Source organism: Populus alba, chromosome 1, assembly GCF_005239225.2.
Source record: "Populus alba chromosome 1, ASM523922v2, whole genome shotgun sequence".
Taxonomy (NCBI): domain Eukaryota; kingdom Viridiplantae; phylum Streptophyta; class Magnoliopsida; order Malpighiales; family Salicaceae; genus Populus; species Populus alba.
In genome coordinates, this window is record NC_133284.1 from 29590898 (window position 1) to 29704803 (window position 113906).

At 31.7% G+C, this 113906-nt stretch overlaps 7 protein-coding genes across 24 annotated transcripts; 4 read left to right on the plus strand and 3 right to left on the minus strand.

Annotated features, from left to right (window-relative positions):
* The first annotated feature begins 27403 nt into the window (after positions 1 to 27403).
* On the plus strand, positions 27404 to 32653 carry LOC118032990 (protein DAMAGED DNA-BINDING 2). Its single transcript, XM_035037812.2, has 11 exons — positions 27404 to 27868; positions 27943 to 28033; positions 28409 to 28536; positions 28970 to 29092; positions 29231 to 29319; positions 29409 to 29529; positions 29894 to 29985; positions 30759 to 30888; positions 31155 to 31403; positions 31485 to 31681; positions 32177 to 32653. The coding sequence occupies exons 1-11, from the start codon at positions 27614 to 27616 to the stop codon at positions 32400 to 32402; spliced, it is 1701 nt and encodes a 566-aa protein (XP_034893703.1). The 5' UTR covers positions 27404 to 27613; the 3' UTR covers positions 32403 to 32653.
* A 9020-nt stretch (positions 32654 to 41673) lies between these two features.
* LOC118032989 (ABC transporter G family member 31) lies at positions 41674 to 53068 on the plus strand. Its single transcript, XM_035037811.2, has 24 exons — positions 41674 to 42087; positions 42349 to 42469; positions 42564 to 42652; positions 43239 to 43323; positions 44377 to 44539; positions 45631 to 45707; positions 45793 to 45937; positions 46319 to 46620; positions 46690 to 46971; positions 47361 to 47677; positions 47767 to 47927; positions 48012 to 48115; positions 48198 to 48354; positions 48465 to 48530; positions 48606 to 48736; positions 48826 to 49158; positions 49254 to 49544; positions 49648 to 49731; positions 50057 to 50190; positions 50305 to 50532; positions 51093 to 51264; positions 51350 to 51437; positions 51683 to 51849; positions 52571 to 53068. The coding sequence occupies exons 1-24, from the start codon at positions 41744 to 41746 to the stop codon at positions 52835 to 52837; spliced, it is 4308 nt and encodes a 1435-aa protein (XP_034893702.1). The 5' UTR covers positions 41674 to 41743; the 3' UTR covers positions 52838 to 53068.
* A 4779-nt stretch (positions 53069 to 57847) lies between these two features.
* Positions 57848 to 61262, minus strand: LOC118032988 (vacuolar cation/proton exchanger 3). Of its 2 annotated transcripts, XM_035037810.2 has the most exons (12): positions 60874 to 61262; positions 60609 to 60676; positions 60447 to 60475; positions 60163 to 60359; positions 59825 to 60037; positions 59225 to 59344; positions 59012 to 59128; positions 58860 to 58913; positions 58645 to 58761; positions 58442 to 58532; positions 58285 to 58343; positions 57848 to 58250 (listed from the first exon to the last, which is right to left on the minus strand). In XM_035037810.2, the coding sequence occupies exons 1-11, from the start codon at positions 61177 to 61179 to the stop codon at positions 58297 to 58299; spliced, it is 1359 nt and encodes a 452-aa protein (XP_034893701.1). In that variant the 5' UTR covers positions 61180 to 61262; the 3' UTR covers positions 57848 to 58250; positions 58285 to 58296. The 2 variants fall into 2 exon arrangements, with proteins under 2 accessions (XP_034893701.1, XP_034893699.1); XM_035037808.2 differs by having other exon boundaries at positions 57848 to 58343.
* A 6790-nt stretch (positions 61263 to 68052) lies between these two features.
* LOC118032987 (uncharacterized) lies at positions 68053 to 70363 on the plus strand. 2 transcript variants are annotated; one of them, XM_035037807.2, is made up of 6 exons: positions 68053 to 68198; positions 68298 to 68406; positions 68490 to 68638; positions 68737 to 68785; positions 68940 to 69082; positions 70055 to 70363. In XM_035037807.2, the coding sequence occupies exons 2-6, from the start codon at positions 68358 to 68360 to the stop codon at positions 70139 to 70141; spliced, it is 477 nt and encodes a 158-aa protein (XP_034893698.1). In that variant the 5' UTR covers positions 68053 to 68198; positions 68298 to 68357; the 3' UTR covers positions 70142 to 70363. The 2 variants fall into 2 exon arrangements, with proteins under 2 accessions (XP_034893698.1, XP_073266415.1); XM_073410314.1 differs by having other exon boundaries at positions 68077 to 68198; positions 68269 to 68406.
* A 12490-nt stretch (positions 70364 to 82853) lies between these two features.
* LOC118032938 (agamous-like MADS-box protein AGL29) lies at positions 82854 to 83462 on the minus strand. The gene has a single exon (XM_035037748.1). The coding sequence runs from the start codon at positions 83460 to 83462 to the stop codon at positions 82854 to 82856; it is 609 nt and encodes a 202-aa protein (XP_034893639.1).
* Positions 83463 to 97230: 13768 nt separating this feature from the next.
* LOC118032986 (protein EARLY FLOWERING 4) lies at positions 97231 to 104909 on the plus strand. 16 transcript variants are annotated; one of them, XR_012167866.1, is made up of 4 exons: positions 97231 to 97672; positions 98024 to 98084; positions 99504 to 99550; positions 99655 to 102976. XR_012167866.1 is itself a non-coding variant. In XM_035037806.2 (3 exons), exons 1-2 carry the CDS (start codon positions 97346 to 97348, stop codon positions 98078 to 98080), a joined length of 384 nt encoding a protein of 127 aa, XP_034893697.1. In that variant the 5' UTR covers positions 97231 to 97345; the 3' UTR covers positions 98081 to 98084; positions 104731 to 104906. The 16 variants fall into 16 exon arrangements, 6 of the variants coding, with proteins under 6 accessions (XP_034893697.1, XP_073260461.1, XP_073260463.1 ...); XR_012167854.1 differs by having other exon boundaries at positions 97231 to 98084; XR_004684751.2 differs by having other exon boundaries at positions 97231 to 97801; positions 98546 to 102976.
* Positions 101787 to 104276, minus strand: LOC118032985 (peptidyl-prolyl cis-trans isomerase CYP20-1). Its single transcript, XM_035037803.2, has 7 exons — positions 104117 to 104276; positions 103813 to 103891; positions 103112 to 103159; positions 102996 to 103019; positions 102432 to 102614; positions 102280 to 102355; positions 101787 to 102175 (listed from the first exon to the last, which is right to left on the minus strand). The coding sequence occupies exons 1-7, from the start codon at positions 104189 to 104191 to the stop codon at positions 102037 to 102039; spliced, it is 624 nt and encodes a 207-aa protein (XP_034893694.1). The 5' UTR covers positions 104192 to 104276; the 3' UTR covers positions 101787 to 102036.
* Positions 104910 to 113906: the final 8997 nt, after the last annotated feature.

Sequence of the window (113906 nt, forward strand, 5' to 3'; positions counted from 1 at the left end):
ATCCACTCATATAAAGAAATGAAGGGGAAAATAGGTGATAATAAAACTCAATGGTGGCTAGACCTCATATAGGCTACATTATTATATAGGGTTGCTCCCACTTTTGAAGAGTGCCCCTAGTGGTGTGACCAATAAGCCTCTCCTCAATGAGGAAGAGGAAAGGCTATGCAGTAGGCTATGTTAGCTTTAGACAAAGTACAAAATCAACTTCATGACTCAAAGACTTTATTAGCCTTCTGATAACAGTATGCCATTTTCTCATTTGTTTATTTTAGCCTAGCATTTTATTCATCATCCAACTTTTTCCTTGTGTTGGATTCTCACCAAGAGTAGCTAAATCAAATTTTATTGAGTCTACATCATTTACGCCTAGCCACGTGACCACCTTAACACCTAGTTGTGCCTCCTTGTTTGAAGACCTTTCAGTCTTCCTCTTAGAGGAATCCATGGTATCTAGGAGGATAGGTATATAAGAAGCTCTCATAGATGTTGAGGGTCCCCTAACAACTGCTCATTCAAATGAGGTCAGACATTAAGATATTACAAAGGGGAGTTAAACTATAGAGGGGAGTTGATCTCCAATATTAGAGGGTTTCAAGGTGCTTACTCCCACATCGGTCATCCTTAATGTTGCCTCTTGCTGGAAAAGATGAAGGGTTTGTGTTGCTTCTGACTTTGATGTGGAAGTAATAACTTCTTTAACCAGCACTCCAGCTTCACTCAACCCAATTCCTATGTTTGCTAGGTCTTCATGCCAGGTGCTTTATACTATAAAGGTGTAGGGATTTTTCTCTAGACTAAACATGAATCATGCTCCCTTCTGCTTTCCCAATATCAACGAGAAGGAGAGAAGAATTATGAAGTCTATCCTACAAGGGAGGTCCACCATAGGGCCTAGGGGATTGGAGGCAATAGATGTCTTGGACAGGCTGCTCACCTTTCCCTTTAATGTTAGCACACTAACAAACCCTAACTATTAGTGCCACTTGGTTATAATTGGATAGATGGCCTTTTAGGTATGCATATTTTTTTTATATAATTTTTATTTTCTAGTGAACTAGTCTTTGAGAGTAATAATTTAACTTATTTTTATCACTTGTTATTTGCATATACCTTCATGATGAGCGCTCATTCGAGAAGTTGATGAAACGATGAGAGAAGGGTCATGGAAAAAGGTCATTGAGTGGTATCATGCTGATAGGGTAAAAGTGCGTAGAATGGGGGAGGAGAAGAGTGCTCAAGATGCTGAGTTAATGGCTATTAATGTTTCCCATGCTCAATTGCAAGGGAAACTAAAGGAACAGACCTACATCTTGAGCTCTACTAAAAAGAAGTTTGGGGAGATGTACAACCGAATAAACTATTTGGAGAAAAAAGTAGTCGAGCTTAAAAAATCCAAAAAAAACCTTGAGGGAGGAGCTAAAGGCAGTAAAAAGGGAGGCACAGAACTCTTGTATGAGGATAGAGACATTGAATAATTCTTCTTAAGAGATCTATGTTGAATATGAGGAGTCTGTCTTTTTAGTAGAGACCATCGGGGATAGGCTCTTTTTATCCAAGACCAACTTGTATTTCTTTAACCGCTCTATAAAAAAGCATGTGGGCTTCAGTGAGTCCTTTTCTAATGGTCAGGTTCCAAACTTCAAGGATATCTTCCCTGCAAGAGATGTTATGGCTTACGATGGTGTTTACCTTGCCTAAAAGCCAGGATTGGACAAGAATAAATCCTTTTTTTAGTAGAAATAATTTGTATTGTTTATTTGCCTTGGTCTTGTAGAGTTTTTTTATTTTATTTTTTTTTATTTTTATCATGTAATGAATATTATAGCTTTAAGCCTTGGATTTGGCTCTAAGGCCTTGAAGATATATATATATATATATATATATATATATATATATATATATATATATATATATATATATATATATATATTGAGTTACATTGTGTTTTATCTTATTATTTTTTATAAGTGTGGATGGAAGGCCTTTTGATAAAGTGATGACCTTTAGGTGGTTTGTGTGGGTCCAACGCCTATACTTACAAGATTTTTAGGTTGGCATGCTCGGTGGGACATTTTTAGGCATTGTGTATGGGTCCAACACCCATACTTATAAAATTTAGGAAGACAATTTTAGGCCTCCTATATAGGTCCAGTGCCCATACTTAGAAATTTATTTAAGAAATTTTCTTGGTGAGTTAGGTTATTGCCTCCCTGCCTGGAATGAAGAGGAACTCTCAATTGCAAGTATACCCATAATTTGTTTAGTTTGGCTATCCTTAAGAGGATTGGAGATGTCTTTAGGCATTACTAAGAGGGTATGCCAAGTTAGGACTGCATTAGAGAATGGTGTTATCACACTAGAAAGGTTTCATACTCGTCCCTTGGAGAGTGTGAGGTTCTTGCCCTAGAAAGATCTTATACTCATCCCTTGAAGATTACGAGGTTGTTGCTCTAGGGAGGTCACATACCCATCCCTTGGAGATTGTGGGGTTGTTGCTCTAGGGAGGTCCCATACCCATCCCTTGGAGATTATGAGGTTGTTGCCCTAGGAAATTACATACCCATCCATTGGAGATTGTGGGGTTGTTGCCCTAAGGAGATCAAATACTTACCCCTTTGAGACTATTTTTCCTTAGGTATTATCTAAAGAATATTGAAACATAATTATTTCAAATAAAATATTCATAGATTAAAAATTTATTAAGACTTTGGGAAGTCCAAACTGACATATGATATTTTTCTAGAAGAATAAAAGTACTTTGTTAGTGGTAATCTCTGTTAAGGCTTCAACTTCAACTTATTTGGTGAAATAATCGACAATTACTAAGACGAACTGTCTTTTATTGTGACTTTAAGGAATGGACGTAGGATGTTCGTCCCATATTGAGCAAAAAGCTAAGGGAGGTCATGTGGTGATCATTTCTACAAATGGATGATGGGAGATTGAGGAAAACTTTTTTCATTAGACACATTTCTTCATCAAGTATGTGGCATCATAAGTTATGGTTGGCCAGTAGAAACCTACTTTTATAGTCTGAGCAGCAAGAGCTCTAAAGCCTACATGTAGACTACATATACCCTCATGTATCTTTTTGATATAGAATGTCATCAATGATGCAATACCCTGCTACTCACCCGGTTAGACGAATGACTTTATTTCTATTTAAATTTAATCCCCTATTAAGTAGATAATGAATGTTATGACATGTATGATGTCGAATGGCAGATCTGCCTTCTAGATTGACAAAGGTTTCAAATATGCTGGGATTAATCATAAAATTATGATTTGAAAGGTTTAGGAGTCGCCACATAGTAATATGGTAACTAAGAAACCTCCTGGTCCGCAAGAGTCTAGATAAGGAGACTAGTTGTGCATGAGAAATGCGCATCACCCCTAGTACACCCTATCTATGGTAAGCTGCATTATTGATTGATTATTTTTTTTCTTCTAAAGTCATGTTTCTATTCGTTGGTCTATCTATTATTTAAGAAAAGGTCCTCCTCAGTAATGAAATCTCTATCTTATTAGGCTAAAACCTAATCGTTCTATAGCCCAAAAATTAATGATGTATTTATTTTTATTTTTATCGTTAATACCTGGGGATATAATTTACGATGTAATTTTATATCTCTAAATATTAAAGTCTACAATTAATTCCTAACATTTTTTTTTATTTTTTTATGTCCATTCATTTAATCTAATACCAAGAATATCCCTAACAATTAATTCTTGGCATGATAAAAATACAATTTATATTTCTTTATATGTGTGTGTGTGTGTGTGTGTGTAATAGCCATTTCATTCACCATTTTGTATTTTTAAAACATGATAAGAATGCAATTTTTTTGTTTTTTTAGAAAATATGTTGAAAACCTTTAGAATTTATCTGTATACACGAAAACAAAACATTTTTTTTTAATTGGGAATTTTTTGATTTTTTTTTGATATTTTTGAAATTTTAAAGAAAACCAAGTTTTTTAATACCTGGTCTATATCTTATAGTGTAAGTCTATAAACCAATATTAAGTGAAATTATTGAAGAAAAAAAAACTACTTTTTAATTTTTTGAAATATTGGATTTTTTTTATTCTTGATTTTTTTTGAGAATCTTGAAAAAAAACTAGATATTTTTAATATTGGGTTGGTATTTTATAGTGTAAGTCTATAACTTGATATTTGAAAAAATTACTAGAAAACACTTGAAGGACCCATAAACTATTTAAAAATGATCCCTGAATTTTTTTAGAATTTTTTGAACATGTTTAGGGTATGTTTGGTTAGGCACTAAAATTTGAACAACTTAAAGCTAGAAGGGAAGTTAATAAGGCATTTGTTTTTTTATGTTTTTTGTGGAGGAAGATGAATAGTAGTCAAACTACAAGTCATTTGATCTCTTATTATTATTTTGCTCAAGAATAACACAAACAACATCGTTTTGAACCAAAACAAACCATTTTGGTTAAAACACTCCATTTCCTTTAAATGGAATGATGTCGTTTTAGGAAACTCTAAATTAATTTAGGTTTTAACTTTCCTTTTTTGATTTAAGACCTCATTCTTTTAAATTTATGCAATCAAACCCTCAATTGAAATTGATTTTAGGAATCAACTCAATTTCACCCATGCAATGTTTCAAAAGGACCCTTTAATTTTAGTGTTTTTTTCAACATGTTCCCTGGTCTTAGATATTTTCAATTTCATCCTTAATTGGCCCTTCAAACTTCTAATTCTTTCAATTTGACCCTGTTTTATTTAATTTTAGTCCCTGGATTTTCGTGTCTTTTGCATCTTGATCCTCGGTCCTTAATTTCTTCGATTTGAGCCTTAATTGACCCCTAAACTTTTATTTTCTTGCAATTTCACCCCTATTTCATCTGGTTAAGCTTGTAAAGATTAAATTTGATCCTCCAAAATTCCAATCCTTTTATTTAAGTCTAGATTAAGCTTTTAAATTTAATTTTTCACCAATTAAGTCCTTAATAAAATTAATTTGACTTATTAAAAGTCTAATTAAGTCCTCGCACTTAATTAATTCTTTTAATTTTGGTCCAAATTAATTTTTAAATTTAATTAAATCTTTAATTAGGCCTATGATTACATAAAATTAGCCTATTAAAAGTTTAAATAAGTTCTTAGACTTAATTCTTATGCAAATTTATCTAATATTCAATTAAGTTAACCTTTAATCTGTATTGTCCTTCATATTTAGGTCCTTTCAAGGGTGTAATTAAGTTTTTAATTTTATCAAAGATCCAATTTAGTTCCTTTATCTCTCATTTATGTATTTAAATCCTTCTTCAACCTGTATTTGCCAACCAAGTCATTTGTCTTCCTCTTTTATATATATAAAAGAAAAGGACAATTGTTTGGGGAACCTAAAATTGGGTTTTGAAAATGCATGATTGGGGTTCTCCATTCTTTCTCAATGTTGATGGGAATAGACACAAACTCTTCTTTGCCTGCACTCGGTTTTTCTAAAACTTCAACCTAGACGTCTATATAGAGATTTACAGGATTGAAGCTTGCTAACTTAGACAAAAGATTTGCCCAATGATTGTCTTCTTATGGAATATGAGTGATTGAAATACTTTTGCCTCCAACTTGCTTAAAGAAATAAGATTGGAACTTCTAAAGATATTGTTGCATAGTTGTTTATCTAGCATCAGATATTTCTTGGAATTGAACAACCACCAACTAAAAGTCATTATGAACCAGAAGTGGGTATACATCAAAGGCCTTTACAAGTCATAATCCTGATAGAAAAGCTTCATACTTTGATGCATTATAATTGGGATTTACAAGGCACTCTTCACCTGTACACTCGATCCTTCTATCCTAATAAGACAAGTCTTCACTAGGGTCAGTCTTAAAAGGGATATTCCCATCTATTCCATCACTTTATAGGAAATGATGTTGATTGTACTGTCATCATCCTCCAACACATGATTTACTTGATTAGTACTTAAAGAAAATATTTTTATCAAGGTTTTATATCATCATTTTGCACTTGAAGTATCAATAACTCCTTAACTAAAGCATGTTTTATAATAACATACCTAATAATATAAGATACCTTTAATTTATGGTAAATGTTGATCTTCAATACAGGCCTATCACATAAATGAAAGAATTGATTGATTGATGAGTTTAAGCACTGAAATTGAAAGGACAAAGAGAGGGCCAAACTTAGAAAAGAGATGTTGGTGCAGTCCAAACTGAAACACTGTTTGGTAATTGGATCATATCTGAAGCTGTAGATCTTGAATTTAGGTCTGCTTTATATGGATGGAAAGGTAAGACATAGGCCTACAACTTTAATGGAAGTCCAAGATTTAAAAAGGCTGTTTTTAAGTCCAAATTATAGCAACAATGGAAAAGTCCGAATATGTCCTGCAGCCTAGACACTGTTCAGTGTTCAACCCATATCTTGAGTTCTACAAGTTCAAATGACCTTAATTTTTTTTTCTTGGAAAAATAAGATAATTTCCTAGAATGAGTATAGATGGTTCCAATTCTGATGTTAGCAATGATGTTTTATTCAGACAAGAAGATAAGGATTTTCACCAAGTCAAGAGTTGGCCACCCACTCAACAATTAATTATCAAATCAATAGTTTCAAATTTTGGCCTATAAAAGGAGGCATTTGTCATGCATTTAGGCATTTTGGTTGTTCAAATTAAGATCATGCTCTTTATTTCTTTCTTTATATTTTTGTAATGTTTAAGTTTTATTTCATGTTATATTTTCCTTAATCTCTTGTTTATACTTTTCATTTCCTTTACTATACTTATGTTCATATGTTGTTTATTTATGTTTATCTTCTTCATTATGTTTAGCTAAGTTTATTATGGCAAGATGAAAAGGTTTCACCAATAGTATTAGAATAATTATAATATAAACTCAACATGGACTTCAATGTTTATATCCAAGAAAGTTTGTCATTAACATGTCCTATCTTTTTATCTTACTAATTCTTGATACCTTGCTTGTTAAATGGTTAATCTAGATTTGTATTGTACAACACTTGGTACAACAAATGCTTGGCATTTTCATAGCCAACCATATGGTATAACCTAAACCTGTGCTATGAAAGGAACTTGATTTGTTGTTAACATAAGTTAGCATCATGAATTCCTGACAATATTTAAAAGTATGGTGTTACTTAAATAAGATAATTAATATGATCATGTTAAAAATTTATAATGAACTATTAAGGATAAATCATCCGATTGGAACCTCATTTGTGTGTGGTTTCTAGTTGATTAATAAAAAGAGTTTATACTATAATTATTTCTAATACTATTAGGGGATCCTCTAACCTTGACAATTGTTTTTATCATTGTTGAATCCTCACATTAATCTTACATCTCAAAGTCCTCTTTAACTTATTATTATTATTATTATTTATAATTTATATAGTTAACCTCCTTGTGGTTTCACCCCGGTCTTGCCAGGTTATTTATTATTTCAACACTCCTACACTTAAGATAAGACATCAATCTTTTGGTCATGTTAACAAGCACAAGTACAAGCACTTAAATTTATTCTTTATACATTCATAAACGAGGCCATTCATACTCTACACCTCAATTACATCATATCCATATAATTTCTCAAATTCCCTAAAACTAATTTATGAATCATAGCTGAAATTCTAAGAATTTCACCACAATTTCATATATCATCACTTCTACTTGAATAAAGGAGGTTGAAACCACTTATACAATGATTTTGTAAGTTCTAAATAGCTCACAGTCGAAATTGTTTTCCCATTGTTCCTCTTTTTCTGTCAAACCTGCCACCTTTCACTCTATTTCCAGTCATCACTCTTTCTATCCCTTCCTCCCAAACAAGTTTCTTAACCTCTATATGTAAGTTTTACCCTTTTTAATACCTCACTTCAATCTTTCCTAACCCCTTTCTCCATGAAGTTTAAGAATAAAAGAAAAATAAGAAGAGAGAATGGTAATATTCGGTTGGTGTCCCTCCCTCTTTCTTTCAGTTGGATGTCAGTTTAAATGGGAGGAAGAAGAAATGTTTTGGTTATTCCTGATTTTACCCCTATTTATTATCCATATGTTATTTTACTCGAACTCCATCACTATCACAAGGTCTTATAGACTCCAATCAACCTGAAATTTTAACCCAAAGTAAAACAACATGTTAGTAGACTACCCATAAAAGTTTAGCTCGATCCAACAGTCAATTAAGAGTTATAAATGATAGCGTAAAGCTAGCCAACATGTAATTTTACGCCAAAAGTCCAAATTTTTATACTAATTTATCTATTTAAATCATCCAGATCTTTAACTAATTCATTGGGAGATTTCATCCTTATTTATAATACAATTGTTTTCTCAAATTCCATTCCCTTTCGGTTTAAAAACTATGCAATTATATGCAAGCGTCCACCGACAATCAAAGTCATTCATGTGTGGAACCATACATTAATTCATTTAAAAATTATAAAATATTTTTCTAAGTATTTTCACCCTAATTTTATAAAAATCTCCCATATTTATCATTAATTTATCAATTTTCAGGCTATGGATCTATATTGTACCTTTTATGTTCATTTGATCAAATTTCTTAGATTGAGATGTATTTGTAATACCGAGCTTAAATAGACTACATTTCTCATTATTAGTTTTGTGAATTTTATCTAGAGGCTTACATCAAGAATCCAGGTTCATTATACATCCCAGAAATACCAAGATGTACAAGGACTTAAAGGAATTTTATTAGTGGCCGAACATGGAGAAAGAAAAGTTAAGTATGAAAGGAAATGTTGAACCCTAGTTTCTTGGGAGGAAGTTGGTGATAGGAAGTTAATTGGGTTAGAGTTGGTTCAGATTACCTAAAAAAAAGTGATAACTATGAAAGATAAAATTAAAATGGCTCGGGGAAAACAAAAGAGTTAGGTAGATAATAGAAGAAGCCTTTGAGTTTATGGTAGGCAACCAAATGTTTATAAAGATCAGACCTTGGAAAAACATCATGCGTTTTGGAATGAAGGGCAAGTTAGCCCCAAGGTATATTGGTCCTCATAAAATCATTAAAATAATTGGTCTCATTGCCTTTTGATTGCCATTGCCTCCCTATTTGGCCAAAATACATAATGTGTTTCATGTGTCGTTGTTAAGAAAAGTAGAACTACGTCCTTCCAAAATCTTTCCACATGTTCTTGTATAAATTTATGAGGATTTAACTATAAACATGAAGCTAGTAAAGATCCTCGATCACATCGTAAAAGAACTAAGGAACTAAAAGATTATATTAGTGAGAGTGTTATGGAAGAACTCTCAAATAAAAAAAGAGACTTAGGAAAGAGAGTTAGAGATAATAAGAAGTACCCAAGCTTGTTTTCCAATACAAGTATGAATTTAAATTTTAGAAATGAAATTTATTTAGAAGGGCAGAATATAAACCCCAAGAAGTTGAAAATTTATAACAAATGGAAAATAAAAGATAAAATATTAATGAGATTAAATTTATAAAAAAAGAAAGAAAGACATGAAAACGTTTTAGTGTAAACCCCGTATGAAACTAATAACGTTACTATGAGACGATAATAAACTCGTAAATGACTTGAAGGATGAAAATGAAAAATGGATATATATGGAATGATAAAATGGTTCCTAGGACTTAGTTGAGAAATTTATATAGTCCATGCAAGGATAACACGTGAAATTTGAATCTTTGGTGTAAAATTACCTACCAATTAGTTTCACGCTAACAAACATAAGTTTTAATCAAACAATTGGATGAGACTGAGAATTTATGATTAGTCTCCTAACATATTTTTCTATCTCCGGGTAAAATTTCAAGGTGATTGGAGTCCAAAAAAGCAGTAAGAAATTGTCAATAGTTAGGCAGAGAAGTTAGATAAGAACTTATTAATGACATTTTCATAAATAAAGAAAAAGGCTACAATTTTCAATTCTTCTTCCTTTATATACAACCAACTAGAGTTGTAAAGAGAGAGGAGAATAAAAGAAAATTTAGGAGAGTTCCACATAAAAAAACTTTCAGAGAAATGAAAGAATTAGGCAAGATAGTGAGGGGATAAGAATCTAAACACAATTCAAACAAGAATTAAAAGAGAAATATAGTGAGGGAAAGGATAGGAAGAGAAGAAACCCATGGAAAAAAAAGGAAGAAAAAGGGAATTTTGGAAACGAATCTTGACTAGCCAGTGCTTAAAATTCATTTTATTTCGAGGTAAGGGGTTTTAAACCAAAGTCTATAAGCTCAATTGAAAGGGAGAAAGATTCACGCTAAATTTGTGAATTTTAGCCAAGGCTCATGATAGGTGTTATAACCCAATTTCTAGGCCCCCCCCAAAAAAAAAATCATTTTCTTTTAAAATTAAAAAGAAGAAGAAGAAGAAGAAGAAGAAGAAAAGCAATGAAAAATGAAAAAAAAAATACTGGCATCTTGACAAGAGCAGGCTGGGAAGGGTTTCAAATCCATGGGGAAACCAAGCTGGAGTTTTGGACAAAAATGAAAGCCCAATTATACCTCGGTGTACCCAAGACTAAAAGACAATGTAGATTCAAAGTTAAACTAAATGATTATTGGATGAATTTTGTATAAAAAATTAAGTTTAAGGACTTAATTAGACTTTTAATAGGGTAATTTGATTTAATCATGGATCCAATTAAAGGATTAATTAAGTTCAAGAATTAGTTTGTGTCAAATTAAAAGATTTAATTAAGTACAAAGACTTAATTTGACTTTTAATGAGTTAAATTAATTTTTATTAGGGACTTAATTGGTAAAAAAAAATAAGTTTGGAAGCTTAACTTAGGTTTAATTGAGAAGATTGAAATTTTAGATGATCAAATTTAATTTTTACAAAACCAATTGGTTGAGAATAAGGACAAAACTGCAAGAAAAATGAAGTTCTAAGATCAATTAAGGGCCAAATCGAAGAAGTTCAAAACCAAGAATCAGTGTGGAAGAGGCATGCATATTCACATATTGAAATTGATTAAAATCAAAGGTAAATTTGAAGAAATTGAAAGTTTGATAATTAATTGAGGATGAAATTAAAGACATACAAGACCAAGGACTATATTAAAAAGACGCTGGAAATTAAGGGTCCAAATTGACATGACTAGGGACTTAATCAAAAGAAACTTGGAGAAATCAGCCTAAATTGGCAAAATTCGATGCAATTGGAAGTTTAGAGACCCCTTTGTAAAATTAACAAAACAAATAGTGTGTTCATTTTCTTCTTCCACGGGGAACTGGCTGGGGGTCCTTTCTTGTAGAGCATTTAATGCTATTTCATGTCTCAGTTGAGACAAAAAGAGATGCCCCTCTAGCATACCTGACTTTGTACTATGTCCCTAGCATGATTCATGTCCGAGTGTCGCTTGAGAGGCATTGAAATGAGCATCCAAAACCCCTGACTCGGTCAGCCTTTAACAGTCTGGTGAGAGGGTAAAAAACCTGTTGGCTTGCAAAGCTTGTTGAGAGAAGGGGCAAAAGGGTGAACGCTGAAAATTAAGGGTCCAAATTGACATGACTAGGGACTTAATCAAAAGAAACTTGGAGAAATCAGCCTAAATTGGCAAAATTCGATGCAATTTGAAGTTTAGAGACCCCTTTGTAAAATTAACAAAACAAATAGTGTGTTCATTTTCTTCTTCCACGGGGAACTGGCTGGGGGTCCTTTCTTGTAGAGCATTTAATGCTCTTTCATGTCTCAGTTGAGACAAAAAGAGATGCCCCTCTAGCATACCTGACTTTGTACTATGTCCCTAGCATGATTCCTGTCCGAGTGTCGCTTGAGAGGCATTGAAATGAGCATCCAAAACCCCTGACTCGGTCAGCCTTTAACAGTCTGGTGAGAGGGTACAAAACCTGTTGGCTTGCAAAGCTTGATGAGAGAAGGGGCAAAAGGGTGAAGATTCAAACCAAGAGGGGAGCTGACATCCCTCTAGAAATTCGACTATAAATAGGGGGGGACCAAACACGAGAAAGGGAGCTCTCTCTCTCTCTCTCTCTCTTTTTATTTTAAAAAAGGCCTCTGGAGCAGCCACAACAGACCAAAAACCCCATTCCTCTCATCTTCAACCTCTGTTACACTACTAAAAAATAAGCCTATTAGCAACTAACCATTCTATTGCAGATAACATTAAAATTCGTTGTTGATAAAATTCAGCAACAGATAATTTCAGATGCAAATAATAGATGCTAAATTTTTAGCAACGAATTATCAGTTATTGAAATTCGGTTGCTGAATATGTAAATCAGCAACGGATATTCCATTGCTGATCAGCAACAGATATCAACAACGAATATTCCATTGCTGATCAGCAACAGATATTCCATTGCTGATCAGCAACGGATATTCCGTTGCTGATTAACAATCGAAATTTTGTTGCTAATCTATTGTTGATTTAACATGAAATTTTTAAATTATTTTTTTCATTTATTGAATTTTTTTAATTATTTATGGCTATTTCAAAAATTATAGATAAATATACAAAGAACATAAATTAATACTAGAAATTATTTTTATAAAAAAATAATAAGTCAAATAAAATAAATTTCACAATAAATTTTTAAATCTCGTTAAACTTACATCAAAATAGATAAGTCACAATTTAATAAATATGTTTTATCATAAAGGTGGTGGTGGAAACGAACCAAAACAATGCTAACCATCATGAGGTGGGACCGGTATACGGTGGTCGAGGCCTCGGTCGATATACTGGATTAGACAAGGGATACATCTGTAGAGCCATATGTGACGGCATAGATGAAGCCATATGTGTCGACATACCTTGGTCCATATTTGATGCCCAAGCTTGGTATCCCATATTACTAAGAAAGTTTTTGATTGAAGTCATCTCCTGTTGTAGTGATAAAATATGACCATCTATTTCCTTTATTTGCTCTTTCAATGCCTGAATTGATGAGTTAGGAGGTATTGACTCCATCATATAGGATTGTGATGAAGCACTCGTACTAACCATGGATTTCGGCATACCAGGTGCACCATAGATTTTACCCTTTGTAACTCCTCCTATAGCCGCACACCAAGCTGCTCCATCAAATGAAGGATGATTTTCCCGATCAGTTCCATATCTTGAAATCATCTCTTTTTTGTAATTCTCCTACAATAAAATTAAATATAATAATAAATTCATTTTAATTTTAAATAATAATTAAATTACATAAAAAAAAATACTTATAACAACTTTTTTAGACTTGTTATCTATGAAGGTTTCAGGCTTTTTGGCACTCTGATGCAACACTGAAAACACATCATCCCATAGAAGTTCTTTTCCACTTGCCTTTTCTTGCTATTAACAAATAAAAAATATTAGACAATATAAATATGAAAATTTGAAGTCCAACATAACAAATATAAACAATCCTCACCATGCTAGCTTGATATGATGCAAATGACACCGTACCTCTAGAATGAGTGCTTAATTTACCATCTGTTTCAGTTAGCTGATTATTTCTTGCATATTTTGATCTCTTTTGAAATTCAGGGGTGGACCAAATTTCTTTAATCATTTGATTCCAATCATCATTGTTTATCCAAACCGGACCTTTATTAATGCAATCCATAATATTTGTGGTATTTCTGTCCGACATAGCTCTCTTACGAGCTCATGTCAACTGCTGGTTCAAAGCAATTCTTGTCTTATCCTCCCAAATCTTTTGAACAATTGGTTCATCATCCTCAGAAAATATATATTTTTTCTATTAAAAAAAACCAAAAACAAAGCTCAACATAGTTGTTAACTAGCCTATATAATTACAATCACATAATCAGTAGTAAAAAAGATGAACATATTTTTTTGGTATATACCTTACCATTTCTTAATATATTCCTAAAATATAATTAATTTACATGTTCTAACCTAATTAATGTCATTAGAGATGCAAAAACAATTATATATTAATTTATATTTTCAATCAATGAAATGGTCAAACAAACTTAATGCCTTCGCTAGAAATTCTTTTAATTGTATCTAAAAGGTTCGTACTTCATTTTGGTCTTCACTTCCATAAAAGATTATTTTTACTATATTAATATTCCTTGCATCTAAGATATGGTGTGCATAGAAAAAAAGAATGTAACACCCTCAAATATAATGTCATGAAATCTCAAATATTTCATTACTAATGTCAAGTATTGAATAATATATCTAAGAATATGGATTTTTTTAAAAAAATTTCGACAGAGTTTCCTCTATTTTTGTTGGTACCAAGTTATCGACAACACTTCTATTATATGTCATTACAACTTCCATCTTGATCCAATCATCAAAGAAATTTTGGTTTGTTTCAATGTGCATGACATCAAGATTATGACGAATTAGATTTGTATGCCAATACTGAAGCTCCTAAAAAATGCTTTTCTTCACCCAATTATGCTTAACACCAAAGCCTGGAATTTTTTCATTATGAGATGAACTTCTAATGTGTCCCATCGTCAAATTAGACACTTCAAATAACATTTCTGAACCAGATCGACGAGGTAAAGGAGGGAGCCATTCTGTTACTCCTTTCAAAAACTTATCTGGTTGATAACTATATGGGTGATCCATAGGTAGGAATCGTCGATGACAGTAAAAAAAGCTTATTTTTCCCCCATGCTTTATTCTAAAGGCTTTGTTATGCTCCATACAATAAGGACAAGACAACTTCCCATGAGTACTCCAACCCGATAACATTATAAGCTGGAAAATCACTAATGGTCCACATCAAAGTTGCCCTTAATTGAAAATTTTCCTTCCTATATATATCATAGGTATTAACACCATCAAGCCATCACCTTTTCAACTCATCAATTAACGGTCGTAGGAAAATATCAAGCTTTTTCCCCGGATTCTTCGACCCAGGAATAATCATTGACAAAAACATGAATGGTCGGGTCATACACTTTCAAGGAGGCAAATTATAAACAGTCACAATTACTGGCCAACAAGAGTAGACATTTGAAGACATGTCAAATGGACTAAAACCATCAGTGCATAATCCTAATCGAATACTTCGTGGATCGGATGCAAAGTCTTGATGATCTTCATTAAACTTCTTTCATGCTTCCCCGTCAGATGGATGCACCATAACTCCATCATTTGACCTATGAAAATGATGCCATATCATATCATTGGCATGATGTGGAGACATGAATAACCTCTGAAGTCTTGGTGTCAAGGGAAAGTATCGGAGTTGTTTCTCTGACTTATTAGAACCTTTACTAATGGGATTTCTAGGTTTGTATCGTAAACTTCCACAAAAATCACAACTTGTTTTCATTGCATCTACCCCATAGTACAACATGCAATAATTAGGACACACATCATATTTATCATAACCAAGTCCAAGTGGCCGCATAAATTTCTTGGTATCATAGAAATTTGAAACCAAATTTTCATTATCAGGCATGCAACTTTTTGTAAATTCAGTAAATTTGTTGAAGGTAGTTTGAGTCAAATTTAGAGTTGACTTCATATTAAGCAATTACACACAAGCAGATAGTTTAGATTGCTTGGTACACCCATCCCATAAGGACTCCTCTGCAGCTTTAAGTAATTTATAAAATTTATCGGCCTCCAGATTCGAAAGTTCCTCTGCTACCATAGGACTAGAAACCATATCATTAGAGTATGCATCACCAACCCCCATTGCATGCAGAACCATATTCCTATATGAATTTTTTTAAAAAAATCATTCACAACATGACTACACCCAACTGATGAAGGTCCAACTATTATCGGTTTTGAAACATAAGGCTCTCCATGTACAGTCCGATTTTCATAATCAGGTAAAAATCCTCTTGGAAACAGGTGCTTATAAACTTCTTCCATTAAAAACTTTTGATTTTTGCACCTAACACAAGGACATCTAATTTTACCTCCAAACACATTTTCATCAATTAAAAATGCAAAATTGATAAATCTCCGTACACCCGCAATAAATTCCGGACAAATATGACCATCCCTACGACGACGATACATCCATGATCGATCATCCATATTAATCTAATTAACATAATTAAACCAAAAAAGAATTAGAATATTATTTAATATATTTCTTAATCTATATTTAAAACTTTATATAATAAATTATCAAAATAACTTCATTGCTAACTAGCTTATAAATTATCAAAGGGAAATATAATATGTTGTTTTTGATTATCTATTGGATTAGTAAAATGATATAGGCAAAAAAAACTAGCTAAATAGGATACACCAAGCAATTGCTCAGTTTATTATTTATCACCATCATTTTTTTTCTTCAACTTTAGTAATATAGACTATTCTATTGGAAAAAAAATATAATCGTTTTCATTGTCAAGTAATATTGTAGAAATAAAGTTTGCATGCAAACATATGTCATAATTATTATTTTTTAACCAACTATTAAATATTTATTTCATCAATAATTTATTACTTAAGATCGTCACATTAAACAAAGAAATACTAACAAACTAAAAACACTTTGGAGACAAATTATACCATTATTAGCAAACAGAGGCTAAGATTTAATTACAATGCAATTTTTCTACAAATCAAGTTATCTTCCAAAATTAATAAATAGTTTTAAGCTACATTAACAAACCTGGAGGACCAATATGCACAACCCAGAAACTTGGCAACTCCAAATGCAAATAAGTAATGTGATGATGATAGGTTCAACAATCTGAAATTAAAAAAAATAAAAATAAAAATAAAAATAAATAAGAATAATAGTGTTAAAAAATTAAAAAAGTAAATTAGCATGTAATGAGCAAGAATAGCATTGAATAATGTTTCCAACCATTTTATTTATGATTTATCAGGACTTTATAAAATAAAAATCATTTAACAGGCTGGAAAATGAAATTATTTAATAGGCTGGAAAGAGAATCCCAACACTACCATATCCTTGCCCACCCAAAAATAAAGTCAGAAAATAATCATTTAAAAGGCTGGAAAGAGAATTGACAATCACTGGCCATCCTTGGACAGCCCATGATTTCAAGCTTCCTTTTTAACATCTTTAGCGCTGTTTCTTCAAACTCTTTCAAAAGCCAACAACAAATCATAATTAGCTTTCGAGAAAAAAAAAAGAGATAACAGACGAGGCACCTTATTGAAGACCAGAGCCCCAGACGGTAGCAGCCCTAGTTGGCGGAAAAAGTTGTGCAAGATTGAGGAATCTGTGCTGGGGATCCGGGCAATATGGGGAAAAGATTGGAGTAGATTTCAACTCACCTTTCCGCTCAACCTCAGGCTAAATAACCTGATATTGATGATAGCTGACCCATATTATATTGAGCATTCTGACAGAAAACAAGACGTTTGGATGAAAAAATTTTCTAGTTAAAATATTCAGATTGAATTGAACATAGCAGACTCTTTCAACACATGAAGAAATTGCATAGTAGCTAATATATTCAAAGACTAATTCATGAATTCTGGATCCATACTTATAATTTTGGATCCATCCTGTAGGTCATGTTTTTTTTTTTTTAACTTCTTAAGATAATGGCACCATGAAGAAACAAAATATTAAAATCCATCATTCTTGTCTCCATTTGTTTCAGATAATGAAAATCAACATAACTACGTACTAGTTAAAAACAAAATGTAGCACGTTGTCGTCCTCTGCCAGCATAAATGAAAAATGTAGCACGTTGGAGAAAACAGAGGTTAAAGGAGACAAAGCCAAAGCCATATGGAGAATGAAGGAACTATATATTGTGATGGGCTGCCTCTGCAAAATCAAAGAAAGCAGGAAAGTATATCAGTCGGAAGGTAAATTTTTTAACATATTTGAGTCATTAATCTTCTCCCTGAACTGAAGACTTTAAAATTTCTCCTCTCTCGGCATGTTTGGACGTTTGAGTTCATTAAGTGTGCATGCAGTATCGATAAAGCCTTGAAATAATAATAAAAAAAGCCTTCAAAATTAATTAAATAAAAAAAATCAAATTAACTGATTATAAAATCCAAAAAAACTATTATCGAGTTCATTTTTAATTTCAAAAACTTGAAATTGATTCAGCCAAAATTAAATGTAAAATAAAAAAATATTAATATTTTTATTAACCCAAAATTAATCAAACCCACGTTTCCCCAATCAGCCCTCTTTCACATTTCTGTTGCCTAGCCAACCTTCTAAGACACATTACCCAAACTTTGTATGGAGAAGTTGGGAAGCTTTGCTAGAAAGCCGGCTAACACACATTCCCTGTTGTCATATATAATTTTTACCTTAAATTTTGCACAAACTGTACCATCCTTTCTAAGACACATTTCCCATATTTCTCCCCCAAAAAACAACACACATACACCGAGTAAAACCAAAAAACCCAGAACCCTATAAAAAGTCTCACTACTTCCATATTTAACAAATAATTTGCAATAGATCTACAAAATTATTCTGTAAAATTAGTTAATAAAAAAAATATATTCTCTCTAAATTACAAACATAATTTTTTAAATATGGGTTTTTGATTATACCTGCTATCACACTATGTTTGCTCCTTGCAAGATTGAATTTTTGGAAGTGTAAAGTAACTGGAGAAAAAGTTAACAAAACAACAAGTTATGTTTGTGGACGCATGACAAGGATATGTAGAATTGAAAGGGACATGGGATTGGCTCCTGGAAAAGAAATAGAAAGGAAGAGATATGGGTTAATTAGGTTTTTAAGAATTATAGAAAGGGATAGAAGATTGGGTTCTTTTGGAGAATGAATTAAGTTTGCAGCTGTGGGGTTCTTCTTTTGTTGTTTTCAAGGTATACACACACACACACACACACACACACACACACACACACCAATAAAAAAGTGACACATAATAATTATTATTTTATAAAAGTCAAAATTTAATTTTTTATAGCAGCAACCATATTAGCAACGGCAAATCCGTTGCTAATTCTTAATATATTAATTTATTTTTCAGTATCTGATTTTTCGTTGTTGAATCCGTTGCTAATATTAAAAAATTAATATATATTTAATCCGTTGCTAATCTGTTACTAAAATTGCAACTAAATTATTCTGATGCTAAAATCCTTTGCTAATTACCCTTCTTTTTAGTAGTGTTATCACACTTCCCAGCCTCTTTCCACTTCCTTTCCATCATATTCATTTGCACCAACAAAAAAACAACCCAAATATCATTTTATCCCCCTTACATGGTAGCATATCGTAAACAGCAACAAAAACACCATCAACCTCTTCCTTTTGTGGCTGAGTCTTTCAAGACAGTAACATGAACTCCAACATCAACTACGTCTAGTAGCAGCTTCAACTTTAGCAGGACCCTGTTCCAACAGACCATCAGCGACAACATTTGTTCTTCAGTATCTACAGTATCTCCACCACCTTATGGCAGACCAATAACGGCAGCCAAGCAACACCCCTAACCCAGGTAACCGTCTCCTCCATCTTCATCTTTACGTGCCCTTTAGTTGTTGCAGACATGCATAACGTGAATTATAATTTATGATTTTACAAATTTCTAGGTCACTAAGCTGGGTTAGTGACCAAGCTGTGTATGCTAGATTAAGCCCATCATGTATGGCTGGATCTCACTTATATTTATATAAAAAAATATTTTATGGGGTTTCAGTCAGCCTATCTATTTGTATCCAGAATATGTCAAACATACTTTTATGCCTATCTCTTAGTTTTAGTTTGTTTTTATTTTAATATTTAGTCAAACAAGTCTTTAAAAAATTTCAAGGACCATTTTGAATTTGTTTGTGGGTTTCTTGCATGTTTTTCAATAATTTGGTTTAATATTGGGTTATAGATTTATACTGTAAGATATGAACCCGGTATTAAAAAATATCCAGTTTTCTCCAAAATTTCAAAAAGATCTAAAACAAATTAAAAAAAATCCCTCATTTAAAAAAACATAACAAATATTTTGCTTTCAGGCATACAGCTAGATTCTAAAATCTTCATGCATATTTTATATGAAAAAATAAAAATTGCATTTTCATCATACTTTAAAAAATACAAAAAAAATAATTCAATTAATGACTATCACAACAAGTTTGCGATTATTCATTAGGATTTAGTCAAATTTTCAAATAAAAACATTTTCCTTACTTCTTGGCCTTTAGGATAGTTAAGTTTTAACTTGATAACGTAAGAATTTCCTTACTGAGAAAGACTTTTCTTAAGCCTTAGACAAACTTTTATGGGCTTTAGAATGGTTGAGTTTTAACTTGATGATATAAAGATCTCCGTAATGAGGAGGAATTTTCTCAAATCTTAGATAAACTAACGAATAGAAACACGACTTAGAATAAAAAACAAAGCCGCTTACCATAGGTAGGGTGCACTAGGGGTGATATGTCTTCCCTTTGCACAATCAATCCCCTTACCCAAACTCTGGTAGATCAATAGGTTTTCTAGTTACCATAATACTAGATGGTGACATATTTTTTCTTTTATTTACTGATAAAAAACAAGAATTCCTTGTCTTTTCCGCCTATATCTATCCCGATAACCCTAATTTGGAAGGATGATTGCCACAATGTTGTACTTGTACGCCAATAGAAATTCAGGGGAAATGTAAAATTTGTTGTGATGATAGAGATTATAGTATAGTAGATTATAATAGAGGGGAAATTAGGAAGGAATCATGCAGAAAAATCTTATGGTTCAATAAAACCTATAAGGTCGGCCAAAAAGGGATAAATTATTATATGATGAAATTGGGTTTATTCATGTGAATTGTGTTAAATTAATGCATAAATTTGTGTGGAAGATGATTGTAAATGAATTTAGTAATGTTATATTAATTGATTGAATTTTTATGTTGCTATGGATCGGAATTCTTGAGGATGATTATTGGATTTAAAGGTAAAATTGTTGTATTGTGCTTGATTTCTCGTATAAGGGAAGATTTTGATTAACAATTAAAAATGGATTATGGTATTAAAAGAGGTTGTGGTGCTGACCATTAATGGAAAAAATGAGTTTGATTTAGTATTTAATGTTTTTCTATAATCTGCTCAACATCATAACACTATAGTTAGAGCACATGCATTGAGTATTATTTCTTGTAAATATATTTTATGGACAAAATAAAAAAATATATATTTAAACTAGTTTAGACTAGTGGCGTTTGTATTTAGACAACTAAGAAAAATTGCTTAGACTAACTAAAGCTAGTGGGGTCTATGTTTAGATGACTAGGATATTTTTTCAAACAAATGAGATATTTGTTTAGACTAGCTAAGGCTAGTAGTGTCTATGATCAGACGATCAAGATGTTTGTTTACACTAGATGAAACTAGTGGCTCCTGTGTGACAGATGATCGGGATAGTTGTTTAGACTAGTCAACCATAAAAAGGACTAGTGACATCAGAGTACTTGATGACTAGGATATTAAATCTTTGTGTGCTTTTAAGAATAAGTATGTGGTTTGTAAAATTTTCAAAGTTGGTTTTGTTGACCTATGGGTCATATATTAATACTTATAATATCTTATATTTTGATCATAACAATTAAATGAAAAATGGACTAATGATATGCTTAAATGAAATTAAGTGTAAATAGGTTTTATATGAAGATCACATCAACAAGCATATGGAATTGAATAAAGAAATCCATCAACAAATCCAAGATGTAAAGTAAGTGAAGACTTAGCTATTAAAGAATATTATTTTTAGAGTTTATTGTTAAAATCTTTATATCTTACACAATAGTAAACTAAAATAAATTCACACACTTCACATTTCATGCATAAAAAGGACTGATATACATTTTAATTGGTACAATTTCACTAGGTTTAAAATTGCTAAAACCAGTTTTAAGTTGAATCAATCAACCACTTGGGCATAACAAATGAACTGGTCAACAGTTGTTCATCCGTGATGAACACCTAGAACTTTGCATAAACTGATCAATCAAATGATATGTTTATTTAAATTGGCCGACTGCTTTAGCTGCCAGAGACATTCTAGTGGCTATAAACGACTAGTTTCTTTTAGAAACATATATATAGCTCTCTTTCATGCAAAATAAAATAACAATTTTGAAAATACATGATATATGAGCTATTCCAAAAAAAAAAAAAAACAACTAAAAATCATTAATCCTAAGATACTCAAAGTTGTGCTAAATTAAATTTTCATATTTTAGCACAATAGTATAAAATCTCACATCCATTACACTTACACACCTTCAATCATCTTAAGTGAGCTATAGAGATTATAGTTTTTATTTGTATAATATACTCTTTGAGAGAGTGCATCTTGTTATAAAATAAATCATAATTGTGAACACTTAACATTTTGAATAAACTCTTGGCAATTAATGAGGTATTGTCACCAAGAAAAAAATCTTGAAAGGGTGACATCTTCAAGTGAAGATATTGCTTGGTGTGGATTCATTAAGAAAATTATATGTTTCACTTGGATAAGTAAAAGAGCACAATACTTAAGTACGGTTGGTACTTGAGGTGTGAATATAGGCTTGCCGAACCATGTTAAAAATCAAGTTTGCAATCTCTCTTTCCTTATCTTTTTATTTTAAGCACTTTAATTATATTGTTGGTTATTGTGTTATATTTACTTAGTGTGATTATTTGCATCATTTGACATTATTAGTTAAACACTTAATTCACCCTTTTAGATGTTATTATTATCTTAATCCTAGAACAATAGGTTTTTTTTACAAGAAACTAAATAATGAATTTGTATTCGAACTTTTTCTAGTAATTGTTTAAATTTTTAATGTAATGAATGGTTGAATTGTCAGGTCCTTCACATACCAGAGTGGAGTAGTAAATATGTTTAGTGTATTTTTTGTTTAGTCCTGGTTAATGTATTTATGAAAATTTTGTACTATAACTTATTACCATATTTTGGTTGTATTAGGATGATATTTATATAAATGGAATATTTTAAGTTATTTGATTAAGTTGGTAGTTTAGGAATATTAGTAAGTCTTAGTTATTAAATGTATTTTCTTTTTTAATTTCATTTCTTTTAATTACATGATGATGCAAGATAGTTTAATGTAATTAATGTTATTCCTTTTCATTATATTATATTATTGATCATGGATATGTAAATTAAAATGATATATGATTGACTTTGGTTTATGATGGTCAGACTGTGTTTGTGGATTTTGAGTGTGGTATTACATGTCATAATATTGATAACTTGGTATCCTGAATTTATGGGCAAACGCTATTGAAATTTCAATTGAGAATACATTTCAAAAGATAAACAATAAAAATGTATGATTCTGCTCAACCTGGTTAACCATTTGATGGAATGAGTAATTAAAATTGCTATTGTCTCAATCAGTTGAAAAAACTAGTCAATCAATTGATCAACTAGTAAGAGAAATTTAAGAATTATTGGAGGAACCAGTCGACTGAATTTTTGGACTGAATTAATTTGGTCGACCGTTAAGCCGATAGTGTACTATTACAAAAGAAAAACTACCCTATTTTTTGCATTATTGAAAAGGAAATTACATGAAATTGCAATACAAAATTAAGGTTGTTACATTTTATGAGAACTTTCAAACTATCATCCCTTTGTGACGCCTTTTCTACTTTGATCCCTTATTAGTACTTAAAAGTGCATATTTATCAAGGTTTTATATCATCATTTTGTACTTGAAGTATCAATAACTCCTCAGCTAGAGCATGTTTTATAATAACATATCTAATAATATAAGATACCTTTAATTCATGGTAAATGTTCATCTTAAATGTAGGCATATCACATAAATCATGGGATTGATTGATGAGTTTAACTACTGAAATTGAGAAGACAAAGAGAGGGCTAAGCTTAGAAAAGAGATGATGGTTCAGTCCAAACTAAAATACCATTCGGTTATTTGATCAGAACTTGGATTTAAGCCTGCTTTATATGTATGAAAAGCTAAGACATAGGCCTAAAACTTTCATGAAGACTCAAAGATTTAAAAAAGATTGTTTTCAAGTCTAAATTATAGCAACCACGGAGAAGTCTGAATCTGTTCTATAGCCTAGACATTGTTTAGTGTTCAGCCCATATCTCGAGTTCTAGAAGTCCAAATGATCTCAATTTTTTTTATTGGAAAGCTGAGATAATTTTCTAGAACTTTCATGAGTTAAGTCTGTTCAAATTCTGACGTTATCAATGACGTTTTATTCAGATAAGAAGATAAGGATTGTCATTAAGTCAAGATGTGGCCACCCACTCAACAATTAGTCATCAAATCAATAGTTTCAAAATTTGGACTATAAATGGAGGCATTTGCCATGCATTTAGGCATCTTGGTTGTTCAAATCAAGATCTTGCTCTTGCTCTCTCTCTTTATATTTTTGTAATGCTTAAGTTTTGCTTTCATTAATATCTTGTTTATGCTTTTCATTTCATTTTCTTTACTTAGTTAACTTGTATCTTATTTATATTCTTACCTTGTTTATTTATGTTTCTCTTCTTTATTATATTGAGGTAAGTTTATTATGTCAAGGTAAAAAGGTTACACTAATGGTGTAAGAATAAGTATAATATAAACTTGGTATAGACTTCAATGCTTATATCCTAAACAACTTGCTATTAACATGTCTTATCATTTTTATCTTATTAATTCTTAATACCTTACTTGTTAAATGGTTAATCTAGATTTGTGTTGTATAATACTTTGGACAACAAATACTTGGCACTTTTATAATCCAACCGTATGGTTACCTACACATGTGTTATGAAAGGAACTTGATTTGTTATTAATATAAGTTAACATCATGAATTCTTGACAATATTTAAAAGTTTGGTGTTATTTAAATAAGATAATTAATATGATCATGTTAACAGTTTATAATGAGCTATTAAGGATAATCATCTGATTGGAACCTCCTTTGTGTGTGGTTTCTAGTTGAGTAATAAAAAGAGTTTATATTATACTTGTTTGAAATACCATTAGTGGATCCTCTAACTTTGACATTTGTTTTTATCATTGTTTAATCCTTACATCAATATCTTATAAAATTCTCATAAACTCTTTATTTTATTAAATATATGTATTATTTGTAATTTATATAGTTCATATCCCTGTGGTTCGACCCCGATCTTGCTAAGTTATTTATTACTTCGACACTTCTACACTTGGGAGAAGACATCAATCTTTTGGTCGTGTCAATCCCCTATCTTTTAATTTTATCCTTAGTCAATAAATTTGACTCAATTGACCTTTAATTTGATCAAAAAAGGATGCAATCACTTAAAAAAAGAGTTTGAGGACCAAAACTAAATAAAAGAAAATTTTGGACAATGAGTCTATAATGAAATGTTAGAACATGAATAGTGTGCGCATAATGTTTTACCAACAACATTTAAAGTTTTGTATAAAATTTCTTATATGTTGGTTTTTTAGAAATATCAAGACATTTAAATAAAATATAACTAGAAAATAGAGGTTATATTATAATATAATTTTATCAAGGGATTATAAGTATATTAAATATGGTTTTGACTCTTAAATAATTTTTATATTATCAAAGAAACTAATGGTGCTTAATGATTCACCATGGAGTAAGATTCATTGCATTGTGGATTGCTATAGTGTAATAATATTTATGCTCTCCGCAATATAAGTTAGGTTCTTTTGATAGTATCAAATTAATCAGGATTAAAGTGATTATCTCACTTTTTTGGCATGGTGAAAATAATAAATTACCCTTAAAAAGAAAAAAATTGTTTATCATCTAAGGGTTGCTTGATCTTTTTTTTTTTTTAAGAACAATAAAATGATTAAATTACTCTTAATAGCCCAAAATCCTAAACTTTTTGTTAGGGTGTTTTTTTTTTGTCTTTTCATTATGTTTTTATTTTTTATTTTTTTTATCACATGGGATAAATGATTTAATAACTTAGCAAATATAAATATTATTAAAAAAAGATGGTTGACATATGTATTGCACACATCAGCGTGTGAGTGTCTCCGTGGGTTTCGAAAGGCACAGATAGTGTTGTCCATTGGCCAACCACAAGATTTCAGGGCAGTGTTGGAAAGTGCTCTGCATACCTTCCATGCATGAGCGGTGTGTGTGGACAAGAGACTACTAGTTTGTTGCCATCAACCTTTTCTTTCTTGTTTCCTCTTTGCACTTTGATTCCCATGTCAAACCCTCTAATTTTTCAGATTAGCTATTCAACTTGATATTTCTTCGAATTTAGTCTATGTTTTTGTGATTACAATTTTGTTTTATTGGATTTAATTTTTATAATTGGAATATTTTTTCTATTTCATCATTCTTTAATTTTTTTATTTATCATATTTGAACCTCAATCTTTTAATTGCTAATTTTTCTTGATTTATTTTTTTCTTTTCAATTTAATCTCTCATTATTTTATTTTATTTAATATTAATACTAGATATGATACTCATTCTTTTGATTTCTATTTTTTAGTATTTGTTTTTATTTTCTTGGTTTATTTTATTTTTAAATTTCATCCCTCATTGTTTTGTTTCATTTAATTTGGTATCATCTTTGGTTTTTATTTTTTTTAATTTCTATTTATTTTGTTTTTTTTTTTTAATTTTGGATTGTTGAGAATTTTTCTTTGTAATTTTTTTGGGTTTACCTTTTATGAGGTAACTTTCATAACCTAGGATACAAGTTTCAAAGATTAACCTAGTTTGACTTAGGTTTTTTATAATTTTTTTTATAATTTCATCATTTGATATTATATTATTAAGCTTTTCAACTTTGTGAGTTTTGCTGCTTTTCTTTTTATGGGGTTCCAATCTCATATTTTGGGTCATGGGGTGGTCAAGTTAATAGGGTTAACTCGAGTTTTTATTTTGATTTTATTTTGTTTTTCCTTTAATTATTTTGTTTGCCTGGGAGTTTAGCTCCATTGTTTTATTTAATTTTTTTTGTATGGAGTTATCCCGCTCTTATAAGTTTGTGATGTGTTTGACATGCCAACTTGAAATTTTTTTTTTTTGTCATTTAAATTTGGTTTTTTCAATTCGCCTCTCATTTTTTGCTTTACCAGTGATTGATCTTTATTTTTTTTTCTCTCTTTATAAAATTATTATGTTCTTATTTAATTTTTAATTTGTTATAAATTAGTGAGCATTTATTTTATATTATAATATGTTTTTTAAAGTGTTTTTAAATTAATTTTTATTTAAAAATATAAAATTAATATTTTTAGATATTTTTAGATGATTTGATGGATTGATATTAAAAATAACAAAATATAAAAAAATTATTTTAATTAATTAATATTGTTAAAAAACTACATGACTATCACTAAACTAAATGGACGGTTTTGATCAGACAGACGACGCGTGAGTGCCTAGAGGCTGATAAAGAGCCACGTCAACTCCCGCCACATACCAAACATTTAATACCGTAAATACCCTCACGAGCAAATACACCCCCCCCGCCCCCCCCCCCCCCCCCCCCCACCCGCCATCGAAAGACGCTTCTTGCATCAGTAATCGAGGAAATAAAAGTCATATTAGTCGAGGGAGATTTTAGTAAATCAGGTCCGTACAATCAAAAGTCGGTTTTCTAGTTCTCAGATTATCTAATCCCTGCACACCTACGTCGTTGCTGCTTCAAAACATCCTCGTATATCTGTCGTTGTTTTATGTGAAATACCAAAAATGGCCCCTCGGACAAGAAGAATGGCGTTTCCGAAAGTGTTGATTGAGAGAGACACCGACTCCGAGCAAAGTTCTTCATCGGACGATGAAGATGAGTTGGAAGAAGAAGATGAGGGCCCACCATCAGAATCAGAACCAGAACCAGAAGAGGAGGATTCAACCAAAAATGGATACGGAGAGAGAATTGAAGAAGATTTAAGTTTAAAAAAGAAAGGAAAAGCACCCATCACTATTAGTCTCAAGAAAGTTTGCAAAGTAAGCTGCTTTCCCTTAAAGGTTTCCTTTTTCCCTTTCTTTTAATAATGATTTATTGATGGTTTGTGGTGAAGGTGTGTAAGAAACCGGGACATGAAGCGGGATTTAAAGGAGCAACATACATAGATTGTCCTATGAAACCTTGCTTTCTCTGCAAAATGCCAGGTATGTGTCCATTTTGGCAAGCATTTATTCTATTCAAGTCCTTTATATGATTTTTTGCTGTTAAAGTTGTTGCTTTTTTGGGAATTCTGACAAATTACCATTTGCCAATTTGTCTTTTAGTAATCTGGAATTAGTCTACTAAACTAACTTGTTTGCGAAAATGCTACTGTGATCAATGCTTTAAACTCGCCGTGTCAATAATTTTCTATTATTTTTGTGACGGATTTTTGTTGAAGTCATTTTTTTAATCGTGTGTATTATTTGTGTTTTATGTTAATTCAATGATATCTATTGTCTATGGTAGGTACTGCTCAATGTGTGATTTGATGGTATAAAATGATGTGTTGATGTTGATAGTGTTTTGTGAATGGCCAGGCCACACTACAATGACATGCCCACATAGAGTGGCAATTGAGCATGGTGTAATCCCAGCACCCCGTGCAAGCACTCATAATACAGTGGAATATGTCTTACAGCGCCAGCTTAGACCAAGAATCCTTCCAGTTAGTTGTCTTCTCTCTTTTGTGTTCAGACACCCATGTGCTGTTTTTTTTATTATTTGTTTTAGGGGCGGGGGTTTTGTCAGGGATGGTGGTACATGTCATGTTTAGAAAAATTTATCAATCCTGAGAGCACTCTAGTCTTGAAATAGTTAGTGATGCAGCAATTTGATGATGGTTTGACTTATTTTTTCAAAAATATTTTGTACAAAACCTGCTCTTTTGCAATGATTTCATCTGGTTTGACTGATTCTGGAAAATTCAGATTTCCTAGCTTTTGGACTCCCTATTGTGTTCAGTTTGTCTGTGAGAAATTTTTATGTTCCTGATTGGATTGATCAACATGATTTTTGTGCAGCTCCTTTTTTTGGTGATTTTGAGCTGCTGTTGCATATCTTGGCAGCAAATTTTTCATACATTGTGTTTTTTGATACAGATAAAACCAGCATATGTTATACCAGATCAAGTTTGTTGTGCAGTTATCAGATACCACAGCAGGCGAGTAACATGTTTGGAATTTCATCCAACAAAAAATAACATCCTTTTATCTGGAGATAAGGTTAGGCTCATGCTATGCATTGTAGTTGATACAAGTTTTTTTTTAAGGATGCACTATTTCATTATAATTGTCCTACACTTCATTTATCTCCCTTTTCTGCTTTCTTCTTCTTCTTCTTCTTCTGGGTCTGTTGAAAAGAAAGGACAAGTTGGAGTTTGGGATTTTGACAAAGTGCATGAAAGGATGGTTTATCAAAACATACACACTTGTATTGTAAATAACATGAGGTGAACTCTCATTCATGAAATTTTAGTTTTCTTTTTATTCACTTGAAGCTGTGGGGTAAATAAAGAACAATTATCACGTGTATTTTCAGGTTTAAATCTACAAATGATGGTATGGTATATGCTGCATCCTCTGATGGAACAATTAGTAGCACTGATTTGGAGACTGGAATTTCATCATCTTTGATGAACCTTAATCCTAATGGTTGGCAGGTAACTTGACTTTATCTTCTATTCATGCAATGCCTGTTAGTATCTCATGGTTATATTGTTTTTTCTTGAGTCTTATGTTTTGTCCTCTTGAGATTTGTTTGTTAAGATTTGTTAATATGTAGATGCCTTTGGTTTGAATGGTGAATTTCAGTTCAACTCTTCTCTTGTTATAATTTGATGAATGGATGGTCCAGTGTGTTAAAAAGCCATTGTCTGATGTCTGTACTTATGAAAGGTTCCCTGCATGCATGTTAATTGATTGGGCAGAGGCGGAGGAAGAAAACTAAATTTTTGTCATATTTGCTTAATAAACTGATTTCTGATTATTAATTTTGGCGGATGACTGTATATGGCTTTTTTGCAGGGTCCAAGTAATTGGAGAATGCTTTATGGCATGGATATCAATTCAGAGAAAGGTGTTGTGCTTGTTGCTGACAACTTTGGTTTTCTCTACATGTAAGGTTCAAGATTTTAGATAACTTTGTCTATACAGAAATATTTAGATATGCAACAGGGAAACAGATTTAAAACAGGTAATTGCGTGAATGGAATGCGTGCTTTATGAACTAGTCATTGGATACCTGCACTTATCACTTAGTTGGACAAGTTTTAGCTATGCTTCTTCCACCTTTTCAAGAAGCATGCCACATTTACAGCAATCGATATCCAGAAGCTGAACTATATTTATGAATTTGTCAGTTATGCATGGCCCATGAACTGCTGTAATGGAAACATGATTCCCTTGTCATCTTGATTTGTTAATTGATGAGCCACCTTTAAGAGGGAATGCTGGTTTACCATATGTTGATAGCTATGCTAATTTTAACTCGTATTTTTGTATGCATTCCGAACTTTATTCCATCTTCTTGGCATTTCTTTGATGGTGGATAAGAGCACAAGTCATGATCAGTATGCTAGTACTTGGAGGAACATGTGCATCCATAGACAAGCTTGGGATTCATATGGGAGTAACACAATAAAACCTGAAAGAAAATATTTAAAAATTCATTTGAGACTTCTACTTTAGTGCTGCCAGTTTGCTTAAATATTCATTTCTGCTTGAATTCAAAAAGCTAATGAAGAAATAGAAAATGGATGGACAGTGTAACAAGAATCAAGCACCTCGTGGGGGAACTTCTGATGGATTTGTGTGGTTTCATTATTTTCTCTGTGCCTTCTTTAAATAACTCGCTCAAAGTTGGGTTTTGTGCTTCTTATGGCTTGCTCAGGGTGGATACACGATCCAACAGTAAAATTGGGGAGGCAATTTTGATCCATAAGAAAGGTAGCAAAGTTGTTGGACTTCATTGCAATCCAGTTCAACCAGAGCTTCTTTTGAGCTGTGGAAATGATCATTTTGTAAGTTTTTAATGTCATTAGTTATTATACATTTTGTATTTGCTCTTGTCTCTGCTGGACCATCTGGCTATTCTATAAACCTCTGTGTATGCTCTGTTTCCCTGGTTTTCCCCCTCTTGTTTCACAGATTCTGTCTCTTAGATGGATTAAAAAAAGGCTGTCTAAAACATGCTTGTTTTTCTCAGCAACATGTAAATACTTGTTTGTGTGTGGTTTTTGTTTATGTTGTCCTGTTCATACTAGCCTAAGCAATATCATCTTCTCAGGCTCGTATATGGGATATGCGTCAACTGAAAGCTGGATCATCTCTTTCTGACCTTGCACACAAACGCGTTGTTAACTCTGCATATTTTTCTCCATTGTCTGGTAGCAAGATTCTTACCACTTCACAAGACAACCGCCTGCGTATTTGGGATTCTATCTTTGGAAACTTGGACTCCCCAAGCCGAGAAATCGTACACAGTCATGATTTTAACAGACATCTAACTCCTTTCCGTGCTGAATGGGATCCAAAGGTGATAGAAATTGATTGATGTGTGTAACTTTCAGGCTTGCCTTTATTCTTTATGAATTCAGGGACATTTTTTTTGTTTCAGGATCCAACAGAGTCCCTTGCAGTTATTGGTCGCTACATAAGTGAAAATTACAATGGAGCTGCCTTGCATCCGATTGATTTTATTGACATTAGCACTGGGCAACTAGTTGCTGAAGTTATGGATCCAAACATCACAACCATTAGTCCTGTGAACAAGCTACATCCACGAGATGATATTTTGGCATCTGGCAGTTCGAGGTTGTTCTCTACTCTTTCATTGGTTCAATGGATTCCATAGCAGAGAAACCCTTATATATATATATATATAACAGCTAGACCTTTTGTCGTTGAAATTCTGCAGGATGATCCAATTAGCCTTCTTAACTGGAACATTTACATACTCTTTTGTCATGCATCACTTCAATTAATCCTTAGGCCAGCTTTAGTGCCCATGATAACCACATCTTTTCCAGTGGCATCATGCGATTTACATATCCACCCATCTGTTTAAGAAACTCTTGTTATTGATATTAACTCCAATTAAGAGTATATATATGTTTCTCTTCCCATTTGCTGAGTGGCTGATTTTTAATTATCAATAATTTAATGGTTAACTTGTTGATGCTCTTATATTTAGTATTTGGATGTATCGATAGGAAGTTGGAAATCAGTGACGGAGGGCTTAGCACTATTCTACTTTTAGTTTGATATTTTCCCCTTGTCTTTTTTGTTCTTAATAAACTACTCTTCCAGGTCCCTTTTCATTTGGAGGCCAAAGGAGAAGTCTGAACCTGTGGAAAAGAAAGATGAAAGTAAGATTATTATTTGTGGAGGTTCTATGAAAAAGCGTAAAGGCAAGTTTGGTGGTGAAAGTGATGATGATTCTGAAGATGATGGATGTGTATCCAAGGGCAAGAATTTTCAATTTAAAAAGGCTGGATCAAAATCAGCTCCCAGACCTCGCAAGGTTAACAAATAAGCTTACAAATGGGAACAATCTGTGTTATCTACTGCTGTGGACGGAAAGTTTTGTCCCTAGATTTGTTGATTCCACCTATAAATCTCTACATGGATCGCCAAGTAACCTTCATTTTGACAGAAGTGCACTTTAACAGCAGCAGCAGCAGTGCTCCTCCTTTTGTATTCTGTATAATTGCGAACAAAATGCAATGCAGTGTAATTTATGTTTCCTTGTTCTGGTAGTAGTATTGCAGCAGGATTTCGTGTTTAGCCTATTGGATCATTGTGTGATGGGATTTTCTTCATTAGTTTTCTAGGCTGGTATACAGTGCCTTGCAGGTCGGGGCTTCCATTCGAATTAAAAAAAAAACATCAAACTGTTCACCGACTGGCACAAACAACCTCGACATAGTTAATGTAAGTTTTTAAGAGGTAAAACTCAGTATTTCACCGTCAGTTAACTTCTATCCAGCACTGTGCATGATGTTCCTCGTTGAGGGAAACCAACACGCTCTAATAAACCCTAGGTAGACTGGTACAGGCATTTCCCTCCGGCATTTCCAGACTCGGTAAAATAGCAAATCTGGTATTTAGGTGGCTCTGCAGTATTCCTATTATACTCAGGTTAGCCGGTATGGTTTAGAACCTAAACCAACCTTTTCATGCTGTAGTAGCATGACAAATGTTCATCAAGTCATATAAATAACTGATCTTTTTGTAAAGGATCAAGGAAAGTTATCCAACACAGTTACTCTTTTATTCACATTCATGTGAGACGTTTGAACACCAGCTGAAAATAATAGGAAATCTACAAGTAGATTTTTTGTAGTTGGTGGGTTAGTTGAACACTATCTGATTTATTTTGATACGAAACAAACCTAAACAGGAAGATGATGAAAATAAACGAATTACTGCAGCGAGGGAAAACACTTACCCTAAGATCATTAATCATAGAGTGTAATATTAGAGGCCAAAACCCCACAGATCAAAGAGGTATAAAGAGAAACCAAATCAATTATAGCAAGGAAGCATTGAAGGACACCAAAATCCTACAGTTCTTCTTCTTTTCTTTTTTCTTTTTTTTTAATTTAATCTTTCCACTCGAAGTTTTATAAAACATTACGAGGATCTATAGCAATTAATCATAGTAATTGCATTATTGAAGGTGTCTGTAGCAACCATCCAGCATTTCTGTTATGTACTCGAAACTACCCATTACGATACAATAGAGGGGTCATTGACAGGGTCCCTCTTCTCCTGATAATGCTACAGTTGGCGGGGGCAGAATTCTTAGTAGAAGCAAATTGACAGTTGCAGATCACTTGGGATAATTGCATATACTGGTAGAGAACTTGCCATATTTAGCAGAAGCAGAATAAATAGATTTAATAGGCTCTTCCTGCAATTAAGAGATTTGAATATGTAATTACATATATTCTTGTGTGATTCTATATCAAGAATATAAAGCAGTCTTATACACACACACACTACAACGTGTAACAAAGATATAAAAAATATTACAGAAGCTTTTTTGTTTCTCTATTTTTCTTCATGGCATCAGTTAGTATCCACCTGTCTCTTCACTTGTTTACTTAGTAGATCTTCCTATGTCAAAAGGGATGGAGACTTCGTTGTTCCTCCTTTATCAAACAATTCTGATGTTAATACAAATCAATGTTTGTATTTAGTACCGTTGAATGATTTCAATTATTTTCCTTAGTCTAGAGTTGTGTCGTTAGTTCTTGGAGGAAGATCTAAAATTGACAAAAGCAATGTTACCTCTGATATTGCAAAAATCTTGGTTTAAATCTTGGTTTCGAATGATCAGATGGTTCAATTATGGCTGCTTAACACCATGGAACCACTTATTGCAAAAATCTTTATCTCCTCAGAATTTGTTGCTTATCTATGAGAGGCAGTAAAGGAGATTTATGAGAATCAGAATAATATTACACATGTATTTCAGCTGAAAGACATTTCATGTTTGCAACAAAAAGGAAAATCTTTTGTTCAATATCTTGGAAACATGAAAAGCAAGTGGAATGAGCTAGTAATTTACAAACCTCACACTAATGATCTTACAATATTATTGAAACGAGCTGAAAAAGACAAGATTTTCTAATTGTTGGTCAATCTATCTCCTGAATATGCAGATCTTCAAAGTCATATACTTATGAATCCAGAACTTCCACCCTTTACAAGTGTATGTGCAACCATCTAGCGAGAGGAAACCAGAAGAAGGGCCATGAATGTAAACACCGAAACTGACATATATGAAGCTAGAGTTTATCTATCAAACTCTAAACGCTTTAAAGACAAAAGAAACAAGGGCAGGCGATATGACTTAAAGTGCAATTATTGCAATAATCTTGGCCATTCTACAGACCATTGTTGGGTTTTACATCCAGACTTGAAACCAACGTTTGCAAGAGATAACAAGGCAGACTAGGAGAGATCTTAAGCATCTGGATATAAGACTAACATGGTGACCAACACAATAACTGATGGAATGTCCAATTTTACCTCTAGTCCCGTAACTCTCATCAATGAGTTTGCAACATATCTTCAAAAAAGCAGAATAAAAATGAAACTAAAAACTCCCTTGCATTTCTTGGAGATTTTTCAGGATTTGTTGTTACTAATAAAAGAGTTTTAGCTGAAGAAACCCCGAGTATTTTGAATACCTTCACATTAGCTTTTACAGTAAGTAAAGTGCATGATTGTTGGGTCATAGATTTTGGTGCCATTAATCACGTACCCATTGATCATAATATCATACTTGACTTTAAAAAATTTTCCCCACCATCTCAAATTGTAGTTGCCAAAGGTGATAGAACTCCTGTTGTTGGGCAAGGGAAAGTGAAACTACATTCTCAAACAATTACATCTTTATATATATATATATGTTCCTTCATTTCCTTTCAAGCTACTGTCAATCAAGAAAATTACATAGTGTTGAATTTAGTTGCTATTTTCTCTTTTCACAATATTGTGTTTCAGGATCTAGACACTCAATTAGTAAAGGATTTTTCTTTTAAGGTCTTTATTATCTAAAAAAAAAACCCTTACTTCTTTAAAGGATTTCACGTCAATACTAATCTAGATTCTGAAAAAAAAATAAAATTATGGCATAAACGTTTGGCAAATAATTCAGAACCTGTTTTGCCTAAATTATTTCCTTGTTTGAACAGTAATTCAAAGGTCTTTATTATCTTTAAAAAAACCCTTGCTTCTTTAAAGGATTTCATGTCAATACTAATCTAGATTCTGAAAATAAAATAAAATTATGGCATAAACGTTTGGCAAATCATTCAGAACCTATTTTGCCTAAATTATTTCCTTTTGTTTGAATAGTAATTCAATAAATTATGATTTATGTCATCTATCAAAATCAACACGTTTACCTTTTCCTTGTTTTACTTCTCATTCTAATAAACCTTTTGATTTGATATATCCTGATGTTTAGGGTCCAAATTTAATGTCCTTTGATGGCCACAAGTATTTTATTACATTTATTGATGATTACTCGCGATTTACTGGGCTATATCTTCTGAAATAAAAAAGTAAAGTTGTAATTTTCTTTTAAAACTTTTGCAATTTAGTCAAAATTTAATTCGCATCCACGCTTGGATAAGGGAATTGCATATTACCCTCATTCCAGCATAATTAACAAACAAGGGGAGTCCATATTCAATTTGTTTCCACTACCACTTTCAGATGATGACAAAAATCATTCAGACCTTTCATTTGACATAAGCATGGGACACTCTATTGATTTTGATCCTCTACGATCTGAAACTATTGATACAAATATGACATATACCCCTGTTAGTGAATCTGGAATTCTTATAGATGCAATTCAACTTGCAATCGACAACCACCATCTAGACTTCATGACTTTGTCACCTATATTGTCAAACATCCAGCAAACAGTGCTTTAACTTATCATAGACTTTCTTCATCACACACTGTCTATCTCTATGTTATATCCAAGAGGTCAGTCTCTTAAAATTTTCATGAAGTTGATCAACAAGAAGAATGACAGTAGGCAATGCAATTGGAACTTCAAGCTTTAAATGAAAATAACTCTTAGAGTGTTGTGCCACTTCCAAAATGAAAAAAGGGTTATGGGTTGTCGATGGATATATAAGATGAAATTCAGATCAGAGATGGCACCATTGAGATATAAAGCATAATTGGTTACATGAGGGTTCACCCAAACATATGGTGTAGACTACAAGGAAACTAGGGGCAGTACTTGAAGAAAATAGGTTCAAAAGATGTAATGTTGATCATTCTCTATTTGTTCAAACAAATTAAGGTGAAAGGTTGGCGGTGTTAATTTATATTGATGATCTCATTGTCACGGTACAAATCTTGTTGTTGTTGCTAATCTCAAATGGATTTTTCATTAGAAATTTTCTTTAAAAGATCTTGGTGCTCTCAAATAGTTTCTTGGTATAGAAATAGCTACTTCATATAAGGGACTATTTTTGAACCAATGGAAATACATTATTGATTTGCTATAAAAAGCAGATATGCTTGACTGCAAGTCGGTCAAGACCCCTTTGGATAGCAAATTATAGATGACCATGGATGGTGAACTTTTCACCAATTGCAAATTTACCCAAGGATGGTAGGGAAGCTTATTTATCTTATAATTACACAACTTGATAAAAGCCATGCAGTCAATCTTGTGAGCCAATTCATGCATGCACTTATTACAAATCATATGTTGATTGTTAAAAGGATTCTTTGATATCTTAAAGGGTCTATTAAACATGGTTTACTTATGAAAAATAATAGTCACACTAAGGTATATGGATATATTGATGTAGATCGAGTAGGAAACACTCTTGATCGCAATTGTATATTTGTTGGAGAAAATTTGGTTTCATGAAAAAGTAAAAAGCAATTGGTTATTGCTTGCTTCAGCAAAAAAGTAAAATATCGCACTATGGCATCCATTGCTTCTGAACTTATATAGGTAAAGGCTTTACTTAAAGATTTGAGTTTTTGCATTTTTAGCTTATGTCTTTTTATTGTGAAAATCAAGTTGCTTGCACATTATGTCTAATCCATTAATTTTCCATGAGAGAAATAAGCATATTGAAGTCGACTGCCATTATATTCGAGAACAAGTTCAATCATAGATAATTGCAACTCACTACACTCAGAGTCAGGATCAACTTACAGACATCTTCACCTAGCCTTTGTCTTCAATTAGATTTCATCAATTACTTTCCATGCTTGGATCACTTATTCTTATCGATCCAGCTTGAGAAGAGTATTGGCGAGAGCAAAATTCTTAGCATAAGCAAATTGACAGTTGCGGATCACTTGGGATAATTACATATGCTGGCAGATTGCTTAGCATATTTAGTAGATGTATAATAAATGAGTTTAATAGGCTCTTCCTATAATTAATAGATTTAAATATGTAATTACATATTTTCTAGCATAATTCTAGATCAAGAACATAAAACAATCTTTTGTGTGTGTGTGTATTGTTGGGTTTTTGGAATATCATATAGTAGTGGAAACTATAAAACAAAATTATTTGGGAGTTCCTAGGTTCCTGTTAGACTGATTTAGAGTTGTTTAGGGATTTATTACCTGAAGATGTGATATTTTTCAGCTTTGAATAATTATTTAAAAGTTGAGTTGATGCAAATTACAAGTCGTGCAATAGTCTAGCTTCCAACAGTAGTCCATATGAACCACACGTGAGAAACCTCTTAAATTTCTATTTAGAAAAGAGAGATTGATATGCCTAAAGTACTAGCTCTAATTGTATGTTTTTATTTTTAACAGACAACCTTTAAAAAATAAGAGGCATAACTTACTATTTATAGAAAAATATAAAAAACCATATAAATTAGAAAAATATCAAATTTTTCCCTGAACAATATCCATATATTAACTAGGATAATTTTAGAAATTAACTCAATTAAGTCCTCACTTGATTTTTCTAGGTCTAGAAATATAATCCATGTATTAATTATATTCTAATCATTAATTTCTAAAATATATTTTAATCAAGTCATACTTAATTAAATCATCCCAGATTAATTTTTGACTAATAGTTCTTAAAGTTTGTGACCTATTAGGTTCCTAATATGTTGATCTAAATATAAATTATAATTATAATTATAATTAAATAAATTAAAAAATTAATTTATTATCAATTAAACAATCAATTAATTTATATTTGAAGATCAAGTGTATTATTTACCAACGTGTCATGATCCCCTAAATATTAGAAAGTCATTAGTGGTTTGATTTAACCTTTTAGTGATCAGTTTCTCGGTGTAATTAATATCATTTCATCAATAATGTTCTAATTTAACATGAAATCTTGGAGTATGTCTGCCATGTTAAATCATGTTTGTTCTCTATCTAATAATCATTGATCGTTTGAATAAGATTTAAAACTCTCTTCAAATCTCATTCCATCTTAGCCAAGGATTTTTCAGTTAATACTATTTAAGAACAGATGAAATATTTTTTCTAATTCAACTTGAGTGATGAATCATCTCTTGACCACTTAAGTACCTCTATATAATTTATGTTATACCTAATGTCTGCCCTTTTGTTACCTTAATTAAAATAACATGTAACATGATCAAAGTATAACATTCTCTATATAAGATGACTTAGTGATCTCAAGTTTGAGGATCAATACTATTTGAGAACAAATGAAATATTTTTTCTAATTCAACTAGAGTGACGAATCATCTCCTGACCACTTAAGTACCTCTATATAGTTTATGTTACACCCAATGTCTGCCTTTTTGTTATCTTAATTAAAATAACATGTAACATGATCAAAGTATAATATTAACTATATAAGATGACTTAGTGATCTCAAGTTTAAGGATCACTTACATAACCGTCACATGAGTCTTTCCATATACATAAGTGATTTCTCTATATGAAATTCTCATACGAGTCAATTTAGTGTACATGTCTTATGACAAACACCTACATATAAGTTCTAAGTATCCATTATACTTTAGCTTATAAAAACAACTGCTTCCTATCATAAAAGAAATAATATAATATGTATCAGCTTTTTCAGCTCTAATGAATATCCAATATTCAAGAGAGCATCAACCAATAATATTTTAGAAACAATGTTTTGATGTAATAGAAACCCTAAAATTATAATAATTTTATAATTTTCTTTACAAAATATTTTTTGTCCCATAAACTTTAATTATCTTTACTCTAAATTTATTAATATAATATTATATGAATATTAAAGATAAATTAAGTCTTTATTAATAATAAATATATATTTATATAAATATAATAATATCACGTATACCCAACCAATTAGTTATATGACATATTAAACTAACATATATGTACTACAACTTGTAACAAAGGTATAAAAAATATTTTTGAAGTTTTTGTTTCTCTGTTTTTTTTTTTTTCTTCAGCTACCATTACGATACAATAGAGAGGTCATTGATAGTGTGCCTCGTCATTGATAGTGCCCCTCTTCTTGTGATAACGCCACTCCTCTATAGCTAGCGTGTTGCCAACAAATCAAGCTGACGAGAGGAAGATTGTCACGTCAAATGGCATCAAAATTGTTTCAGATTCCAACCTCACATTGTTCAAGATTCCTACGTCAAACAACATGAAGCATTAAAGAACAAACAAATTGTGCGGCTAGTATCTTAAATTATTTTCATCTTAAAGTGTTAAAGTGTTTGAGAATGCGGTTATTATTGTATTTTAAAATGTTTTTTATTTAAAAATATATATTAATAATATTTTTTTATTTTTTAAAAATTATTTTTAAGATCAACATATTAAAATGATTTGAAAACATAAAAAACATGTTAATTTAAAATAAAAAAAATAAAAAATTTTGCAAGAGTTTTTTTTTTTTTTTTTTTAATAATGCACAAGTACTGTGCGTAACCGAGAATATTTAGGATCATGATCCAAAATAGAAGTGCTTAAATTGCATAATACACACAGCATTTTCGAAGAGTAGAAAGGGATTGTTATTTCGTTTAGAAATTCCGTCGAAATTTGGTTGCGCGATGTTGTTCGTCATTACAGTGTTTTTGTGACCAAAAGCCTCGTCACGAAAAGCTTTAGCCAGAAAATGAAGCGCTCACTCAGTGCACTTTGCACTTTGGGTTGACGATTCGTATTCACGGTGCATTTTTTAGGCGTGGCAATATATAGTTTTTGTTTTGGTCCCTCTGATTTTAGATGTTTGTGTTTTTAATCTAAAATTTTATTTTTATCACATTTTAGTTCTTAAATGTTAGGAGATTGAAATAAAGCAAGGAGAGAAAAAAAGTTTGGATGGACATAATTATCTGGCTAAAAATAATAAATTTGATTTTGAAAAGAGGGTTCGATGGAGGAAGTTTTGCCCTTTGATAATGTCATAAAAAATAATCTTCAAAGCTTGTTTTATTTTGTTTTGATTTGATTTTGAGTTTCTTTGGTTAATTTTAGTTTTTTTTAATTGAAATTAGTGCTATTGAGGTTTATTTGAAGTTTTTGAATTTTTTTTAAATAAATTTAAATTTTGAGATCTAAAATATCTAGACATTGTTTTTTAAAATAATTAAAATTTATTATAGTTTGGGAGTGTGGTTGTGGTTGCTTTTCAAAATATTTTTTTACTGAAAAATATATTAAAATAATATTTTTTTTATTTTTCAAAAATCAATTTTGATATCAGCGCATCAAAATAATTTAAAAATAATAAAAAATATTAATTTTAAAAAAAAATTTATATTTTTTAAAAAACACTTTTAAAATACAAATATAAACATGGAACCTAACCTAGAGCACTTGACCTTTTTAATTAAAAAGCTTAGACATGACTTAGACTTTATGCTTTAGGTGATGCATTTTTTTCCTCCATTGTTTTGGTTAATTGTTTTATTAATTTATATTATACAAAGAAATTCCCTTTAAATAAAATTATTAAAATGACAATGGAAAATCACATAAAATTATTAAAATCACATAATACTTAATTCCTCTTTCGTTCTGATAAGTCCTTTGACTTTCCAGATGCAAAAAAACAACTAAAAATATCAGCTTCTTCTAGATCCAAGTTCATCTTTTACCAAGTCATTCACCTACCTGGATCCATCTTAATTTACCGAGGGTAATTAAATGTCTAGTTAATTTATTTTAACCCTTTAAATAGCCGGGAACTTCTCTTTCCTTCTTAACAAACCTCTACAGTTCCCTCTTTTAATAGGACACTCTTCCCTCTTTGAAACAAACTCTGATATACAAAGGGAGAGGGAGTTTCGCATCAGAGCCGTCTTTTAATTTTCCTCTTCATACAAGCTATCAACACAAACAATAACAATGGCAGCAGCTTCCAATGGAAGCGAGTTTTTTGAGTTGGACATTGATCCAGTGAGAGAGTCGTTTTCACGGCCATCGAATGCCGAGGCGTTGGAGGAGGACGAAGATGAACTCGTTTGGGAGGCGATTTCGAGGCTCCCGTCAAATAAGAGAGGGAATTTTGCCGTGATAAGGAAGTCTCCTTCTGAGCACGATCGAAGTGGAGGATATGGTGAGAGAGAAGAGATGATTGACGTCAGGAGGCTTGATCGTCATAAGCGAGAACTTGTTGTTAAAAAAGCTTTGGCTACTAATGCTCAAGATAATTACAAGTTGCTTTCTGCGATCAAAGAGAGGCTTGATAGGTACGTGTTCTAATTGTTTTCTTTCAAAATCAATGCTTGCATTGCATGCATGTGATTTTTTTTTTTTTTTTTTTTCTGATATTTTATTAATTTACGATCGAGTCATTTTGATTTTTACACTTTTTGTTACCAACTGTTTTAGTTTTCCTCAGATTAAAAGAAGGGAGAAGAAACTGGTGTTTTTTAATATTCGGATTTAGATTTTATTTTAGGTTTTCTGATCAATATTCATTTTCGCGTAAATTTCTGTTCATAATGAAGGGTTGGAATCGAAGTGCCAAAAGTCGAAGTAAGATTTGAGAACTTAAATATAAGTGCCAAGGTGCAAACTGGGTCAAGAGCTTTGCCTACTTTGATTAATGTTGCACGAGATTTGGGCGAGGTAATTAATTAATTAATTAATCTTTGCTTCTAGTTCATGTAAATTTAGTCGTCTCGACCACTGTTTAATTGATCGCTCGGTTTGCCATGTGCAGGGTTTACTAACAGAACTGGGGTTATTTCGAGCAAAGCGTTTTCCCTTAACAATCTTGAATGATATCAGTGGTGTTGTAAAACCGGGAAGGTAATGCATGCATATAATTACTTAGAATTGAAGTTGTTCCTAAGGATGGTTTCGAATCCTGTCTGAAGGAATCTCATGTACATTGAAAATTAAGCCAGTTAATTTTGGTTGGTATTATGGAAGTCTTCTGGTTTACAGCTACAGAATCTGTTCTTGAGGCGACTGCACAAATAGCAAGAAGTTGGTTATCGCATCACATTATTAAGAGTTCTGTTATAGAAGCAAATTCAATTAAAAAAATTCACTTCTTTAATTTCCTTAGGCTTAGTAACTTTAAATGAATTATGCCATGCTGAGATCGTATTAATTTGTGTTCTATCTCAATTGAAGAAAAAATAAGCAGGTAAGTCTTTTGAATTTAGATAAAGAAGCAAGGTCAAATCCATATATATCAAGTATTTTATTGTGTTCAAGTAAATATTTTCGATGGTTTACCTTTTATACGACTTTGTGAAAAAGTTCGGTTTGTTTATGAGCTAAAACTACCCTTTTGATTGGTGCTCTGCCGGAGAATTGATTAGTTTCATCTGTTGCCCTGAGAATCTTAACCAAGTCAAATAAACTGTTTTGATCTGGGCTCTTGCAGGATGACTCTGCTTTTAGGACCACCAGGCTCCGGCAAATCGACCTTGCTTTTAGCTCTCGCAGGGAAACTTGCCAAGAACCTAAAAGTTAGTACTTACTATCATTTCCAGCAAAACGTCACGTGAATCCTCTGCATACTTTTATTGATTTCCGGGATTTTTCCAGAAGCATTTTTTTGCCTAAATCTCAGTTTTAGTGTCTGAATCGTCACTAATGATACGGTGATACTTGGTATCATAGGTTAAAACTAAACTAAAATTGCAACAAAAAAAAGAAAAAAAAGAAAAAGAAAAAAAGAAACCGAGGGGGGTGGGAAATCTATTATTCATTGTGGTACGAGACACTGACACAAAAGGTAATGTAGGTGTACTGAAAAGTCAAACTTTACTTCACTGATATCTGCTTACAGCTAGCCTGGAAGTTTAATTGGGCTTGCTGGCCCAACCAAAAAGTGCTTGTAAAAGCAAGAACAATTAGCTTTCATCAGGAATTAACTCAATTACCCAAAGCATTTCTAAGCTGGGTTATAAAAATTATGGCCCAGACTCTCTTCGGCTGTTTTCAGTTCAACCTTCTCGTGCTGCAGTGTTGGAGACCAGACTACCATCCTCGAACGCCCTCTAATATGCTACCTGTATTTACCAGCCAACTATTGCTTTCAAGAAGATTCTGCTGTAAGAAATATCGTGTTTAGAGATACCTAGGGCAACTGGAGTTTATAAGAGAATAGATTTATCAAAAAGCTTTACCTAATATCTGCTCAGCGTAGGAAAACTTGAGTTGCCTAACTTGGCCTTTTATTTTACAGGTCAATAGATATTGCTTGCGTAGCTTCGGTATTTAGTTAAACCACTTTAAAAATGATAGGGCCAGCGTTTAAGCAACCTCTTCCATTCAAATGTTGGTCTCACTGGATTAATCACTGCTTAAGGATTGATTCACTCATGCTGAAATATCCTGTAGAGAATTGGATGAGATATACTATTCAAGGAAAACAAAAACAAATATAAGAAAAAGGGAAAAGATTTCGCTGTCTAGAATATCCCCTTTAGTAGATTTTCATCTGTTTTCTTTTTTTTTTGCTCTTGCTTAATTGCTGCTAGCCCATATTAACCTTATTCATCTTTTAATTTTTCCAGAAATCCGGTAATATTACGTACAATGGACAGAAGTTTGATGATTTTTATGTCCAAAGGACCTCTGCATATATCAGCCAAACAGATAATCACATTGCAGAGCTTACTGTGCGAGAAACATTAGATTTTGCTGCTTGTTGGCAAGGAGCAAGTGAAGGCTTTGGAGGTTCATTTACTTTCATTTCTTTTTAAATCATTCTTACATTCATGCTTTGTTCCAAATGATTTTTTCTAGAGGTATACAGGAGTTATTTTTAGCTTGAAACTGTTCCTAATCCAGTAATAATTCTAGGAATTAAATAAGTTCTTATGATCACGTAGATTATTGCTTCTTGGTCTTGTTAGCATTCGCATGGTGGTGCAACTTGAGATTGCCAATGATTAGGAATCAAGTGGGATAATCTTACCGTTTGCTATCTTGCTCGATGTATCTATTTTATGTTTTGCAGATAGAACTACTGTTTGATTTGTTACTGCGTAGACTTTATTGTCTTAGGCCATGTTTGTTTTTATATTACAATACGTATATGCATTATAGAAAATATAATGGCATAGAAATATGAAAATACAATAATTGTTGCTAAAAACCTGCCAGATTGTAGAATCCTCGGGTTCGTGATCACAATGCATTATGTTTTATTGCATCCTTCAGATGACGAACCTTGTTAATAGCATTTTTTTATCAATTAATTATAACCTGGGAGTCGATTATGTGATTTTGAAGATTACCAGTCTTGATCATTTGATAAGTAAATTAATTACCTACGTACTTAGGTTTTAATATTAATTATAAATGAATGGCATAAGAAAAAATCCAGCATAAGAAAAAATCCATTTACAAGAAATTGTTTATCTTGAATGAATTCCAATTTGTAATTGTCTTTGGAGCCTTTTTATATTTTCTTTTCAAATATTTTTTTATCATGTTAGTTCATGAAAAAGATGGATGCAGTTTGTTTTTCTCTTCTCAACATTATGTAGCTGAGTGACAAGAGATGGGGATGATTTTTTCATGAAAAAACTCGTCAACTTCTGGGTAATGCAGTCTTATCAACATTCAAAGCAATTCCAAATGACCATTTTCTTCTGGTTTTTCCCCTGTAACTCTTAAGTGGTTCTGTTTCCTGTCCAAAAATCAGCAATTTGGCAGTATTCTAATTAGGGGACACAATTTATGCATAGCATGAACATTCAGAGGTTTTTGGTTTGTTTCATATTTGCTATCTATTTTCTTATTCTTTCATCGTCCACTTCTAGGCTACATGGAAGATCTAGTTCGCTTGGAGAAGGAAAGAAATGTGCGACCGAATCCAGAGGTTGATGCTTTTATGAAGGTACTTCTTAATTTTTATACTTTTCTGTACAGTTGTTCATGTGTACTTCAGACTTAATTTAATCCACAACAATTTCACTGCACAGGCATCTTCAGTTGGAGGTAAAAAGCACAGTATTTCAACAGACTATGTCTTAAAAGTTCTTGGTCTTGATATATGTTCAGAGACAGTAGTCGGAAATGACATGTTAAGAGGTGTCTCAGGTGGACAAAGGAAACGGGTTACCACTGGTCTCTCTCTCTCTCTCTGTGAATGTTGATTGACACCATTTATTATTTTTGAAGCCATCAACTATATACATCACTATCATTTGTTTTGTTTTTGGTGCATTCATTTTATGGGTTATACTGATAGATGATGAGCTGCATCATGTATTTTCGTTGTAACTTTTAATGGCATGAGAATGTCCAAATTCAAAGACAGAAAGTACAATAATCATGGAGTGCTGGTGTTTCCTAATTTTTTACCAATTATGTTGTTGTGGATATATGGACCTGTTGGCAGTAAAAACACGAGAGCTTTCCATATTGTGTTTGATTGTGAATTACCAGTGCTGAAATATTTTGTGATTTTGTCTATCAAATGATATTGGGTTAATATATGTTGTGCAGGAGAAATGATTGTTGGGCCAAGAAAAACCTTATTTATGGATGAAATATCCACTGGACTCGATAGCTCCACAACATACCAAATTGTGAAATGTATAGGAAATTTTGTTCATCTAATGGAAGCTACTGTATTAATGGCCCTTCTTCAGCCTGCTCCCGAGACCTTTGATCTGTTTGATGATTTGGTGCTATTATCAGAAGGTTATGTGGTGTATCAAGGCCCTCGAGCAGAAGTTTTAGAGTTCTTTGAGTCATTAGGATTTAAATTGCCACCACGGAAAGGGGTTGCAGATTTTCTTCAAGAGGTATTATGCTCAAAACTCTAGTAGAGTTTCCGTTCACTTTGGTTCTTGTCTGACATGCTTTATTCCCAGGTGACCTCTAAGAAGGATCAAGCTCAATACTGGGCTGATCAGTCAAAACCATATGTGTTCCTTCCCACCTCAGAAATTGCAAAAGCATTTAAAAATTCCAAGTACGGAAAATATGTCGACTCCGAGCTTTCTGTTCCATTTGACAAGTCCAAGAGTCATGTTTCAGCTTTGTCAAAAACCAAATATGCCGTATCAAGATGGGAACTATTCAAAACATGCTTCTCACGAGAAGTTTTGCTGATTAGCAGGCATCGTTTTCTTTATATTTTTAGGACATGCCAGGTATTGTTTATCTTGAGCTTAATTATGGTTTCTTTCAGCTTTTACATTGTAATTGACATATGATGTGTCACAATATGCCTAAAATATAGCCCATCTACTGTTAATTGCATATGTGATTGATATTTTTAAAATATAGATTGTAATTGGCAAATGATGCAGCAGTACATTTCATTTCGAAGAAGCTGCAATCAGTTATTGCTGGCTGCTTCATTCTGAGATTTTCTATTTTCACCGGAAGATTATTTGTGCATTTCATTTCATCCTGTTTGCCAATATTTCTAGTCTGCGATGCATCTTATTTGTGTATCAAATTTTCTACTTCTAAAATTTTCTGTTTTTTTTTTTTTTTTTTTTTTATATATATATATCTCTGCTATGTATGTTTAAAGGTCGCATTTGTTGGGCTTGTCACTTGCACATTGTTCTTGCGGACAAGATTACATCCCACTGACGAGATGAATGGGAACCTTTACCTCTCCTGCCTGTTTTTTGGGCTGGTGCATATGATGTTTAATGGCTTCTCCGAACTATCACTTTTGATATTTAGACTACCAGTGTTTTACAAACAACGAGATAATCTCTTCCATCCTGCATGGGTGTGGTCCGTTGCTAGTTTTATTCTGCGCCTACCTTACTCCATCGTTGAAGCTGTTGTATGGTCTTGTGTTGTATACTACACAGTTGGTTTTGCCCCCGGGGCTGGGAGGTAAGGCCAGTTTACTTGTGTATACGATGTTTTAGTCTTCGGGTCCTTCTTTATTCTGATGGGAGGTAAATTTTTAAAATGTGTTTCAGGTTCTTCCGTTTTATGCTCTTACTCTTTTCAGTGCACCAAATGGCACTCGGTCTCTTTCGGACAATGGGTTCAATTGCACGAGATCTGATTGTTGCCAATACATTCGGTGCAGCTGCTCTATTGGCTATATTTTTGTTGGGTGGATTTATCATCCCAAAAGGTATTTTGATGAATTTATAATCCCAAATGCACAACCGATTTTTCAAAGTTGCTTTCTAATTTGTGATTTAATTTCTTGTTCCAGCAATGATTAAGCCGTGGTGGATTTGGGGCTATTGGTTGTCACCACTAACCTATGGACAGCGTGCAATTTCTGTCAATGAATTTGGTGCCGAGAGGTGGATAAAGGTCTGCTCTTTTGGATTCCAATACCTGTTTTTTCTGTTGTCTGTTTCCTTTAGTATTAACATTTCCATGAAACTATATTCAGAAATCATCTTTTGGGAACAATACAGTTGGAAACAACATTCTCTACCAACACAGTTTACCTTCTAGTGATTATTGGTATTGGATTGGAGTTGGTGTTGTGTTGCTTTATGCATTACTTTTCAACATCATTGTGACATGGGCCTTGACCTACCTCAATCGTAAGTTTGAAAAAAAAACTCTTATGCCAATTAGATACATGAGAAACTCGGTCTGCTTCTTTTTTGGCATGTAATATTAGTAATAAACACTATGTGTTGGTTGATCACAGCTCTTACAAAGGCCAGGACAGTGGCTCCAGCTGATGTAACACAAGAAAATTCTGATGGGAATGATGGTAAGTCATTTTAATGTTGCACAATGAGTTGATATATGTGCATTGCTACTTACATGCTAAAGAATCTTTGCGCAGCAAGGGCTCAGGAGTTTGACTTGAATCGATCATCATTGAATGAAGGCAGTAAAAACAAGGGAATGATTCTTCCTTTTCAACCATTGACAATGGCATTCCATAATGTCAATTACTTTGTTGATATGCCCAAGGTTTGTTTGTCTGACGGGTTGAGGTTGCCTTGACTTTTTGCACATGCTTAGCTGATATTGCCAAAAAAAATGTTGTTTGGAATTCATAGGAAATGAGTAAGCAAGGTATAACAGAAAAGAAGCTGCAGCTATTGTCAAACGTGAGTGGAGTGTTCTCACCAGGTGTCCTGACTGCGTTAGTTGGGTCTAGTGGAGCAGGAAAGACCACTCTGATGGACGTCTTAGCTGGAAGGAAAACTGGTGGATATATAGAAGGAGATATCAAGATATCAGGTTACCCCAAAGAGCAACGCACATTTGCCAGAATCTCGGGATATGTTGAGCAAAACGATATACATTCTCCTCAACTTACAATTGAGGAGTCTCTCTTGTTTTCTTCTTATCTCCGGCTCCCAAAAGAAGTTAGCAAAGAACAAAGACTGGTGAGCAGAATAACGCACAGATGCAAATTCACGCATGCTTTTTGTTTATTTGTTTTAACTGTATTTTTATGTTTTTTTGCCAAAATGTACTTCAGGAGTTTGTTGAAGAAGTGATGAGGTTAGTAGAGCTTGATACTCTGAGGCAAGCTTTGGTTGGTTTGCCAGGGAGTAGTGGGTTATCAACAGAGCAGAGGAAGCGATTAACAATCGCAGTGGAGCTTGTTGCAAATCCTTCCATTATTTTTATGGATGAACCCACATCTGGACTTGATGCACGAGCAGCAGCTATCGTGATGCGAACTGTTCGTAATACAGTTGATACTGGAAGAACTGTGGTTTGCACCATCCATCAACCCAGTATTGATATTTTTGAAGCATTTGATGAGGTTTGTCATGCTTTTTCTCTGCACTTAAAAAAAGTTTGAGAACTGGCACTTGAAGTTAGTTTCTATTTAATTTTTAATCATTTGGGATCTGATACATGCACAGCTACTTCTTATGAAACGAGGTGGTCGGGTTATATATGGAGGGAAACTTGGAGTTCACTCGAAGATTATGATAGACTATTTTCAGGTAACATTGCATTATTCTATGCATGTAACCTTATAGTTCTGATTTATGTGCTTCTTCTGAAGAGTCTTTTATAGTAGCGTGAATTCAAGGGCCATGGCTTAGCTTTCTTAATTAGAGCCATGCTTCAATCAGTTAGGCCTTCCTGTTTTAACTTTATTATTATACTTGATACTACATGCTCTGTTGTTTGAAGACAAAAAAGGAGAAGAAGTAATCATTACTTGGACTTCCTTGTCATCTGCACACATTCTTTTTTACTTTCCTCACGTTCAAGGGAACCATGCTGATTCTGTAGTCCGCTCGTTCCTTTTTTTATCTTGTTCAGGGAATTGAAGGAGTCCCTCCATGTCCTGATGGTTACAATCCAGCAACTTGGATGCTTGAGGTTACTACACCTACTGCTGAAGAGAGAGTTGGTGAAGATTTTTCTGAATTATACAGAAAATCTAGTCAATACAGGTATTCTAATTGAGGTCTTGTTTAACTGCAAGAAAGATCTTGCAAAATATTCTCTTGTTCATCTACCGAGAGCATTAATCTGAATGAGTGGACCATTTTGTTTTATTGCTTCAGGGAGGTGGAAGCTTCAATTATGCATCTCAGTTCTCCTCCTGCTGGCTCAAAGCCTCTGAAGTTTGAATCGACATATGCTCGAGATGCACTGTCTCAGTTTTATATTTGCCTTTGGAAACAAAATCTTGTATACTGGAGAAGTCCACAATACAATGGTGTGAGGTTATGCTTTACTGTAATAGCTGCATTGATATTAGGCTCGGTATTCTGGAATGTTGGTTCAAAAAGGTAAATTCCTATCCTTATATATCACATCTGGGCGCAGTTGTCGAAATATGGATATACATTGTTGTGATCAACAAAGTTATGTGTTATCTTATTCTTTTTATTATGTACCCTTTTTAGTTGATTACTGCTTTGACATATTAAATGAAACGTAAGCTCGAAACTACAAAAAATATTCCAACTGTCAATCTCCATATGATAAAATTTAAACATATGACACATATCAGCCCATGTTAAATATTTTTTAGCATGCTTTTGGTACAAATAATTTTAGTATTTGGATACAAAACCGTAGATTAAATTCTAGATAAGTAATTTCAGATAATTTAACCAATGGTTACTGCATTTTCCATCTCAATACCACGAGAGAATTTAAAAGGAAGCGAAGGCCGGAAAAAAAATAGAAAAAGAAAACAAAGAGGACTGTTGTGCTTTTATTTGTTTACCGGTGCATCTGCTGGTGTTTCTTATGCAAGTATTCTTCACAATCAAGAGGTCTCATTTCCCTTTTGTTGAAATTCTCTGAATGTTGTAAAATCACTCAATCTTGACACTTTTGATAGGGACTCACCTCAAGCTTTGTCTGTGGTTATGGGAGCACTATATTCTTCATGCATGTTTCTTGGGGTCAATAATGCTTCTTCAGTGCAACCAGTAGTTTCAATTGAGAGAACTGTTTTCTATAGAGAGAAGGCGGCCGGAATGTTCTCTCCATTATCCTATGCAGTAGCCCAGGTGACTGTCACTGCTGAAGAAATAATCGCTTCTTTTGGAAAGAGCAGTTGATGAATAATTAATAATTCAATGTTCTTCTAAACAGGGCCTTGTAGAGATACCATACATTCTGGTTCAGACAATTTTATACGGCATCATCACATATTTCATGGTTGATTTTGAGAGGACGGCAGGTGAGATTCTAAGTTTCCATTATGAGCTACTTCGTTTGTATAACAATAAATAACTTCTTCCCTTTACTAATGATGACTTTGTTCTCTTTTCTTCTTCATCGAATTCGATCTATTACTCTATATCTGATTGATACAAGTTATGCATTCTGATTTCCATGATGTAGGATTTCAACATTTTCTCTCCTAATTATACTGCTTTGCCAAATGAGCCTTTCATGTATGTGAACGATTCTTGTTCAATGCAGGAAAATTCTTTCTATTTTTGGTGTTCATGTTCCTCACTTTCACCTACTTTACTTTTTACGGCATGATGGCTGTTGGTCTCACACCTTCTCAACACGTGGCTGCCGTCATCTCTTCTGCATTTTACTCTCTGTGGAATCTCCTTTCGGGATTTCTTGTCCCACAACCGGTAAGTGGTGCTCAAACTTCAAATAAAACAGTGCATCAAAACACTAGCAGCCTTAACTTGCTGTTCTTCTTCCAAGTTCCTAATGATATTAATAACTAGGATATTTGTCTTCATTTGGATAAAGCTCATCTCACTATAATAGTCTAACCATCTTGTCTATGACATACACATTTGATCCATGTGGATCTCACATCAACCCCACATTAAAGTGGGAATTGCTTTTGTGAGAATGGGGTGGTGAAGTAGTGCTAACACAGATAAATCCATAGCCATTCTTTCAGTTTTTCTTACAATCAATCAAACAGGCTAGTTCTGTGCTCTCTCGAGTTTCAAAAACATATCGAGCTGTTTTTTGGCTGAATCTGTTGAAGAACTAATTCAATTCTATATCAGGCATTTGCCAACAGGGAGAAATGATACAGTCCATCTCTTACAATATAATTTTTTATTTGTTCTTATGGATATCTACCCTGCCAGTCTGCCTCTTTCCTTGATAAGATAAACAGCTTAATTTTCGATTTCTTCCCCAACACCAAATAATTTTTTGATTTTCCTAAGACCAATTATATAACATCTCCAAGGTGAAATGTATTGGATAGAAAGGTAAGATAGTTAAAGGGACTTGGAAATAATTTGACTTCACAAACATGAGGAGAAAATCTTTCCCTTATTTTGTTTTCCGTCTAACCAGCTTCTATGGTTATTGTCTGCCATGTTTCAGAGTATTCCGGGATGGTGGATCTGGTTCTACTACATCTGCCCCGTTGCATGGACTCTGCGGGGTGTAATCTGTTCTCAGCTAGGTGATGTGGAAACAATAATTGTGGGACCAGGATTTGAAGGCACTGTGAAAAAGTATTTGGAGGTTACGTTTGGCTATGGTCCCAATATGATCGGAGCGTCGATAGCGGCACTGGTTGGATTTTGTCTCCTCTTCTTTATTGTCTTTGCCCTCTCCGTAAAATTCCTCAACTTTCAGAAAAGATGAGCTTCGGATTTACTTTCCCGAGATCATCGGTGCTTTTGTAGATTGCACAAGAATGCATCAAAATCAAAACAGAAAACCATTTACGGGACTATTTGATACGAAGACTCTCTTCAATGCCAGATCTCACCAGACTACCTGACCTGGGAATTTTGTGGTATTTTCTCAAGGATATTTTTCTTATCTCGCTCTGCCATGTCAAAACAGTTATGTACAAGTTCTACTGTAACAAATTACGAGTGAATGAGAAATTAATTTTATAAAAAATTGGTTTTTTTACTTAAAAATATATTAATTTTTCTAAATTTATTTCTTTATTTATGATAGCTAATCAGTAGATAATAGTAGGAATTTTAATTCTTTAATTTTTTAACTTCTAAAATTCACAATAAAAAAGTAAAAAAGGGATGAAGGAAAAGTTTAAACTAAGAATTTTTCATATATTTACACATTCTAGGAGTAATTAAAATGCAATAAAAATAATTAGGCATTGGTAACATGTTTTCTAAAAAAATAGATTTTAACCAAGTATTGAACAATATTTTTATTTAATATTGTAAGAGTGTGGAGATAATCTTGAAAAAGACAAAGTGGAAAGCTCAATCTTCAATAATATTGAAAGATAAAAGTAGTAAAAAATAGTACTTAAGTAAACTCGATTCAACCAAATAAACTCATGATGCAAGTCTTGCATGTCATTGGATTTAATAAGTTTTTTTTATATTAGAGATTTTTTTTCATTTAATTATACAATAATAAAGTGCATGAAATATTTTTTGTATGATACATTTTTTTTTAAAGGAAAGTAATCGTATTAGACACATGTGGCTATATCATTAATAAAAAAAAGAAGATGAAATTGTAGTATTTTATTTTTAGTTTTGAGCTAAAGAAAGAAATAAATCATCAATAACAAATAGTAAAATTATATATATATATATATATATTAAATCAAGGTACAAAAAATATTAAAAAAAAAACAAATAATAACTTGAATGCTACGGATGAACCCATTAAACCTACAACCCGCTTCATAAACTTAATTAGGTATAATGATTATTTTATCAATTTTTTTAACCCAAACATAAAACAACAAAACTTGAAGGAAAAGAAAAAAAAAAAGGAGCCTAGGCGCAGTGAGCAAAAAAACCAACCCAGACATGTTGGCCTTCCAGCATGCCCGCTCTCTCAGGCCTAGCTTTATAATTTTTTTAATTTATTAACGGGTTTGCCTTGATTTTTTCTTTTGAAATAAGATGGCAAACGATGTGCTGTTTGTTTTGTACAGAATTCAACGACAAAAGATCACTAGAAAAACAAGGTGTTGTTTTGCTTGTTTAAAAACCTATTTTTCAATTCATTTTCACCCCAAACTCTTAGAAAACACCATAAATACCCTGCTAAACATATTCATGACCTAAAAAAACAGCTCAAAAAACAAAACAAAAAAAATACATAGGTGAAACTTCCCTTATTAAATGAAACTCATTGACACTAGTTTCAACCATTTTAGTGACTGAAATCATCGTCAACGACCACTTTCTCTCTCTTTACTAGAATTTGGCGACCCTCTCTCTATACTCTAACTAAAAAAAAAGAACTAAAAATGAGAGAAATTAACTTTGATACCAAAATTGAATTTCTAAAAACTAAAGGGATAGATCACTTGTAAACCGAAAATATACATTTGGACAAGGGAGAAAACCTCCACTAATAGGAACTATAAACATTCCCCTAGGTATGTTGATTTTCTTGGATATGCTCGTGCACAAACTGTCTTTTTGCTCTTTGTCTATTGGACTAGCTCTCGGGAGCTCGGAGGGCTTGGCGTAGAACAATGATTACAATGACTGATGTCCATCCTATAGTAACTAAGGGAAGTGTGTTTGGAGTGTTTGCTATGTGCATAGGTGTGACAATGGCCCTTAAGGAACCTTCATGAACATCATTCAGTCTTGTCTCCTCTAAGTAATGTAATTTTCTACAAGCTCCTAATGGCCCTGATGTTAAGCCAATGTGGGTTATTGAAGGTATTAAGACTTGTTAGGTAGTAAGGTCTGATTTTGCCCTTAGGTTGTCAACATGACTTAGGTAAAGAGTTGCACATGACTAGTGAGTTGTTGAACCTCATGTTGGGTGTCGCACGTTACCTGCGCGATGTCGGTTGATGATTTTTCATTCCTTTGCTTGATTCGTTGGGAGTTGCCACCTAGTATTTAATTGAGGGCTACTAGGAACCCGGGTATACTGGTTTTGTCAGAGATTGATGGGTAAGAAACTGGTTGTGGCTAAGAAAGGTATTAACATCTCTAGTGCACCCTTCCTGAGATAAGCTGCTTCGCGATTTGATGTGATAAAGAAATTTTAAAAATTTTGTCTTTTCATCAGATATTAGAAATACAACTTACATGTAAGTTTATACCTTAACCATGAGCAAATCAAAATATTAAATTCTTCTTTATTCTTTGCAATTTTATCATTAAAAAAAAAACATTCATAAAAAAAATGCAAACAACACATTCACTTTCACTATATTTTTTTTCTTTTTTACATCCACACTACAAATTATAAAAATTCAAAACTAAACAAAAATTACATTAAACAATTTAAAATTTACAAAATAGCTCTAAAACTCAAGGAATTGCAGGGAAGGCTTTCTGGAACTACAAGAATAGTGTTGGCGCGTTGTTCCACGAGCCACCACCACTAGCGACGTGTGGGTTCGCCCACCACCGTCGATGAAGGTAGTAAAACTGGTGGATCGGGAACTTATTCTTCTTTTATGCCTTCCTACGCCGTTAGTGAGGGTCACCGCCACCTGCAACAAGGGGAAAAACGTACAATCAGCAGTTGATTTTTATTTTTCTTTCTTTTTTTAGATCTACTTCTCTACTTTCTCCCTCTTTAGATCTACTTCATTGCAGGTCAGTTTGTTATGAGTTTCGTCTTCTTCTCCTCTACTTCGGGTGGCAGGTCTGGCGGTTGTAGAGGGGCGGCAACATTGATGATCTTCACTCCTATTAGTTGCCGAGGCAGTTAGGCTTGCTGTTGAAGGAAGAAGGCGTTGTTGCACGGGGAGTGGGCCATCACTATTGGATGAAGAAGACGGGAAGATCTGGTAGTGGTGGGTCATAATGGAAGCAAACGAGGCTAGCTTCGGGCTGTTGTTCTAGCCGTTACTATTGAGGGAGAGGCTGGTCTGTGTGCAGCCGATCGAGAGAGGGAAGTGGATGGCTGCTATGGTGAAGGTGGGGGCGGCTGTGGAAAAGGGAGATGAGAGGCTATGGTTCTGGGAGTCAGAGTGGGAGTGAATGACTACTAGAAATGAGAATAAGATCGGGAAAAAGCTGGGGGGCAGGGGGCTTAAGTGGCTGGTTTGGGAGAGAAAAATCAAAGACGGGGGGGGGCTATTTGGTTAAAGATAGGTTTAGGTTTAGGTTTAGGTTTTTTTTTTTGTGTTTTTTCTTTCAAAAATACCCCCCCTTTTGTGTTAAAGGCTACTATTTATAGGCAAAATATTGTTTGGTCCCCAAACTTAGTCCCTAAACTTCTTTTTTATTTTGTAAATTTGATTTTTCTTATTTTTTTAGATTTTTCTTATCAACATCGAATCGAATGAGAAAAATCATTGATTTTAAAAATAACGCATGAAAAGTCAAACGCATTTAAAAAATCTTTGAAAAATTAAATTCTTTTGAGACGATGTTGAAAATACTAAAAACGATGCAAATATATTAACAAATAATTTTCATTGTTTTTCACTATTTTTGGATTTTTCAAAAATTTTATCAAACAGATGGATCAAAAATTGGGTAATAACATGGGAAAGGAGTGTCCACAGCAACAAGTTGATTTGTCCCGCTTCCTAGCCCTGAAGAGCATTGGTTGTGAGCCATGAAATGCCCTAAAAATGTTAAAAAACACGTTTTAGGTGGAAACCGATGGCTTTTTTATTAGTTCCCACAAATGACACCACTGATGATGTCCTTAAAAATCCAACTAACCTGGGAATAGGGCTCCTAGGTTGGACAATCAAGTGATCAATTGGTCCTGCTAATCTCCTACATTCTCCCTAACCAAGGTAATTGATAATTTATATTTGGTCCTTCATAAGCCAAAGTTGTTCGTGGCTAGTACCTGCAAAAGGTCCTTTTTGGAGGAGGTAGGAACTCTTTGATGCTTAAATAAGTATTTTTTTAGAAAGAGAAAATACAAGAATATTCTAGAAAGAGATGCTCTAAAAATATAAATGCAGTAGAAAATCGAAGATTGTGGACATTTTTTCATGAAGCTCTTATGGTGTATTTATAGCCCATAAAATAAGGATCTGTATGGTAATTACCCTGATAGCATTGAATGAGTGATAAATATTTATTACCTAATAAGAATATAGTGGGTCCTTAAAGGATTTTTATAAACCTAAAAATGTGTAAGGAAAATAAAGTTTAAGGCATCAAGTGTAACTAAGCCTTTATAGACTGAATTCTTCCTTGAGGTTAAACCTAAGGGAGGTTTGTCACTCTCCTAGACATGCCAAGGGGAGGATGACAATTATTTTAGACTTGGTTGACCGTCAAGTCCAAATATCTCTGATCTGGCATGCTTGTTAGACCCATGCTAACTTGAGCTTGATACATTGCCAAGTCCAAGCGTAGTGGACCTTGGACCTGACACGCTACCAAGTCCAAGCACAGTGGGTCTAGCATGCGTGCTAGACCCACGCCACCTTGGACTTGGCTAATCTGCCACGTCCAAGCATATTAGGTCTGGCATGCATGACAGACTCATGCTACCTTGGACATGATGCATTGCAAAGTCCAAGTGTAGTGGGTATGGCATGCATGCCAAACTCACGCTACCTTGAACTTGGTGCATTACCAAATCCAAATATCTTGGACTTGATTAACTACTAAGTCCAAGTGTGTTGGATCTGATATACATGTCAGACTTATATATTTACAAAAAAATATATAAAAGTTTTTAATAAAATTAAATCATAGGCATAGTACACTCTAATATAGAAAGTCGTTTATCTTTATTAATTCGATTATTGCATTGCAAGAAGTGAAGACATATTATTCTCATAAACAACATAATACAGTGAATTAAATCAAATACATGCAAACTAACATCTACTGGGAAAAAACTATATGCATTTCTGCACTACTGCTTTTGTACTTCAATTCAGTACCGAAATATTATTGGGAAGACATAAACACATAGCTATACAGAAACTCGTCCCGATCCATGAGTAGTTGTGTTTCTTCTCAAGAGCTCCCTTGTAAATACGAAAAATGCCAGTCTCAACTTTTGATGGCCTCACAACTCTCTTAAAGGCTCTCATTTACCATACCATCCTCTATTACCAGATTAATGCCAATGCACGGGCTTCACAAATGAACATAAATTGATCCATGGACCACTCTTTGTGGGGATCTAGTCCCATGCACATGCAAATGCAGCTATGCTGAAAATAGTCCAGTGAATGGCTTGCCTTCCGAGATTTGATCTACAATCAAAGTTTTAGGAAACATTTGCAGTGAGAAGTCACGGAATTAGGACACTTTAATCATTCATAACCTAGATCTTTCCTAGCTTGGGACTTACTCTGAGGAATTTTATGAACAAAAAAGCATGCAGCAATAACAATGTAGCACAGGAAAAGAAGCAGTCCTTTCATGTAGTGTGAAGTTCCATCCTGTAAGTAAAGAAAAAACTACCGTGAGCAAATTTACAAAGCAGCTAAATATTTAACGTCCAATATAATATGCATTATCATTGGCAATTTTAAAAATATTAGGCGACAATACCTGTAAAGTGAAGGCTGTGATAATTATTGTGAAAGCAAGAGAACCAGTTTCGAGGAGACTGAAATCAAGGTCCATACGGATGTGCATTGTCCAGGCAACAACAACACATAAAGGGACCTAAAGCCCATTTAAAAAAAAAAAAACAAGTCATTATGATTCCCTTTCAAGGTTAATTTGGCAAAGGATTTTCTTTTGCTGGGATACTTTAATCTTACCACAAACATTGAAATTTGAGAAGCAGAACCTAAAGCAACACCTAAAGATATGTCCTGCATGCATAACAGCCAGATAATTGGTGTTATTGAAACTTAGCTAGTAACAAAATATAAGAGTTATAAGACTGCTGACATGGTCTGACATATCATACCAACTTGTTCTTGAAAGCAAATATGATCGATCCAGCATGTTCTGCAGCATTCCCCACTATAGGCAGCAAAATTATGCTGATAAAACTGACAGAAATGCCCCAAGAATCTGATGCAGCCTGGTTGAGAAACATTATAATATGAAATCCACAAATTAGAAGATGCATTAATGTTGCTAATGAAGAATATTTGAGCAATTCTCAAGTGTAATGTACCTCAATTGTGCCCACAACATACTCAGATAACAAAGCTATGATAATTGTCATGCCAGCCAGCCAAGTAAATGCACTCCAAAATCCTATCACCGCCTTTTCTTCCTCGTCATCATCTTCTTCCTGCCATTCAACTTGAACCAGTAAGTTCCATGCATTAAAATCAACTTTGGATTAAATATTTTCTTCTGACCTAACCGAGTGACCTCATTGAATAGAACATTCTAAGGATTTTTGAGTCTCATATATATATATATATATATATCTTCATGTGCTGCATGCAATGTGAGGCACCAACTAATCATATTGGTAAACAAAACCGCCACAAAAAAAAATGGATGAACAAGAAAAGGCCATTTTTTAGATCTCTTTTAAGACAAACTTAATTTACAAGACGGTCAAGTAGAAAGTAGTCTAGCTTTCATGGACAAAGAAAGTACGTGTTCTGATGTTCAAATCGTTTTTGGGATGAGTCCTAGTAAATTCTTTTGACGTTAGCTTGCTCAGAAAAGAAATATACTTCATATTACAACTGCAGAAAAATGAGCCTCTCATAGTTTTTATCTTAAACTTATTTGCATTTAGTACTAATTAATTAATCACCTCTTGAGCATCAAACAGTTGCCTGTGAGTTTTCAGCTGGAAGAAGATATAAGCAACATATGCTATAAGCATAACAATGCTGCTCACTCTGGACAACTGAAGAGTAGAGCAGTCAGTGGCGGTTCCTTCCCCTATCGCATATCTGAACATCAGTGGCAACATGTGGCACAACAACCCCAGTAATAAAAGTAGGGAGTTCACGTCAGCCTGCTTCTGTGAAAGCCAAAAAAGAAAAAAGAAAAAAAGATTATAATTAATTGTATTTCGACCATAATAATTACTTACTCTATCTGTAAAATTAATTGGATTTCTTCTTGAATTTTGATAGGGAGTCTTACTCTATCGTATCTTTGTTCCCTTTTTAGGTTGGCCAAACCTCCACATAGGAGAGAACTCCCAAGAACTAGAAGGAGATTTGACAGAATGGAACCCAAAAGAGAATACTTTAAGACATGTATTTTGTTCTGGTAGAGAGCAAACAACGCTATTATCAGCTCTGTTGCATTGCCACATGTTGCATTAAGGAGACCTCCAACTGCAAATGGTAAAATCATCTTCGATTTTCACATGATCATAGTATGAATCCAAAATTAGAAATAATCTATTGGTAAATTTAATCTACCTGTTGGACCAGTGAAGTACGCAATTTGTCTGCGATTAATCAGAAGAAAAATGAAAATGAAAATAAAAATAAAAAATTAATATTGTCAGAAAAACTACTGGATAAAATATACCAAAAGTACTTGTACGTATACAAGATGAGCATATATAGTGTCATTCTTACTCGGTGAGGAAGCTGACACGTTCTGCTAGTGGGGTGAGTCCAAGCAAGCTCAAAGCAAATATCCATGGCTACGTGTGACGGAATATTGAAAATCAAACAGAGAGACAACAACACACACACACACACATACCATCTTAGTGTGTAATCAAATATGTATAGGAAGCTGGTAAATGCAATGAAATTATTTATCCTAATCAATTCCCTTTGCTCATATAGAAAATCAACGACATGGACGCTGTGTAACCAAAAAAAAGTACGAACTTACTCTTCCAAACTTATAATAGTCAGCAGCAATTGCTAGAGGAATGGCTGGGAAGAGAACAACCAGCTTAGTTCCAAGAATCACTTCTTGAAGATTGGTCAGGAAATGCCAAAGCATTTGAAACCGAGCACTCGACGAAACAAGCATTGGATCAGATTTATTGCGCAAAATGGAAGATGATATATTCTGTGGTGTCTTCCCATTGACACAGACCTCTTTATTATTGACGCTAAAACCTACCTTGTAATTAACATCTCCATTTTCCAAGTCTGGTGAGACCCGATCAGCCTGGGAGTAGTGCTGGTCCATGTTATTATGGTAATTGTGTAGCTACGTACCAACCCACACTTAACCTTCTACGTGAAGGAAATCCAAGTGATCCCTGGTGGCTTTAATTTCTTGGGCTATTTATATCAAGAGAGCGTGATATGAGTGAACTAAATATTTTTGAGGTAGAAGGACCCGAGAGTACTGCTGTTTTTTTTCAAGGGTAGCTTCCTGGAATTTTCCCAGCTTGTTTCCATTCTTGCATGGGAGTCCACGTACTTACTAACGACATTGTCTAGGTGTTGCACTCATCTCATAAAAGAAGAAAACAAATTTTATTATTTTACGCTCACCTCCATCCCTGTTTCTCTTAATTAAATCGAAGATTTCTTACATTGAGATAGCAAGAAATAAATAATTAATAACAATATTTAAATAGTGTATATTAACATTTTTAATACATCGAATGTCGTTTTATATATACACTTGCTTAAAAACCCAAACCAAACCAATTAAAATATTAAATAAAGAAAGGGAAATGTGAGATGATAACATTTGAATCGGATATTGTCCCTAAATCAGCCAAATTTATCAACAATATTTCCTAGAAAAAAAAGATATAAATTATATTGTGTGTGTGTAAAAAGTCTCATGCACTACTTTCCAATCTAATCTTATTTGTTTTTAATTAATCATCAGTTATCTATTCTAAGATAATTTTTTTTTCTTGTTACTTTTAGTCTTTCATTTCAAGAAAATAAAATAAATAAAGCTGGTTGACATACGTGTTATTCATAAGGAATTAAATTAAAATTCTGGGATACCTACGGACCGATCCTTTTGGAATATCGAACTCATTATTTAGACAGTGAAATTCATCACTTTTGTATTTAGGAATGTATGAAACCAATAAGACAATTAAGTGATGGATTTTGTCATTGAATTATTTATTTGATCAATTCACTTTCTTTCTTTCTTTCTTTCAAAAATAGTACCCTTGATGGTAAATAGTCTCTTGAGAAGGGGTGTTTTACAGAGCAGATGGATTTATATGTGGGTTATTTTTTTCTTTAAGAGAAGCAAGGCTTACAAAACAGACAATTCATACAAAAAAAAAATCTTTTATTAAAAAAAATATATAACTTGGGTGAAAATCCTTAATTGAGTTTTTAAAAAATTTAAAGGTAAAATTGATATAAAAAATTGTTTGGCGATAAAGTTGATGGTCTATATAGCTGGATGGTATTTTTAAAAGTTACCCTTTTTTTTACTAAAACAATAATTTTTTCAATGTTATTAAAAAATATTGTTAGAAAATTATAGTGAAAACATGCATGATTTAGTGAAATAAAAATAATATACACAAGTAAATCAAATAAATTTATGTTTTGTATTGTGTTGTCCACCCATTAGATAGCTTGTTTACATGCTTGCACTGAGCTGCGAGTTAAAAAAAAAGAAGTAGAACATAATAATTAATATGCATAATGTAGAAAACTATAATGTAGAAAATTATTTGATATTATTATGAAACTTATTCAATATATTAAATTTGACTTCTTTCCCAACCAGGTCTAAAATTAAACTTTGTAGAAGTTGCTCTAATATAACTCGGTCGACTTAGATAGACCAAAGATAACCCGGTCAATTAGGAAAAAAAAATTTAATGATGAAATTGATATGAAAAAAAAACCTTGCAATCCAATTTATTACTTAACCTGAGTTTAAAATTAAATCATGTGATAGTTTTTCTGACATGACTTAATCAACTTTGTCTGTTTAAAGACAACTTAAATGATTAATAAAAAAATATAAAAATAAAATTGCAAAAAATAAAAATAAAATTGACAGAAAAAAATCTTTTAATCTGACTTCTTATCTAGGTTGAGTTTAAGGTTAAATTGTATAAAAGTTATTTCGATATGATTCAACTGATTAAATTAAAACAACATATATAAATGTGTAAAAAAATTAAAAAATAAATAAATAAATAAATCAGGGAAATGAAAAGACAAAAAAAAAAGAAAAAAAAAAAGACGGATAGAGAAGCTCCGTAAAGAATCTCCCATTAAGAACGTAAGTTTTTTAATATAGAAGAGTAAAGTTTTTTTAGTACTTGTCTTATGTTACATCTTGTTCCTCTCGTCCCTGGATCTTGGAATAAGAACCAAATACACCCTTTAAACTCGTATTCTTTATCCTTTTTGCATATATTAACAGGTGAAAATATAAAAAAATAAAAATAAAAAATACAATATTCAAGAACAAAAAATACAAGGGACTATATCTTGAATAATAACCTTAGGGTGGACAAGACAAATTATACATAACATATACATCTAAACAAGAAATACAATCACAACCTTAACCTAAAATCAATTCGAGCCCATTTTTAACAACAGTAAAATCATTCCCCGTCAATTAGTGTTCAATCTTCCAAATTTCATATTACAGATATGGCAGCAGTATAAGTACCCAAGAAAGTTTAGAACCTTCCTGGAATTTTCAAGGCCTCCTCGAGAAGAATCAGACGGTTGTGATTTATTTTTTTTTTCCTCCATGTCTTTGAGTGATAATGAAGTAAATAAACAAGTACAAAAGCATAAACTCCATTGGACTGGTCAGATTCTTCTAAAGTAATGAAATTTGGTCGAAATTTCTCATCCCTACCGTCCAAAACAACGATCATCTTCCGACCGCCATCCAATCCAATGTTTACCTAAATGTTGCGCGTTCCTATAGTAACAGCTGAGCTACTTGCTTGGAAGGAGGCGTTTCTTATTCCGACAATCACTACTGTTTTAGGTTTCCCCCCACAACGACTTATGTCTTGGCCTCATCTTTTGATTGCCACAACAAGATGCATAACCAACTGATCATGCTTTATATAATTCAGAGTAAAATATACGGAATGCAAACTTCAACATCCTGCATATATATAATGCAGACTCATCTAATCAATAAAAACCACAAGATCTTGATTAAATCGTTAAAATTCACTAGACAAGATGTTGATATTTATAAGATCAATAGACCTGTATAATGGTAAATTCTATTCGAACAAAAACGACTCGTACAATAATATTGCATGTAGCAAGTGATGACAGTGTTGTTTTTTTTTTCTTTTTCTTTTTCTTTTTCTTTCTTTTCTTTTTGAGATCGTTGTTGTAGTGTTTGTTGAATTTCCTGAAACATATATACATAATAAAAATAGTAAATTATGATTTTTCTTAGGACTTCTAAGATTTATTATGTAGATTTATAGTTGTTTAGGGTTTATATAAAATTTATCTAAGACTGGATGCTTTTTTCAATTTTGAATAATTGCTTTAAGGTTAAATTGTTAAGAATTATAAATTGTCCAATTGTCCAGCTTCTAATGATAATCCATGCGAATTATCAGTGAAAAATTTATAAGTCTTTTTAGGTGCAAGGGATCACTATGTTTTTTAGTATTAGCTCTTTTATTTTGTGTTTTTTAGGTGTTTTGTACTGCTTACTATATAGAAAATAAAAAACATAACATTCTATTTATAAAGAAACATGAAAACTCTATAAATGATAAAATATCAATTTTCTCCCTGAATAATCACACATATATAATTTCATGATAATTTAATTTAGAAGTTTATTCAATCAAGTTCCTATTTAATTTTTGTAGGTCTGGATCAAATTGTAATTCCCTATATAAATTACATTCTAATTTTTAATTTCAAAAACTTATTTACAATCAAGTCGTACTTGATTAATCATCCCATTTTAATTTTCAAGTTATGTGTGTGACCTAAATAAGTTAACCTAAATATAAATCACAAACATAAATTAAATTAAATTAAATTATTATCAATTCATTAATTAATTGATTTATATTTGAAGATTAAGTCAATATCTAGCAACTTGTCATGATCCTCCAAATATTAGGAAAGTCATAAGTTATTTAACTTAACATTTTAGTTAACGGTTTTTCAATGCAATTATTATTCCTTTATAAAAAATATTCCAGTTAAGATATTATAGCATAAAATGTGTCCACTCTGTTAAATGATATTTGTTATTAACACCGTAATCATTGATTATTTAAATAAGATTTGAAATTATTTTCGAATCTCATTCCATCTTGTTTGAGGATTTATAATCAATACTATTTGAGAACATATAAAATATATTTTTTTAATTCATCTAAGGTGATGAATCATCTCTTAATTACTTAAATACCCTCATATAGTTCATGTTATACTTAATATATGCTCGTTTGTTAGTCTTGATTAAGATAACGTGCATGTAGTAGGGTCAAAACATAACATTCTTTATATAAGATAATTAACTTGGTTATTTCAAGTTTAAGAATCACTTACACAATCATCACGTAAGTCTTTCTTTATACACAAGGGATCTCTTCATATAAAAAAATTTTACGGGTTAATTCAATATACATATTATCTAATAAACACCTATATATTAGCTCTAGATATCTCTTATACATTAGCTTATGAGAACAATTGATTTATTTCATAAAGGTAAGACCACAATATATATCTATCTCAACGACTCTAATTAATTTTCAGTCTTAATAGAGTATTGGCCAGAAACATTTAAGAACAATGTTTCAATGTAATAGAAATCACATAATTATAACGATTTTATAATTTTTTTTATAAAATATTTTTGTCCCAGTAACTTTATCTTTACTCTTAGATTTATTAATTAAATATTTGATGAATAATAAATATAAATAAAATATTTATTAAAAATAAATATATTTTCATAAATAAATTTAATATCACATATAATCAATTAATTGGTTATATAATATAACACTAACACTTATGGGCGCCTTTACCTGTGAACAACCACTCCTAATTAAAAACCAAACTATAAAGGAGAGCACATCAACACGAGGTACACCAACGAGCACCCACTTACGTGTGGATTGAAAAATGTAAGAGGTGGGATTTAAAATAGAGATGTCTTTACACTCTGGAAGCTTTCATACCTTTTAACTATTGCATTGAATGATGATGACAGTGTTGTATAGGCAATTTACTTGCTACTATGTGTAATTTATAAAATCTTTGTATTAAATATCATATACATTCTTTTTAATCGAAGATAAAGTATATTTTTGAATAAACTAATCGAAACTGAATTCTCCTTCTGAAATGATTTTAAAATTATTTGTGTTTCTTAATTTTTTTATACAACCTCATAGTGTTTGATATAATAGAAACAATTTTTTAATTTATTTTCACTAAAAATATCTTATAAATCTCAATAAAAATATTTAAATTTTTTAAACATTATCTCATTAGTTTTAACATCCAAAATTAAATTAATTTAAGACAAAATTCAATGTCCTGATCTATTTTTTGACATATTTAAAAGAGCAAAATCACCTTTATCTATTGATACCAAGTTAAGGCTTTTCTTGTGGCTGAAACATGTCTCGACTGAACACTTTCTCTCGCCTCTTATTTTCCTGGTAACATTCTCTTTCCACCATAAACATTTAGGAACTACTGGATTATTTTCTTATGTTATGTATTTCAGATCAAATTTTTTTTTAATATAAAAAAATATCTAACCATTGTTAACGTGTTTTCTAGCATAAAAAAAAAAATTAATCATATTTGGTTGACTCAATATGATTCAGTCAACTTGATGGATCCAAAAACAGCTCATATGATCATTAAAAACATAATTTGACTATAAAAAAAAAAATAAGATATCATAGTTTTTAAAATTTCAAGACGAAAACATATTAGATCGACTCAAGTTAATTATGTTTAACTTTCTAAATCCAAAATTTGGATCATAAGACCGAGATAATCCTATAGAAATAAATTGAAACAAATTATAAAACTCAACTCCCAATCAATCTAATATTAGAAAAAATTAAAAAAAAATCAATTAAAAAAAAACAAAAATCTTCTTGAGTTAACATGCCAAACTCGTAACTTGAGTCGTGTTACTATGATAACTTCAAAGCAAATTAAAATAAATTATGAAATCTAATTTCTAATTAACTTAATGCTAAATAATGAAATTGAAGCAAAAAATTAATTACAAAAGACATAAAAAACAACCTAAATCAACCTGGGTTAACCCACCAAACTTGTAACCCAAATAATGAGACTGTGATAATCTTATAGAAAGTAAACTAAAAAATAATTATAAAGCTTAATCCCAAATCAATCAAATATTGATTGGTGAAATCATAAAAAAAAATCAATTAAAATATGAAAAACTTTAAGCTAAACACACAACCTAAATTATGAGATTAAAATAAGACAATTCAATATTAAAGAATAAAAATAAATAAAATATAAATAAATAAAAACATTATTTAAGTGATTTTTTCTTTGTGAGGATTGGAAATCCCCTCCTTAATTAGTTTTTGCTAAAAATGTGATAAGAATAAAGTGTAAGATTAAAATTTAAAGTTTGATATGTATTAGTTGAAACTTGATGGATGGATTTGAAGTTTTCCAAAGCTTTATTTTGAAAAATAAAGCTTATTTTTTTCAGTTTTGATCTTTATTTTTATTGTTTAATAATAATCTAAAATTCTATTTTGTAAAATTAAAGTTTAATTTAATGTTAAAATATTTTATAGCATATTGAATGTACATGAACATGTAAATAAAAACAAATTCCAATATATAAAATCATGTAAATATAACTTATAAGGATAATATTAAAAAAATAAATAAATGATGAAAGTGAAAAAAATTCAAAAATCTAAAAGGAAGTAAGTTGCTATGAAAAGATGGAACCGTCTAATTGTCTAATTCGATGTATAATATTACTTGGGGGAGACGTGGAGGTAAAAAAATAAAATAGAAAAGGCCCAATCCGCCACTTCTATAAAATTTAAAATAGAATCAATCCCCTGGGCATTTGAGGAAACCCGCAAAAGTCCACCAAGCCCATTATCACACAAAATAATAATAATAATAATAAAATAATAAATAATAATAATAAATAAATAAAACTCAAGTCTGGACGCGTAAATGTCCCCGTTGCCGGAGCCAGAGATCAAGTCGTCTGCACAAATTCTTGAGGTTAGCCTCTTTCTTTGATCTCTCTATCTTTGTTTATCTCTGCTTGGCCATGGTTTTAACAACTATACAGCTCTCTCTCTTTCTCTCTCTCCTTTTCAGGATAGAAATTAAATAAAATCTGCGAAAACGTGAAAAAAATAACACAAAACCTAGAGAGAAATGGCTGAGAAACTGGCTCCAGAGAAGCGTCACAGCTTCGTCCACGACGGTCTCTAACCCTAATTCTCTCTCTCTCTCTCTAATTCAATTTGTTTTTATTGCTATTGTTTTCTGATATTTGTTTTTGTTTAGGTAAAACTATATTTGAGTGGGATCAAACCCTTGAAGAAGTAAATATTTACATAAATTTACCACCAAATGTTCACTCCAAGCAGTTTTACTGCAAGATTCAGTCCAAACATGTTGAAGTTGGCATCAAAGGCAACCCTCCTTATCTCAACGTTAGTTTTTTCTTTTTTTTTGGTTTATTTTATTTTATTTTTATTTGAGGATAGATAGTGTTTGTTTGATGTGCATAATAATTTCTTTGATTTTCCAGCATGACCTTACTTGCCCTGTCAAGACCGATTCTTCCTTCTGGACTTTAGGTACTTAATTTTTCTCTTATTTCGTAGTTTGGTGTTGTTATTCGTAGATTTGTCTTAAAATTTGTTGGGAAATATAAATTTACAGTTGGTTCAACTTCTTATGCTCTATGTGTTGCGTGTAAAATTGGTGTTTTTTTGTTTGGGGTTATGGAAGAGGATGATATAATGCACATAACACTGCAAAAAAGGGACAAAGGTCAGACCTGGGCTTCACCGATATTGGGTGAGGGTCAACTTGATGCTTATTCCTCTGATCTTGAGCAGAAGCGACTTATGCTTCAGAGATTTCAGGAAGAGGTGAATGACTACATCTCATCTAAGTATAATGGACATTTCAGTTGGAGTTAATTCAGTTAATTTGGTTGCTTTATCATTATTGTATTTGACTTGTTTATTGAGTATATCGTAACGGATTGCTAACATTGTTTTCTGCCTTAAAAGTTTGTGCTATTTTTCTGTTTGATGTTAAGATTTATCCTGTATTTGTGACTGTGCCCAAGAGTCTTAATAGCTAAAACTCTTCATTAATCATTATTTAATTGTGTGTATTGTCAATGCCGGTCTTCCAAGCAGCAGCAGAATTTTATATGTGAAACTAATTTTTAGATTGTGGTGTGGTTTTGGCAAAGTAGTGTATTAGGTAGTGTTTTCTATCATGCCAAAAGATAGCGTTGCACAAGTGTTTTCTATCATGCCAAAAGATAGTGTTGCACAAGGACTTGTAATTTACCACATGCATGCTAGGTAGATATGGATATGATTGTATCTGATCATGTGCATTGTTCAAAAGATGATCGATCACCTTTGGTTTTGATGTATTCCAGTTATTTCAATGATGTTTATTTGATGGACCACCCATGTGTTAGGATAGCTATGATTTTCATCACTTTGGTAATCATGTCATGTATTTTTGTGTCTCCCTGTGTGAACATGATAAGATTGCAATTTTTTCTTTTGCTGTATGAGCTCCAACTATAAACTTGATGTACCCATATTAAAAATGTGATTGACATCATTCTATTTGTTAATAACATTTTTCCTTTGAACCAATTTTGTTCTGTTAAATTCACCATATTTCCAGCAATGAATTTGCATTTGTGCAAATTCGACTGAAATATGCATGGAGCTATGTTATTTCCATTAACTTCAAAAAATAACAGCCTTATATAGAGATCTTTGTCCATATATAAGATTTTTACTCTTAAGAATCTGCCACAAGAATTTTTTTTTTTCCAACGTATTCTAATTGCTGAACATTTCTCTATCCAGAACCCTGGCTTTGACTTCTCACAGGCTCAATTCACAGGGAACTGCCCTGATCCAAGAACTTTTATGGGTGGTATCCGCAATGGTTGACAATACTGCTGTGCCTTTATTAGCATGTCATGAAATCCTGGTAATGGTACGATGTGTTGTGTTTCTCCCTTAAGTCCTGAGACTTAATTAGGTTACCAGTCTTGTAGCAATATTTGTAATAAGCATGTGAAGTTGTGGTATCAATTTGTTTCTTTTTCTTCACGTTTCTTGATTGTGCAACTGTAAATCAAAGTCTTATTATTATTATTATTATTTTGTCTCGATCTCTCTCCCAATGTGCTTTGTCGATCTAGGTAAAAACCCCGTCTCACTTATTTGGGCTAGAGAAGCAAGTATACACACCCAAATCAGTGTTTTGAAGTTATTAAGCAAAACTCAAGTCGGCCTTTCAGAGTTGAAGCAGTAGGAATTGACAGCGGCTATGTTGCATAACATGTGGTGGGAAAGCATTAACTTTATCAAGGATGAAGATATACTAATATGCAAGTAAATCGGAAATTAGGTTGGCTTTTCTCCGAGCATGAAACAGAAGGAATTGGGCATTAAATTTGAGCTTTGATTAAAATCAGCGTTGTCAGGGCACTGCTGCACGGGAAAACACGTTTGAATCAGCTTAACTATAACCACAACTGTGTTTTTAAAAAATTCAAATTGTTTTATTTTTATTTTTTAATTTAATATAATTTATATGTTTTGGATTGTTTTAATATATTTATATTAAAAATAATTTTTTAAAAAATATTATTAATATATATTTTAATATAAAAAATTATTTAAAAAATAACTGGTATTATACTCAATGTCTTCATATTCACTTAGGTAAATTCTCTGATAAGAATTTTGTGGAGCCAGTCTGATCGATCATGCAGAACACATTTCAATATATTTGGATAGCTTTGGATAAACAACGGAGATAAAGATGATGACATGTCTCATTTTATTCTCTATTTCTTTTAGAAGTACAAAAATCTATTCAAAAATTGTTTTAAAAAAATATATTTTATGTCTCTTCAATTTTTTTTATATATATATATTTGTCTCTTTTATCCTTAACACTAATTAAATGTAAATCTTACTGATGATGGATTGAAACTGTTGATGACCCATTTAAACACGCAGTGGATTGATACTGTTAGATTGCAAAATGGATTAGAAAAACAGCCAAATGTGACACTGCGCATGAATTCGTTCCTCGGCGCTGAAATCTTTGGCACTAAAGTCTCAACCATTTCCCACTAACTAGATGAGTGCTCGGAATGTGATGTAAACTGTATGTTTTTAAATTAATTTTTTATTATTATTTTCTGATTATTTTAATATGTTGATATCAAAAATAATTTTAAAAAAATAATAAAAATATTTTTGATGTATTTCTAATCGAAAAGCACTTTGAACCACCACCATTATCATAATCTCAAACTCACAAGGTTGCATTATAATATATTTTAAAAAATATAAATGTACTATGAACATAGACTCATCGCACTGTGGGCTACACTATAAACATAGAATTTTTGCACTGTAGACATCACTATAACATCATAGTGGTGTTGTCTTTACTGTTTTTTAGTAAAAATTGTTGTTGAGAGACATTATCTTTTTTGTTTTCTGTGCTAAAAGTTGCTGATGTTATTGGATCTAGTTAGACAATCAGATCCAAATCATTTTCAAAAGGTGTTGGGTCTAATTGGGCTGCTGAACCCAATACCGCTATTTTGGTTGTCAATAGTGTTAGGTTTGCCTCCGCGGGTAAACCCATTGGTAAAAAATACTAATTTGAAGTAAAGAAAAAAATAAAAATAAAATTTCAAATTTTTTTAAAGCATTTTTGAAACTCAAATACAAACATGCTTTAATAAGAAAATTCAACCCAAGCAGAAATTAAAAAAAAAATATCATCACCCAACTTTTATAAAAATAGAAAAAAGTCACATCAATTTATTTTTTATTTACAATATGAAAAAAAAAATTCAATAAGATTGAAAAAATATATTGGACTTATTGCTCACTAGACACAATGTTATTGAGTCCATCTTTACAGTCAGACCCAAGATTATTTTAAGTATGACTGGGTAGTCGGACTCAAAACACTTAATATATTTTTTAAACTTTTCATTTTTCTTTTACATGTGAAAAAAAATTATCATATTAACTCGCTACGGAATGTGAGCTATTATGTTATTACCATTTGAAGAAAGAAGGTTAGACCAGAGGAATCCGATTCAAACACATTTAGTGGTGACAAAGTTATGGTTCCATATGTACAAAACTAGAATCATATTCTCAAGCTTATTATAGCCATTGTTAGTGGAGATGTATGTTTATTTAATTACGATGAGTAATGGATGGTTTACTTTAAGCATGTTATCCTGCTTGAGTGGAGGTCATTTCTGGTCCAAAATTTATCAAAAAGGTTGTGGGATTTTCTTCTTCTCAAATGCAGCTCCAAACCGTGACTTAATAAAAAAACACTGGAATAACGTAGTTGAAATGTAAATGTTTTGTATGTGGGATTTCGATCGAATCCTCAAAGAATGGTTGTGGAAGAATATTATCATCGGTGTAAATTACACAACCTTTCCTTGAGGTTTTTCGACTCGGAAGGTTTTGTCAACTTAAGAGTATAATTATTTGGTGGTTTATGAGGTAATCAAGTGTTATTATAATTACTTATATTATTTATAGTAAAAGAAGGTGATGACTTGGTCTTGATACCTACACAAAAGTCCTTTACAAGTGGATTTACATATTCTCAAATGCTTAAATTAGTATATTTATATAAGAAAAGTGTAATAATATTGTAAAATAGCATTAAAATCTAAAAACAAGGTTATATGTCTTGGTTTTGGTGTAAGAATATGAACCTTTTACCTGAATCATTTAAGGGATATTTATAGCTTATGAACCTTGTCTTTTTACTTGAGTGGATGGAGTTGAGAGCCGTTTAGCCCTAGTAGCATTAATAAGGACAAATATCTCGTATACATGTATTAATATGAGATAAATTTACCAGACATAAACATTAATGAATGACAAATACCCTTTACATATGTATTAATTGGGGTAAATGTCCGTAACATGAATATTAAGGAGAGACAAATATTCATTACATGTGTATTAATAAAAAGGAAAAGTGGTTAGGCCCAGGTCACAAAGTTAGGCCCAAAGGGAGCTAGGATGAATGGTTAGCCTAAGAGCATTTAATGATATTTATAGGCCCAAAGGGAGCTAGGATGAATGGTTAGCCTAAGAGCATTTAATGATATTTATAGGCTCAAATGTAAGGCTAGAGCCCACAATATGCTGGGAGTATGCCTAGCGCTTGGGCTCAGACATGGCACTTGAGTCTACGAGGGCACTAAGCATGGCCCTAACGCTAGGGCTTCGGTGTAGCGCTAAAGCCTATAGGGTGTTGGGTGCAGGCTTCACATCCAAGCCCAAAGGGTGATGGGCACGGGCCTAGCACCTGGGCTTAGGATGCTCAAGCCCAAAAGGTACTTGTAGCTAGCCTAGTGTCTAGGCTTAGACTTGTTATCCAAGCCCACAAGGATGCTGGGTATAGGCCTAGTAATTGGGCCCACAACCATGGTTTGGGTCTAAACCATGTTTTCAAAGTCTATTGTAGGCTTGAGCCAATTAAAAGCATTTTTTTTCTAAAAGTACTAATTTTTTTTTTCCATCAATAACCCCCCCAAAGTCTTTGCGATATTTTTACCGAAAAGACTTAAAAATATATTTGTTTTCTTGAACAAGGTCTTTATTTTTTTTTCTTTATATATATATATATATAAAGAAAAAAAAAAGGAAAGGTATCTCAAGACCTTTCGCTAAAGTATTTACACGTGAAGTAGCATCATAGGTGAAAAAATGCTCGTCTTAGCACTAAAAATAACTTTGTTGTTACCTATTGTTAGGTTCCCACACAAAAAATAAAAATAAAAACATATATAAAAAATGTATATTCGGAAGAAATCTAAAAAATAATATGAGTGAGAAAATGATGTTGGAACGCATTAATTGCATCATTAGGAATCTATTAGGGCGATGACATGTGTTGTCAATCCGACAAAGGTTGGGGGAAACTTGCCACTATATAAGAACTTCCTTTCTTTAAAGCTTTTTCCTAAATTCTTTTGCTAGGGTGTTCAGATAGGTGAAAAGTCTTCTTAAAGGAGAATAATTGCGTGGAGTGTGGTAGCTTGTTGCAAAGTTGAGTTTAAAGAGGCTCATTTTGAGGTAACGTACTTATACTTGGCTTTTTCCTTAGAAATGGATTTGAGAACAAGAAAAAAAAAAATAGCCTCTAGTAGTGATTTTACATTTAGGCCAGGACCACCAGACACTAATGGTTCTAGTAAAGGGTCAAGATCAAATAGGATCGGACCAAAGACTAAGGGGGCTAGTGCCTGTCCACTAGGAAATCTTAGATTACATAGGGCTTCTGAAGACATTGATGAAAGTACTTTAACCACCGAACAAATATCTAGGGCTAATCATTAACAAGGAGAGGAGTATTTAGCCTAATTCCCTATATATCGGAGAGGATTAACAAGCAATCTAGGGGTTCTCACCATGGACTACATGAGATCACAATGCCTTGTACCATGTTTGAGCTAAGATATACCTTTTCTCTAGAAGGATTTATAAGCGATGTGTTTTTCATTACAACATTTGTATTAGCTAGTTACACCTAAATGGATAGGTCTTGCTTAAGGCTTTTAAGGAGTATTTTGCAATCATAAAGGTAGAGCCAATTGTGGGATTGTTTAGGTATTGTTATACCTTAAATGGTTACCCCTAAGGCAACCATGATGTCCAATAGTTTTTTTTACTTGTATTGGCTGACCTTAAAGCCTTATGAAAAACATATTAGAAGGTAAGACCACCCACACAAAAGGGTGGCATGGGAGATGGTTAATAATAAGGTGAAATAAAAAGGTTATTATAGGCCAAATACATGAGCTATGATGCTGCTCTTATTTCTGGCAAACTTTTCAGCCATAAATCAATGAAAGACCATGTCTTAATAACTTTAAGAAGAAGGTATGTGTGAACATGACAAGCTCTTCCTTTCATTATAATATGAATTGAATGTTTATAAGGTAGAATATTAAACAGGGTATGCATGACTTTAAGCTTTGTGAAATTAAATATATTTATTATGTTTTAACTTTATTTCACTATAGATCCATCATTGGAAGAGAAGTCTAAGGAGAAGGCTAATGAAGAAAGTGTTGAAACTAAGGGTGGAAAAGTGTTGAAACTAGGAGGACATCTAGTTATTGATTTATATAGATGGAAAAGAAGTCATTAAAAGATGGACAACACTTTTACCGATAAACTCATGTTTAAGCCTATTACAACGGGGGGAAATTGATCCCTAGTCTATAAAGGAAGGAAAGAAAACCTCTCAAACTGAAGTTGCTAAAAAGTTAACGTTAAAAAAAGAAAAAGTTATCCTCTGAACATCGATCTTATATTGCTAGCAGGGAAGTAACAACCACTTTTATGACCATTTCTATATATACTACACCCTTACCAGTGGCCACAACCACTTGGTTTTCTACTGATTGGCCACATATTGGCTTTGTAGTTATTTCTATATTACCTTTGCTTGAGAAGGAGAGGAAGATCTTGTGGTTTTTTATTGGGAAGAATGATACCTTCTTAAGATCTAATGGCCTGATAACTGTGGACATCATAAAGCGGTTACTGGATCTCCCTTCAGATGTCAACCAACTAACTAATCAAAGCTTTACTCTTCATCTTGGTTTTACAAGGCAATTTCTAATCTATATAAGAATTTTTCCTAGTAGATATACATAGACTTCTTCTTTTTTGAAGACTATTATCTTTGTTTTATTTAAGGTTTCCTAATGAATGCTTGGTCTTGGAGGGGCTGAAATGCCAAAAGGAATCAAATGAGGATAACTTTGGCTTGGCTAATAAGAGACCAGGAAAAGGTTTAAAGCCTTAAGGAGGCAAATATATAATGAGAAGCTTAGTTAAAGTAGATTAGTGAGGCTTATGACCGTGTCTATGATATCCAAGAAGCCTATAGAAAGTTAGCAGAGGATAGGGATTAGTAGGCTTCTACGCTGGGCATTGCCTTAGAGAAATTTTGCTTGATAGAGGATGTTTCATCTTTTCTAATGTAATATTATGAGACTTTAAAGGCTAAAATAACATCAGCTTTGAAGGTTGAACCAACGGCAACCAAAGCTGAGGTAAGAGCCTCTTGAGAGAAATGTGTTTGTTTAAGGGTACCAAGGGACTCACTTGATGATTTCTTTACAATGTTTGTGGGATCTCTAACATTGGATATATCTATTACAGACAAGGTATTCAAAGCCATATTTAACATTCACTTTTACCATCTGTCTATAAGGATAACAGTAGACTTGTCAGTTGTATTTGACCCCTTGCGATAAAATAAGGCTCAAAAACCCTACTAGAGAAATGTGTTGATCTTAGATCACACTAGCAAGTAGGAGGCCTATGACCTTCATAGTGATAATGTAAGGCTTGAAAGCCCCACTAGAGAGTTATGTAGATCTGAGATTTCACTAACGATAAATAAGAAGAATGTATAATAGAGATGCAATTTACTCTATTTTTGGAAGGACTATATTCCTATCTACTATGATATATTTTGAGATGATATGAATGCCAAACATAAAGGAGATTCTTTCCTTTCATATCTTGGAGGTGATAGGTGTTTGCTTTGACTACCTTGATCACTCTAAAAAGACCATCCTAGTTTGGGGTTAGTTTACCCTTGTTTTCTTTATTGTCTGCTGCTTTCAACTTTATGAGTAGGTCTTCAAACTTAAAACTCATGTTTTTAACCTTGGCATTATAGTATTGAATAGTTAGATCTTGATAGCTTATCTCCTCACTAACACAGTTAATAGAGATTCTTCTAGTAGATCATGATTGGTTCTCAATCCTTTTTCATTGTGTTTTCAGGGAATAATAGGTGACCATTGGGCTTAAACACCCGATTTCAACTAGTATCATGGCCTCAATGCTATATTTGAGAAGAAACGAGGTTTGCATGTTATAATTTTTTTTAGTTTATCAATAAGCTTATAAAATTTAATTAAGTGGCTTTGCCAACTCTGACTTGGATTATTTCATCTTTTTTTTTCTATTGAGTATGACTATGTTGGTGAGCTTGGCTTGACCATTGGTTTAAGGATGCAACATTAACGAAAATATATGATCAATATGGAGTCTATAACATTGCTATTTTATTTTATGGTTTGTCAAACTAGGTCTCATTATCTATTATCATTACTTTGGAAAGACCAAATCAATATATGGTGTTCTTTCAAATGGAAAAGATTACTTTATTAGCGGTTATATCTATTAAGAGCTCAACCTCCACCTATTTAGTGAAGTAGTCAACCATTACTAGGACAAACTATTTGTTACCTGTGGAAACATGCTCGGATGGCTTGGGAGGCAAGAGCTCTAAAGCCTATATGGATGCCACATATCCCCTTATAGATTTTTTTTAAAACATATATGCTTAATTAAGAGATAATATTTTCAAGATAGGATCAGAGGCGAGCCTTTGATATAGGATATCATTGACTAAACAATACCCATCTCCTCACCTAGTCAACTAAATGGACTCATTTATGTCAGAAGGTATCTCTCTAGTTACTAGGTTATTCGTGATATGTGTTCTCTAATCCTCACCAAAACTAATTGGAGTGGTCACCACTCCCCCCCCCCCGACCGTACATGGCTTCTTAAAAGTTTCAATCAACACATCCAGAGAGAGTTTTGCTAAGTTAGAGCTTGCAAATTTGGATAGAAGGTTTACCCGATTGTTTTCTCTATTAGTAAACAGGTAATGATGATTTCTTTACCTTTATTTCTTTAGAGAAATGAACTAGGACTTTCTAGAGATACTTAACATTATGGGTTCTCTAGTCTCATATAACCCTTAACATTCGCTAATAACCAACTAGGAGTCGATGTGAATATGGAGAGGATAAGAATTTAAAGTCTTTGCAAGTCTCAATCTTGCTAAAAGAGCTTAATATTCTTATATATTATTGGTGGTTGGAAACTCAAAACAAGCACCATATTCAAAATCTTATCCCCTTTAGACTTATGAGCATTATCCTTGCACAATTCCTTTTAGCATTAGAGGACCCATTCATATATATTCCTCATTGTAAATATGAATGATTTATTCTCTTTGTCATATGGGTGTATGAGGATTTGATGATACATAGAGTTAGTGTCAAAGAAGCAAAAAAATTCAAAACCTGTTATAGTGTCCACTAATTTATCAATCTTGGAAAGTGAAAAACTATCATTCAGGCAAGCCTTATTCAAATCCATGAAGTCTACACATATCCACCATTTACCAGTGGTTTTTTTCATCATTACCATGTTTTCCAACCAATAAAGATACATCACTTCTAGAATAAAACCAATGATGATTAATTTTCCCACCTTCTTGATTATTGTCTTTTATCTTTTGCCTTAAAATTCCTCATCTTCTAATGAATAAAGGAGAAGGTTAGGTTAACCCTGAGTTAGTGTGTGGCTACTCTAGGACTGATCCCAGGCATTTTTTAGCACCTGAAAGCAAAATTAATTTTTTGATTGTTTGGAAGCTCTATCAATGCTTGTTTTTGCCTTAGTTCTAAAATTGACCTTATCTTTGTGATTTTCCCCTTTTTCATGAGAGGCACACCCTTCAAAACTTCAATAGCCCTAGTCCTCTCTTCTATTTATTCTTTCTTGAAACCTTATTGGTCCACTACTAGGAACTTCTTGCCTTTAAGATATGAAAATGCACATTGTCTAGAAAACCCATGGTTTCCTTGAATAGTGGCTACCCCTTTTTTAGTGAGGAATTTTAAGGCCAAGTATATGGTGTTGATCATTGTTTTGATTTGATAGGGGAAGGGCCTTCCTAGAATAACATTATAAACCAAACTTATATCAATAACCATAAAGGCTTACTATATAGTTAGGCATTTAAAGTAAATCCCAATGGCAACAGGGACCTCCAATAAGCCTTTAACCGTCGCACCTAAGCTAACAATCCCAATGAAAAAAGACTTTAAAGGAGTTAATGTTAACAAGTTTATCCCTATTTGCGCATCATTTTTCTGGATAGGATGTTAACTGCACTACCATAATCGACTAACACTCTCTAGACACGATGATTGGACAAGACAATTAAGATGATTAAAGCATCCTTATGGGGGGAAACCACTCATTCCCCATCTTCTAGCATGAATATGATAAGCTCATGCCATATGTTTGGTTGATGGATAGTAGTAAAAACTTGTTTCCCATATTTTTTTCCACTCCCACTATCACCCCCTATAAAAGTACCACATGAGATCATATTGATCTCCAACAATGCTTGGTTATGTTGGTTGGAATCTTCTCTACTTTATTTGGTAGGGGTATCCCTCTTTACAAACTATTGGATATAGCCTTTGGCTATAAACTGCTCAATCTTCTATCTAATGGCAAAGCATTATTCGATATCATATTCCTTATCTCAATAGAACATTCAAAAATTCTTAGAGGTGTGAGTGTAAATAGTCATCTTTATTAGCAGGGGATACCAAACAAATTCTTTACCTTTATTAGTAGTAAAGATTTTAGTAATAATGGTGTTCATAAAAGAGGAAAACCTTTCAGGATGTACTGGACTTTCACAAGTCGGTCCCTTTTTGCTATTCCTTGAGCTTTAATTCTGATTAGAGGAATAATTCCCCTTGAAAAGTCCCTTATGTTGGCTCTTTTTATAAAAATAAAAAGGTCCATTCCACAACACACTTTCTTTTTATACCTGTATATGATTCTTCATGACTTTCTTCACCTCAAGTAAATTTCTGTTTGGCAAGGCATAAAACTTTCTTTGTAAAGCACATTCATTAACCCCACTTTATTAAAAGCCTCTGAGGCCATAGGCTCAAGCAACTCTTTCACATTCAGTATCTTTTCATTAAACCTTTTCAAGTACACTCATATGGATTCACTGTCTCGCTGGGTAATCCTAAAAAGCTTTGTGAAGTTTTGTTTGGTGGGTATACTTATATTAAAATGCATCACTAGTTTAATGCATAGATCACTAAAGCCTCTAATAGAGTCTGGCTCTAAATAATTATACCGGGCACACGTGGATCCATAAAAATTTATAGAGAGGATCTTAAACATCATATCACTACCTTGGATGACCAATTCCAAGATACTTTGCATATTTTATACATGTTACCTTAAGTTGACGAGACCATCATATTTATCTAAGCTCATTTTGGTGGAGATGTAATTTTGAGAAATCCGGTTATTTAAAACTTGCCTTGATAAGGGAAAGCCTCGCATTAGATGAAGTTTGTAAGCATTAATCGTCTCTCAATCCTTTGTCTACTAGGCTTTAAGGAGCTCGAGTAGTCTTGTGCAAAATGACAAGAATGATAATTGGCATCTATCTCGTGGTAATGAGAAGGAGCGCACCTCAAATATCCACTATATACGGGGGTATTAAAGTAAATGGATGATAAATTATTGATTCTTACTTGATTTACAACATATATGTGTCCTTGGTATGTTCATATCTGATATGATTTGAAAGTTATATGGTTGAGTTTGTTGTAAATGTTCTTATTATTCTTTATATTCTTTATTTTTTTATGTTTGATCCATTTTGCTCAAGAATTTTGTGGTTTTTATGTTTTTTTTTTTAATTTTTTCTTTTTCTTTGGTTTTGTTCTGGGTTGTTCTTTTTATTGTCAAACTAAGATTTTGTTTAGTTTATAGCCAATTCAAAGATTTTGGGTCAACCCGATCAAGTCAACTCGGTCAGGTTAATAGCTAAGAATTTATTTGGTTTGCCATTAATTTAATAAAAGGAATTTAGGCATGGGCTCAATGCACGGGCTCGGGCATCACTCCTAAGCCCATAAGAGTGTTAGACTAAGGCTCAGTAATTGTGGCCATGACCATGGTTTGGGTCTAAATGTTTTCGAAGCACATTATAGGCTTGTGCCAATTAAAAGGTTTTTTTTTCTAATAATACTAACAAATCTTTATTCTATCACCCACAATCCTTAAGAGGTCTTGGTTTCATACTCTAGGCTGGATTTAGCACTAATAATAATAATATATATAAGTTTGTAATTGAATATGTAATTATAAGATTAATAGGTAACTGTAAAGTTTTTTTTCTTATGCTCAACAATTATATTATAAAAAAAATATATTAAATAAATAATTATAGTATTGGATTTTGTTTTTTTTTTAATTAAATACGTATAATGTCTTGCCATACTTATAGCTAGTATCTCTCATATTCACTAATTAAATTATAGTTATTTATATTGTTTTTCTGTTTTTCTTTATATGACATCTGCTAAATATAGAGTAACAATTAAGTAAAATTAAAGTAATTGATTAAGTCATTTTGTTTTTTTAGTGAAAGTTTTTGTGACATATCATAGTAATTTATGATATGTCATATAGGGAGTCTTTTCTATTATGACAGCTACAAATACTATTTTACGATCACAATAAATCCAAAACTAAGAGCATGAAATTTGTCTTTTGATAATTGAAAGCTGAAAATCATGCTTTAAAAATCAAGCAGCATTTTTTTAAGTTATATTTTTTTATAACTTTAAGAAAAGCATTTTTTTTCTTCTTCTTTTTTCTTTTTTGTATTTCCAAAAGTCATAGAATTTCTTATTTTTTTAATTATTTTTTTTATCTACTTTCCATATGAAAAAATATCTATGGAATTTTCATTGATATTTTTAAGAGAATTATATTTTTCACAGGATAAAAGAGAATTTAACAATAACTCTAAATGTAATTTAATTTTGAATGAAAACCTAACTTTATAGGGTGGTTGGCTATGATGAATTGAAAGTTTTTTTTTTTTTTCCTTTTTACAATTAAGTATTAATTTTACTTGAAAGATATTCTAGGATTTAGAAGTTTGACTATACATGCACTTTGATAGAGGTAAAATTAAACAACCGATAATTTTATATATATATATATATAGTTAATGATTTATTAAATCGGCACGTGAGCCTTAAGGTCGCTCTTCAAGCTAAATTTTGGCACATACTTTGCACTTGTAAGAACTTTTTTATGCAACATTTTGGTGACAAAAGTTTATATTTGAGAGTTTTCATAAGTCCATAGTCTTATTACGTACTAACAACTTGGTGAATTTTGAAAAGAAAAAAAAATACGAAGAGGATAATAACATGGAAATGTTTAGTTTAATTTTGGAAGATTTTATATTTGAAGGATATTTTAATAAATTATGAGCAGTACTTTCATAACAATCTAACACTAAAATGAGCATATTATCATATTTTTATTGTCCAAAAATAGAGTGCAGTAAATCTTATAAAAAAAATTATACAATTTTGTTCCTTATCTTTTCAAATTTGAACATTATATATCAGATTTCATGATTTTCTGTGAGAATTCAAAAAAAGAAGAAGAAAAGAACTATTAATAAAAGGTATCATACAATCCACCTATAATTAAAACGAAAATATATAAGTTTATCGCAATTGAATCCCATGCATTAGGTAAACAAGGTAACAGTTGAAAGTGAATAAACAAAAGACATAGCAGATTCTAAATCTTTTGCAGACACAAACCCTATACAGGCCATGAACTGTCTTATTATCTAACGTTAATACATATAGATTTCGTCTTGATGACGTTATTAAAGAGAACTTACCCTACCTTAGTGATTCTTATCAGGAAAACCAGGAGCATTTTGATCATTTGCAATAGTACATGCAAATGAATGGCCTGTTTCTGGAGCCTGTGAAGACGAAGCAACAGTACTGGTGTTCTCAGCGATTTTACTGCATAAGGTCATTTGTAACTCGTTGAACTTTTTTTCCAACTCAATCAGCTGCTGGATGTTAAGCTCTTCAATAGCAGTATCCCACCAACCTTTGCTATCCATTTCTTTGATCGTACTCTTTAATTTGAGACCCTTTTCCTTCTTCTCATCCAGCTGATGTTGCATATCGTTATGTTTCTGGGTTAGTTCTTCGATCCTCATCCTCCGGTGAGCCTCCACGAGATGATAAGTGCTATCCATGTTCAGTGAATCTTCAAGGAAACGATTAATAACTGATTCAACCGAAGGATGACCAAAAGAGAAGGGCTTGCCGGCCGGTGAAAACACTGCGATTGCAATTTCTGCCCCAGTTAAAGTAGCCAGTTCGCTAGCCTTTTTGTAGATCCCAGATCTACGTTTTGAGAAGGTGATTAATCTATCATCTTGATTTTCTATTCTCTTCATTTCCACCTTTTGCCTTCCTTTTGTTTTCTTGGAAGCCATAACTAAAAACTAAGACACAGTAATAGATGAGCAATAGAACATGTATGAGGTAATGAGGGCACTCCCCTTGGTTTGAGATGTTCATATAGGAAGATAAACTTCAATGAATTAAATGCTACAGGTAATTAATTATCATTTTTAAGTTGTACATTTCCATTTTAAACTTGCACTTGTGTATTTGTGATGCATTAGGTTCTGATGAAGTGAATACAGATAACGGTCTAGTCATGCCATATAATTAATCTAATAAAAAAATCATAATTTTTTATTTGATATTTAAATTGTGTTTGAGTTTTACTTTGAAAAGTCCTGCAAAATAGATTTAAAAGATTTTGTTTTATTAATTTTTTATTTAATTTTAAGTTCTTATGCTAATTTCAATTTTATGTTACTTCTCCTGTCTACTTAAAGATTCTAATATTTTTCTTCGTTGTTTCCATTTTAATCTTGCATTCTCAATATATCAATAACAGTCTAGTCATGCAATACAAATATTAACCTAATAAAAACAAGAGTCATAACTTTTTGTCTAACATTTAAATCACGCTTAAATTTTACTTTGAAAAGATTTTCAAATAAGATTTAAAAGATTTTGTTTTATTTTTTTTTTTTAGTTTTTTATTTAATTAATTTTAAGTTTTTGGGCTAATTTAAATATTACGTTACTTCAAATTAAGTGAACTTGTTATTTCTATGATTAGAGGTATATATTGTGGACATTCTTTTTAAAAATTCTAACTTCCTTGTCTTATATATTTAGCTTTGGTTGTGTCAATTTGATTTGTATCTTACTTTCGAATTATCAAATTCCAAAATTTACATATAATTTGATTGAAGGAAGCGAATGAAGGGAAAATGATGGGGAAAAAACTAATTAGTTAATGAAAACTTTTTTATATGAGAGAAGGGATCATGAGTAGAAAACTTATTAGTTAATTTCTTTATGAAAACTTTCTTAACGTCCATTCTACAAAAATATCTCTCTCCATATTAGGGGATAATATGGAGGGAGTGAATACATAAAAAAAAGAATATGGAGTAGAATTGATGATTATATATATACTCATTAGTTACTTACGAAAATCTATCCGAAGGACATAAATGTAACTTGCTAAGATAATCTTGCATTCCCATACTTTAACCACACAAAGATTGATTTTTAACTCCCATTCATCTAGTCACGAATCCAAAGAGGGAGAGTGTATACTTTCTTCCCTTCTTTTCCCTTTTCATAATTCCTTCCCTTGCCCTTTCCTTAAAAAAATTCTTAAATACACCTTAGAGTTTTTACAAATTAACATATACTAAAAGTGCTTTGGTTTTCCATGAATATAGAAAAGCCAAGCTATTTTTTTTACTTTAATCCTCAAATATTTAAGGGTTTTTTTATTTTATCTTTTAATATTAGGTTTGTTGAATATAAAGCATTAACATTTATTTTGATTTGTTTTCTATGAAGTTATCTTTGTCTCATAATCCGGGTCTTGAATTTTGTGAATTAGTCGTGTTAAATCAGGTCATTTTTTAATTATTTTTTTTCAATTTCAACTATCAATGTTGGTTTAATTGGGAATCAAACTCTAAAATTTTCTTTCAAATCACTTTTTATGGAGTTATTCTAGTCTTCTGACTCAGGTTTGATAGGTTAACTCGAGTTGACTAGAGTTATTTTTTTATCATTTGTTTTTCAATTTAATCCTTCAAAATTAGTTTGATTGGGAATTGAGATTTATAAATTTTTCTTATTTATTTTCTATATGGTTATCACGGTCTTATGACCCGGGTTGTATGTTAGGATGGTTGACTCAAGTTTTTTGTCATTTTTTTGTTGAATTTGTTTGAATTACATCATTCAATATTGGGTTAATTGAAAATTAGACTTCATAATTTATTTTGGTTTGTATTCTGTAAGGTTATTTCGGTCATATGACTCGGGTCATGAGTTTGGTCAATTGACTTGGTGGTTTTTTAAGTCCTTTTTAATTATTTTTTTAATTTCACCCTTCATCATTGGGTTGATTGATAATTGAGTTTCATAATTTATGTTTATTTTCTTTCTCTTAAGTTATCTTGGTCTTTTGATCCATGTTTGGTAGGTCAACTTGAGTTGACTCGACACTTTTTTTTAGATGAATTTTGTTTTAAATTTTATCATACAATATTGGATTAATTAAGAATTAGGTTTAATATATTTTTTTTATTTGTTTTCTATAGGGTTATCATGGTCTCATGACTAAGATAGCGGATTTGATAAGTTGATCTGAGTTAATCCAGATTGATCTAATATATTTTCATTTTAATATTAAAAAAATAGTGATTTTTTAAAGTCAAATTGCTTTTTTATTAGTTGTTCGGGTTGTCTTTAAATCTGTCAAGTCAACCAGGTCATATATGATCAATCCTCATATAGTTTGTTTTTTTTTGCTAAAAAAACATATTAACAACACCTAGATATTTTTATGTTAAAAAAGGAATTTTGATCTGATCAGCAGTGTAACGGAAACAATAATCTGATTTTTCTTACTAAATAGAGTGGCAAACTATAATGCATGTGTGTGTGTAAATTCAATAATATCAATACCATATTAATTCTAAAATTTTCCTTATCATTTATTTTTTAATTTCCAGTGAATATATCGCATAGCTTAGTCTCAAATTTTGGAAGACAAACTTGAAATATTCCTAGCATTACTCTTTATATACACACCTTATTTTCTTATTCTAGAAAGTACAATTTATGTGTAATTAATTTATGGTGATATAATTTATGAAAAGAAAATTTTAATACAATTATATATTTTTTAAAAAACCAATCACATCCATTTAAATTAATCATTGGTCAGCTATTTGTTAGAAATTTTTTTAATTAATATGATTTAAATAAATTATAGGTAAATGAGAAATTAATCTCAAACAGCCCTTTGGTTTTCCTACTCATAGAACCCTTGGTTTTTCTAGATTTAATTATTAATTTATGATGGTTAATCAAAGGCTGGTTATGGTGAGAATTTGTTCTTATTAATTCTTCAACATTTTAACTTTTAAAATTCATTATAGAAATAGGGGGTGAAGAAAGAGTTTCAAATTTGAAATTTTAAAATTTTTACATACTCTTCCTCACCTTCTATTTTAGTGTTTATTTTTTCTCATTTTAAGCTTTGGTTTTCTGCTAAAATCTAGAGCATAAGTTTATTTTATTAAGAGATATTTGAGTTTTATATATTTTTTTTAGTTCAAATACCTTGTTTACAAGTGCATCTAAACTAAGGTGGTGGTGTTGAAATTTTAGAAAATATATTGCAAACATCCTAGTTGTACAAGTGAGGAGCATTAAAGTTTTAAAGTTAAATGATTCATTCTTGACAACAATAAAAGTTTTATTATTTTAAACTAAGCTGACAAGTACCCTCCTTTATTTTAATTTAAACATGAATATTTTTTTTATTACTAGTATGCATACCAAAACTTTGAATTAATATCAATTACAAGTTTGATTATATGCTTATAGTTTTAAACATGCATAAACTTTAAACTTTTGTTAGACATCTTTTGTTTAGCATGCCTTTGTGATGATATACTAAATATCTTTGCTCATTATTCTAATATATATTTACAAACTTTGATTTACAATCTTAAGGCTTTATTATTTAAGTTGGACTTTGTTTAGTTTTTCTTGTAAAAAATAACAACAACAACAATAATAATATAGATTTATTGTGAAAGAGGTTTTTAGTATCTTTAAAATTTAATTTATTATTTAATTTTTTTTAATTTTCTATTTTCTCACATATAAATTTAATTTTAATTCTATATGATTTAATTTATGATCTTTTGATATGTTATGATTTTTTTTATTTAATTTTAGAAGTATGCTATATATCTTTGTTTTAAAATTATAGTTTATCTTTTAAAATTGTATTTCATGCAGTTTATTTAAATCTCTTTGAGTTGTTGCATGATCGATATATGTATTTTTGAATTAGAATTCTATAAACTATGTTTATATCTTTGTTTATTATACATGTTTTATTGAAACTTATTGGTATTATCATGCATTTTATCTTTCATGTTTATACGTATTGTTTTGATATAATGCATGTTTAATTTGAACTAAAATAAACAAAAGTGGTTTTTTTATACTGCATAATTTAAATATTTTTGTTGATCAAGTTGCTTTATTTCAAGTTTTATTTTATTTTACTTGCATGTTGTGGAGCCAAAGCATTTATTTATAAATATTATTGGCTATTTTTTTTATAATTTATATCATGTTTTAACTCGGGAATTGATCTTTCTGACCAATATTGTTTAGATAAGTACTACTTTGATATAAAAAAAAATTCCACCATCACATTTTATGATGCATAGTGAGAAACCTAAAAGGTTCAATGGATTAAACTTTAAATGGTAAAAACATAAAATATTGATTTATATGTCCAGCTCATACTTGGTTAAGTTCTTTTAGGAAAATGAGCTAAAGTTATCAAATAATAGATTAAACAATATTTTGAATAGTAATTTCATGATATTTTGAATAGATTAAACAATATACAATAATATGTATATAGTTCAATCAAGAGTGCAAAGGTATTTTAGAAAGCTTTAGACAAAAAATTCAAGGTTGAAGTCGTCGCTATGAAAAACTTCATAATTGGTAAATTTTTAAAGCTAAGAATGACATTAGATTTATATGGTTAGTTTTCTTATGTATACAACACTATTCATATATATGTTACTATTCGCATATACAAAAAATTAGTAAGGTATAGAAAGTTCTGTCTAAAGAGATTGATTTTTAAAAAAAATTATTTCTTACCCCTCAAATCTTTCCTGAAAACTTACTTAGTAAAAACATTATTTACATGATACTATTTTCATATAAGTTATAGTTTATAAGTGAAATGATGATAATTGAACAAATCATGATGAATAAAATAAGGCTCAACAAGTAATCCAAGAAAAGGCAAGCTAATATCAATGAGGTTGATTACCATGCTCATGGAGTTTTAGAAATGAATATGATTATTGTTTCTGAAGTCAACCTAATTAAGAATCTTAAGTACTAGTGGATTGACATTGGTGCTACAAGACATGTATATACTGTGAAGAGGATGTTTCTCAATTACAAATAAATGGAAGGATGAAAACCTATACATGAATAAGTCATCAACCTTTAAGGTACTAGGTATTGGAAATGTTATACTAAAAATGATATGTGGAAAGCTTTTCACCCTTAAAAATGTGCCGCATGTTGTTGATAATGGGAAAAAAACTTACTATCAGGCTCATTGTTAAGCAATAATAATTTTAAAATGGTTTTTTTAAATTAATAAATTTATACTCTATAAGATTGGTATAATTATAAAAAAAAGGTATCTCCATGATTTTCTCTTTAAAATGAAAGTAATGATCATTAAAATCAATGATGAGAATAACAATAAGATTGTATTTTCTTCCTGTTTGCTTGAGTCTTGTGATGTGTGGCATGACAAGTTAGGTCATATGAATTATAATTCTATGTGAAGGTTAATAAACCATTAATTATTACCAAGTATGATTTTTAAGAACAATCATAAATGTGAAATTTGTGTAGAATCAGAATTCAAAAAGCCTTCTTTTCAAACAATTGAAATAAGTAGTGAACTTTCAGATTTAATTCACTTAGATATTGGTGATTTAAAGTTTGTGCAAACTAGAGATAAAAATAAATATTATAATTCTTTTATAGTTGATTTCACAAGATATTGTTATAGTTATTTTCTTGGAAGTAAAGATGAAAATCTTAAAATGTTTAAACATTACAAGAAAAAAGTTTAAAATTAACTTAACAAAAGGATAAATGTAGTAAAAATGATAGAGGTGGAGAATACAAAGCACCATTTGGTGAGTTTTGTTCCTAAAATGGTATGATCCATCAAATTACTATTTTTTTTTTCACCATAATAAAATGGCATTGCATAACACATAAGAACTGAACATTAAAAGAAATGATAAATATCATGTTGATAAGTTTAGGAGCACCTCAAAACTTGTGAGGGAAGACAATTATAGTTGTCAATTATATACTAAACAAAGTACTCCGTAAAAAGTTAGAAAAAACACCATATAAATTATGAAAAAAATGAAAGACCTTCCTACAAATACCTCAAAGTATGGAGGTGTCTTGCAAATGTAGCAATATCTAATCCTAAAAAAGGTTAAGATAAGATTTAAAATTATGGATTATGTATTTATCGGATATTTATATAATAGTAGTGCATATTGATTTCTTATACATAAGTCAAGTATTGAGAATAGTTATCCTAATACTATTATATAATCAAGAAATGCTATATTCTTTGAGAAGGTGTTTCCATTAAAAAAAGTATGAGAAAATCATTCACTTAAGAAATAATTGAGGCTAGCTCAAGTAATCATAATTAATTAAAAAATGATGAAGTTGATCTTAAAGTTGTAAAAGGGTAAAAATGACCAAAACATTTCGTCCTAATTTTTTTAACATACATGTTAGAAAATAAATCTCAAATATACTCTGAGATAATGTCTTGTCCGAAAGCTTTCTATTGAAATGAGGCCATCAATAATGAATTTAAATCCATTATGAATAATCATATATGATAACTAGAGAATCTTCCTCCTAGAAGTAAATCAGTAAGCCATAAGTGGATCATTAAAAGGAAGATAAAAGCTAATGAGACTATTGATAAATATATAGCTATATTTGTTAAATGTTTTAGACAAAAAGAAGGTGTGGATTGTTTGATATATATTTATTTATATCAAGAATAACTTTCATATGAATGTTAGTAGTCATTGCAACTATTAATAAGCTTGAAATATATCAAATGGATGTAAAAATAGTTTTCTTAAATGTTGATCTTGATGAGGAGGTTTCCATAAAGCAACATGAGGGATTTGTTTTTAATGGATAAGAAAAAAAAAGTTTATATGCTTGTCAAATCATTATATGGTTTGAAATAAGTATCTAAACAATGATATAAGAATTTTTACAAGTTTATGTTGTCAAATGAGTTTAAAATCAACAAAGTTAATTAATGTGTTTATATATATATATAAAAAAAACACATATAAATGTTATGTTATTGTATATATTTATGTGGATGATATGATGATTTTGGTAAATGGTGATCACATGATTAAGTTTACTAAAAAAACATTAACTAACAAGTTTGACATGAAAGACTTAGGTGTTGCCAATGTCATACTAGAAATACAAATTTATAAGACATCTAATGGATTGGTATTGTCTCAATCTCATTCTATTGAGAAAATTCTCGACAAAGTTTTGAAAGGCAGTAATAGCACTATAAAAATACTAATTAATATAAGTGTATATCTTTTCAAGAATAGAGGTAAATGAATAAATCAATATTCTTGAATAATTAAAAGCTTAATGTATGTTATGAACTATACAAGGTATGATATTACTTACTCAGTTAATAGACTGACTATATTTACAAATAATCCAAGTATAAATCATTAGGAGGCAATAAAAAGAGTAATCAAATATTTGAGGTACATCGTGAACTATATGCTACACTATAATAGTAACCAAGTGATACTAGAAAGGTATAATGATGTTAATTGGTTATACAATATTTAGGATTCAAAATCTACAAATGAATATGTCTTCACACTTAATGGAGTAGTGATGTCATGAAAATTCTTCAAACAAATGTGTATCACTAGATCCATAATGGATTTAGAGTTTATTGCTTTTAATAAAGCCAGAGAAGAAACCAAATAGATTTAGAATTTTTTAGAAGATATTCCATGTTAACCAAAAAAACCAGTGTCAGCTATTTATGTCTATTACGATAGTCAATCAACAATTGAAAGGGCACAAAGTAGTATGTGTAATGGTAAATTGAAACATATATATCATAGATATAATATCGTTAAACACTTGCTCTTTAATTGGATTATTTATATTGACTATGTAAAATCAAATGAAAATATTATGGATCTGTCAACCAAAGGTTTCGTAAGAGAACTTGTGTATAATTAATCGAGGAAAATGAGTTTAAAACCTTTAAAATATGGAGTGTAATGATGGTAAACATACCTAGTTGATTAGAGATACCAAAATCTAAGTTCAAATGGAAAATTAAGTAATATAACATTCTTAGTAGGACTAGAAAATTATTTTTTTCTACTTATTCCTATGATAAAATAAGTGTTAGCTGCAGCGTGATAAAATATGAGTTAAGTTCTTAATGATTTTCATATCTTGGTATACCAAGTAGAGTATAACATAATATTTTTAATGAAAGATTATTTATATGAGTGAGAAATATGATCGTTTCTTTGAGAATTTCAATAAAGGTTGAATTCTCTAAAGCACTCATGAATCCGAAAGTTATTTAAGGCCAAAATGAACGTAACAATGAAAACCAAAGGAGATCTCTAGGTAAAGAAATATGTGAGTATTATTATCTTGGCTTTTATAAAAGGCTGAATAGTTTAAGACATCATGTTCACTATTTAACTGAGTAAATCCGATAGTATTTCACTAAGAAAGGTGCAAAGCTAAAAGCTACATATCTTGATGTAGTAATCTACTAAATCAATATATGTTAATAAATCTTCAAGTTGTTTTCAAACTAGTGAAATAATTTCCATTTATACGAGGGATTGTTGAAATTTTGTTTTAATTAAATAAATTATAGGTAAATGAGAAATTAAACTCATGAAACCCTTGCTTTTTTAAAAAAAACCCATGGTTTTCCTAAATTTAATTCTTGATTTATGGTGGTTAATCAAATTTATATATATATATATATATATAAAAGAAACATTCCATATAAAAGTATGTTTCGACCACAATATACAGATATCCATAAAAAATATTTTTTAATTTTTATATAAAAAATATTAAAATTTTAAATATTTTTTTAATTTTTCCCGCATCAAACTGGTTCAATCTATATAACTCAAGATCCAGCCTCATAACCAAGTCATCCCTGAACCGGCTTTAATAAATATGGAAAAGAGTCTCATCCTTCGTTAGGAGACCTACCTCCAAAATAAGCATTAAACAGCACCAAAAATCTATCTCTCTCTGCGCAGTACAAAGCCACGCAGACTCGCGATGTTTGGCGCGCGTCCTCTTTCTTTCGACACAAAACCCATTTTTGTACATTCCTTTCACACTCACAAACACAGACAGCCGCACCCTTCTCCTTCATTCTCGTAAGCGTGTTTTTATACATGACCTTTCCAAGTTTACCTCTATCTCGCTCATGAACTGCAAACCTTCGACAATTACATCAACTTCTCGACAATGGGTACAACAGCGGAGGCAGCGGCCCACAAAAGCCAGAAGCAGCAGCAAAGCCGTGTTTTAATTGCAGGCAATTACTGCCACGATGTTTTGATCCAAAAAAACGCCGTTAAAGCTGTATCGCTTGGTGGTGCAGCCTCTTTCATTTCCAATGTTTTCAATGGAGTGTCAATTTCTTGTAATTTGGTATCGAAAGTTGGGGAAGATTTTAAATACCCAGTTAGTTATACCCCAATTGTAATTCCCACTTTAAAAACTACTGTTTTTTACTCTTATTTTGATCTGGGTTTTCATGGAAATGATCATCAAGATCGGATCTTAAAACGGGTCTGTGCTTGTGGCCCGATTAGGCCATCGGATCTTCCAGATACAAGGTCCAAGTATGGAATGGCAGTTGGAGATACAATCTTAACTCAAGAATTCAATTTGCTAGAAGTACGAATTTGATCACTTGAATTTGGGCAAAGGAAAACAAAATACCTTCCATAATTTTGTTAAAATCACACTTTGCATTATAATATATGTGTTTTGTACAAAATATATGACAAGTGTGCCTTTGGAAATTGCTTATCAAATAATAATAAATTAAGTTGAGATTATTTTAGTCCTCGTATTGTAATCATCAAGGATAGATGCGTCACCGTTTTAAGATCTATTTTCTCAACTGTGATATACAAATGGGTCAATTTTTTTCACAACTACATGGACAAGCCCATATCCATCCTTCCGTTTCATCATTTCCACTAGTTATCCTCTCTTGTAAACATGCTATATCACTTGAAGATAGAGAGAATTACATGGACTTTCATCAGTAATTTGATTTACATTTCAATGGACTTGCATCTTAATATGCAAAAGAATCTGGCAACACCTTGGATTTTATAACATTTTTTTTAGGAAGGAGAGACTTGCTTAGCAAGTTATTAGATTATGAATGTATATTCAATGCATTCTTTACATAAAAATAACTTATAAACTTATATTTAATTGTCTTAAAATATCTCTTAAAAGATCCAAAAAATTATCTATGGGCTCAGGCATGGTAGCCCGAGCCTATGTCGGGCATGTTGCCTAACACCTATATGGGCTAAAGCTATCATGTCTATACCCAGTGTATTTAGGTCTAGATAGGGTGCTAGAATTCATTTTTTATCTTTAATGAGTTCAAACACTTTGTCCGAATCCAACACTCCCTAGAACATTTTTCCACAACCCCACCCAAGTCCCTCAATATCTTATGTTGATCCAATACATTTTGAATAGAATACAATTCAAAATATCATAAGGATAAACTTACATTTTAGCTCCTCCTCTAAAAAAAAAAAAAAAAAAAAAAACAAGACTCATGTGCTATAAAATACACCACGAATCCTTTAATCTCAAGGTTAACAATCTTTTTATTTTTAATATTTTTAACATATATGTTTTCAAAGTCTATGTCTCTAAAATATCATTGTACTTTATCTTTCTAAAAAGATATGTAAGCATATAAGAGTTATCAAATCTACAAAAGAAAATCTTTTGCATGTGTTATCTACTAGGCACCACCATACATTGACTTGGATTTTTCATTTCAAGTCACTAGACACCTTGACTAAAAAGAATAAATCAGATTGCTTAAATTAAGATATGAATTGATTATCCAACACATAAATCTCATTCCTAAACCGATTTGATATACAAGGACCTTATCGATCCCCACTATATAATAATAAATAAATAAAAACAATCAAGATTACAATAAGACAAAATTTGAATTGGGTTGTAACATAAACAATGCATCATTAATCTCAAAGATTTTTCCAATTATTTTAGAATGAAAATGAGTTTTACTCATTGAAACTAAACATCATTGGAAGTAATTAACAAAAACTAAAGCTTGTGTTGTAATGATTTTTTTTTCAAAAAATTCAATTTAATCCCTAAACATTTTTCTTGTACAATTAAGTCATTTTGACCAAAATTAGCATCCAATTGCATGTCTTTTCAAGGAGGGTTGAATTGAAAGACAATGGACTAAAATGAAAAAACAAGCATCATAGGTGGCATTTTTAAATTTGTTTGTGAAGTATATTTTAGTCCCTAAGCTTTTTTTGCTAGAATGTGGCTGGTCCCTTTAATTTTAAAAAAATACATTTTAATACCAAACTTTATTTTCCAATCCTTTTTTCATGGGAGAAGAGAGAGGAGTCCATGGATTCTGGCAAAGAGAGAGAAAGCTCTCCGTGGTGATTATTTTGACCACCAAACAAGTTAGAATTGGTGTTAATAAGTTCCACTATATGAGGATAGTTTTATGGTGGTTGTTTTAAGTTTTAATATAACCTAAAAATCAGAACTAGATAAAGGATGCAATATTTTTTTGCAATTTGACCTTTTTTAGGTTTTATGGGTTGGTTACTTGGTGTTCCGAGTGTATTTGTAGGGTGTTTTTGTTGTTAAAATGGATTGAAAACAAGTTTTTTTAGGTAAAAAACCCATAGGCTCGATTTTCTAGCCATCATTCTAGGCTGGCAGACAACACGTTGTCTATCACAACATGCGGCGTGTCATTTGAATATTTGTTTTTTCAGAAAAATAGGGGCATATAACCCATTGTCCACCCCTTTTAAAAGGAAAAGAAAAAAAAAAACTAGCAGGCTCAATCGCACATGACAATGCTTCATGGGCCATGCACCTGGTTTTTTCTTTTTTGGTATATTTTTTTTCAATTATTACCTTTTTTATGTCTTTTTTAAATATTTTTTAATTTTTTTTTAATTAATATCAGTCCTATGTAATTTGTTTTTAGCTTGTTTAACCTTTTTTAATAACAATTATTTTTTAATTATATTAGGTATCTTTAATTTTTTATGAAGTTATTATAATTCATTTGTAATTATTTTTATATATTTCATATAAATTAAATTTATTTATATAAATTAAAAATACTTATTTTTATGATATTTTTAATATGTTCAACCCTATATAATATTGTTTTTCTTTTATTCTATTCAATAAACTCTATGTGTTTGTCAATTTCTATCACAAATTAATTTTAATAAATAATTTGTTAAACACAACCGAGTAGATGACTTGTGTTGTGCTATTAAATATTTTGATTTATATTTTTTTTTATTTTTACAATTTTTTATTTATTTATTATCAATTTCTTTTTCTATCTAATTATCTTGACCTCGTGATTTAAAACTCACGATAAACATGTAATCGTAACATATATCATGTTCAAGTCATATATTTCACGTGTTAACTCAACTTTATCCAGACCAATATCTTTTTCATTTATTTTATGTTGTTGTCTCATTTTTTTTTATTAAATTAATCAAAATTTAACTTAATTACCAAATTTTTTTAACTTCTTTAAAAACATAATCATTTTTTTTATTAGAAAAATTAATTTAGCCCGTGATGTGCCACCAATATAGTAGGATATATTTCAAATGGGTACTCAATATTATAACACATAGAATCATTCATGAAAAGAATTGTTCTAATGGCTACCATCTCATAGATGCCATTCTAGAAAATTTCATGTAGTTTTCTTAAACACAATTAAATAGAGAAGAAGAAGAGTACGTGAGTCTATCTTTTTAAAAATTTCATGTTAAGTTGTTATGTTTTGAAATAATGATATTTATTAAATATTATTTTTTTAAATTGTGATTATTATTTTATTATATTTAAAAATAAAAATATTTAATAAAATTTACACTTCTCAAACAAAATAAAGTAAAAATATGGTATTATGCTAATTTTTTAAAAATAATATTAATCTGCTAAATTCTTTTTATTACTTTGCTAATTATAAAAAAAATTTAAAACCTTCCATTCCATTGTAATTTCACGCTCTATGTTTTTCAAAGTCAACGCGCACCTTAAGATAAATACCTTAACACAACTAAATGTGGAGTTTTTTAAAAAAATTGAATTATTTTTGTTTTAAATTAAAAATTTTTAATTATTTTTATGTATTAATATAAAAATTATATATTTTAAAAATATTTTATTTTAATATATTTTCAGAATACAAAAACACTTTTTTAAAAAACCTACTGTTATTATTATTCCGATCACCGCCTTACACCGCTATCCACGAGAGATATTTATTTATTTATTTTGTAACGAGAAGATGCTTATTATTCTAACATACTAACATAGGTAAAATCATGCATTCAGCCAACAAGGCAGCTCTTTGAGATACTTCAAAATATCTAAGCTCGTCAGCAATGCAAAAGCCGCGAGGCCCACCACTTTCTCTGTTTTTTTTTTTTTTAAGAATCATTCTACTTACCCGGCTACCATCACTACTCCTTTGACCGATCAATCAAAACTCACCAAATAGCACGAGCCAATAGTTTCCAAACACCCGATTGGGCTGTCAACTTCTCCAATCACAGCCAACGACCACAGACCGCCACGTCAAGCCAGCTAGTCTTCGACCCGGCCTGTTTCTCTCTTACCAAAAGATATAAAAACAACCATACGACTTGCGAGTTTGATTTTCACCATTTCTGCTAAACAAAAAGGAACCTGAGTGACAAAATCGAGAGGGAGAGAGAGGCTAAACTCACATAAATGCATGACAAAGCTTGAAAAATCATCGCTGGTGGAGGAGGAACAAGTGCCTACCATGGACAACACCACCGGTACCGACATAGCTTCACCAAAACCAAACAAAAAGCGAGTTAAAGATGGCGGAGCAGATGCAAAGAACGGCGAAGAGGAAGAGGAGTGTGACGTTGAGGCGTGGGATACACTGAGCAAGAGTTTCAAGCAGGTGCAGAGCGTACTGGATCGCAACCGTGACTTGATTCAACAAGTGAACGCCAATCACCAGTCGAAGATTCCAGATAATCTTGTTAAAAACGTTTCATTAATTCGCGAGATTAATGGAAATATATCCAAGGTAATGTCGATTTACTCCGATTTATCAGTCAATTTCTCCAATATTGTTCAGGAACGGCGTCGTGTCAAGAATGGAGGAGAAAGCAATTTGGAGAACAATAGCAACGAGTCTTGAAATCAATCAGTTAAAGTAATCTCGATCATTTTTACTTGATCATGCTTAGTCAGTCAATTAATAATAATGTCTGATTCTGTTTTGAGTGTCTGTCGCGTGTGTCTGTCTGTGTTGTTTTCAGTCGTCATTTATAAGTTAGTCAGTCTCCTGGTGGGTGATTGTGGTGGAGAGGGAGGTCTGGTGGTGATAATGATGGTTATGTATGCTTACACGGTGTTTGTTGTTATGTTTTATAAGGACGATGAATTGAAGGCTGGTTTTACTGCATTGTATCCCCGAACCCCGCAGACGTAATAAGGTATTTATGTTCTGTTTGCCTTTTATCTTTGCTTCCATGTTTTTTATTGATTCATTTGCTGTCGCGGATGGATGGGAGAAATTTTGCAATCAGGCAGCTAGGTCTGTGATTTTGCTCCTTAAAAAGTTCTTATTTATGATACTGGCTAGAGGGTACAAAATGAAGTCGTGAATCGATGCAGCATTTTGTTGAAGCTGATTGTGTCGGTTGTAGGTAGAATATAATTTTGTAGATGCATTGATGAAGTCAAGTTTCATGTTTTTGAATTCTCAAATGATAACATGTACTGAATTTAGAACGTAGTGTCATTGTAGTATTAGAATCTGGAAAACAGAGAGGAAGTGACTTGTTGCGGCATATTTTACCACCATGTCACAATTCTGCAACCTCCCTGCTCTTTAGAATGGTCATGGAAAGTGGTTGCTGCAGCTATTTGTGTGATTTTTGAGCATCTTAAACAGGCCCTCTGTTGGAACTTGGGTGACTGCAAAAGACTATTCAGGCCTAAACTTGGTAGGATCGAGGTGAACTGACAAATCTTTGACTCTGCTTTTGTTGGACAGTTGCTGCTGCAACCAGCACTGCTAGATATACTTTCTTTCCATATGATGACTTTGTGGATGATAATATGGATGTTGAACTTGGATTAGGGGAACTATCAAATTGTTAACTATGATTTAGATATTCATGCCAGTCTGTTGTATTAGGCCTTCGCTTTTAGATTCTCAAAACCTGTAAGGAGGTAGATTCTCAAAACCTTTTAGCCATCTTGACTGAAAAAAAGTACAGAATTTGTTGTGTGCATGGTTGGACTTTTGGCATGCCTTGGAAACTTGGATTGTTCTCACAGTATTGGCAGTCATTGTTAGAGGCTAGGTTTTTGTTGTCTAACATATTTAAAAAACTGATTCGTGTTAAGGCTAATCAATCCGCGGTTCCAAGTTTTGTGAGTGTACATTATCTAGGTTAATAGGCAGGAGCCCAGGGGGAATCTGAAGACATCCTTCAATTAGGACATGATAAAACTAAGCCATCAAGTAATGTTTCTCAACAAGTATGGAAAAATACGCAAAACACAAATTCTGATTCCCCAAAACCATATGCTTTGATTTGTGAGACTGCTGTCTTATGGTACAAGTTCTTAACAAACCTACTTTCCCTCTATCTAACAAATTCTCTGGCCATAGGATAGCTATGTTAGTACTCCAAAGAATGTCATTTTCCTTGTTGACATATATGGTGAGTTGTATATGTTATTTATGCATTTCGAATTCTGGAAATGGTTGATCTGTGGCAATAAATTCTAGATGAAATTTACTGTGGAAAGGGAAATGTATTTGTTGTTTTTTCTGTTGGTGGTGAAATAAGCATGGTTGGAGGAGCAAGAGGAAGGAAATGTGAATTGTTGACATAATACAGGTCATCAACAACTGGTTCTACAGGCAGATAGAGATGACGTTTTCAAGGTAGCACATGATGAAGATTGAGGGTATTGAGGGTTGAGGTTAAAGGGCCATGTCTCATATTTCTTTCATTAAAAAACGAGGAGGTTAATTATTTGTTCATCCAGGTTGTGACAGAGATGAAATAAATGATATGGTGGTCCTGGTACTGAGGTGATGGTAACGGATAAAGAACTTTTCATTCATCAGAGATCCTTTTCAAGCTTGCTATTACCTTGAGATATCTAGATTTGCGATAGATAAGACAGAAAAGGTCTGGTCCTTCAAACTATATCGTGTCTTTGCCCTGATCTCTAGTGCTTCTAGTTTCTTAGAACATTAATCTCTGCTATCAATGTAACATGAACCACTTTGAGCAGTTTTTGGAGCCTGTTAATACTGCGGAAACGATGAACTTTTTGCTGGTCACACCGCGGGGTAATATAATTCCCTCTTTATTTTCTCTCAGCATTGTCTGAATTAGTAGTTAAATTATTCTTCCTTGTTAAATAATCCGTTCGCTCAGTTGTTTTTTATGCTAAAGAACTCGAGTAAGGTAAATCCGTATTAAGATGTGGATTAATGGCATGAATTTGGTTTAGTGGACAGTTCAACATGGGCAAAAGAAAAGGAAGAGGAAATGGATTTAACTTCTGACTGACAAAAATATTAAAATTGTTAGTCGGGGTAACTGTCTTGTGCGGCATTGATTTGATTTTTTCTGGTTAGGTTCAAACAGAGCTCCCCACATGGAAGATGCCAATCCCCTAATTTTTTTTTTTGGTTCAATTTATATTGGTTGCAACGGTTCACATACCATACTAGCACACACTAGATTCTTCATCTTCATTATGCCGCAGGTGAGATCAATTTTTATTTTTATTTTTTTAATTTAAGATGTTAAAAAATAAAAAAATTCAAAACATACGTGATATTGAGATAGTGATATATTTAATAAAGTATTTTAAAAAAAAAAACATTGAGATAATGACACATTAAATCAAATATGATTAGTTATAGTTAACCTATAAATCTCGTGATTTAGGATATAAGATTGTGATGATCTCATGGAACCCAAATTGAAACAAAATTTTGATCATTGAAGGCTAAAAAAAAACATTCAATTAAAAAAAAAGATAAAAATTATATTTAAACAAACAAAAATATAATGAAGTGAACATAACATGCTTATATTTAAGTAATTGATTTAATTTAATTTAAAATCAAGATTTCTTGTAAAAAAATAAATTTAACAAAGAACGATATACAAAAAGATCCAAGATAACATAGGTTATTTTTAAATTTAGTGATAAATTCTACAAAAAAAAAATAACAGAGCTGAATATCCAATCCAATTAAAATAAATATTGAATGATAAAATTTAAAAAAATATAAATTAAAAAAAAATAAAAAACAAATAATCTCAAGTGAATCTTCTACATATTAGGTTAATTTTCTAAATTCACAACTTGTTAAATTATAGACTCGAGCTCGATCAAGAAACCTCCTTTAATGTTGAAGGATGAAAATAAAAAAAAAAATTATTTAAAAATATTTCAAAGTTAAACAAATAAAGAAGGATGAAATCGTAAATAAAAATAAAATTTAAAAATAATCTCAAATAAAATAGATAGCAATACAAAAAATATAGATCAAATCTGACATATTAAATAATTAAAAAATAATAAAATTAAAAATAAATTTTAATTCTATAAAATAATTCAAATAAAATATATATATATATTAAAAAATTCAAATCAAAAGGAAAAACAAATTAAAAGTTAAGCAAGCATCTTTTATATTTTCATAACTCATCAAACATTCATATATCATTTTTTATATTTTCATAACTCATCAAACATTCATAAATCATTGCATGAATGATATATGTGCAAACAACTTTTCTTTGCTTTTTGATGCGTTAGTCTATTTAAAAATATAATTATAATTACTTTTTAAAATATTTTTCACTCAAAAATATATAAAAATAATAAAATAATATTTTATTATTATTTTTTTAAAAATTATTTTTGATATCAACATATCAAAATAATTTAAAAACATCAAAAACATATTAATTTAAAATAAAAAAAATTAAATTTTTTTAATTTTTTTCAAAAAAACAAATAAGGCAATTGATCTTCCTACCATTTGAATTTTAGATTTTTAAATCCTGTGGAACAGGTTAATCACCATTTACTTGAGTGATCTTAGCATAAATCTTTTTTTCTGATTAGGTAAATAAATATATAAACTTAACTAACCAAAATCTTCTGCACTTGATGCATCAAAATAATTATGAGCCAAATAACAATCCATCACTGGTAATCTTTGAGTTGCATTTGGTACATTGTCGGCACCTGAAAGCATTTTATAGCGGCCATTTAAAACATAATTAAAAACTCCGTGCACATCGATTTCACCTTAAGCGGCCTTCTTTCTACACGAGGTGAAAATAACTATCACTATCACCAAATTATGTGGGTTCCCGGGATAAGGGCGGTGAACACTTATAGAGGGAGTTCGCCGCTGTCTGCAATCACGACCTTGCTCTTGGGGGTGCCATTTTGCCTGCCTTCAGCTTCCATCTTGTAAACCACATCCATTCCAGACATGACCTTACCAAACACAACATGTCTGCCATCCAACCTGTACACAGTTTGAATACTCAGTTTACAATTCAGCACCAGATTAGAGCAGCGTTGCAGGTGCATCTCACACCAATTTTTTTTTTTTAAAAAACATGTAATTACCAGCTAGTTGTCACTGTTGTGATGAAGAATTGTGAACCATTTGTATCAGGACCAGCATTTGCCATTGATAAAGTCCCTGTACACAAGTAGATCATGTTCATCATACTTGCAAACGAGGTTGTTACTGAAAACTACAAGAACATTTCACCTACCAGGTCCAGTGTGCTTCAACTTGAAATTCTCATCAGCAAAGTTCTCCCCGTAAATTGATTCCCCCCCTCTTCCATCACCAAGTGTAAAATCTCCTCCTTGGATCATAAAGCTGGGAATAATCCTGTGGAATACATTCCCCTTGTAGTGAAGAGGTTTCCCATCCTTTCCAATACCCTTTTCCCCTGCAATAAAAAATAATTGTATGGTATGAAATCAGCTTTTACATGTTCCTTGTATGTTGCCAGGATCATGGGGTCATTCTATGAAAAAGAAACCACAGCCAAATACATTATTCCATTTCTAAGAAACGGTACAGCGAGGAAAAAAAAGGCACTTTAATTGTTCTCTGTAGGGCTTTCAAGAATATTACAACTTTCCATGTCAGCAGTTAGATAGATATTCATGAACAATTAGACAATCAACACTCAGAGATGACAATGGCAGAAATGTTATATGTTCAGTAAAAAAACAAAGTCCAGTTACTTTTGAAACGGATTAATCATGATGAAGATAGGAAATGTTTAATTACCAGAAAAAAATAGATGCTTAGTTTAGCAGCTTACCAGTGCACAGTGCCCGGAAATTTTCTGCAAATTGGAAATATTAACTACTTAATAACACTCTGAATCAAGTAAAACAAACAAGCAAGAAACCAAATTCAACAGACGTAAAATTATACCTGCAGTTTTTGGAACTGTCTTGCCAAATAGTCCCATGGTAATGCGACCTATGAATAGATGTGTTATCTTTTAATACAAATTTCGAGAACAAAACAATGCAAAACATATAACTGAAAAAGCTCAACAGTTATTATAACTCTAATAATAAGTATAGCCAACTATATTGTCCTTATCTCAGAGATATCAAACATCATCTTTAAAACCCAGAAACTCCATCAAGCATAAACAGAGAAATAGACCAGTTTTCTTTAAAGCACAGGCACCTAGCAACTTCATCACGGAATTTTTAGTAAAGTTACGAACAGAGTGCGGCTAATTTCAAACTGCAAGTGGATACGACAAAACTTGTAAAAGGAATAAATTATACAAACTAAACTTCAAGTTATTTTTCTAATTATTTATACAAACTGAAGGCTCGGGATGGATTTAGGATTCCTTGTGCTATCCAGTTTTTAGGGGGTGATTTTTCCATGCTATAAAATCACCCATGAAACGACCACAACTTCAAATCATCGATGTAAAGATTTTCATTCAGCAAAATAACTATTATTACAACATGGAGCTTCTAGAAAATTGATTTTGTGTCATCGAATTACAATATACAATGTGAAATCATAGTTTTAGATTCACAAGAGAGAGAGATGAAACCGGCACAAAAAAACCAATTGTATTTTCAATATAATTCACAAAAAAAAAATACCAGCTGGTTTTCCATCAATCTCAACATCAAAGTAAACTTTATGGGTAATCTCCTTTAAATCTTCTTTCGATTTCTTCGCCTGAAAATAATAGGCAACTCAGATTCTTAGCTTTATATCCACAATATTCCACCCATCGTTGAAAGATTCATTTGCCAATCAGTAACCAAAATAGAGAAATGCAATATCATAAAAAAAAAAATCTCTTAATTTTTTTACAGAATCAACGGAGCATCGTAGCTGACATATCCAGATAAATTAATCAAACAAGTGATCTTACAATAAAATATGTATAGATTAGATTACCTGGGTGACTGCTAGGGTTCCAAAAAGGACTAAAGTCCACAGCAGAGTAACAGCCAACAATCCCGATCTTGCCATCTCTGCTTCTGAGGGGTTTTGCTGACGAGAAACTGCAGTAAGGATTTTTATTTTTTATATTATACAGGAAGGAAGTAGCAAGCTGGAACGATTGTCAAATGGGATTGTACCGCGTGGCTAGTCGGATATTTTCTTACAATTACAAATTACAAATAAAACTAAAAGTCATGGGTGTTTTGCTGTAGATTGTGCACAGTATAATACGCAGTAAAATGACTGCTTTTCTTTAAAAAACTAAATAATTAAACAAACATTTAGGGCTTAATTTTGTATTTTTATATTTTTATTACGTAGTATAATTTTTTATGTGTCCTTGAAAGAAGAAAGAAACACGAACTAATGTTTGGGGGTATTTTTCAATTTTTTTACAATATAATTACTTAGCTCTTAGGGTTAATTTTTTTTTGCATGAGGTAAAGTTATATTTTTGGTTTTTTGATCTCATTTTTTTTTTTTTTGTAATTGTTGTGCGAGGTCAAAGGTATTATGTTAGTTATATAAATAATAATAATAATAAAAAAATCAACACGTGCTAGCAGGTGGGAGGTGTATGCGCCCTTCAACAAAGCTTGCGACGCCTCTTGGTGGTTGTTGGTTGCCTTCAATGATGATGTTCAAAGCGGCACGCCACTCCTTACATAGTGGGCTAACGTGTATCAATCACAAGGGCATAGTAGAGCTCTGACGATAATTTTTCTCCTTCCCCCATTTTATCTCTCGTCCACCTCAAAAGATGTGTTATCCTTGTAAAACTGCAAAGCAGTCCTCAATCTTTTAATTGTATTGAATTGATTTAGTTTTTTTTTTTTTAATTTCATCCATTGACATTTGATTTTTTAATTAAATCTGATCCTTATTATTTTGATTCCTATTTCTTTGGCTTTTAATCTATTTTTCTGATTAGATTTTATTTTTTTGATTTTATCCTTAATTATTTGATTTTAATTTTTTTTGTTGAATTTGATCATCATTCTTATTATTACAATTCCTTAACATCTCTTCTCTTTTTTATTGTTTTTTTGGCAATTTCATCCCTCATTATTTAATTTCATTTAATTTTCATATCATTTTTTATGCTTTTTTTTTTTTATCATGCTTTTAAAACTTGGCTCAGGAATCGACCCTCATCATGTCTCGAGTCATGAGTTAGATTGAATGATCGGGGTTACCGGGGTCAATCAAATTTTTTTATTGTGTAGGAAGTAAAAATAACATTATTTTTATAAAAAAAAATAATGGTAAAAGAAAAATCAACAGGTGTTGACATGATTTTCCCCTAGCTAATCGCTTGATTTTTTATTCAACTAAAAAAATGGTATTATTTTGATAAAAAAAATAATGGAGAAAAAAATTCAATTATGATCATTTTTTTATTCGTCATCCATTTCCATTTGATTTGTGTGGTTTATATATCAAATACGGTATTCATTCTCTTGTTTGTTGTTGTTTTTTTCTTTTCTTTGTTTGTTTATTTTTTCCTTTTAATTTTGTCACTCAATATTTTATTTTACTTCTTTTTTTTCTAGATTTAGTTATTTTTTAATTGCTCTTTTTTAATCATTTTCTTAAATTTTTTCTTTCAATTTTGTCCATCGGTATTCTATTTCATTTGTTTTTTTTTTTAATCCAATCTTGATTCTCATTCTAATTTCTTCTTTTTTTCATCTTTTTCTTATTTTATATATCGTTTAAGTCCCTTATTATTTTCTTTCATTGGTTTTTACACTAGGTTTGGTCCTCATTGTTTTGGTTATTATTTATTTTCTTTATAATTTTTTGATGGTTAAGAAATTTGTTCAAGATTTTTTTTGGTATTCTATATGGTCATATCTATTTTATGGCTAGAGTTGTTGATTTCAAAAATTAGCCTAGTATAACTTCGATCCTTTTATTTTATTTATTTTATTTCATTCTTTGACATTAAGTTGTTAAGTCTTAAACTTTCTACTTTTTTCCCTTTTCGTCATATGGGGTTATTCTCAATCGATGGTTAGTCAAGTTAGCCTGGATTTACTCAGGTTATCACCATTTAAATATCTTTTTTTATGTTAGAAAAAAATGATTGGCCCCGAAATGTAGCGTGAGCAAAAAATCTATTTTAAAAGCTATTCATTCTAGTTCAAAAAACATACGGCATTTGAGCTATTGTTTTATGATTTGTCCTTTGATATTTATGGGTTGAGCCTTCATTCATTAGTATATTCATGTGGGTTTAGTTCTCTATTGAAAGGCTATAACAATGATCTTGTATTCATAATAGACTCGGCATGGGGTGTCAACTAGCTAAGGGAGTGGTTTCTATACTGTGAATTAACTTTAAAATGATATTGTTTTAATAGCTCTAAAAAATCTAAAATGATATTATTTTGGATAAAAAAAACAAAAATAAAATCATTGGAGTAGACCTAGTGAAATCTCACTTTAATTTGATTAAGTCGTGGATAAACTTATTGAATTATGGCTTAAGGCTTCGAGTTATCTAAGCTTAACCAAGTCAAGTGTTAAAAAATAGTTTGAAAAGAAACTAGGCTCGAGTTAGGCTCTGATCAAACAATTACTGGATCAACTAGTTAAATTGAGTTGAGTTAAGTTTAATAATGTTCGTGTGTTTGATGATGCCAGAATTTTCAAGATTTAGGATATGAGAAGTAAAAAAACACATTATTTTTTCTCATGTTTTAAATATCATCCATGTATTTTATTTAACAACCAACACCTAGACACATATATAATGAATGAAATAAACATCTTGTTATCTATATATGATGAAAATTTTGTTGTTAGGATCAACAATTATTTCTTTTTTCTTTTCATTCAAGTTTAATTACTACTATTTATCTCTCTTTTAATTTGATATTTTTATAATAAATTTAGATAAAACTTTAGTCTAGATAATAAATACCATGCTTCTTATTGAAATAATTACATAAGAAATAAAAATAAAATCATAATATTTATTTTATTTTATTTTAACATGATCATTTATCAGTTATATTATCTCATTAGTCAATATTATGTATTTAAAATATATGATTATAAATAATTAGAAAAACATTGAACTAAAGGCTAACTAATCTAAATATTCATGCATTTTTAACTCACAATACTCTTATCTATAAGTCAAAATATTTGGTTAATACTTTTATAAATAAATAAAAAAATCTTAAAAATAAAATGAGTATAGTGAACATGTCACACTCAATGAACTTGAACTTGACAATTAGCCAAGTTCAAGATGTCGTGGGTTTGACAAAAAAGCCAAGTTTAAGGTAATGTGAGCCTAACAAACATGTCATATTCAAAGAACTTAAACTTGGGAGCCAGTCAAACCCAGGGTAGCGTAAGTCTGACAAATATGCTAAGCATGAGATACTTGGACTTGGCATCCAGTCAGACCCAAGGTAGTGTGCGTCATGCAAACATATCAAACCCAAAGCACTTAGATTTGGTTTGGTAATCAGTCAAACCCAAAGTACCGTAGGTCTGGAAAACATGTCAAACCCAAAGAACTTGAGCGTGACAATCAGTCAAGCCTAAGGTAGCATGGTTTGGAAAACATTCAAGACCCTAAGAACTTGGGCTTAGTAGTCAACTAAGCCCAATGTAATATGTGCCTTGCAAACATACCAGATCAAAAGCATTTGAATTTAACCATTATCAAGTACTAAGACTATATATTTGATCCTAGATAATCCCTTTAAAATAAAAATATTAAAGACAAGATAAACCATAATGCCTCTCCATATAGAATAATCGTTTATATTGATATAATGATTTTCATATGCTCATATATGTATACAAGGTCTCTTAAGGAACCTACCGTATTTACTGTCTCATTAACGATATGTAAGAGATATTTGTCTCTCATCAATACCGTTGAAAGCAAAAGACTTTCCAGTCTTTTCCTTATCTAAAAACGACAAGGTTCTAAGGTATAAATACCTTCTGAACCATTCAAGTAAAGGTTCAGAACTTCTTATCTCTTAAGATAAACTCATATAGATTTCAAAGCATTAACTCACTTAAAATTCAAGAACAAACATCTTTATTCCTTGAATTTAAAGCTTTTTTAAGTCATTTATTGCCTTAAGACATTGATTTTTTTCCTATAAATATACTTACTTTATCATCGGAGGACCTTTAAATCCACCCAATTGGGACTGTTTTTACTAGTTCTCAATCTTTTACTACAAGTTTGGAATTCCTTAGACTAAAAAGAAGAAATCCAAGTACTTGAACATATTGATTAACTATTATCTCAAACACTAAATAACCTATTATTTACATATCTTGGATCTTGTGACATCATCAATGACATCATTGGTGGGAACTATTTACAAAAAGTCATAAATAACTATATTATTTTACTATTTTCCCTAATTATCATTATCACTGGCAGATAATCAGGACACTTATGGAAAAGAACAAGTTATTGAACTCTCTGCCACAACAAATACTTCAACCCTTGCATAACCAATCCTTCAATAACTTATGGAACAAATATAACTCATTACTCAAACAGTGCTAAGAAATTAACAAACGAGAAAACATTAACCTCAATAAATCTCAGCTCTTCCTTAACAAGTTATTGTATCTCTCCACTCACCTTCATGATAGCAGGCTCCACTTAGTGTTCGTAGATGATTACAATATCAAGAAAAATATAGGCAAAATGATCCATTAGAGGATTTTCAACCTCAGGGGTCATCAAGCCATTCTAAAAAACATGCATACCCGTATGACACTCGGGCGCGAAATGGTTTCCAAGGCGTCTATTTGGGTAGCATGAAAAAGAAGTCGTTCATCTATCACCCCATCCTATATTAGAGACTTCAAGTTTCTCTGAACTTAATAGACATAGGAGTGGAAAAATTTGGAAAAAGCACTTATCTAGGAGAATGTCTATACTCCTCATCAAATCAGAGATTCTTCTCTATCTAGACATGTGTTGAATACCTATATACCCAAAAACTACATCACTATCAAAATAACCCTGGATAACTATGATGGCTTATAAATCCTAGGGAATAGATACAAAATATACACAACAATCTAGAGCTAGTCATTTAGGACAACTATGCTATATGCAAGATCCTTCATACGATCTTCAGAGGTTTAGTAAGAGTATGGTACAACAACCTAGAATCAGGTTTAGTCACCAACTTCAGTGATCTCTATGCCAAACTAATGGCACATTTCAGTACAAGTATTCTAGCAAAAAAGAGTTCCATTGAACCATTCGAGATTACCCAAACCTTAGTTATTAAACCCGGACTGGCCCAGCAGGTCAACCCGGGACCTCATTGACCTAGTGGTTGGAACAGTCTAGGTAAGGAAAAAGATCGGGATAAGCAAAAGCCCAGCGAAACCCGGTTGGCCTGTGACTCAAGTGACTCGGTAAAACCCGGTTGAGACCCAGTTTTGTTTTTTAGATGTATTTTTCCTCCTAGCTAGAGACCTCTTTTTTAATTTTTTTTTAATTGGTTATTAACCCTTTGCAAAGTTCACTATATAAATACTAGAAGAATGTTTTATATTTTAAATGTGGGATTTGAAACCCTTTAATGTATATACTCTATGTTCACAAGAAAAAAATTATTTTTTTAATGTGGGATTTGAAACCCTTTAGTATATATACTTTATATTCACAAGAAAAAAGTTATATTTTTTCAATGTGGAATAAAAAACCTTTTTGGTTTAAATATGTCAACTTAAAAGAATAACATACTAATATAGTATTTTTTTCAATGTGGGATACAAAACCTTTTGAAATAATATTTTAAACTTCATTATTTATAACATGTATAGTCTATATTCACATGGATTGTTTCTTAATTTTTTCATATGAAATATTAAAATTTCAAATGGTTTTTTTAAAATTTTCTAAGTTGATTTAGGTTGACCCGGGTCAACCCGGGACTCGATTTCTTGGCCAGGTCAATCCCCGGGTCAGGTTTGATAACTATGACCCAAACAAAGGATGAGTCTATAAAGGTATACCTCAAAAGATTTAATGAGAAAATGTTTTAGGTTGAAGACTTAATCGAACCAGTAGCTTCAGAAACCCTTATCAGTATAGTGAGGGAAAAAAAATAATCTTGTGGAGGGCACAACACCCTACCAGATAGAAGGTTACTAAAAGTGTAGCAAAATATGGAGAGCCACATTCGGGTAAAGGAGGAAAGTACGTTGCGCCATGGTCCTTCTTGTTTTAATAGGGGAAAATAGCCAGAAACGTCCTCCAAATGAGGTCACTGACCCAAGCAGAATCGCTCTCCCAAAAGAGACAACAATCCAAAGAGGAGTTAAAAGCAATCACTCAGAGAATGCCTGGGTTATCCTGAAGCACATACTTCTCTATTGAACACCTTTTTTTTACCAAAGTTTTTGCAATCATCCAAAGCAAAGAGTTTGTCTAATATCATTCACCCATGAAGTCTCCTCCTAATACACTCTAAAAAGTACTATATTTTTTCACAAAATCAAAGGACATGAAACTGAGGACCGCTATATCTTGAAGAAGGAAATGAAAAGCCTAATAGCTAAGGGTTACCTTCGTCAGTTTAAAAAAAAAAGGATTTTCACCTTGAATAGAACATATCAGAACCTAGTCAATTTGTTATAACTTTACCTGAGATCAATTTAATCTTAGAGAGAACTTATATATGAGAGATTATAACAATGGAAGAGGAAGTATGAGAAACAAGTTCTCACCACTACTAGATTGATGGTTTAATAGGACAAGCTAATAGTTTTTACTCCTGAAGATGGAGAATGAGTGACTTTTTCCACATGAGGATGCTCTTATCATTTCCATTGTTATCTTCAATCATAGAGTACACCGGGTACTAGTAAATGATGGCAATGCAATTAACATTCACTCTATCAAAATTATAGTCGAAATGGAAATCCCCTCTTCAAAACTAATATCGGTAAAAACTCCTTCATTGGTATAAAGAGTTCAGGTGTGCCAATGAAGGGTGCCTTAAAGTTACTTGTTGTAATGGGCACCCCTTTGAAATGTGTCTCACTCTTACAAAGCTTTATAGTGATTAAAATGGTATTAGCTTATAATTTGATTCTAGGAAGACCTTTTCTACATCAAATCAATGTCGTCATTAGTACCTAATACTTGGCATTGAAATTCCCAACTCAGAAAGGAGTAGCCATATTGTAGGGAGATCAGTCAACCTCAAGAAAATATATCACTACCTCCTTAAAGGATAAGAAAGTGTTGATATCAAACCAATAATGGTCTTTGAAGGAAAGAGTAAAAATCAGAACTAAGGTTGCTAAGAGATTGAAAGATGTTTGTTTGGGAGGAGATGAAAAAGTTATTGTAAAAGTGGGATCCACCTTAACACCTAAATAATAGAAATCATTGATAGAGCTCATGCATATCCAAAAGTTGAATTTCATAACAGATGTCGGGCATCAATCCAAAGATAGCTTCACATCCAATTCGTCAAAAAATGAGAAAATTTAGGGAAGAAAGATAGAAGGCTATAACTCAAGAAATAGATAAACTTTTAGCTGCTGGTTTCACTAGGGAAGTGTTGTACTCGACCAACCTGGTTTCAAAATATTTGGTTAAGATTTTTACAAATCTTAAAAAAATAAAATGGATTTGACGAACATGCTTGACCCAAAGAACTTGGACTTGGTAGAGAGCCAAGTCTAAAGTAGCATGAGTCTAGCAAACATGACATATCCAACTTAGGCTTGACAGTCAATCAAGCCCAAGGTAGCGTGGGTCTGACAAATATATTTGACCCAAAGCATTTGAGCTTGGCGATGACCAGGCCTAAGCTAACGTGAGCCTGAAAACATGTCAGACCCAATGAACTTAGACTTAAGAGTTAGCCAAGCTGAAGGTAACGTGGGTTTGACAAATATGCCAAACTAAAAGCATTTGAATTCAACCATTATCAAGTTATAGGGCTATATGTTTGATCCTAGATGGTAAATCGTCATGCTTTTCTTTTAGAATAATCATTCATGTTGATGTAATGATTTTCTTATACTCATAGGTGTATACAAGGTCGTTTAAGGGACCTGCCATACTTATCATCTCATAAATGACATGTAATGGATATTTATTTCTCATTAATACCACCAAAAGCAGAGGACTTTCTAGTCCTTCCCCTATCTAAAAACGACAAAGTTTGAAGGATATAAATACCCCTTGAACCATCTAGGTAAGGGTTCAGAATTTTTTATCTCTTAAGGTAAACTCATATATTGTTTAGAGCCCACTTAAAAATTAAGAACAAACATCTTTGTTCCTTGAATTTAAGGCTCTTTAAGTCATTTATTGCCTTAAGACATTTGTTGTTTTTCTTATAAATATACTGACTTTATTATTTGAGGGTTTTAAGTCCCCCCGTTTAAGACTATTTTTGTAGGTACTCAAGCTTTTATAATAAGCATGGAATTCCTTAGACTCAAAAAAAAAAAAATCCAAATACTTGAACATATTGATTAACCATTATCTCAAACATTAAATAATCCATTATTTACATATCTTGAATTTTGAAACATCATCATTTATCCATTTTTTACAAAATGTTACAAGTTCAATTCAAAATATGTACCGCATCCATCCTAATCATCTTCTTAGTATCATGAGTATCCCTAGCATATCTAAAATATAATGAGCATGTATCCATGCAATAGTCTCTAATATATATGACCATGTTCAACCAATTAGTCATTATTTATGAAAATTCATTCTTTATTCCTATAAATCCTTCTATCCTAATATGTTCTCCAAAGCTCACTTTACCATTTTTTATGGAAAAATATATAAAAAAATATCCTTCAATACAAATTGTCTTAAAAATCAAATTTTCAAGTTAAAGAAAATTCCTTGAAATATAAAGTTATGTCAAGACTCCCAAACAAGCTAAAAGCTTATAGAAAACAAAAATAAAAGAGCTATTGAATAAAGAAATTTACCAACAAGAACAAAAACAAAACAATACATATTTTTTTTTATCTTTTTTTCCATATAAAAAAAAAACTTGTAACAGAGCGCATGAGGGGGCATTGTTAACTTCTTGAGAGGTGTTAGAGAAGGAAAGGGTTTTGGGTATAATCATAAAGTTATGATTATAAGGTTAATGAGTCGTCACCTAATATTATGATTACTATAAAACCTATGGTCTGTAAGAGTCTGAGTAAGGGACTGCTGTGTAAGGAGAAGACGCATTACTCTCAATGCACCATTGTAAGCTACATTGTTGTTTAATTGTTTTTCTAAGGCAAATTTCTATTTGTTGATCTTTTTCTAAGGTCTAAGGCAAATCTCCCTTCGTAAGAGAGTCTTTACTTTATTGGATTAAATCTTAACCACTCTAAAGTTTAAATTTTAGCACCGCGTTTATTTATTTATATTTTATATCTTTATATCTTTAGTATTTGAGGGTGTACTCTACTATACAGTTTTACACCCTCAAATATTAAAGTTTATAGCTAAACCTAACACTTTAGATATAAAGTGAACAAAATGATTAGTGAAGGGTTTTTGATATTTTGGTCAAATCTTAATGGATAATTATAAACTATATGCTTTTTTGCATTTTTAAAACATATGAAAGATACAATTTTTGGGTTTTTTTTATTATTATAAAGATATGCTTTGAAAACTTTTAGGATTCAACCATATACAAAAAAAATATATATTTTTTTAAGAGGAAATTAATCTAGAATTTTT

Coding starts and splice junctions, on each gene's coding strand:
- LOC118032990 (XM_035037812.2), top strand. CDS start 27,614: ATGGCCCCTCGGACAAGAAGAATGGCGTTTCCGAAAGTGTTGATTGAG. Junction 31,404..31,484: donor GTGCTGAATGGGATCCAAAG/GTGATAGAAATT, acceptor TTTTTGTTTCAG/GATCCAACAGAGTCCCTTGC. Junction 31,682..32,176: donor TTGGCATCTGGCAGTTCGAG/GTTGTTCTCTAC, acceptor CTACTCTTCCAG/GTCCCTTTTCATTTGGAGGC.
- LOC118032989 (XM_035037811.2), top strand. CDS start 41,744: ATGGCAGCAGCTTCCAATGGAAGCGAGTTTTTTGAGTTGGACATTGAT. Junction 50,191..50,304: donor AGAAAATCTAGTCAATACAG/GTATTCTAATTG, acceptor TTATTGCTTCAG/GGAGGTGGAAGCTTCAATTA. Junction 50,533..51,092: donor TGGAATGTTGGTTCAAAAAG/GTAAATTCCTAT, acceptor CACTTTTGATAG/GGACTCACCTCAAGCTTTGT.
- LOC118032988 (XM_035037810.2), bottom strand. CDS start 61,179: ATGGACCAGCACTACTCCCAGGCTGATCGGGTCTCACCAGACTTGGAA. Junction 58,762..58,859: donor CTCAAATTTCAATGTTTGTG/GTAAGATTAAAG, acceptor AATGGGCTTTAG/GTCCCTTTATGTGTTGTTGT. Junction 58,344..58,441: donor TGTTCATAAAATTCCTCAGA/GTAAGTCCCAAG, acceptor CTTTGATTGTAG/ATCAAATCTCGGAAGGCAAG.
- LOC118032987 (XM_035037807.2), top strand. CDS start 68,358: ATGGCTGAGAAACTGGCTCCAGAGAAGCGTCACAGCTTCGTCCACGAC. Junction 68,407..68,489: donor TCACAGCTTCGTCCACGACG/GTCTCTAACCCT, acceptor GTTTTTGTTTAG/GTAAAACTATATTTGAGTGG. Junction 69,083..70,054: donor TTCAGAGATTTCAGGAAGAG/GTGAATGACTAC, acceptor TTCTCTATCCAG/AACCCTGGCTTTGACTTCTC.
- LOC118032938 (XM_035037748.1), bottom strand. CDS start 83,462: ATGGCTTCCAAGAAAACAAAAGGAAGGCAAAAGGTGGAAATGAAGAGA.
- LOC118032986 (XM_073404357.1), top strand. CDS start 97,346: ATGACAAAGCTTGAAAAATCATCGCTGGTGGAGGAGGAACAAGTGCCT.
- LOC118032985 (XM_035037803.2), bottom strand. CDS start 104,191: ATGGCAAGATCGGGATTGTTGGCTGTTACTCTGCTGTGGACTTTAGTC. Junction 103,020..103,111: donor GACAGTTCCAAAAACTGCAG/GTATAATTTTAC, acceptor TCCAATTTGCAG/AAAATTTCCGGGCACTGTGC. Junction 102,356..102,431: donor GTTGAAGCACACTGGACCTG/GTAGGTGAAATG, acceptor ACTTGTGTACAG/GGACTTTATCAATGGCAAAT.